General features: G+C 38.0%; 1 protein-coding gene and 1 pseudogene across 2 annotated transcripts; one reads left to right on the forward strand and one right to left on the reverse strand.

Annotated features, from left to right (window-relative positions):
* The first annotated feature begins 39,785 nt into the window (after window positions 1–39,785).
* KIAA1958 (KIAA1958 ortholog) lies at window positions 39,786–120,414 on the forward strand. 2 transcript variants are annotated; one of them, XM_047068021.1, is made up of 4 exons: window positions 39,786–40,956; window positions 81,330–81,413; window positions 107,804–107,976; window positions 119,539–120,414. In XM_047068021.1, the coding sequence occupies exons 1-4, from the start codon at window positions 39,786–39,788 to the stop codon at window positions 120,343–120,345; spliced, it is 2,235 nt and encodes a 744-aa protein (XP_046923977.1). In that variant the 3' UTR covers window positions 120,346–120,414. The 2 variants fall into 2 exon arrangements, with proteins under 2 accessions (XP_046923977.1, XP_046923986.1); XM_047068030.1 differs by lacking the exon at window positions 81,330–81,413.
* Window positions 58,967–59,714, reverse strand: LOC124503170 (40S ribosomal protein S6-like; annotated as a pseudogene).
* Window positions 120,415–140,540: the final 20,126 nt, after the last annotated feature.

Raw genomic sequence — 140,540 nt, forward strand, 5'->3', positions numbered from 1 at the left:
CTTAACTTCCCTAAATGAGTATGCCTTTATTTTTGTCCACCCACTTGAATGATCATTGCTGGGCATGATTTTGTTTGGTTTTATCTGGTTTTATTTTATTTATTTTTTTTAACGTTTATTATTTTTGAGAGAGTGTGTGTGCACGAGCAAGCAGGGGAGGGGCAGAGAGAGAGGGAGACAGAGGATTTGAAGTGGACTCTGTGCTGACAGCAGAGAGCCCAATGTGGGGCTCGAACTCACTCAGATCATGACCTGTGCTGAAGTCGGTGCTTAACTAAGTCACCCAGGAGGCCCAGAATCCTGATTTTGAATAGTTTTTCCCCAAGAAACTATAGACCATCTTTATTGTTCTCTAGTATTTCATGTTGTAGATAAGGTATCTCATATTTTGATTTAGTACTTTATCCCCAGTACTACTTTCCAACCACAGCTACTCAAGTCTTAACCCTGTTCTGTTTAGTATTTCTACCATCTCTAAGTAGCTCTGGTCCTACTTTCATTTTATCTGAGTCACATTTGATATCTATCCAGTCTCTGTTTTCATACACCTATCTCAGCTCCTAAGACCTTTCAAAAGGCCGGGATTCCCTACTCTTTGGTTCCATACCACAGAAATGATAAGCTTGCCATATGCAGGCCTTCTCATTGCGTACTTTGACCTAGAACCCTGGCCCTTGTTGATCCATTTGTGATCAGCTTCCTTATCTCCCCTTGGCATATCTACTTTTCTGTGGCTTTCTTCCTTGGGTATAGCCATAGAGCTTATCCCCCTCAACCAGCCCCTAGTCTGAAGCTGGGTAAAATGAATGTACTGCTTCAGAAGGACTTGGCTCAGCCTCTGGTGGGTCCTTGGAATAGCTGCCCGAAGTACCAGTACAGGAACTTATTGTGTAGATCTAACATTAGTCATCTGTCTTTTGATCACATTAGATGGACTGGAAATTTGAATTCATGTGGCTCAGACTGCTTTTAGAGTTGAGTGGATGGTAGGGGTATCCACAAATTAACAGTTTTGGGTGGCCTGACTTAGCAAGATACAGGGCTGTGTGAGGACAGCTGGGTAATATGTTTTCTACCCATAGCATAGTCACCTACCATCAAAACCAGCTATCATCACAGCCACCCATCAGAAACGGATTTCTTTTTTGTACTTATGACTTCTAATTTGAGAAGTGACATAAGAATGAGACTCTAAGGGTGGAGGGTAGTCCTGTAAGATGTTGAGACTTTTCCAATACATGCATAATTAGATGTGTTGATTTTAAAGAATCAACCAGTAGATGTGTCATTTTAGAAGCTTGTCTTGGATTACATGAAATTTAAGCCATTTATCAGATCTGGTCTCTGGCCTGCAATTTCCTCACCTTGTTTTGTGCTTTTGAAAGTCCTGGGGAAGATAGTTTGGAATTTCTTTGTGAAATATTTTTTCTAAAGGTAATTAAAAGTGAGCCCTTGCACAGATCTTTCTGGAAGGTGTATATATGAGTACATGCTCTAGTATCTTTTTAGTATAGGTTGTTCTATAACCTATACACTTGTGTGGAACTGTCCCTAGTATTAACAGGCACTGATGTGGAGGGCTGGAGTGCCAATTGGAGAGGGGCAAGGGCACTGGCTGGCTGTAGAGTGTGCTCTGAGATGCCATAATTAATGAGTAGACGGGGTCAGTAAATCTGCAAATGAGCAGAGGTGAGGTGAGGGGATAGAGCTGAACTGATCTGGATGACGAGTGTAGTACTATAAAAAATAATAGCTACCATTTATTAAGGACAGACTATGTGAGCTAGGGCGAGTGCTGAATGTACAGCAAAACCTGAGGGGCAGTTGGCTGGACTGGACGGTGGCAGTCATGCAGAGAGAAGTTTCTTAAATAACCCTTTTGCTGGATGTGATGTCAGTCTTTTACATATGTTATCTTGCTACAGCTATACAACTAAGGTATTGTGACTGTTATTTCCATCTTATAAATGTGAAAATTGAGTCTCAGAGGTTACATAAATTGTTCAAAGTTATACAGCTAGTAATTGCTGGAGCCAAGATTTGAGTCATGTCTGTCTGGTGCCAGACCTTGTGCATAGTGTATCGAACCACTGTGTACAGCAGATAAGCCCCACGAGGTGATACTTATCTGTAAATTTTCTTGAATTCTATTAAAAAAAAAAAGTTTAGAAGTTTGCCCAACTATGTCTTAACAGACAGATTTAACAGGAACTTTGACCTGACTGGAAATTTGCAAGTAGCTCTTTGGTTTAAGATTTGACGATTGAATGAGAGGTAGTGTAGTAGGTTCATTCAGCATACATCCAACGGTAAATCTGTGTGTTGCCAGATGGTTGCACTGGAGCCCACGTCACACATATGATGCTGTTTCAAGAGAGTTGGCTTCTTTCAAAGGCCAGTTGTTCCATGTTTACAGACTGCTAACAAATGGGATTAGGAAAGTAGTGTGGGTGGTTTAGCAGAACCATAGAAAACTCAGTGTATATGACCTAAGCATGGTTAATGAAGTTGTTAATATTTCTCTCTATATTAAAAGAAATGCTAAAGCAAAACTCAAGATGGAGATACAGTGATAAAGTTGGCTCTGATTTATTTGTTTTTAAATTTTTTAACATTTATTCATTTTTGAGAGACAGAGACAGAGCGAGAGGGGGCGGGGCAGAGAGAGAGGGAGACACAGAATCCAAAGCAGGCTCCAGGCTCCGAGCTATCACCATAGAGCCCAACTCGGGGCTTGAACCCACAAACCGTGAGATCATGACCTGAGCCGAAGTCAGACGCTCAACCGACTGAGCCACCCAGGTGCCCCTATTTGTTTTTTTAAATATAATTTATTGTCAAATTGGCTTACATACAACATCCAGTGCTCATCCCAGCAAGTGCCCTCCTCAATGCCTATCACCCAGTTTCCCCTCTCCCCCACCCCCATCAACCCTCAGTTTGTCCTCTGTATTTAAGAGTCTCTTAAGGGTTTGCCTCCCTCCCTCTCTGTTTGTAACTCTTTTTCCCCCTCCCTTCCCCCATGGTCTTCTGTTAAGTTTCTCAAGATCCACATATGAGTGAAAACATATGATATCTGTCTTTCTCTGATTTATTTCACTTAGCATAATACCCTCTAGTTCCATCCAACTTGCTGCAAATGGCATGATTTTATTCTTTTTTATTGCCAAGTAGTATTCCATTGTGTATATAAACCACATCTTCTTGGGGCACCTGGGTGGCTCAGTCGGTTAAGCGTCCGACTTTGGCTCAGGTCATCTCACGGTTCGTGAGTTGGAGCCCCGCGTCGGGCTCTGTGCTTTTGCCTCAGAGCCTGGAGCCTGCTTCGGATTCTGTGTCTCCCTCTCTCTCTGCCCCTCCCCTGCTCATGCTCTGTCTCTCTGTGTCTCTAAAAAATAAATAAATGTTAAAAAAAATTTAAACCACATCTTCTTTATCCATTCATCAGTTGATGGACATTTAGGCTCTTTCCACAATTTGGCTATTGTTGAAAGCACTGCTATAAACTTGGGGTACATATGCCCCTTTGCATCAGCACTCCTGTATCCCTCTAGTAAATTCCTAGCAGTGCTATTGCTGGGTCATAGAGTAGTTCTATTTTTAATTTTTAGAGGAACCTCCAGACCGTTTTCCAGAGCGGCGGCACCAGTTTGCATTACCACCAACAGTGCAAGACGGTTCCCCTTTCTCCATATCCTCACCAGCATCTATAGTTTCCTGATTTGTTCATTTTAAGTTGGCTCTGATTTAGATGGCTTTGCTTTTATTCTGGGACCTCATGGGTGAATAGGCATTGTTTATGTAGGGAGTCGTGTTCCTAGAAGTCACTATATACATCAAATATGCCTCAAGTGGTGAGTGTGCATAATATGCAAACCCCATATAGATTTAAGGCAGGAAACTTGAGTAAGATTTCATGATTGAGGAGCACCCCATCTTATTTCTCCTTTTGATTTCAGCTCTTTTTTTCAGTGTTAATCGATCATTTCCCAACCACATTACCACATACCCAAAGCCAACAAGATGCCACTGGTGGCACTGATGTTCATGCTGAGGGATTAACATGGTCTGAAGGACAGAATTGTTCATGGTGGAAATTTGAGGAGGGGTCTATAAAATGTGGATGGATCCAAGACACAACTAACGACATGTGTAAACTCAGAAAACCAAAGCATGGGCAGTAGAACTGGACTCCAGGAATTGCCCCTTTTTTGTATGCTCACAACCACTTACAAATTCTTGGCTTTTGTGTGTCTCATACTTGAAGGGGGTCCAGTTTAGTGACCAGTTGCAATTTGTGCCACACCTTGGAATATAAGGAAAGAATGTAACTGAGAGAATTTTTCCCCTCCGTCAGTGGTATTTAGTACATTCATGTTGTTGTGCTATCATCACCACTGTCCATTCCTCAGAGACCTATTTTATGATGTTGTTAGAAAAGTGAGAATCTTTAATTCGTAAAGATGTGAAGGTAGCGAGTGCTGTCCAAAAGAACTTTAGGCAATGATGGAAATGTTTTCTTTCTGCGCTTCCCACTGTGGTAGCATTAGCCACATGTGGCTGTTGAGCACTTGGAATGTGGCTAGTAAGGAACTGAAATTTTAATTATATTTAATTTTAATTATTTTAAGTTTAAATAGCCACTGTAGAATAGAATTAGTAAGTCTTTAATGACTCTCTGCTGCCCTGGCATCTTGGGGTTGTTGCTGGATAGCGTTTTGCTGCCTACAAAGGAGTCAGAGTTTGCTGTCTATGGTAAACTAGAATTGCATTTTCTCACAGGAATAATAATAAAAATTCTAGTTGGCTGTGGTATGCAACAATATTAGTTCTGTTTCTGGTTAGCAGAGAGGGTTAAATAAGATTTTGGTGGGTGGCCTGAGAACTTAATTATAATTTGTATAGCACTGCTTTTGTGATAAAATCCTCATTTGCTTTCTAAACTAATTGATTTACCATTTTTGGTCTCCTTGTGGAGACTTGTCACGTGTTTTATTTCCCAGAATCCCCTTCACAGCAGATTATAGCACATACTATGTAAGGCTCACTACATGTTGATTCTGTAACTGGTATGCCGGAGATCATTTCATCAGTGAAGGTATTTGGGTGTGTGTTCTATATACTGAATAATCAGAGAACATTTTACTGGGCTGGCTATGAGTTGACATTGACACATTTCCTTTTCTACTTTGCTGTCTGATTTCCCATCAGTCATCCTTTGCCCATCCTCTCAGGTCCATAAACACTAGAAATACATTCTTTCCTGAAATCCACAGCACTTGACCTCCCCATAAGCATACAAATCTTGAGAAAATTAGCATATCCTATGGTTTTCATTTATTCATAATAGCATGTTCCCAGTAATGGTGAAGTAGACTGATTCTGGGGACCACCAGTGAGTGGTCTGTTCATTGCCTGAATTATTTGGCTGTTCCTAATGATGCCATTACTCCTGCCTTATTGGTGTTTATTGTTGCAATTATTCATATATAAAAGTAATTTTGCCTAGTACCTATTATATGAAGGAGAATTTATTACATATTTCTTTTTTATGTAATTTTCTAGTCCTCACAGAATTGCACAATTTTATTTCCTGTGAATGAGAGAAGCCACATTGTGTCCTTGATTATTGTTGCTGTTTTGTAAACTTACTACATTACATAACCAAAATAGGAACAAATAGACCCTAAACTTAGTGAGTCTAGATGAGCATAGAAGAGAAGGAATAGGACAAAGGGATTCAGGAGCTATCATTACGGACCTTGGGAGTGGGAGAAATTGGGAGGCTTCTTTTAAGTTTTTTATTTTGGTGTGTCCCCATCAGTGAATTCTCCCAGTGCTATCCTAATCGTTGGCTGTCAGTGGTCTTGGTGTCCATATTTATCTGAATTGTTCTACAGGGTTTAAAGAAAGGAATCTTGTACATCTCTGAGAGGTGCTAAATAGATTGAAGTTACTGCTGCTTTACATAAGGAAGCCTATATAGTGTTTGTGATGAACTCATTCAGGCACTAGTATGTTTATGTACTTGTTTTTTTCATCTCAGCTTTTAAATAGTATTGACTCGGCCTTGAGACACTTTTCTACTTCAGCATCTTTATACTTAGTGTTGTCTTTGCCTAACATTTTTTCCCCACTCCACTTTACATGACTTGCTCCTTCCTGTTTCTCCATCCTCAACTTAAAAATCACTTTTTCAGGGGTATCTACATGGCTCAGTCTGTTGAACATCTGACTTTGGTTCAGGTCATGATCTCGTGGTTCTCAAGTTCAAGCCTGACATCAAGCTCTCTGCTTTCAGCACAGAGCCCACTTCAGATCCACTGTACCCCCCCTTCTCTGCCCCTCCCCGGCTTGTTCGTTCTCTCTCTCTCTCTCTCTCTCTCAAAAATGAACATTTAAAAAAATCACCTTTTCAGAAAGGCCTTCTCTGACCATTCTCATTAGATCTTCTATAATTGTCATAGCAGTTTGTTTAAATTCTTTTCAGCATTTATCACATCTGTGATTATTTAGCATGTCTTTTTTTATCTTAAGTTCTCCTCTGATTGACCTTCTGGTTTATATATTCACCTACCTATTGGGTACTCATTTATTCGCAATCATTTATTGAATGTCTATTGTGTGCTGGATGCTGAGAGGACAGACAGTCCTGGCCTCTGCCCTATCCTTGTGGTTTTACAGACTATAAAGCAAATAATGGTAATCAAATATAATTGATCTTCATTATTCGTGGATTCTCTATTTGTGAAACTACCTGTTCACTAAAATTAATTTGTAACTGCGAAATCAGTACTTGCAGTACTTTTGTAGTCATTTGCAGACATGTACAGAGCAGCAAAAAAATTGAATTGATGCACATGTTCCCAGCTGAGGTTGAACAAGGCAATGCTCTGCTTCTATTTTGGTTCTCATACTATAAACAAGTGTCCTTTTCATGCTCAGTGTGATGCCACACTTTTTGTATTTTTGTGCTTTTTGATGGTGATTTCAATGTTTAAAATGACCCTCTAGTGTAGTGTTAATGTGCTTTCTAATGTTCCTGAACACAAGAAGGCTGTAATTTGTCTTATGGAGAAAGTACTTATTACATAAGTTTTGTTCAGACATGAGTTATAGGGCTGTTGGCCATGAGCTCACTGTTAATGAATCAACATATACAGTAATGAATAATTACTTGAATAATTAATGAATAGGTATCTTTAAACAGAAACACAAATAAAACAGGATTATATGTTGACCAGTTGGCAAAAATTTTATGACCAATGGCTCAGAGGAACCCTATATTTCCTCTAGGAATTTCAGCATTTAGTATTTGCAGTGACTTTACAGAACGTAGTTACTACAGATAACAAGAATCAGCTGTACTTGCAAAGTATCTTAAATGCAAAGAAAGAACAAATAGGATGTTATGATGGAGAATAACTAGCAATGGTAAGACAGAGACTTCCCTTATTTGGAGCCTCTTGGGAAGTAACATTTAAGTTGACATCTATGGAACAAATAGGAAGAAGAATATTTCAGGCATAAATGGTGCTAGAACAGGAAGGAGCTTGATATTTTTAAGGAATTGAAAGAAAGGCATTGTAGCTGGAGGAAGGTAACACAGAATGAAGTTGGAGAAGAAAGCAAGAATTTGATTATGATGCCTTTTGGAGAGTACACTAAGGACTTTAGTTTTGGAATATGCAGTGGGAAGACCTATGGAAGGTTTTAAGGGGTGTGTGTGTGTGAGATGACCTGCTTTATCTTTTACAAAGATAATTCTGCCTGTTGTAGGGGAATGGGTTGAACAGGGCAAAGGCTGAAGTAGAGAAATGAATTAAGAGCATGGTGATCCATATTTAATAATTGCCCAATCTGCCTATATTAGCTCCTAAATTGTTCTCAGTTCTGTTCTCTCACTGTCACAGGCCACCATCCTTGCCTGTTGTACTCTCACAACTTCACAGCAATCACTCAGCCTACACCCTGCTCCACTGCCTCCAGAGAGATGCGATCTATTGAAGTCACTCCCCCACTCCATCAACTCCCTAGACCTCTAGATAGTTTGACACCTCCTTGCCTTTCAAGCACTGTCCATCACTATGCTTTGCCTGGCATCCAGTGCCCCATAGACAGAAATGTTCTCTATCTCTCCTTGTGTCAGTTGTTTTGGGCTTGCTTGACTTTCTTTGCCTGGGAATCCTTCACCACTTACCATCTCATGCAAGATGAGGTGCTTCTGGTGTGTACTTTCATGATAATCCAAAGCAATTGTGAATTTCATGTTTTGTTTTTAAATCTCCAACATACTCTTTTGTGAATGGAACCATAGAAATAAAACTGGTGTCTTAAAACCAATATATCCATTTACTCATTTCAAAAACATTTATTGATTACCTAAATGTGTTCTAATAGTGGAGTACAGAGTAGTGAACAAAACAAAGTCTCTGTCTGCTGCTGTCTTGGAACTTAGATGTGTGTATGATCTATCAGTACCTATATATCCATTTGAAACATTTTGTAGATACTTTTAATTCTAGAATAGTTTTAGATTTACGGAAATCCTGTATTACTAACTTAACATTAGTATGGTAAATGTGTTATAACTAATCAATATTGATACATTACTATTAACTAAAGTCCATACTTTTTTCAGATTTCCTTTGTTTTTACCTAATGTCCTTTTTCTGTCCAGGATCTCATTCATGATACCACATAACATTTAATCACCATGCCTTCTTAGGCTCCTCTGAGCTGTGACAGTTTTCAGGGTTTACTTGTTTTGGTGACCATGACAGTTTTAAGGAGTATTGATATATTCTGTAGAATGGAAATGTCCCTCAATATGGGTTTGTCTGATATTTTTCTCATGATTAAGTGAGGATTGTGGGTTCTTGCGAAGAAGATCACAGAGGTAAAGTGCCATTCTCATCATATCAATGGTACATGTTATCAACATGAATTATTGCTATTGATGCCTTGATCACTTGACTGAGGTAATGTTTGTCAGGTTCTTGCACTGTAAAGTCCTCCCCCTCACTGCCACATATGTTACTTTTTGGAAGGAAGTTACTATGTGCAGCCCACTTAAGTGATGGGGAGTTATGCTCCATCTTCTTGGGAAGGAATTCTTCTGTACAATAGATTTGTCTCTTCTCTCCCAGTTATCTAGTCAATCATTTATTTATTTTATAGTTTGGCTTATAATCCAGTACTACTTTATTGATTGCCCAAACTGTATTTGGGCATTGAGAACTCATTGAGTTGGCTCCTGTGTCCCTTCGGCATGCTCCCATTGGTTTGTGTTTTGAATGCTTCCTTATTTTCTAGTACTATAAGGATATTCAAGTATGTATTTTTGAAAATTTAAATAATTTCCCCTCAGCGATTTTATATAGAATTTGAAAATAATTTTATGTACTTATATGAACTCAAGACTATTAAACAGATAAATCTTCAATTGTTAGTGTTTTTGTTTTTTTGTGATGGTCTGTATAGTTACTTTTAATCGGTAAAATATGAGTATGAATTTTCTCAGAATGTATTGTATTTCTCAGAATAAATACCGTGTAAATACTTCTTAGAATAATATTGTGACCAGTTTATACTTTTAAATTATCAGGTATAACTTCCATTTTGCTAATCATATTAGAAAAATTTTATATTTCTCTAGCTTTCAGAGATATTTACAGTTGCCAGTAGCTGAGCACATATTATGCAGGAAGTGTTTCAGTGATTATATATGCTGAGTGGTAAGATTGCTTAGTCTAAAAAAAGGACTTCATAATATTTGGCTTTTGGTTGTAATTACCAGTCATGCTCGCCAGAAATTAAGTTTAGCTCTTAGGAGCCCAAAATTCTTTGTATGTTTATCTGTAACTAAATATTTCAGAGACTGTTATGAAACTGTCAGTAATTCCATTAGATATTGTATATTCAGCTTATTCTTGCATTATAGCTGATGGAATAACATATAGCAAGTGATTGTATAACAACATGGGAAATGCTTAATATAAATAGTAATAGTTTGATTATAACTTTGTTTTAAAGGAAACTGACCATACATACAAACAACCATTTGGAAAATACCAAAATATTAATAGTGAATGTCTTACTAGGTGGTGTGACCCGGCTTTCCTATTATTTTTCAATTTTAGAAAATGGCATGTGTTACTTATTTAATGAGGCAATGAGGGCATTTTTTAAATTTAGGAAAAAGCGTATTTTGCAAGGATTTTTATCAGGTGCTAATTTGTTTGTTCCATTTTAGATATTGAAAGTTAAAAAGACTTTAAAAAAAATACTCTGTAACTCAGGCTGGTTTTCTCCACTGGTGAGCCAGTTCTTTTTGTATAATAACACTTTACAGTTTACAGGTTTTTAAGTACATCTTATTTCATTTAAAAAATCTATATCAGATGGATTTTACTTCAATTATACACAGAAATGGGCCACAGTATAAAGGTTAATGCTCAATGTTGATATATTGAAACCATGACTTGGTTAATGTCACTCAACTGGACAGATTTGGGAGACCCAGGGCCCTAAATGCTGCCCATTGAAGCCTCAGCTTTGCTGTTGCCGCTGCTGCTACTGCTGCCAGACAGACCACATTTTGAGGGACAGCCTCACATTCCTCTCATTGGAGACTAGTGGCCTCAATAGATACCTTGGGGAACCTCTTTGGATTAAAAATACCTAGCATTATTGAGCTGCTTTTAATTTTTTAAACTTCTGATGGTGAGGAGGAGGTGAATTGAGGCTTGGAAGTTGCAGTCTTTCGCAGGCTGCTATCTCTGGGTGGCCTCAGGATGGGTCATAGATAGAAGATTATAGTTTATAAAAGATACGTTCCAGTCTTAAAAATTATGCCAGATTTGCCACAATTAAAGGCAGATGCATTTTAAATCTTTTCTTTTCATAAAGCCTTTTCTTTTTAACTTAGTATTTATAGATATATTCAAAGAGAATGTAATTTTTGTCCTTAAGCCAGGAAAATTCCTTTTCTTTTTTTTTCTCCTAATATGACCCTGGTCTCTAATAGCCAGTGCTCGATCTCTTGTTCTTTCTGTTGCTGGGAAATAACACAATATATAAGAGAGTAGGGACTGGAGTGGTCATTTCCTTGGTTGCCTCCTGGGGGTCGGGGGTGGTAGTCTGTTTTAAGTTTCTGATGTAACAGTGGTGAGATTACCACAGCATTTGGTAGCTCAGCCCTGGAATTAGGACTGCAGTATCAAAAACTGGGCTTGTGTTCTAGTAGCCTGGTTTCATGATGTTAGTGGGATTAGTTATTCCAGTCTGTCCGTGTGCTACTGTGCATGGCATAAGGTTGCCCTGTGCTTTGATAAGCAAGTGTGCCTTTCACTAGAATGCCCATGAATTTTTCATAATGAGATTCATGTGTACACTAAAATGATAATCAAGAACTGTGCAGAATAGTAGCACCTCTTTTCTTAATAATGGCCCTCAAAGTTGCCCTTTAGAAATCATTGCAACAAAATTTGGCTATTCACAAAACTGTTTCAATATTGAAAAATCACTATCATAAAAAAAACCCTACTGTTAACATTTGGTCATATTTGCTTTACCCATTTTTTAAAATATTTTATTTATTTTTAAAATGTTTATTTATTTATTTATTTTGAGAGAGAGAGAGAGAATGAGCAGAGGAGGGGCAGAGAGAGAAGGAGAGAGAATCCCAAGCAGACTCCACACTCAGCCCAGAGCCAGACGCAGGGCTTGATCTCATGACTACAAGATCACAACCATGAGATCACAACCTGGGCTGATATCAAGAGTCAGTCGCTCAGCTGACTGAACCACCAATCTCTACACCCAATGTGGGGCTCGAATTTATAGCTCAGAGATCAAAACTCGGTTCTTACTGATTGAGCCAGCCAGGTGCCCCTGCTTTATGCATATTTTTGGGTGTATATGTATGTTTACATGTGAAATCATGTATGTATACACATACACACTTTTTTACTGAATCATTTGAAAGTAAGTTGCAGATGTGATGCATCATGGATTTCTAAGTGCAATTTGTCTAAATAGAACCTGTATTGCGTTGCTACTACTTCCTTCCACTCTAGTCACCCTTTCCCCACATTAGCATCCCCTATCTGGGTAACCCATATTGATACCATAGTATGTGTCCTTCCATATTTATTCCATGTTCCTATAATTACATACATGCATATATTCATATATACGGTTTTGTCACTGTCTTACAAAAATGAAATCATGTACACACTTTTCTGCATGTTTCTTTCCTTACTCAGATATGGCATAGGGAACTCTTAAAGTCAATTGATGTAGCTGTAATTAATTTCTTATTTTTAATAACAGTTTTAGGATGTATTTCACATACCTTAAATATACATGTTTAAACTGTACAATTCAGTGGTTTTTAGTGTATTTACAGAATTGTGCAACCTGATCACCCACAGTCAGTTCAAGAAAATTTCAAAATCCTAAAAAGAAACCTAGCATCTATTAGCATTTACTCCCAAATCCTCCCCCTCCACCGACCTTCTCCCAGTCCTAAGCAACCAGTGATCTGCCTTCTGTCTCTAGAGATTTGCCTGTTGTACCCATTTCATGTAAATGTAATGTGTGGGCCTTTATCACTTAACTATTTCAATTAGGATACTGGGTTTTTTTTTTTAATGTTTATTTATTTTTGAGAGAGAGCGAGAGACATAGCGTGAGCAGGGGAAGGGGCAGAGAGAGAGGGAGACAAAATCTGAAGCAGGCTCCAGGCTCTGAGCTGTTAGCACAGAGCCCGACATGGGGCTCAAACCCACGAAGTGTGAGATCATGACCTGACCCAAAGTTGGACTCTTTTTTTTTTTTTTTCATGTTTATTTATTTTTGAGAAAGAGAGAGAGACAGTGTGAGCGGGGGGAGGAGCAGAGAGAGAGGGAGACACAGAATTCAAAGCGGGCTCCGGGCTTCAAGCTGTCAGCACAGTCTGACGTGGGGTTCGAACTCATGAACCTTGAGATCGTGACTGAGCCACCCAGATGCCTCACGATACTGTTTTTAAGGCCCATTCATGTTATAACTTTTGCTGTGTTACATGAATGTTTTACGATAACCAGGTATAAAGAAAAAACAATATTTAAAGGTTGTACTCTAATGTTTTATGATATTAATAATTGATTGTGTGAGGGTTCTATGGGTGATCACTTTATTAGTCTGTCAACTTTTATCTATGTTTGACAATAATAAGAAATTTAGAAAAAAAGCTCCACTAGAATGTTTTCTTTCTATGATGACATTTTTGTAATATTTACATATTAATATGTTAAAATAATGCTTAAAGAGAAATTCCTTAAACATCCCAAAATTATGAAATTATTTTTCTAGTTCTTTTGTTTTTTGTTTAAATTTCTAAGCTAATTAGAATTTTGTATTCTCTGTTTATTAATTCCATTAAAAAATTTATTATTCTTGGGGTGGGTGGGTGGCTCAGTCGGTTAAGCGTCTGACTTTGGCTCAGGTCATGATCTCACAGCTTGTGAGTTCGAGCCCCATATCGGGCATTATGCTGACAACTCAGAGCCTGGAACCTGCTTCGGATTCTGTGTCTCCCTCTCTCTCTCTGCCCCTTCCCCGCTTGCACTCTGTCTCTCTCTGCCTCTCAAAAACAAACATTAAAAAAAAATATGTTGAAAAATAATTCTAAAAAGGTGGAATGGAAATTATACCTGAAGGTAGATTGTAATAATTGGCTGATAGGGCTGCCAGAAGTTTTAACATTGATTTAGTCTTGTATATGTTCCAAATCAATGAGTTTGAGTAAAATAAGAAAAACATAGATGTTACAGAGCCTGTGAGAGCTGAGAAATACTGGGACACCACTGGCACATGTCCAAATGAGTTTCATAGGGTAAATCCTGGGGCCAATATGTACTTGGTTGGAGATAAAAACCCTTCTAGAAGGCAGGATGCCAGTTCATCGATAAAAACAAATATATTCTTAGCACTGTTTTAAGGAACGTTCGTTTTGTCAAAGGTCAGAATTATCGGATGGGTTTGTTGTGTTGTGAATATACTCTTCTTGAATATATGCAATGAATGTGATTGTAGTCTTATGAATATATTCTTAATGAATCTGTTGATATTCATTAAGTTTTAAACTGAACTCAAAATTTTCCAGTATAGGTTAAAAGTACAGGCCATGAATATGAATATATGCTGATGAAAATATGAATATAGTCTTAGTGAATATATTGATATTCATTAAATTTTAAACCATCTTCAAAAATACCCCAATATGGTCAAGAACATAGCTCATGAATGTGAATATAAACTTATGAAATGTTCATGAATATATTGATATTCATTAATTTTAAACTACATTAAAACGTTTTCCCAATAGGGCAAAGAAGAATATATTCATGAATATATTTATAAGGAGGATATATTCATGAATATAATCATAAAGAATATATTCACATCTATTGAATATATTCATGAAGAATATGTTTATAAGAAAACTAAACCACTCTACAACTCTTTGCTTTTTGCAAATTAAATAGTTCTTAAAATGCTATGAAGCAAATTCTAAAATTTCACTGAAATATTGAAAAAGTGAGAGTATAAATTTGATATATTCAGTGAATTGATCTATTTATGAATTGACTGCTAGTGAATGGTTTTGGCAAATTAATTTAGAGCCCTCTGTCTCAACATGAGATGGACCATTATTTATTACAGCATCTATTCTGGGAAAACCAAGACAAGAAAGAGAGGGTATTGAAAACAGCTGGGCTATCTGTGTACTCAGAGATTGATTGATGACACTAAAGAAATGATGGTACCTCTTACAAGGGAGGCCTTCAAACCCTACATAACTTCTAAGGAGCAAAGTAGTCAGGCAGATGAATTTAATATGCCAGGCAGGGAGTGTAGCCAGACACTGTTATTTTAACTTTCTGTTTATTTCTCTTGGGTTCACATTCATGAAACTGTACAGTTTAGTAATAAAGAATAGGTTTCTAGGGTTGGACTACTTACAAGACTTTGAGTCTTTTTTTTTTTAATTGAAGTATAATTTACATACAGTAAAATGCACACATCTTAAGTGTATAGAGTGATAAATTCTTACATATGTATACAATTACTTAAATGCAATCAACATAAAATGTGGGACACTTCCCTCACCCTAGAAAGTTTCCTTGTGCCCCTTTCTAGTCGATTTTTACCGTGTACAGATAACCACTATGCTGGCTCTTGTCATTATAGATTGTTTTGCCTGTCCTTAAAATTCATATACATGGGGGAGAAAATTCATATACGTGGAATATACAGTAAGTATTCTGATGTGCCTTGCTTCTTTCACTGAGCATATTTCTGAAGTTTATTCGTTATAGTGGTGTGTATCAGTAGTATATTATTTTTTATTGCTGTCCATTTTTATAAATATACAACAAATTTTCAACCCAATTTTTATTTGGGGCTGTTTCCAGTTTCAGACTATTAGGAATAAGACTACTAGTTGTATGCTTGTGCTTTTATACTCATTTCTCAACATTTTTTTTAATGAAAGAATTATCAAATATAGTGTATTAAATACCTAGTATGTATTAAATAGCATATCTACTTTGCTTTGAGACACATATACTGGTTAAAATGAAAGTTTCAGGGGTGCCTGGGTGGCTCAGTCGGTCTGACTCTTGATTTCAGTTCAGGTTTTGATCTCAGGGTTGTGAATTCAAGCCCCACGTTGGGCTCCGTGCTAGGTGTGGAGCCCATTTAAAAAAAATAATAAAATGAAAGTTTTAGCAACAAAATACAAAATAATTATGAATATAACTGAAAGGACTATCATCCTAGTATTTATTAACAGATCTTAGTTTAGATATGGACTGGAGAAGTTGGAATGGGTTGTTTCAGAATGGGCTTTACAGGCCACTTAGGGGTCGGGATCTTTTTTTCTTAGTGAAGTGTCATATACTTACGTTAGGTGCTTTACCATACCTTCTCATTTAACATTCACAGTAACATTAACAAGTGGGTGCCACTTACATTAGGTTGCAAACACATCTAGGTTGTACCTGTCAGGCACAACTCTTTCTTTTGCTATAGGATAATTTAATATGTTTTATGTTTTCAAACCTGGAGCTAATGATACTCTGCAGTTTAGTATTTTCTTTTGTTGAATTGGTAGTGTTTGGGGGCTGAGGAGTTTGGCCTCATTACCATCTGCAAATTGAGAGAGTTAAACTCAAAATGGAGGGACACTGGGAAACACATGGCTTGCATTTTGAGTTTCTTACTTCATTTTCATGATTTGGTAGTTCATAAAGGAATGCTGAGACTTCGGACAGTTTGCTACTCTGAGATCTCATAAATCAAGCATTCTCCATGGCCTGTATTCACTCTGAGTCTATTGAAGCTCTGGAAAGCTTGAATACTGTTCACCCAGAGGCTTCCTGCCAGCAACAACCCAAACTTCTCAACCCATTTAATTAAAAAACCCCCACATTATAGGTGCATCTTTTAGAAAAACAATATAATTAAAATCTCTTAACATTGCATGTATATTCAGAAATAACCATCTATTTCACATACATATTTGAGTAAACAGTCAACCATTAAATGTAAATAAATAGATGCTAAGTGGGCTAGATCTTGTGAATACCTTGGTTATATAATGTTTTGCATGTGATATTGTCTGATGTTTGTACAAAGAATTCTGTAAAATGTGTAACTCCTTTGGGGCACATGAGTGGCTCAGTTGGTTAAGTGTCTGATTCTTGGTTTCAGCTCAGGTCATGATGTTGCAGTTCATAGGTTCCAGCCCCACATTGGGCTCTGTGCTGATAGTGCAGAGCCTGCTTGGGTTTCTCTCTCTGGCTCTCCCCTCCCCCCCCACCCCGCTCTCTCTGTCTCTCAAAATTAATAAGTAAACATTAAAAAAAAAAGAACCTTAAAATGGTTAACTCCTTTAGTAACCACTAAACTGTGAGCTTCTTAAGATTAGTACCCATGTCTGATGTAGATTGGCTAAGCTATAGCATTTAGTACAATTTATTGTATATAGAAGATACTTAATCTTTATATTTAAAAATTTTTTTAACGTTTTTTGTTTTTGAGAGAGAGCATGAGCAGGGAGGGGCAGGGAGAGGGAGACACAGAATCTGAAGCAGGCTCCAGGCTCTGAGCTGTCAGCACAGAGCCCAGTGTGGGCTCACACACCGTGAGATCATGACCTGAACTGAAGTTGGACGTTTAACCAACTGCTCCTATATTTTAAATGAATAAATACATGAAACATCAATCATAGAAATACCTTCTTATGGATGATTATGATAATATATGTAAGAGATGTCTGCTGAAATGCCAAGTCATTGGAACATAGATTTTCCTACAATAGTTACATTTTCTCTGTGATATTTATGTTGCTGTTTTGTCCATTAACTAGTTCAAGGAGGTAGGTGTGAACCTTTGTCTGTGTCCCTGTTTTCCTAATACAGAGGTCCTCTTTTCATATATGTACACAATCTTTTTGCACTAAGATCCTCCTTCCCTCAGTTCCATAGTATATTAGATTCATTTCTGAGCCCTTTTCATATCTGTGTCCTTGTTTTTTACTGTAAAATGGAGGAAAGTATGTAGCAACTTGACAAGTTTTTAAAATTTTATATACTGTTGGACTGGAAGTGAATGTCAGATCTGGGAGGGTCCTGAGAGATCACTATTCAACCCCTTTATTTTACTGATGAAAGAACCTTAAGTTCTAATTACTTCCTCACTATAACTCACCTTCCACTGTTTTATAATTGCCTAATTGTAAGCATTTCTAGCGAGACTTTAAACTCAGTGGGAATAGGCTTACATCTCCCTTATTTAATACTGCATCTCTGGCCTGGGCACAGTACTTGGAAGAGAATAGATGTTCAGTTACTGGTGTTGAATAAATAAATAAATGAACCAAGCTTGGTGAAGGGACTTGAAGCTCACAGCTGTTGAATCCTATTTCAGCACACTAAAAGTTGGACATTTGTAATCTACTCCACCATCCTAGAGAGTAAGGACCTGGAAATGATTAATTTCCTTAAGTGCATGCCAAACTCTACAACTTACACATTTCCACACATTGGCTTTCAGCATGCAGAGGACTTCTGTACAGAACAGCAGTTGACCAAAGAAACACCAGAGGATGTGCTGCCTCATTTTTGCCATAATATATAAGCTCATGCTTGATAACATAAACTCAGGAATGGCATTTGTAGAAGAGACTGTAACAAATACCATCTGTTTCAGTCCCCTGATTTCTCATTCCCAGTATAGTTCAGGCTCTTTAGCATGGCCTTTATAACTCTGTGCTATTCCACCCTATTTTTCTTAACTCATATCCTGTTACTTTCTTTAACCCATTCTGTTCTCAAGCAAATGAAAATGTTTCCTATTTTCTATACAACCTGAGCTTCCCAATTTCTTTCCTTCCTTCAACATTGTTTTCTTCCTTTAATTCCCATATTACTCCATATATCCTGATCCTGTCCATTTGATCCACAAGTATTTATTGAGACCTCATTGTATGCCACACGCTGGGTTAGGAGTTGAGACTATAATGATTAGTAAAATTATAAGCCTTATGCTCAAGGAGTTAACACTGTAGTGGAGGTGGGCATTTACATAGGGTAACAGGATCCCAGGGGAGCAAATGGAGTGGCACCTAAAGCGACTTTTGGGGGAAGTGTTGAAGAAATGACTAAATCAGTGGTTCTCAAATAGAGGTGGGGTAGAGAGATGGAAGCATTTGACAAGGTCTGGAGACAGTTTTGGTTGTCACAGCTTGAGGGAGAAGAGTGTGCTGCTGGCATCTGGTGAGTAGAGGCCAGGAATACTGCAAAATATTCTATGCACAGGACCATCCCCCAAAGAAAGATTTATCCAGCCCCAAATGCTGATGGGTGAGAAACCCCTAAATCAAGTTGAAAAGATTGAATAGGAGGGATTTAGTCAAGCCAAAAAAAAAAAAAAAAAGCAGTATTTGTAAAGATCTGGAGTTGAGATACCATAGTTTGGAGAACTAGAATAAGTTTATTAACATAGTTGGAGCTGAGATGTTGAATGGGAAGAAACTAAGCTTGAGAAGTAAGCTTCACTGGCAAGGTCTAGATCAAGAGGCCTCAAAAGCCATGTTGAGAAGTTGGGACATCTTCTCTGGCTATTTGAAGACTTTGATGGAGAGTGATGTTACTATAGGCAAAACCTTAAATCCACATTAATGTAAATGTAAAAGAGGTGAACAGTTTACATACTCTGGTGCTTTGTAACTAGTAACAAATCTGAGTTCATCAGTAGACACCCATGGTAGGACACTTGGGCTGAAAAAAACCATTCTAGCAAGTCTGAATTCTTGGTTACCTATCTACTAAGGATCACTAATGAAGCTATGTAAAGCAGTTCCTTGTTAGCTGAGTATAACTGGCACTGAAAGGGTATGTATGTATGTATGTGTATGTATTTAAATTCAAATTAGTTAATATACAGTGTAGTATTAGTTTCAGGAGTAGAACCCAGTGATTCATCACTTCAATATGTCACCCAGTGCTCATCCCATCAAGTGCTCTCGTTAATGCCCATCACCCATTTAGCCCATTCCCACCCCCCCCACCTCCCGTCCAGCAACCCTCCGTTTGTTCTTTGTATTTAAGAGTTTCTCAAAACTGATTTAAGCAATATAATGGAACAAGAATTTAGAATAATAGTCATAAAATTAATCGCTGGGCTTGAAAAAAGCATAGAGGACAGCAGAGAATCTATTGCTACAGAGATCAAGAGGCTAAGAAATAATCATGAGGAACTAAAAAGTGTTATAAATGGGGTGCAAAAAAAATGGAGGTGGCCATAGCACGGATTGAAGAGGCAGAGGAGAGAATAGGTGAATTAGAAGATAAAATTATGGAAAAAGAGGAAGTTGAGAAAAAGAAGAAAAAAATCCAGGAGTAGAAGGGGAGAGTTAGAGAACTAAGTGATGCAATCAAACGGAACAGTATCCATATCATAGGAATTCCAGAAGAAGAAGAGAGAAAGGGGCTGAAGGTGTACTTGAACAAATCATAGCTGAGACCTTACCTGATCTGGGGAAGAAAAAAGGCATTGAAATCCAAGAGGCACAGAGAACTCCTTTCAGACGTAACTTGAATCGATCTTCTACATATCATAGTGAAACTAGCAAAATACAAGGATAAAGAGAAAATATGAAAGCAGCTAGGGATAAACAGGCTCTAACTTACAAAGGTAGACACAGAAGAATAGTAGCAGACCTATCTACTGAAACTTGGCAGGCCAGAAAGGAATGGCAGGAAATCTTCAATGTGATGAACAGAAAAAATACGCAGCCGAGAATCCTGTGTCCAGCAAGTCTGTCATTCAGAATAGAAGGAAAGATAAAGGTCTTCCCAAACAAACAAAAACTGAAGGAATTCATCACCACTAAACCAGCCCTACAAGAGATCCTAAGGGGGATTCTGTGAGTGAAATGTTGCAAGGACCACAAAGTACCAGAGACATCACTACAAGCATGAAACCTACAGACATCACAATGACTCTAAACCCATATCTTTCAATAATAACGTTGAATGTAAATGGACTAAATGCTGCAACCAAAAGACATAGGGTATCAGAATGGATAAAAAAACAAGACCCACCTATTTGCTGTCTGCAAGAGACTCATTTTAGACATGAGGACACCTTCAGATTGAAAGTGAGGGGACGGAGAACTATCTATCATGCTACTGGAAGTCAAAAGAAAGCTGGAGTAGCCATACTTATATCAGACAAACTAGACTTTAAATTAAAGGCTGTAACAAGAGATGAAGAAGGGCATTATATAATAATTACAGGGTCTATCCATCAGGAAGAGCTAACAATTATAAATGTTTATGTGCTGAATACAGGAGCCCCCAAATATATAAAACAATCACAAACATAAGCAACCTTATTGATAAGAATGTGGTAATTGCAGGGGACTTTAATACCCCACATACAGCAATGGATAGATCATCTAGACACAGGATCACTAAAGAAACAAGGGCCCTGAATGATACATTGGATCAGATGGACTTGACAGATATATTTAGAACTCTGCATCCCAAAGCAACAGAATATACTTTCTTCTCGAGTGCACATGGAACATTCTCCAAGATAGACACATACTGTGTCACAGAACAACCCTTAATAAGTATAAAAGAATTGAGATCATACCATGCACACTTTCAGACCACAATGCTATGAAACTTGAAATCAACCACAGGAAAAACTCTGGAAAACCTCCAAAAGCATAGAGGTTAAAGAACACCCTAGTAAAGAATGAATGGGTCAGCCAGGCATAAATTAAAAATTAAAAAAAAATAAATAATTAAAAAATTAAAATTAATTCCATAAATTAAAAAATATATGGAAACAAATGAAAATGAAAATACAACAATCCAAATGCTTTGGGATGCAGGGAAGGCATCCTGAGAGGAAAATACATTGCCATCCAGACCTATCTCAAGAAACAAGAAAAATCCCAAATACGAAATCTAACAGCACACCTAAAGGAAATAGAAGCAGAACAGCAAAGACACCCCAAACCCAGCAGAAGAAGAGAAATAATAAAGATCAGAGCAGAAATAAACAATATAGAATCTAAAAAAAACTGTAGAGCAGATCAGTGAAACCAAGAGTTGGTTTTTTGAAAAAATAAACAAAATTGACAAACCTCTAGCCAGGCTTCTCAAAAAAAGGGGGGGGGGAGAAGATGACCCAAATATATAAAATCATGAATGAAAATGGAATTATTACAACCAATCCCTCAGAAATACGAGCAATTATCAGGGAATACTATGAAAAACTATATGCCAACAAACTGGACAACCTGGAAGAAATGGACAAATTCCTAAGCACCCACACGCTCCCAAAACTCAAACAGGAAGAAATAGAAAACTTGAACAGACCCATAACCAGTGAAGAAATTGAATCAGTTATCAAAAATCTCCCAACAAATAAGAGTCCAGGACCAGATGGTTTCCCTGGGGAATACTACCAGACATTTAAGGCAGAGATAATACCTATCCTTCTCGAGCTGTCCCAAAAAATAGAAAGGGAAGGAAAACTTCCAGACTCATTCTATGAAGCCAGCATTACTTTGATTCCCAAAACAGACAGAGACCCAGCAAAAAAAGAGAACTACAGGCCAATATCCTTGATGATTATGGATGCAAAAATTCTCAACAAGATACTAGCAAATCGAATTCAACAGCATATAAAAAGAATTATTCACCATGATCAAGTGGGATTCATTCCTGGGCTGCAGGGCAGGTTCAACATTTGCAGATCAATCAGTGTGATACATCACATTAATAAAAGAAAAGATAAGAACCATATGATCCTGTCAATCGATGCAGAAAAGGCATTTGACAAAATACAGCATTCTTTCTTAATAAAAACCTTCGGGAAAGTCAGGATAGAAGGAACATACTTAAACATCATAAAAGCCATTTATGAAAAGCCCATTTATGAAAAGCCCTCAATGGGGAAAAACTGAGAGCTTTCCTCCTGAGATCAGGAACAACAGGGATGTCCACTCTCACTGCTGTTGTTTAACATAGTGTTGGAAGTTCTAGGATCAGCAGTCAGACAACAAAAGGCAATCAAAGGCAACAAAATTGGCAAAGATGAAGTCAAGCTTTCACTTTTTGCAGATGACATGATCTTATACATGGAAAACCTGATAGACTCCACCAAAAGTCTGCTAGAACTGATACATGAATTCAGCAAAGTCGCAGGATACAAAATTAATGTACAGAAATCAGTTGCATTCTTATACACTAATAATGAAGCAGCAGAAAGACAAATAAAGAAACTGATCCCTTTCACAATTGCACCAAGAATCATAAAATAACTAGGAATAAACCTAACCAAAGATGTAAAAGATCTGTATGCTGAAAACTATAGAAAGCTTATGAAGGAAATTGAAGACACAAAGAAATGGAAAAACATTCCATGCTCATGGATTGGAAGAATAAATATTGTTAAAATGTCAATACTACTCAAAGCAATCTACAAACACATTCTATGCAATCCCAATCAAAATTGCACCAGCATTCTTCTCGAAGCTAGAACAAGCAATCCTAAAATTTGTATGGAACCACAAAAGACCCCGAATAGCCAAAGTGGTAGTGAAGAAGACCAAAGCGGGAGGCATCACAATCCCAGACTTTAGCCTCTACTACAAAGCTGTAATCATCAAGACAGCATGGTATTGGCACAAAAACAGACACATAGACCAATGGAATAGAATAGAGACTCCAGAATTGGACCCACAAAAGTATGACCAACTAATCTTTGACAAAGCAGGAAAGAATATCCAATGGAAAAAAGACAGTCTCTTTAACAAATGGTGCTGAGAGAACTGGATAACTATATTAATTTTTTAATTCCTTTGCACTTTTAGGGAAATAGTCTCATTCCCTCCTTCTTGTATGTTTTCTAAAACAAATGTTCTGGCCCCAAATTAGAGAGTTTAGTCCTATTACCAGTACTCTGAAATTTAAGCCATTTTGATATCTATTAAGGATTTCTAAAATATTTTATTTTATGAGCAAAACTAGATTATTAACATTCCTAACCCATGTCACTGACTCATCATCTCATCTGGAACAGTTATACCACTTGCAGTACTCACCATGCTTATTCCTAAAAATGAGAGTCAGAGTGGAGGACTAGTAGTATGATATATACTTGGTAGCTTCAAAATTTTATTCCCAGGAGCAGATGTTTCACAATAATAAGAAAGACCTGTCTTCCCTTTTACTGAGAATCAGTAAAGATAAAAAAATTAATTTATATATTCTATAATTATGTCCATATATAAGAATTATATAATTGTCATCCATGTTTATAAAGTTACTAATACGTTTAAAATGTTAACTTAAGGTTTATCCACTATGCGTAAAGTACATCTCTGTCTGAATGTTTCATTTTTTTCTGCAAGCTTTAGAAGTGTAGCAATAGTATAAACAAGATGCTTTGTAAAACCTAGTTATTTTGGAAACCAGTGGCCAGAGATGAATTTTTAGAATTGAACCTGCCCTGTAGATTCCTGTGCATAGAAATGTGAGGACGTATTGGAGTCAAGGTGACTTGCAGGATTTGGACTTCAGCAGCTGAGGAGGTGGTCATGCCATTTGTTAGGATATTAATTTGGATATTAATTGTCAGGATATGTACCTGATAACCAAATTCATAGGGATGGCTGAAAACATCATCTAGCGAGACAGTCATATGAGCAGACTGCCAGGACCACTGATAAACTCTAGTTTTAAAGGTCAAAAAGATGAGCCCCAGCAAAGGACACTGAAAAATGGCAGAGTATGTTAGAAGCTAAGCAAAGAGACAATTTCAAGTGAGACAGAGAACAGCTGTTTAAACTGCTGAGAAGCCAACAGAAGAACTTGAGTATCAGTTGGAAGTTCTTGATGTGGTTATTGGTGATGTTGGTTAGAGCAGTTCCAGTGGAGAATGGAGTGGCATGCTTATTTCCTGCACGGTTTTCTGAAATCTGGGATCACCCTGTCTTAAGTTTATTTACTGAGGTGGGGCTGTATTTCCAGCAGCATCTAGGATACAGTCTTCATTATAAGACACTGCTACTCAAGTCTTGGAAAATTCTATCAGGAAAACGAAGGTATGTAATTGTAAGGTAGCTAAGAATGTTAACATCACTCACTTTGAGATAGAATTTTCAGTTTTTCCATTGACTATACTTCTTTGAGTGGACTGTAAATTATGAACCAACCTGTCAAATCATGTTCATTGATGGGAAAACCACTTTAAAATGTGATTGAGGGGCACCTGAATGGCTCAGTCACTTAAACGTCCCACTTTGGCTCAGGTTGTGATCTCGCGAGGTCATGAGTTCAAGCCCCGTGTCGGGCTCTTTGCTGATGGCTCAGAGCCTGGAGCCTGCTTCAGATTCTGTCTCCCCTCTCTCTCTGCCCCTCACCCACTCACACTCTGCCTCTGTCTCTCTCAAAAATAAAGATTGAAAAAAAAAATTAAAAAAAAAAAAGAAAAGAATGTGATTGATTAATACTACTAGGCAACACATATGGAACAGTTTGTATGAATGGAATGCCACTAATTTTAATCCTTTTCTAATAGTATATACTACCAACTTCTGCACAGTATAAACTATAGAAATTTAAAACATGAATAATTGGGAATTATTAAGAATTCTTAGGTATTTATGGGTATTTTGTTGCATCAATATTTTGAAAGCATTTTTGATATAATATCAGTATCGAATTATTCACTAAGATTAAGGTGTTTGTTTTCCATGACAGTAGAAATTTTGTTAAAAATTATTTTTTTAATGAAATTTTTTCTGGCAAATGCATAATTAGCTTGCATGACATAAACGTGATTTCTACTGGATCAGTCTCTCAAAGAGATGGTGAGCAGCATTTGTTAGGAGAGTGTAGGTGAACTATGGTGGGATGGATAAGGCAAGTAGTACTTTGGAAAGTTTCGTCTTTTATCCTGACCTCTGTCTGGAGTGCTAGAATGTTTCATAATAGTTGCTCAGGGTGAGTATATAATGGAATTTCAGAACCTTTCTGAGGCCCTTTGCTTGTACTTTTTCTTCTACTTGGAAGTTTCTTCTCTCCTTCTGCCCTTTTCTCCTTCCATCTGTGAATTCTTACTAATTTTTCAGCTCTTAGCTTAGTATATGTGCTGCCGAAGCGAGCACTTCATCTCTTAGCTTAAATACTACTTTCTCAGAGGCTTTCTCTGATCCCCCAGAATAGAACAAGTCTCTCTAGTTTTATGCTCTCTTAGCATTCAGTGGATTGTTTTTTGCAGAATTTTTGTCAAAATTTCAACAGAATGATTTCTTGTGTAATTAGCTGTTTCTCCCATCCCACCTGCCTCCTTCAGTTCCACATAGGCACAGATCATGGCTATCTTGTTCATGACAGTATTCTAGTGCTTAGTGGCCTTAATGTCATTCAGTATTTGTTGAAAGAAAGGATGCCACTGAAAATACCATATGATTTCTCTTAAAAGAAATTCTGGGACCAAAGTTTTAAGGTGGCTGCACAATAGGTCCTATGGCTGCTCTAAGGCCTATTTGCATGATTCCTAGGGATGTCTGGGTAGCTAGGCCTTGTTCTGTTATGCTGCTCTAAATTTAGTGGGTACTTTGATGAATCTTTGTTATTCTTTTTTTTTTTTTTAAATTTTTTTTTTTTAACGTTTTTATTTATTTTTGAGACAGAGAGAGACAGAGCATGAACGGGGGAGGGGCAGAGAGAGAGGGAGACACAGAATCGGAAACAGGCTCCAGGCTCTGAGCCATCAGCCCAGAGCCCGACGCGGGGCTCGAACTCACGGACCGTGAGATCGTGACCTGGCTGAAGTCGGACGCTTAACCGACTGCGCCACCCAGGTGCCCCGAATCTTTGTTATTCTAAGGTGTCTGAGAAAGTTAAATGAAGACCTTATTCTTGACTGAGTATACCACTGTGTGCTCTCTGGGTCTCATGCCTTCACAAGGGTACCATGCCAAATTGTGTGTTATATTGTAGACCATCGAAATGGAGAAAAGAGTCTGATTTTAGGTGAACAATTATCAGGTGATTATTCTAGGCATTTTACGGTATGAATTAATTTAATCCTTACAGTAACACTATGATGTTGGGATTATTCTTAGCATAATTTTACAGATTAGCAAACTAAGGTACAGAGAGGTAAAGTAACTTGCCCAAGGTCACAGCAAACGGCAGAGTTAGGATTTAAGTTTGGTCTATCTGGCAGCAGAGTCCCATGTACTGTCCCATCTTACATGGAAGTGGTCCCTCATACACATCCAGGATAGTCCGTATACAGAACTTCTTCAGTTTTACGCATATTAAGATAGGGCTTGGGGGAAAGCAGTTGAGTTTGTAGAAAGTTTCATGTGACCCTCATCTTATCAGACTTATCTGTAACTCTACCAGTGAGGCCCTTTTGGGAGACTCAAAAGCTTTTAACTCTATCAGTCATGGAGAATGTTGCTGATACTCTGTTTTCTGCCTGATTGACCTGATTTCCTTCTGTAGCCATCCTCCTATAAATCTTGTTTTGATTTACCAAGTCTCATCTCTCAGGTAACCTGAACATTGACACTTGCCAAATGGTGTCTGTGCAATCACAGTTTAAGTTCATAACCTTTCATTCCCTTTCATCTTAATTTCTTATATAAATGTTCAAAGAAATAAAAACATAGGGAGAAAATTGTCACTGCTGAGAAACAGGAAGGTTAGCCATGAATTGGCTAGGTAATATGCCTCTTTCTTCCTCCCAGTAACCCCCATCCAGCTTTGAGTAAATCCCTAAATAATCTCAAACTCTTTGAGCTCAGAGTTCATGGAGCTATTGTTAGTGTTATTTTGTATATTCAGTTTTTATTTTCTATGATTGTGCAGAAATGTTCATAGCTGTTTTGTATTTGCAGTTTTCTTTCTTTCTTTCTTTCTTTCTTTCTTTCTTTCTTTCTTTCTTTCTTTCTTTCTATTTTTAAAATTTATATCCAAGTTAGTTAGCATATAGTGCAATAATGATTTCAGGAATAGAATCCAGTGATTCATCCCCTACATATAAAACCCAGTGCTTATCCCAACAAGTGTCCTCCTTAATGCCCTTTGCCCATTTAGCTCATCCCTCCACCCACAACCCCTCCAGCAACCCTCAGTTTGTTCTCTGTATTTCAGAGTCTCTTATGTTTTGTCCTCCTCCCTTTTTTTAATATTATTTTTGCTTCCCTTCCCTTCTGTTCACTTGTTCTGTATCTTAAATTCCACATATGAATGAAATCATATGATATTTCTCTTCCTCTGACTAATTTTGCTTAGTGTAATACACTCTAGTTCCATCCACGTTGTTGCAGATGGCAAGATTTCATTCTTTTTGATTGCTTGGTGATACTCTATCATATATATATATCACATCTTATTTATCCATTCATCTGTTGATGGACATTTGGGCTCTTTCCATACTTTGACTATTGTCGATAGCACTGCTAGAACCATTGCGGTGCATGTGCCCCTTTGAAACAGCACATCTGCATCCTTTGGATAAATAACCTAGCAGTGCAATTGTTGGATTTTAGGGTGGCTCTATTTTTTGAGGAACCTCAGTACTGTTTTCCAGAGTGGCTGCACCAGTTTGCATTCCCACCAGCAGTGCAGAAGGGTTCCTCTTTTTCCACATCCTCGCTAGCATCTGTCATTGCCTGAGTTGTTAATTTTCGCCATTCTGACTGGTTTGAGGTTGTATCTCATTGTGGTTTTGATTTGTATTTCTCTGATGATGAGTGATGTTGAGCATTTTTTCATGTGCCTGTTAGCCATCTGGATGTCTTCTTTGGAAAAGTGTCTATTCATGTCTTTTGCCCATTTCTTCACTGGATTATTTGTTTTTCAGGTGTTGAGTTTGAGAAGTTCTTTATAGTTTTTGGATACTAGCCCTTTATCTGACATGTCATTTGCAAATATCTTCTCCCATTCCATTGGCTGCCTTTTAGTTTTGCTGATTGTTTCCTTAAATCATTTTTTTTTAAATTTTTTTTTTCAACGTTTATTTATTTTTGGAACAGAGAGAGACAGAGCATGAACGGGGGAGGGGCAGAGAGAGAGGGAGACACAGAATCGGAAACAGGCTCCAGGCTCTGAGCCATCAGCCCAGAGCCCGACGCGGGGCTCGAACTCACGGACCGCGAGATCGTGATCTGGCTGAAGTCGGACGCTTAACTGACTGCGCCACCCAGGCGCCCCCTTAAATCATTTCTTTTATCAGTCTCTTTATGCTCATCTATATATCCAACTATTTGATACCTCCTTTTGGGTGTTTTAAAAGCACCTCAAAGTAACATAACAAAAATCAAACCTTTTCTCAGTGGCCAAGTCAGAATCTATAACTTCTTTCTTCCTCTCACTACCCTTATCCAATCTTTCATCTTCTACCTCTTACTCGATTTTCAAGTATGTCCCCTTCTTTCCATCCTTCTGCTACTATCCAAGGCAGTTTACCACTATATCTTACCTGAATTGCTGCATTATCTTTCCTGACGGGATTCCTGCCTTGCAGTCTTGATCTCTTCAACTATAATCAGACTTATGATTCTAAAGTCACTTCATTACTTACAACCATGTAATACTTTTTAAATTATCTCTATAATAAAGTCAAGTCTTGTACATGATCTAGAAGACCATCATGATATAGCCCTTCCCTACTTTTTCAGACATACTCCCCACCCCAGAGTAGAATTAGCCATTATCCCCATATATGGAACTTCTGTTGTACCACATTCAATTACTTGACTTATGTACTAGTCAACTCTCAGTTTCTTGGAGTCAAGAACTCTGGTCTTATTTCTCTTTATTTTTGGAATGCCTTACACAGTGTGTATTAGGTTTCCTAGGACTGCCCAACAAGTACCACAAGTGAATGGCTTAAAACAACAAAAATGAGGGGTGTCTGGGTGACTCATTCGGTTAAGCATCTGACTCAATATTGGCTCAGGTCGTGATCTTGCCATGGTGAGATCGAGCCCATGTCAGGCTGAGCTTGCACTCTCTCACTTTCTCAAAATAAATAAACTTTAAAACAACAACAACAAAAATGTATTGTTTCATAGTTCAGTCTAGAAGTCCTAAATCAAGGTGTTGGCAAAATCATGTTCCTTTTGAAACCTATAGGGTAATCTTTCCTTCCTCTTCCTAGCTTCTAGTAGTTTGCTGTCAACCTTTGGTGTTCCTTGGCTTGCAGCTGCATAACTCTAATCTGTGCTGTCACATGGCTTTCTCCCTGTGCCTGTCTTCATGTGGCTGTCTCCTTATAAGGACACCAGTCATAATGGATTAGGGACCCCGTTTACATCTGTATGACTTCATGAAAACTTAACCAATTAGATCTGCAATTATAGGTTATTTTGTTTAATATTTATTTTATTTTGGGAGAGAGAGAGAGATGGGGAGGGGCACAGAGAGAGGGAGAGAGAATCCCAAGCAGGCTCCATGCTGTCAGTGCAGAGCACGATGCGGGGCTTGAACTCATGAACAGTGAAATTATGACTTGAACCAAAATCAAGAGTCATATACTTAACCAACTGGGCAACCTAGGCGCCCCTGTAAGTTATCTTATGGTCACATTCTGAGATACTGGGATTTAGGACTAAAACATATCTTTACGGCGGGTGGGGTGGCACAAATCAGTCTATAACACAGTGTTTAGCATGTAATATGTACTTAATAGATGTTTACTGAATTGAAATATAAATGAAATACATGTTATATATTCATGGTATAGAATTAAAACTTTTTTATATTATGATTTTTTAATTTACTAGGTGCGAAGTATCTTTTAGATTTGTCTGTTTCCAAAAATTACATCATGGATTGCATGGTACTTATAACATTTGAAAATTAATAACTGTATTAAAGTAAAAGCAAATACCATATAATCTGAATTATTTATTTGGTTTCTTGTTTATTTTTATTTTTATTTTTTAATGTTTATTTTTGAGATAGGAACAGACAATGCGATTGGAGCAGGGGTAGAGAGAGAGGGAGACACAGAATCCAAAGCAGGCTCCAGGCTCTGAGCCATCAGCACGGAGCTCGAACGCGGGGCTCGAACCCACAAACCACAAGATCATGACCTGAGCCGAAGTCGGACACTTAGCCCACTGAGCCACCCAGGTGCCCCTGAAATCTTTATTTGTAAGCTCACTTTTTTAAAAATGCTTCTTTATTTTTGAGAGAGAGAGCATAAGCAGGGGAGGGGCAGAGAGAGAGAGAAAGACAGAGAATCTGAAGCATGCTTTGCGCTGTCAGTGAAAAGCCTGACGTGGGGCTCGAACCCACAAACTGTGAGATCATGACCAGAGCCAAAGTTGGATGCCCAACACACTGAGCCCCTGAGCCCCAGGTGCCCCTGTAAGCTCACTTTTAATGTTTGTGCTAATTTATGTAACTTACGTATACATTTTTTAAAATAATAGATAGGTCTTACATTTTGGAAAGCACATTTCAGGCCTCAGTAGGAATAAATATCCTTTCCCTGTCCTTTCACTGTGGTTTTAAAAGTAGTATCTTCTGGGGTGCCTGGGTGGCTCAGTCGGTTAAGCATCCGACTTCAGGTCAGGTCACGATCTCGTGGTCCGCGAGTTCGAGCCCCGCCTCGGTCTCTGGGCTGATGGCTCGGAGCCTGGAGTCTGCTTCCGATTCTGTGTCTCCCTCTCTCTCTGCCCCTCCCCCGTTCATGCTGTGTCTCTCTCTGTCTCAAAAATAAATAAACGTTAAGAAAATTTTTTTTTTAAAAGTAGTATCTTCTTTCTGTACATTATTATGCATTAATGTTGAAACTTTTTTCTTCAGACTTTTTTTGGTAAAATTCCAGTTGTTTGAATATTTTCTATATGTAGCATATGTAATAAATTGCATCCTTTAATGAAAATATGGGGAAATTAGGATTGTATGATCTACTTTTTAGATTCTAAGAGTTGTAGTTAATGGAATAATAAAATAGGAAGTATATGTCATTCTCAGTAAGTAAGAAAAACATAGAAACCTTGTCTCTGGCTTTTTAAAGGAGCTATACTTCCCATGTTTTGTTTTTTCTTTTGTTTCTAGCTTTGTTCATCACTGGTCTGTTAGTTGAGACATCATCAGTGCTTTTTAGACCATACCCACATTTCCTTAGATAGCAATGAAAATTACATAGGGGATCTCCTGAAAGAAGGTAGCAATGTTGAGTGTGTTTAATTTTGATGGATACCTTCTTCATCCCTGGATTATTTATATTCCATTAGCAATTGATGGAGTCCAGTTTATCAAATTTTTTATGGCTCTTGCTTTTTGCAACCTAACAAACCTGTGCCTACCCCAAGGTCACAGATACTAAAAAAATTCTTCTGGAATTTTTTTAGTTGTAGGTTTCAGATTAGGTTTAAGGTCCATTTTGAGTTAACTTTTTAGATTTATTTTTGAGAGAGAGAGAGAGCCAGAGTGTGAATGGGGGAGGGGCAGAGAGAGAGGGAGACACAGAATCTGAAGCAGGCTTCAGGCTCTGAGCCGTCAGCACAGAGCCAGACGTGGGGCATGAACCCACAAACCGCAAGATCATGACCTGAGCTGAAGTCTGATGCTTAATCAACTTAGCCACGTGGGGGCTCCCATTTTGAGTTAACTTTTATGTGTGGTTTAACTGAAGGTTTTGTTTTGTTTTTGTTTTTAATGGCTGTCTAATTGATTTAGCATTGTATTTTGAAAATTTTTTCCTCTCCTATTGAATTGCCTTTGCCTTTGTTGAAAATCAATTAACCAAATATGTGTGGGTCTGTTTCTGAGCACCCATTCTGTTCCATTGATGTATGTGTCTATTCTTTTGTCAGGATCCCATGATCTTGATTACTATAGCTTGAAATTATTCTAAGCCTCAAAACCAGGTATAGTGAGTCCTCCAACTTTATTCTTATTTAAAGATTTTGCTTTGGTTATTCGAGATCCTTTGCATTTTTATATAAATTTTAGAATCACCTTGTCTGTTTCTTCTAAAAAAGCCAACTGGAATGTTGATTGGAATTGCATTGAATAGATATACCAGTTGATAATAATACCAACCTAACAATATTGAATCTTTCAATCCACAAATATAGTATTTATCTGTATTTATGTCACATTTAATTTCTCTAATCAGTGTTTTGTTGTTTTTAGTTATAGAAGTCTTGGACATCTTTTGTTAGATTTATTCCTAGGTATTTAATACTTTTGGCACTACCATAAATAGAATTTTTAAAAATTTAATTTTCTAATATTTTGTTGTTAGTATGTAGAAAATAATTGATTTTTGAAACTATTAATCTTCTATCTTACTACTTTGCTAATAAATTCATTTATGAGTTCTAGCAGTTTCATGAATTCTCTGGAATTTTCTACGTAAACAGTATCATCTACATGTAAAACAGTTTTATTTCTGTTCTAATTTTTCTACCTTTTATTTCTTTTTATTGCATTATTTCAGTGGCACTGACCTCTAGTATGATGTTGAATAAGTGATGAAAGTGAGCATTCAGAATACTGATCTTGGGAGAAGATGATTCAGCCTTTTACATTAAGTTTAATATTAGCTGTAGATTTTTTACAGCTATCCTTTATGAGTTTGAGGAAATTCCTACTAATATTAGCTTACTAAGAGATGTTTCAGGGTTTTTTTGTTTTGATTTTGGTGGGTTTTTTTTTGTTTTTTTTGGGAGAGAGAGAGTGTGAGTGGGGGAGAGGGGCAGAGGAAGAGAGAGAGAATCTTAAGCAGGCTCTATGCTCAGCACAGAGCTTAACATGGGGCTTGAATCCAGAACCCTGGGATCATGACCTGAGCTGAAATCAAGACACTCAACTGGCTGAGCCACCCAGGTGTCCCTAAGCATTTTTAATTGTAAATGAATATTTAATTTTGTCATGTGATTTGCATCTTTTGAGATGATCATGTGGATTTTTTTCTTCTGTGGACTGTTAATATGTTGAATTATATTGGTGGAGTTTTGAATGTTCAGCCAACCTTGCATTCCTAGGATAAGTCTTACTTGGTCATGATGTATTATTACCCATTTTATATATTGTTAGATTCATTTCGGTAATGTTTTGTAAGCTTTTTTTTTTGTATAAAATAAGGATGTTTGTCTGTAATTTTCTTTATTGTAGTACCTTTCTCAGGTTTTTGTTATTAGGGTTATGTTGTTTTCCTCAGACAAGTTGGGTAGTGCTCCCTTCTCCTATTTTTTGAAAATATTTGCGTCATTTTGGTATTATTTCTTCCTTGAATGTGTGATAGAATTTATCAGTGAAATATTTTTTTTGGAGAGGATTTTTTTTTTAGCATTCAACTTCTTTTATAGATATATGACTACCAAGATTTTCTGTTTTTTCTTGTGTCAATTTTATCATCTATCAGCAATTGACATTTAGTGGCATTCCAACAACACCACACTAAATCCTTTGAAAGGTTCAGAATCTTATAAAAAAAATTTTTTTTAATGTTTATTTTTGAGACAGAGAGAGACGGAGCATGAACAGGGGAGAGTCAGAGAGAGAGGGAGACACAGAATCCAAGGCAGGCTCCAGGCTCTGAGCTGTCAGCACAGAGCCTGATGCGGGGCTTGAACTCACGGATGGTGAGATCATGACCTGAGCCGAAGTCGGACGCTTAACTGACTGAGCCACCCAGGCGCCCCAGGTTCACAATCTTATAAAGAGAGAGACTATAATGGCTGTGGGCAGATTGTTGGAACTGAAGTGAGGTGAAAGCCAACTAGACATTCACTGGTATTTGGCTGGTATTCATTGGTACTTTGTCAGGTTTTCTAAGAATGACATAATCTTTTCATACCCCCCCCCTTTTTTTTCCTGTAAGAAGTTTTTCTCAAACTTTTGAAAGAAGAACATTTTCATGGACTGTCCTTAGCCCAGTGCTGCCTTAAGTCATTTTTGTCATAATGTTATTTAAATATGTATAAACATAAAATTTATGCTTATAGTTCTGAGACAGCTGTAAACCAAAATAATCACACAAATTCAACCAAAGGTAAACTATAAAACCAACATAAACTCAAATTAACATTAATGTGATAGGAAACCAGATTGTAGACAATATCTTTCTACTTTTATATCAGAAGCAGTGTAGTATGTTAATTTTAAGAGCATAGGCTCTGGAGAAAGACTAAGGTTCAAACTTTGGCTCTACCACTACTTTGTTCAAGTGACTTAGTTTACTTATTCATAAAATGAGGGTAATAATTTAGTTAATTTATTAGGAGTATTACTATAGTTAGGATATTGGTATGTCAAGTCTTAGAATAGTGCCTGGAAATTAATAATGTCCAATAAGTATTAGCTGTAATAATAATTAGTTTCATATTACTGAAACCTTAATGATTGGTGTTGGATTTAATAGTAGAATGTCTGACTCTATATTTAATGGGTTTCTGATTTGGCTTTAATAGTATGAATCCTAATACATAGAATGTTTGCTTCCCTAAGTTAACATATAAAGTGTTGATAATAACTTTATAGCTTTGTTTGCAAATTTAGGGTAACCAGATCTCATACTTAACCTAAACTCGGCTAGTCAGGGCTCTTTGAGTTTGTTTTTAATCAAGTGTCACGTGATAACTCCTAATCCGTGTGTCTAATCCAATCATAGCCCATATGAATATGGGAAAATACTGTCTGAAGTTATTTTTAATTCTTGAAAATGTAGAAAAAGCATCGTTTTTCAGCATAGAGCTTATCATCAGACTGTTGAAGGAAATCAGTAGGTTCTTGAAAGGATTTATTTTTAGCACCTTGGAAATACCCTAATTGTCTTATTGATTCTATTTTTATTAAATTTAGAATATATTGCAGCATATTGATAGTTATTCCTTGGCAGCTTGGACTCAATCCATTTAATTACCCTAAATATCAGCTAATTATGCTCTCTTATAACTGTATTGGTTAACATTGGTTGTCTGGCTGAAATATATTAATAGTGATACTGGAAAAATATTTTCACTTTATCATACTCAAGAAAAGTTTAAGAGCCTCTTCATAAGATTGCTAGTGAATTTCAGAATGTAATAAAAGTGACTTCTGATTACTGTCTATTGATTCTTAAAGGTTGGTTATTATTATAGAAATAGGTGGATAAGCTTTTAACAAAATTTGAAATTTTATCTACTTTGTCTTTTATTATAATTTTTTTTCCGGCTTGTGGGACCTTCAGTAAAGGTACTTATTTTACTACTGTAGCTTTTACTTATACAATAAGTTCTTTGGAGTTCTACATGCTTATACAATTTTATGTTTGGATTCTGTCACATTTTTATCTGTTTGAACTGTTACAACGTCCTTAGTCAAATATTGTGCCATAATGTATGTTATTTTCTTTCTATGAACATATATATTTATTTCAACTCCTTTTTATTTTCTCATTACCCTGTGACACTTAAAGTGGTATATTGCTTCACCATCACATATGCCATTTTCATGACGTCAAATCATGATTGCCTTTCATCTGAAAATTAATGCAAAAGAGAAGTTTTGTATTTATATCTGCTAAAAAGGAAACAGCATGAATGGGTTTCCCAACAAATTGGAAGTTGAGTCATGTCACTTTAGGTGATTATGGACAATAATGTGAGTATAGATGCAAAGGCAATACTCGGATGTAATGTGATTATTTAGATGACTCATGATATGCTTAAAATAATCATATTTTTATAGAATCAAAATAAAACATTTTGGAATAGAATTATAGACTTCCCAAGAATTTATTTGTGGAGTCCAGTCTGAGAAACAATTGTAGTGGGGCATGGTGCAGAGAAATTGAAGGATTCTGCTCTGAGGTTCCAAAAACCAGAGATGAATGTTATTTTTTGTGTGTCAGGTAGTAGTTGAGTTCAGCTGTATGTAATTAAATACTCCAACAACAGTGGCTTAAGCAAGGTAAGGTGCTCATCCTTCCTTATGTAATAAAGAGTCCTAGATAGTCCAGAGTTGATGTCATGGCTTTATGATGTCAACAGGGACCCAACCTCCTTCTGGCTATTCTCTCCCATCTTTAAGTTCTTATTTCATGCTCCCATTATGGCCTCTATTGCCATATGGAGCTCCAACCATCATGTCCTTGTTCTAGTTGGGAAGAAAGAGAAGGACAAAGGGCAAAAGAAAAAAAGGCAAAAACTGGACAAGTCTGTTTTTCAGAAGGCTTTCCCAAACCCCACTCAGTGGCTTTTTTTTTTTTTAACATATTATTGCCCAGAACTGTGTTATATGACAATTCCTATTTCAAGGGAAGCTGGGAAATATGTTTTAGGTAAGCATATTGCTGCCCCTACAAATTGGGACTTTCTGTAAGGAAAATGAGAGAATGGATACTGGGTAGGCAAATAGGCTCTGTCATACCAATTAAATATAGACATTAAGAAACTTAAAAAACAAAAATAAAAAACCTCAGGCCTTCTTGCTTTATATGTGTGTGTGTGTGTGTGTGTGTGTGTGTGTGTGTGTGTGTGTTTATTTTTGAGAGAGAGAGCGTGTGAGCAGGGGAGGGGCAGAGAGAGAGGGGGACAGAGGATCCAAAGTGGGCTCCATGCTGATAGCAGCAAGCCCAGTGCGGGACTTGAACTCAAGAACCATGAGATCATGACCTGAGCCAAAATCAGATGCTCAGCCAACTGAGCCACCCAGGCGCCCCTTTCTTTTTTTTTAATTTTGTAATTTTAAGTTCAATATAGTTAATGCAGTTTTATATTAGTGTTAGATGTACAATATAGTGATTCAGCAATTTTGTACATTATTCAGTGCCCATTGTGTTAATTGTAGCAGTCTTTCTCTTTTCTCTGCATTTTTACTTTAAAGTTATATGAAACAAAAATAAGTCCCTAAATTCCTAAAGTATGAAGGGAACATAAAGATCATATAGTCCTGACATTTTAGCTTAGAGGTAATCTATGATTTGTTTGAGGCCACAGACTCAGGTTCCAGGACTAGAATTGAAGTTCCCAACTCCTATGCCAATAACTGTTCTTTCCATTTACTGTGCTGCTTCTTAAAATCTGGTTGCTCATGTATTAGTCTTCTGTACACAAGACAGCCGTGGTTTGGTTATACCACTGGCAAGAAAATCCTCTGTTCCCTTCAGTGATTACAATAAAGTGATAGGAGATTTCTTGTTTCTTATTTGAGGGTCTTTGAAAAAAGATTTTTTTTTAATGTTTATTTATTTAGAGAGAGAAAGAGCTTGAGGAAGGGAGGGGCAGAGAAATAGGTAGTGAGAAGCCTGATACGGGACTTGAACTCACAAACTGTGAGATCATGACCTGAGCCAAAATCAAGAGTCATATGCTTAACTGACTGAGCCACCCAGGCACCCCTTTATTTGAGGGTCTTATGTGTTCACTTTGTTAGTGTTGATGGCACTGCCAGCATTTGTACATTTATTCATTCATTCTTCATTCATTCACTCATCATTAACAGTAGATTATAAATTCTTAAGAGCAGGACCATATCGTATTAATCCCCAAGTAGGCCCTCATTGATGAATGCAAAATTATAGTTCCTGTCCTCAAGTAATTCTCAGTCATGTTTGGGAAACAGACAAGAATGTCAATGATAACAGTACAGAGATAACTCAGGAGATGATAGATGCACAAGTGAAAAGAATTTGAATACATTTTTGAGGCTGAAAGAAGTTCTGGAAAGACTTCAACAGGAGGAGGTCTCAAGTTCAGTTTTGAAAGGATTTTCCAGATGAATAAAGAAGAGGGCTGCATATCAAGACAAAGAACAAATTTTTAGAGGCCTAGTGGAGGGTGAGAAACTTTAGCGAAGAGGAGACCATAAAAAATGTGGGGAAATCCCATACTAGTAGGAAATGAGGTTTGAGAGGTTGGCTGTGGTCCTGACCACATCACAGAGGCCTCATAACATGTGAAAGGTTTCACTTTACCTAACTCTACTGATGAGGTGCCATGGAGATTCAAATGTGCCCTTTTCTATGACCACCTGACATTATAGTTAGACCTTGGTACCTCAGTGCAGAGCCCACCTACACTGAGGCACCACTTGTTACTCACAGCTACAGATGAACAGGACCGACTAACCACACATCAAGATCCTTGTTCCTCCTTCTCCACGCCCCTCATCCCAGTTCTCCCCAGGATCTCCCTTTTACTTGACCTTTCTAATCACATGCAGACTCCACGTGCCCCATTTTACTTTTCTTGCCCATCATCTTGTCCTCACTCTTACCCAGCCAAGGACTCATAACAAGTGATTCTTTCTGAAGTCTGTCCAATAAAGAATAGTTTATTCCTATTTGGTAGTTAGTTATCCTAGGGTGCCCAGGAGGCTCAGATGGTGGAACACACCAGACCCATCTTTTACCTCTAAATTGTGACATGAAAGGCAGTATTTCAGGAATTTCAGACAGCAAGGAGGCAGAAAGCCTGTTCCTAAGATTTGGTTAGAGTCCCGGCACCTGGCCCACCCATCCTTGCTTCTGATCTACAGACTGCCTGCAACCCAGATCCCAGCAGGTGCACTCTAGTGGCTCTCCTCCCAGTCCATTCTCCTTTCTCTATTAGACTTTTCTTCTGCACTTCAGCGCTTGATTCTTTCCTTGGACTCTTAGTTGCATCATTGCTTTCTGGTGCCCAGCAGAGGATTGACTTCCCTTCTGTAACTCATCCTAGAATGGATCTCAGCCTTTGTTGGTTCTGCCTTCAGTAATGAAGTTTCTGATGGCAGAGTGTAAAGTTGGAAGTGCATTTTCTTGGTTAATACAAATAATGCATACATTTTACTCTTAAGGGGCTGACTAAGCCTCTTTTTGTGACTTTGGAAGTAAAATGTACCATGACAAACCTCACCTCTTTTTTATTGCTTGTTTTTTTTTCTTTCCCACATTTTTTCTTATGCAGATATTACTTTTTATGTAGATATTATAACATTGAAGGAAACGGACAAAAATCTTCTTGTTTCACAGCCATAAGGCATCAACTGTTTTTTACTTTTCCCTGTATTCTCTTCCAGTCCCTGCCCATGTGCAGCAATATTAACTAGATAAAGTTTTGAAGTGCATTTCTTTTTTATGCCACATGATCATAGTTCAAGGATATTGAAATGATGGAGATACGGGAATATCTTGGGTAATAATGGCTTCTTATTTTGATTATTTCCCTTTAGGAAAGACACTGCTGATCCTGTAACATGGAGGATTGCCTTCATACCTCATCTGAGAATCTGTCCAAATTGGTCAGCTGGGCCCACAGCCATGGGACCATTTGCAGCCTCATTCCAAACCTGAAACACTTGCTTTCAGAAGGTTCCCATGGGAACCTCACAGCAATGTGGGGCTGTAGTGCTGGCCATGCTTATCACTGGCCATTGACAGCTACTTGCAGAGCTGGGTCCCAAGAAAGGGTCTGTTTCCAGGATAACAGAAGTTTTAACTCTGATAGTCCCAGTATAATCGGAGTGCCCTCCGAGACACAAACTAGCCCTGTTGAAAGGTACCCTGGGAGACCAGTGAAAGCGAAGCTAGACTGTAATCGGACCAGAGACTCTTGTGACTTCTCTTATTGCAGTGAGCCCTCTGAACTGGATGAAGCTGTTGAAGAATATGAAGATGAAAACACCCTGTTTGACATGGTTTGTGAGTCTTCTGTTACAGATGAGGATAGTGACTTTGAACCCCAAACCCAAAGGCCTCAAACCATTGCTCGAAAAAGGCCTGGAATAGTTCCATCTTCTCTCCATTCCAGCTCCCAAGCTCAAATGGTTGATGAATGCAGCAATGATGTCATCATTAAGAAAATCAAACAAGAGATTCCCGAGGATTATTACATTGTGGCGAATGCAGAGCTGACTGGAGGGGTAGACGGACCAGCCCTGTCATTGACACAGATGGCAAAACCCAAGCCTCAGAGTCATGCTGGTCCCTCTTGTATAGGGTCTGCTAAGCTGATTCCCCATGTAACATCTGCCATCAGCACAGAGCTGGACCCACATGGTGTGTCTGCATCCCCCTCTGTGATGTCCAGACCGATCGTCCAGAAGACTGCCAGGGTATCTCTGGCTTCACCAAACAGAGGACCTCCCAGTGCCCATGGCACAAACCAGCAGGTGGCCATGCAGATGCCTGTGAGCACTTCCCATCCTAATAAACAGATCAGCATCCCTTTGTCTGCCCTGCAACTGCCTGGACAAGATGACCAAATTGCTTCTGAAGAGTTCCTGCCCCATCTGCCCAGCCAGGTCTCCTCTTGTGAGGTAGCTCTTTCTCCCTCAGTTAACACAGAGCCAGAAGTGAGCTCCAGTCAGCAGCAGCCCCCAGTTGCTCCAACCATAACCACTGAGGCCACAGCACAGTGCATACCAGGTATGGCACATGAGGTGACAGAGAGTCCCTCATCCATGTACGTCAGAGAATTCTGCGCCGTCAACACTTATGAAACCATTGGCTCAGTTTGCTAGAATTCAGGCCTTTATTATTCTCAGAAAGATAGAAATAATGAAATATATGACATCCAGGTGTTACTCTAAAGGAAATTCATCTGAATTAAGGCCATCCATCCAGTCAGTGTACCTCAGGGCTGAGAGGACAGCTGTAGGATTGTGCTGTTGCTATTGCATGGCTAGATTTAAGGTTTGTATCTGATCTTAAGCTGAACTTTATATAGCAGAGTTATCTTTGAAAAAAAATTTGTCTCCTATCAGTATCAAAGTATTTGATTGCTGTTTGAAGCCAAAAATGATGTTGGGTTAGACAAATAATGACAATAGAACTGGCGCTTTTCCTTTATTATTTGTCTGAACCATCTTGGCATTTCTATTCATTTTAGTTGGTGTGGCAGTTTAGAACAAGGTTTTTAAAAAGCAATAAATAATTCTAGAAGAAATATTTTATCTTTTATCTCATAATTTAAAATAACTTGCATTCCTGGAATACATGGGCCTAACTCAGCGGATGAGAGGGGAGGGAAATAATCATATGAGGTCTCTATCTGTTATTCTGATATTCTGTAATTCTCACGTTCAGTTCTTATTTAATCTGGGATATTATTATATAAAGGGGGCTTGGGTGTCACGTGTTTGGATCCATTATTCAAATCTAATAGGCCAGAAGTAGAAACATGGATAAGGATGACAAATATGTAGAACAGAGAGTAGAGAAAGCAGAAATTTGTGGCACATTTGGTTTCATTTTAATTCCTCTCAAGGAAGTCCTGTATTTTGGGAAAAGTCTCCTAGAATCCTGTGGTACCTGTGCCTTTACCCAATTTATGATTTTCCTGCGATAGCCCTGGTGTTATTAATAAAATACACAATGAAAATATTCATATCCTAAGAACTAGGCTTTTCAGTTTATTCATTTTTCCTTCTTTTTAAAGTAACAGCTTTATCAAGATATAATTCACATACCATAAAATATACTCTTTTAAAGTATACAGTCCAGTGGCTTCAGGTATATTTACAGAGTTGTGCAGCCATTACCACTATATAATTCAAAACCCTGTCATCACCCTAGAAAGGAGCCCATACTTATCAGCAGTCTCTCTTTCCCTCCTCCCAACCCATCAACCACTAATCTACTTTATGTCTCTATGGATTTGTCTTTTGTGCTCATTTCATGTAAATGGAATCATATCGTGTGGCCTTTTGTGACTGCCTTCTTGTAAATGGAATCATATCGTGTGGCCTTTTGTGACTGCTTTCTTGCAATTAGCTACTTTTTTAAATGTTAATTTATGTTGTAGCATGTATCAGGATTTCTTTTTATTACCAAATAGTACTTCATTATATGGATATACCTTAATTTTGTTTTCCTATTCATCAGCTGGTGGGCATTTAGGTTGTTTTTATTTTGGGGCTGTCATGAGTAATACTGTTAATAACATTCATATACAAGTTTTTGTGTGGACATATAATTTCATTTCACTTGGGCAACTACCTAGAAGTGTAATTGCTGGGTGTATGATAACTCTATGCTTAATTTTTTGAGGAACTGCCAAAGTGTTTTCCAAAGTACCTCCGCCATTTTACAATCACCAACAATGTTAAAAGGTTGCTGTTCCTTAATGTGCTCACCAGTACTTGTTATTTTTCATTAAAAAAAAATTCATCCTATTAGATGCATGAAATAGTATCTCATTATGGTTTTGATTTCCATTATCTTAATGACTAATGGTGTTAATTGAACTTTTAAAAGTTTTACTTCAATCATTTAATAACAATATGGTCTTTGGCTAATCCTGGCATAATTTAGACACGTTATTTTTATTAGTCTGGTGAAGTATTTGTACTAGGTAGGAAATCTGACTCTTGATACATATAGGATGTAAGTAGTAGTACTTTTTCACTTAAATAAATAGTTGTATCTAGTTTATTTGTGTCCCCTCCCCCCCCCTTTTTTAATATAAATTAGGAGACTTGGCCTGACAGAGTTTTCTGCATTCCCACTTAATTTATATTTGAGGGTAGAATTCAGAAATGTATTTTGCACAGTGGTCCAGTATACCAAAACAGCTTAGTAAGACTGTTGTATTACATATCCTTCCATGAACTTACCCAGCATCCTTCCGCTAATGTACCACAGCTTAGTAATTGTATTATCCCCTCCACTAACTTACCCCAGATTTTCTTGTATCTGCCTAGTGGATAAGGAATGAGACATCAAGGCTCTTTACTAAATAAAATATGAATATCTTATTATATAATTGTTTTTGAAAAGAAATTCAGCCTATTTGAAAAAAATATTTTAATCTATTTATTTTTATATAGATTACATTCTCTTAGGCTTTTTTCTTTTCTTAATGAAATTGTATTTTTTTATAATAGCTATAAAAGCAGGTATGGCCAAGTACAGCACATAATGAATACAATTGTAAACTGTGATTTAGCTTTACTCTAGCAAGGAGAATTGGTTTGGCTTGGAATTGAACCTTTAAGAAAAACAGTATAAAGAACTGGTAATGGGAATTTCCTAAGGAATCATTTTGATGTTTTTTTGATCCGTTGTTCTTTGGAAGGATATTATATTGCTAAGATATCATTAGGTAAAGAAACACTATTTGTACTGGAAACATCACTGGAACAAATAATCTGATTGACATTTTTCTTTTGTGAACGTTACGTAGACTTAAATTTACCATTGTTCTATAGAGCCCAATTAGGCTCTGTGCTCTAACGCTTTTATTTACTTGTTTTGCATATTTATTGCAGTGGGTAGTCTTTATTCTAAACATAGATTTTTTTTAAATTTAGAATTCAGCACATCCAAATGTATGCGAATGATTATGTACAGATGGACCTTACTCAGTTAATATATAAAGTGTACTTGGGACTAAGCAAAGAAGAAAGCTTTTGAAAAGAACTTGCTGTAAGCAAAATCAGGTACTCTTCTTAAGAAAACAGATGTTGTATAAGCTGGAGTTCTTATCAGATCATTGTAGAAATACTGCATATCTTTGAATAATATTTTTAAAATAAATAATCTGACAAATGACTATTGAGTCAACCAAAAACAAAGAGAAATTGTCTCATTTTACTTAGTTTTACTGATGCTATTTAAATTGTATTCTCCTAGTGTAAAGTCATCCTTATTTATGTTCAAAATCAAACAACCAAAGTGATAAAATGTTAATCAAGGTATGGATAAAATTATTTTCATACCAACCCTGTTATACTGTTCAACCCAAATCTTAGCAAACAGTAATGAGGAAAGAGGACATATATTATTAAAAGAATTATTAACTATCTCCCAGTGGCTTAGATTCCATTACATTTTGAGGTTTTTAAATGTAAATTTGGGGCATTTGTTATAAATTTAAATCTCTATTGCATTGTGAGTTGGGTTTTTATGTGCATATTTCTCAAATACACACATATACACACGACTTACTTTATGATTTTGTACAAGGACCCCTTTTATTAATCAGCTTTTTCCCCAGAAGTTTTATAGTAGCAAGCAATCAACTTTTTCTTATCGGATTTATAATATATGTGTGTTTTTCTCTTGAAAATACACATCTTGGAGCACATGGTGGCTCAGTTGGTTAGGCTTCTGGCTCTTGATTTCAGCTCAGGTCATGATATCACATTTCCTGAGTTTGGGCCCTGCGTTGGGCTCTGTGCTGACAGTTTGGAGCCTGCTTGGGATTCTCTGTCCCTCTCTCTGTCCCTCTCTCTGTCTCTGTCTCTGTCTCTGTCTCTCTCTCTCTCTCTGCCTCTCTGCTCCTCCCCTGCTCACTCCTTCTCTCAAAAATAAAGAAATAAACATTAAAAGAAAGAAAATACACATCTTTAGTTTTTTCTAATAAATCGTATGTTCTGTATATATATTGGAAATATTAACTCAGTCTATTTTTTTTTTAAGTTTTTATTTATTTATTTTGAGAGAGAGCACACAAGTGGGGGGTGGGCGCAGAGAGAGAGAAAGAGAGAGAGAATCCCAAGCAGGCTCCACACTATTAGCATAGAGCCTGATGCGGGGCTTGAACTCACGAACTGCGAGATCGTGACCTGAGCCAGAACTAAGAGTTGGAGGCTTAACTGACTGAGTCACCTAGGCACCTCTCTCATAGTCTGTTTTGTACATTGGAAATACATTTCTCTCTTTACTGTTAAAGTAATTTTGGTATAATTAAAGTAAGTTTGTTGATGGCATTTTTTAAGATGGATTTTCTTAATTTTTATGAAGGTTAATCTTTTTAGCCTTTATTTAGCTATCATCTTTTCTGCCTTTGGTTATTTTGCTAAGGATGTCCTTTCCCTCCCTTGAGTCAGATAACTACCTGTATTTTACTCTGGTTCTTTTTTGGTCCCCCGCAACCCCATCCTGTCTCCTTTGTTTTTTTTACCTTTAACTCTGCAGTTAGAATATATTTTGGATTGGAACCTCACTTCATTATTTTTGCAGTTAGATGTTTCAGCATCATTCATTAAATAATTCCTGTTTATATATCACATTTGTGTTTATAATTGGGTCTGTTTGTAGATTTTCAATTCTGTTGTTGATCTCTTTTTCTTCTAATTTTTTATTATTTGAGTATTTTTTTTTTTTTAAGATTTTTTTTAAAAGTAATCTCTGCACCCAACACAGGGCTTGGACTTAAAACCCTGAGATCAGTAGTCACTCACTCCACCAACTGAACTAGCTAGGTTCTCCACTATTTGAGTATATCTTATACAAAACAAAATGCATTCATAGAAAAAGAAGAGTATAATTTAAAGTATTGAATAAAATAGAATAGTATAATTTAAAGTATTTAATAGAATTTAGTAAGTTTTTTGTTTCTTAGATTTTTTTTTTTGGGTGGGGAGAGAGATCATGAGTGGGGGAGAGGGACAGAGGGAGAAAGAGAACCCCAAGCAGACTCCACGCTCAGCGTGGAACCCAGCTCGGGCCCTGATCCCATGACCCTGGGATCATGACCTGAGCCAAAACCAAGAGTCCAACACTTAACTGAGTGAGCCACCTAGTGCCCCAAGTTTAATAAGCTTTTAAAATGATTAAGTCATATATTCTAGTTATTTGGTCTGTGTTTACATGCATAAGCAGTGATTTTTCTTGTCAAAAACAAAAAACCTGAGTTAAAATAAGTTAAAAGAGAATAAATTGCTTTATAGTCCAAGGACATATCTTGAAACAAGCTTTTATGCAATGGTCAAATGATGTCTAGTTTCTTTCTTGCTATTTCTCACCCTTAGCTTCCTTGATATTAGCTCTACCTGTAGATATTTGATTCCTGCATTGTCCCTAAGGTGATTGCCAAGTGCTGCTAAGATTGATGTCTTGCAGTAGACTGTGCCTTTGTCACAGCATTCCCCTTAACCCCTGAATCAGTCTTTGGAGCATCACGCCCCCAACAGGAAATGGTATTGAGGCCAGTTCTACACAAACCACATAGCTAGGTGTAGAGGTTGGATGGGGGTATTCTTCCAAGGACATTCATTCTAGGTTCTAATCTTGAAAGGGGCAGCAAACCAGTAGGTAAGTAAGTAGGTACTTACTACTATTTGTGTGTATTTTTGTTTTTGTTTTGAGCACTTAAAGTTTTTTAATTTTGTTTGTTTATTTATTTATTTTTAATGTTTATTTTTGAGAGAGAGCTGAGCTGTCAGCACGGAGCCTGATGTGGGGCTTGAACTCTCACAAACTGCAAGATCGTGACCTGAGCCAAAGTAGGATGCTTAACTGACTGAGCCACCCAGGTGCCCTTGAGCACTTAAGTTTTTTTTAATGTGGGCAGATAGGAGGAGATGTTTATATATGTCATTCAAGGACAGGATATACTAGAACAGTGTTCTAACATAAGGGGTAGAAACATATATGAATATGTATGTTTGTGTGTGTCTGTATATGCATATGTATACATACATATCCATGATATTATATATATTTTCTTATTCCACAAGAAATATATGCCTCTTCTTGCAAGATAGGACAAGACTAAATATGTTTTCTTAGCCACACCCTTTTCTGTGCCTTCCTGCAGGAAAACCTGAGACATAAATTCTGAAAGATAAGGGAGGGAGAGTAAAAATTCAGGCTCAGTTTTATGCCATCATTTCCCTCCTTATCACAGGATGCTTATCTGAGGATTGATAAGTCAGGCAGTACTGGGCATTGAGATAGTAGAGCCTGGCCATTCAGAGTTTGGAATCAGACATGCCTAGCTCGATTCTCACCCCTGCCTCCTGCTGGCCTTGTGAAATTAGCTGTCATTTCATTTTCCTGAGACTGTTTTCTCATTTGTAAAGTAATAATAGTGCCTGTCTTATAGGATTGTTTGAGGACCAAATGCAAAAATATAGGTTAAAGAGAATACCTGACATATAATAAACACTCAGCAAATAAGTTTCTACTATTACTAATATTTTTATTTTCATTATCACTACCATTGTTGCCATTATTAGGCTGTGCTCAATACTCTTCAAGTAATGAGGTAGATTCCGATGTTATGCAATTACATCCATTCATCTTCTAAAAAATGTTCCATGGACCAGTATTACCAGCATCAGCTGGAAGCTTGGAAGAAGTGCAGAATCTCTGGTCCTACCCCAGACCTAAATAATCAAAATTTGCATTTTAATAAGATCTCCACATAACCTGTATGCACATTGAAGCTTAAGAAGCAGTGATATAGGGAATGCAGGACCCATATTATGGGGCACATTGTTATTCCATCCAGCCGCCCAGTAACTGAACACTCTTGCTGTGTGAGAGAATTCCCTCTGTGCATCTGCATTTCCCCATTGGAGAGGCCAAAAACTTGGTTCCAAGTTTGTATTTCAATGAGGGCACAGTCTTGTGACCTTAGGCTTTGTCAGTCAAATGCACTCACACCAGACTCCAATTAGAAGTACCTAGACAGATACCATATGTTTTCACTCTTAGGTGGATCCTGAGAAACTTAACAGAAACCCATGGGGGAGGGGAAGGAAAAAAAAAAAAAAGAGGTTAGAGTGGGAGAGAGCCAAAGCATAAGAGACTCTTAAAAACTGAGAACAAACTGAGGGTTGATGGGGGGTGGGAGGGGGGGAGGGTAGGTGAGGGGTATTGAGGAGGACACCTTTTGGGATGAGCACTGGGTGTTGTATGGAAACCAATTTGACAATAAACTTCATATATTGAAAAAAAAAGTACCTAGAAGAATCTATTTTGCAAATGCAAATCTTGCCATTTCTAGAGGTAGCAGAAGCAGCATCCCTGCAGTGGTTTCAGCCTTAGAGGCCCGTTGTTGGAGTTTGGTGGCTTCATGACATCTACCAGAGCAAATCTGTGTTGCGTCAGAGAGTTTTTTGTGGATTCCTGCAAACCTGATTTACTGGTATTCTAGGAAACCCTGTGGCCCTTATTAAATTCTTTTCTGCCGAACCTCACTAGATTCGGCTTTCATTGTTCTAAACAAAGAATCTGGAGGCATATAACCTCTAAACCTAGGAAATGTTGCATGAAAAATAAAATAATTTTCTTTTTGTCACTAGGTTTGTATTTTCAGCTAAAATTAATGGCATCCCTTTGGTAAGTAACCACTGATACCAGGATGGCCTGTATCGTATGATATCTTGTTGTACAAATTGTACAAACAATCAATAGGATGGTGAGGGTAGAGATAGCTTCTCCTCACACTAAATCTTCCCTTCCTTCCAGTGGGAGTTTTTGCTGGAATGTGTCCCTTGTTGGGAAGTGGTTGGAAGCACAGGTTAACATATTCCCTGAACCTAGAATGGGGGAAGGAGGTACTTAGTACTTTTGATTTCAGCTACGGACTTTATTTAAAGGGCAGTTCTGGGAAATGAGAGAAATCCCAGTTGGAACTTCTTACCATTATGTTAAATATTGGTTGAAAGTTAATTTTGAGTTATTAGTTTTTTCTTAGGTGTACCTTTTTCCACACTAATTCACATGATACTATTTTCTGAAATGATCTATTTTATTTCTTAAGTTGGTACCTCTGACAAAGGGATTGAATAGCAAAATCACCTGGAGGTAGCCCAAATAAGGAGGATTAAGAAAATCTGGACATTGACTTTTTTAATTGCCTCATATATTTCATTTATTCCTTCTTCCATTTCTTTCTCTCCTTGTATAATTTTGCCCTTGAGTTGCCATTGGTAGTAGTGGTAATGTCAAAAGTTTTGTAAGATCTGGTGAAGAGGAGTAAGCTTTATTTCATTAGGTCTTTGAGAAGAAAGTTAATGAACTAGATACGTATCTAATTTATTGTGTTCTCCACACAGTACCCTTCTCTCCAGTCCCAGTGCCTCACAAGTAGCATGAGTGTGGTCATTATATTAGTAATTTCTTGACCTCAAGTATATAACTTAGGGAAAAATTACGTACCTGGGTACAGGAGTTTCTGGGGCTCACTGCTTGATGCTAGCAACATCATCTAAGAAGCAAGAGCCTTGTTTCATTCCTCTCTTCACCTAATTGGACAGTGGATTGCATGTCCACAGGAAGAGAGGGCAAGTCAAAACATTGATGAAATTATAGGCCTCTAATGTGTTACTGAATACTGTGAACCTTTTCAGATCTGTACCATCAGCCGACATTCCCTTAGCCTGTTAGATGCCACCTTCCACCCCTCTCCTGAGTATCACAGTCTGATTGTTTCTCCACTTGAAGATCACCAGCTCTTGATTTTCCTACTTGAGTGTCATAGGATCACTTCTCCTCTACCTAGGTGTTGGAAAGCCCTTCCTCCCCAACTGATGAAAGGGCAGTTCTCAGTGGAGTGGTGGGGGTTGTCTTAGGTTTTATCACGCATAGTAGAAAGCTTATAATAATGAGTTTTAAGGATCTGGGGTTGGTGGTCTTTAGCTCCTGGCTGGTAAGCACTCCCCTCCTTCCTTCCTGCAGTGTAGTTCTTTGAAAAGCGAAAAGACTTGGTTTTAAATTAGTAATTTCTAGTTTTATTTTCTACACTGGCAATAGGGGAGGTGTGTGTGGGGATCATTCTGTTAAAAAAAATGACAGTATTTTCATGTCTTTTCAAAGTATTTAGGTTTTTACAAAGACAGTTTTACTAAGGCAGAAAACTCATTATAACTTACAGTATATAACTTACATACATCTTATTATAAAGCTATAATAATTAAAATGGAATGATCTGACATAAAGATAGACAAGTAGAGCAGTAGAACAGGATAGAGAGCCTAGAAACCCACCTACACATAAATGAACTGTATGTGAAAGAGATGGCATCTCAGATTAGTGGGAAAAGGGTGGACCAGTCAGTGAATAGTATTGGACATTTGGTCACGTATGTGGAACAAAATAAAATTGGGTCCTCACCTTACATCAGACATGAAAATAAATTTCATTTAAAGATCTAAATGTGGAATTATAAACTTAAAACTATCTAAAGGAAATCCTGCAAAATAGCCTTGATGTTAGGAAGAATTTTTAAAACATGGCACAAAAAAGACACAAACCATAAAGGAAAAGATTGGAAATGCTAACAGCTTTAAGGTAAAAGTCTTAAAGTAAAAGTCTTAGCTGACACAAGGGATATCATAAACAAAGTTAAAAGATAAGCAACCATCTGTGAGATGAGTTTAATGTGCATAACCAAAAATATTCATACAGATAATATATATAAAGAACTGCCACAAATCAGTAGGAAAAAGGTCAAATAATCCAGTAGGGAAATGAAAAAAGGAACTGAAGAAGCACTTCTAATAAGAGGAAACCCATTTAGTTAGTAAACATGAAAAATTTTCAACCTCACTGGTAATCAAAGGGACACAAGACAACAACGAGGTACAGAAAGGCAAAAATTATTAACTATCCAAAGTGTTGTTGAAAGTATGGAAAAATGGGAACATGGTTGTGGGAATATAAATTAGTACAACCATTTTGGAGAACAGTTTGTAAGATTTAATAAAATTAAAGATATGCAGAGCATCCAACATAGGAATTCAATATCTAGGTATTTGCCCTAGAGAAATATCCATAGATAGAGAGACAAAGAGAAAGAGGGAGGGATGGATGTACAGGAGTGTACATTGCAACTTTGTGATAACAAGTTAAAAAAAATGTTTGACAATGTCAGTGTCTATCAAGAGAGAAATTGTATATATAATTTTTAATTTTTTTTGACTATTTATTTTTGAGAGAGACACAGAATGCAAGTGGGTTGGGACAGAGAGAGAGGGAGGCACAGAATCTGAAGCAGGCTGCAGGTTCTGAGCTGTCAGCACAGAGCCCAATGAGGGGCTCAAACTCACGAGCTGTGAGATAATGACCCGAGCCGAAGTTGGATGCTCAACCGATGAGCCACCCAGACGCCCCTAAATTATATTTTTCAATGGAATATGTGCATCAGTCAGATCTACATTTACTAATGTAAATAAATCTTGAAGATACAGTTGCAGAATAATAGAGTACCATACCTTTTTTAAAAAACCCAAATACCAAAATATATTGTTCTTATGCACAGCCCCTCACATACAGTTAATTATGAAACATGAAAGGAGATACCACAAATGATAATGGTTGCCTTTGAGGAGGAAGGGGGATGGGAAATGAACTATATCTGTAACATTTTCTTTTAAAAACATGTAAAAAATATGACAAAATAATAACATGTATTAAATCTGAATGACAGGAACATGAATTGTGTTACATAAGAGGCAACACAAGTGCAGTGCTTAATTATGGATATCCAGACACACAACTGCCTGGATTCATATTCCAGCTCTGCCACTCCTTTTCTGGGTGAGTTTGGCAAGTTAGTTAACTTCTCTGTGGTTTCATTTTTTCATCTGTAAAATGAAGAAAATAACATATTTATTCTATAGGGTTGATACAAGGATTACATTAATCCATACAAAGCCCTCTGATTCAAGGTCAGCATACTTTAGCATTATTCTGTATACTTTTCTGTATATTTCAAACGTGGTTACTTTTTTTAAAACATGGTTACTTTTTTAAAAAAAATGTTTATTTATTTTGAGAGAGAGAGCAAGAGTAGGGAAGGGACAGAAAGTGAGGGAGAGAGAGAATCCCAAGCAGGCTCCACGCCATTAGCGCGGAGCCCAACACGGAGCTCCGTCTCCTGAACTAAGAGATCATGACCTGAGTCAAAATCAAGAGTTGGACACTTAACCAGTTGAGCCAACAGGCGCCTCTAAAACAGGATTACTTTTTGTTGATTTATTTTTATTTTTATTATTATTATTTTTTTAATGTTTATTTTTGAGAGAGACAGAGCATCAGTCGGGGAGGGGCAGCAAAGCAGGCTCCAGGCTGTGAGCTGTCAGCACAGAGCCTGATGCGGGGCTTGAACCACAAGATCACGACCTGAGCTGAAGTTGGCCACTAAACCAACTGAGCCACCCAGGTGCCCCAAACATGATTACTTTTTAATACAGAGAAAGACGGATACCATATGTTTTCACTCCTATGTGGATCCTGAGAAACTTAACAGAAACCCATGGGGGAGGGGAAGAAGAAAAAAAAAAGTTAGAGATGGAGGGAGGCAAACCATAAGAGACTTAAAAACTGAGAATAAACTGAGGGTTGATGGGGGGTGGGAGGGAGGGGGGGGGTGGGTGATGGGTATTGAGGAGGGCACCTGTTGGGATGAGCACTGGATGTTGTATGGAAACCAACTTGACAATAAATTTCATATTAAAAACATTTTCTAATAAATATAGATTATGAAAATAAGTAAAATTGTGGAATATTTATGAGATGAGGGCATTACGACATTGTTATTACTGAATATAGAAGGGTTTTTTTGTGTGTGTAAGAAAGCAAATTTTACTTAACATTATCTTCTGGTGTACTTGTTTATAGACAAAGAATTTGGGGATTATTCTTACAAATTTCAACACTGTGGCTTCCCTCCTATGATTATAATGGGACGCTGTCATGGGGAATTTTTTTAACTTCCTCTGCTATAATATGTAAAAAACAACCAAAAAATACCCACAAATGTTCTCTATTATCTATTAGCACTTTTATTTCCAAAATAATACTGCCTGAGTTCCATGAAGAAAGAGGTTGTTTCCATTATTTTACTGATGAGAAATGAGGCACAAAGAAACTAGGTGATTTGCTTAGTTACAGTGGGAGAAACTTGGTCTCGTGCTTGTTAACTTCTTAGTTAACATTGAGTCACTGCTATGTACCTACCTCTGCTTGTCTTGGTATAGGTATAGCCTAAACCTCCAAATGCTCCTTCTTCTCCTTTTTTCATTTTCAGGTCATGCCTATCACTTACCCAAAGTTTAGACTGCCAGAGTACATCTTAAAGATATGATTTATTTTCTCTGAGAATCATTTCTGAAAGGACCCAGGGTTTAAATAGAAGGATTCAGGGAGACAGGAGACATGTGTTTTAGTCTCTTTTTCTGCTAAGCATCTGGCCAAGTCACTTGCACTTGAATTTATCAAACATTTTTTTAAGATCAACTATATGACAGAAGTGATGAAAATACAAAGATGAATGTCAGATTCCCAAGCCCCACAATAGCATTGTTTAGAGAAGGAGGCCAGTAAAGCAACAACTTCAATTCCAAGTGTATAGAAAGAGGTATATGAAATGTAGTGGAACATACATGAGGAGCAGTTTACTCAGCCTTACGGTACACAGGAAAGAGTATTTCATGTAAACAGAACAAATGAGCAGACATTCGGGCATAAACATTTTGCAGATTACTTAGGGAAGCATGGATTTGAGTGTGGCTGAGAAGTAATTTCCAAGGGGTCAGGAGAGTTGCTGCTGGAGGTTGGAGCCTCCCATGAAGGGCTGTACCTGTGATGTCACGAATGTCCTACATGCAGAGCAGAGGGGCATAATTCATTGTCTTAGAAGATCATACTGATAGCAGTGGGAAAGTAGAGACTGGGACACAAGAGCTGTTTTATAGGGTGTTATGGTGATTCCAATGGGAGATGGCAGTAAAGTGCTCATGAGACAACAATACAGACATTGGAGAGAAGGAGAGAGACAGAGGTTGGTGCTTCAGGAGTTAAAAAGTACAGACCTTGATTACTCTGAGTATTTGGCCTCTTGAGATCTCTGTTGCTACCCTCATATTCTCTCTCTGAAGGCACAGCACTATTTTGGGTAACACCAAAAGGTTTTCAGAACCCAAATACCTATAGTGAAGGCATAATTCTCTGAGAGTAGGGTAAAACAGTGTTTGGAGTTCTGAAGCATGCTGTGACATTCATTTCATTCATTCATTTGACAAATATCCATTGGAAGGCTACAAATTGCCAACTTCAATTTGGGTACCACTAGTACACCAACATTCAGGACAAAAACACGGTTCCCTTTGTCATACTGCCTACAGTCTAATGGGAGAGAGACATATACTTGCCCTCTCAAAACATCCTCAATTAAGAGAAAAAAGTTGAAAATATTTTCTGAACCAAGATGCTATTCAAGTTTAAATGACTTTGTAAGATTAAATCAGTTGCCTTTAGATAATACATTTATGAAGGCTGTTTCTAGGATATGTGGTTAAATGAACAATTAAGCCACTATGGTAAGTGAAAGGTGAGTTTTAGCTGGAAATTAAAAGTGCAGAGGCTACAGACAACCCATTCCACATCACTTATTTGAAATACTTTATACTTAGCTAAACATAACATGAGCCTAGTTATATTAAAATTGTAATATTGCTTATTTTTGCAATCAACTAGTGACCTATCTTTAAGAATTAAAAGTATAATTATTTACTAGTTTTTCAAAAGGCAAAATAAAAAATCAACCTAATTGCTTTCTATTGTGCAAATGCATAATGTTCTGAGAAATACTTTTATCAGCTTTTCTCTAGTGCTTACACATACTTCTAAAATGTCATTTGTCTTAATATTTCACAAGAAAATCTTCCCAATTGGCTTTTTATTTCTCTAAACTAAAGGCACTTTTTATTATACCAATGAAATAAGAGCTCTATTATTTATTTAATGTTCATCCAGATACAACTGAGACTTCCAAATATGCAAAATGTACCCAAATACAGCAGACTAGCAAATAACTATAAACCTCAGCATGTAATTTCCTTTCAGTGAATTTAGATTTGACTAAGGCTGCTAGGAAGTTCAGAATCAAAGAGGCATAGATCTTGTTTTTCTAGTCTTGGTATCCATTCCTTGTAGTCTAAAGAGATGAAATAATGTATGACTTCTCAGCAGAGAGGTCAGTGTCAGAACACTGAAGTCTTTGCTTCAGTGTCCCGGGATTAAAACATCTTCCTTATTTGTTTTCCTCAGGGAAGCAGCAGCCTTCGATCTCTCCTTACAGATTTTGCTGCCTGACCATCTTGGGTCTCAACAGGTATGGGCAGAGTGCAGGTGATCCCCTGCATCGTAGGCCCAGTAATAACTTCTCTTTCAGTCTAGATCTCATTTATGTAACTGATGGCTTGTGTTCCCAAGAGTGTATTAGAACCACAAGAAGTACATATATATAATGTATTAAAAGCAATAAATTATGCTTACATGGCTACAAGGTGATTTTAAGCTTTATTTTAGTTGAGAAGAGTGATCAAATTTATCATCAAGTAAATCTGATTTAATGATTGATATGCCTTAGTTAGCTTGTCTTCAGTTATGATACACATAGCTGAATCTTCAGTACTGCCCTAATAGCTGCAGGATTGCTTTTTCAGGCAAAACAATTTTCTTACCTTTTTCAATTTTCTGCATTCTTATCAAGGTAATACATGTACATGGCAATCAGTAAGATAATATTGTTTAACATTAACAGTCTCTCACCTCAAAGCTCATCACCTCATAAATCCCACTCTTCAAGAAACTTCATTTGAGTCAATTCTATTTTCAGTTCTTTCCAAATTCTAAACAAATTGTTTATACTTCTGTCTCTTGATTATCAGCTTGAGAAAGTCTCTACAGACTCCTTATTACAAATGATGAGAATTTAACTCATTTCCATTAACCTTTCAGTCTTTTATTTTTAGGCAATTAAAATACGCAAATACCCAATAGAAGAATAAAAATAATGAAAAAGGAAATAAATAGGCTTACTCAACCTAAGACTGAAGATACTAGTGTCTCTGTCCTTCCTTCAACTGTTCTCATCTCCCTTCTAACCATCTTCTTAACCTGACAAAGTTGTCAATATTTTTTCATCGTCTTTGGTGGCCATGACGGAGTCTTTTCCTGCTTTATCCTTAAGTTGACTCTTCAACATTAAAAACCAATAGTACCATTTATGTTATTTTGACAGTGTAAAAACTATTCATAGTTATTAGTGTTCTAAACTTGAATCTCTTTTCATCCTGATGAATTTCACCACCTCTGGGACACTGAAAAGAGGATGTTCCTAAGGGTTCTTGTATGGATAAATGACCTAACCAATGAAAAGGGCTTACTTAAGTATGTCCCCATATTATTATTATTACTGTATTTGTTGCATCTGAAATGTCATTGGTTGTAAAAATGTACCATTATTTTATATTCCACAATGAAAGAAAAAGCATGCTACGAATTAAACTATAGTTCCCAGGAATTGTGAGACAAATTTCAGAGATATTAAAATGTAGAAGTGCATCTTACAATCAATGAAATACATTATTCTAGTTTTGGGGGGTTTGTGTGTTTTCCTAAAAGTTTTGGTATCATTTCTTGACAGAAGAACAGTGTGCTGTTATCGTATCTGTATGGTCCTCCCAAGATTTCCATTTTCCATTCCGTCTTCCTGCTGCAGTTTGGACTAACCGATTTAACAAGCCTGAGATAACCCTCCCACCCTGAGGATTCTCTAGGTTTCATACTCTGTTTCCTAGCTTTCACGTGTCCCTTTTTTCCCCTCATTTTACTAGAGTCCATCAAATAATTTCCCAAGAATGGATAGGTGGGAAGTAAACTTTTGAGTTTTTAAATTGCTGAAAATTCCTTTCCTCTAGTAAGAATTTGAAAATTTTTTCTTTAGTAATTGTTCCTTTCACAGGGATTGTAATTATAGTAATCTCTCAAATCTCTCAGAATTTTGATTAAAAGTTTTTAAAAAATTATCTTCTATCCTTAAATTATTTCTGTTCTTTTTTTTTTTTCCATCCTTTATTGCTGCCAGTTTTCTTCTGATGCCTAGTCAAATAGTTCACATTTAAGAACACAGGACAGGAATCTGGTGTTGGTTTCTTCTGTGGTTGTATAAATAGATTTGCTTACTTTGGGCCTTTTCCGGAGTGAAAAGTATGTGAGATGTATTGATTGGCAGGACTCGGTTATAGAGAGTGGATAGAGAGCTGGTGCTTGGTCCGCAGGCCTCCAAAGATGAGTCTCAGGCACCAGCACCCATGCTACAGGCCATGCCTTCCCACATGATTGGGTTCAATTTCCTTAGCAAAGTTTTGTCTGTTTTGTTTTGTTTTGTTTTTGTTTTGGAAAAGGATGAGGGTGGAGCAGTGAGAGGTTAGGGAGCCCAGTTTTCAACTCTACTGCTCACTGTCACATTCCCTTGTCAGTTGTCCCTAAGCCTAGAGCCTCAGAGGGTTTCAACAGAGTGATTGGCCTCCACCTTGAATGCAGCCCTTGTGTGTTCTAGGCCCTCATGACTCCATGTGTGGTCACCTGGGAACTATTAAAAATAGTTTGTCTCGGGGCGCCTGGGTGGCGCAGTCGGTTAAGCGTCCGACTTCAGCCAGGTCACGATCTCGCGGTCCGTGAGTTCGAGCCCCGCGTCAGGCTCTGGGCTGATGGCTCGGAGCCTGGAGCCTGTTTCCGATTCTGTGTCTCCCTCTCTCTCTGCCCCTCCCCCGTTCATGCTCTGTCTCTCTCTGTCCCCCCAAAAAAATAAATAAACGTTGAAAAAAAAATTAAAAAAAAAAAAGTTTGTCTCGTTGCTTTAAAAATTCTTTGACTTTTATCATTTTGATTATAATAGATCTTGGAATAGTCTTTGGGTTGATCTTACTTAGAGTCCTTTGAGCTTTCTGTATCTGGATGACCATATAGCTCCCAAGATGGAAATTTTCAACTAATATTTCTTTAAATATCTTTTTTTTAATGTTTACTTATTTTTGAGGTGGGGGAGGGGAGCAGAGAGAAGGAGAGACACCGAATCTGAAGCAGGCTCCAGGCTCTGAACTGTCAGCACAGAGCCTGACACGGGTCTTAAACCCACAGACTGTGAGATCATAACCTGAGCCAAAGTCGGATGTTCAACTGACTGAGCCACCCAACTGCCCCATCAACTAATATTTCTTTAAGTAAGCTTTCTGCCCCATTCTCTCTCTCTTCCTTCTGGAACTCCCACAATGCAAATGTTCATTCACTTGATGGCATCCCATAATTCACATAGGATTTATTTTTTTTTCATTGTTTTCTTTTTATTCTTCTAATTGACTAATATCAAATAATCTGTCAAGGTCACTGATTCTTCTGCATGATCAAGTATGTTGGATGCTCTGTATTGAACTTTTCACTTTTGTTATTGCATTCTTCAGCTCCTGGATTTCTGATTGGTTCTTTTTCATGGTTTCTGTTTCTTTATTAAACTTTTCCTTTTATTCATGCTTTGTTTCCCCGGTTTTGTTTAGTTGTTTGTGTTCTCTTACATTTTGTTGAGTTTTGTTTTTAAAAATTTTTTAATGTTTATTTTTGAGAGAGAGAGAGAGACAGAGCATGAGTGAGGGAGAAGCAGAGAGAGACGGAGACACTGAAACCTAAGCAGGCTCCAGGCTCTGAGCTGTCAGCACTGTGAGCCCGAACTCACAGACCGTGAGATTGTGACCTGAGCTGAAGTTGGATTCTTAATTGACTGAGCCCCCCAGGCACCCCTTGTTGAGTTTCTTTAAGATGATTATCTTGAATGTTTTGTCCTGCAGATTATAGATTTCCGTTTATGTTTTTGTTTTTGTTTTTATGTCTGATCTTAGTTGTTACTCTTAGAAAAATCTCATTTTTGATTGGACTCAGACATAGAGGTAGAAGTTCTCGGAGAAGACACCCTCCGTCTCTTGGCAATCTGTTCCTGGTGTTTTCTTTGGCCTCCTTCAATCTCTTGGCCAAAAGTTTAACATATTCTGAAGCCTCTTCCTTATTTTTCTTAGTACACTGTTTCTTCAAAGCAGTATGCTGACCTTTGTGTTGGAGGACACATGGAGTAACAAGACACTGAGTCTTGGGTGCTTTGATTCTACGTTTCTTACCTTCTTTGTTTAGGGTCTTTCTCACAACATGCTAGTGGACATCATCTTCTTTAGAGAGATTGAAAAGTTTGTGGATTCTGCTAGCTCTTTTGGGCCCCAGGTAATGAGGCACAGTAGTGTCACTGAGTCCAGGAATATCTTTCTCCCCCCTTTTTTACAGTGATCAAGTGGAGAACACTGAGATTGGCATCCACAATGTAACCCCAAACAGATTCACACTTTTTTCCTCCAGTTCTCCTTGGTCTGTAGCAGGAATACCCTTGACTCAGTAGCAGGCAGACATGGCCATGGATCAGGACACTGCTTCATGGGGAAACCTTGTTTGTCATTGCCACCACTGATTCGGACCACATAACCCTTCCATTCCTCACCCAGAGCATCAATGCCAACTTCTGTAGCCATATACTTCTCATAAAAGGTATGAAGTTTGCATTCATCGTCCACTTCAATGAGTTCCTGGCAGCCAGTAGCTGGGCAAGAGGTGTTCAGCTTCATCCTGAAGCAGCCTACTGCTTCCGAGGCACCACACAAAAAAGAGCTAGATCTCCATTTTTTTTGAGATCAGTTATGGGAGCTTGATTAGTTTCCTTTGGTTCCTTTATTAATTTCTTTGTCATGTTTGCCTGGTTCTTCCTGATCCTGTAGCCTTGCATTGTTGTCTATACATTTGAAGTAACACCTCTTCCAGTTTTTACAGACTGGTTTTAGCGGGTAAAGGTCTTTTCCTGTTCACTGGGCTGATAGGATTACCTCTGGAATCACAGTCATGCTGGGCTGGACAGTTAGGAGGCTGTTCCTGGGTTACAGTTGGGTTGCAGTTGGTATTCTTGTTACCAGTGGCTCAGGTGGGTGTGGATCTTACCCGGTCCCTGGGTGGACAGGACTGTCTCCAGTACCTTGCTTGGTAGGGTAGTGCTGGGACAAAGGTCCATTTTAGGATCCACGGTTAGGTCTTCAGACAGTGACCCTATTAACTGGGTGTACAGACGGTTGTGGCTCCCACCAGGCCCCTGAAAATGATCCTAAGTGGTCACTGGAAGAGTCCTTGGATTGGTAGGACTGGCCCTGGACCATGGCCTAGAAAAGGCTGTAACTGATTGGCAGCACTGTTTCTGGTTCCACAGTCAAGATTGAGGTCTGCAGACCTGGCTCTGGAGGCACACATGGGTGTGTCTCTTGCCAGGTCCCTAGGTAGGCTGCATCATTCCCTGTGTGGCTAAAGGAGCTAGACCTGATTATAGGTTCCTTTCAGGATCTGTGGGGGTGCCGACAGGGGTATTTCCCATAGGTTCCCTTGGCCAGTGGTACTAGTCATGGACTGGTTGAGAAGCTGGAGCTGAGTATTGGGCCCTTTCTGAATCTCTGGGTTTGCAGGTGGGATTATGTCCTGCTGGGGTCCTGGACTCTCAGGACCGCTGGCAGACTGTGGCTGTGAGAGGGTTAAAGCCATATACTGGGCCCTTTCAGGATCTTCAGGGTTGCCAACATTAGTATCTCCTACTAGGTACTAGGTCCTTGGACCTGTAGGACTGCTGGCAAACTCCAAGTATAGGACCCTTTTGGAATTTCTGGCCACACAGATGGGAGTGTCTCCTGCCAGGTCCCTGTGTCAGCAGGACTGTTTTCAGGCTACAGCTAGAAGCAGCATGGCCCTGGTTACAGGGCCCTTTCAGAATCTACAGCCTGAAAGAATTTGGAGGGCTTACCTCCAGGGGCTCCAGACCACAGCCAAGAAGAGAATGGACATGCTTTATAGGCCACTTAGGGTCCACATCCTGAACCGAGGTCTGTATGCCTATTACCCAGTGCATGTGGGCATGACTCCTCCTGGGTCCCTTGGCATATGGTGCTGGTGACAGAACTGAAGCCACATGGGGCTATAGTTCTCAGGGGTATGGAGCTGTTCAAGGATCTGAAGTCTGGACCATGATTGGTGAGTCAGCCACCTGGGTGTGAGCTTGCCTTCTCAAAACAGGGTAGGGTTTCACAATCTCCCACCCAGTTCCAAAACTCCCAGAAAGCCACTTTTGTCCTTGAGTGGATATCAAATTATTGTTGACAGGGGTGATATGAGTAACGGATGTCTTCAGACATCTTACTGAAACCACTCCCACCCCTAGAAACTTTAAAAAAAAAAAAAATCAGTGTTACTTAATTTTCTACCTGTTAACTTCATTTAGCAGAAAAAAAGAATCCTTATAATCCAAGAATGTACTGTTGCTGTGAATTTGACTTTAGTGTTTGGTACATATTCCTTAAAAATAATGCCTGAAATTATATTTTACATAATATTTTTAGTCTCTGGAGTATGTTAAGATTTATGTTACAGATCACTAATGTTTTATACCTTTATACTGTTGCATAACTGCTGCTAAATTATTATTCTGTGTAATGAAAAGCAGCTATCTCATCAGTAAGAAAAAACTTTGCCTGTTTTGCCCATACTTATAAATGGGTAATAGAAAGCTAATCCATGTAGAAAAAATAATTTAGTTTTTATTTTATAATGAAGTTTTCAAAACTATGTTTTGTTTTTACCCACTGACCCAATTAGAGAAATTAGCATTCTCCTATCCATTAAATTATTACTTCTTGGGTGGAATTTAATGAATATTAATAGACTAACTCAGAAAAAAAAGAAAATTTATTAGGGTTTTCTGCATTTCTATTTTTATGTGTTATCTGTTTTCCTATGCATTATGTGCCATACATCTTTTGTTTCAAGTTGGTTAATAATATCTTTGTGTTTTTTACTTTATTATTCATTTTCAGTAAAAGATGCCTTCACATTTTGAGCCTTACTAATTAAGATATGCAGTCCTGTAAATTGAATGTAAATGTAAAGAAAGACCTGGTTTCCAATCAAAATTTTTTATAACTGTTTCTATTGTGTATAGTATTTCATTTCTTAAATTCATCTGATGTTACCTAAGGTAACATGCTTGTTTGTTTTGGGGTCACCGAAGCCATAGAATTTTCACAAACTCATGAAAAGTGCTTTTCAGACACTCACTTCTGACTGAGGTACTGATAAGCTATTAACAAATGGTGATTATTTTTCTTCATAGGCAGGGTCATATGTTGTTAGCTCTTTGATTACTACATGCAGAATAGCAATAAAAATAGCCAATACTTATAGGGTGCTTATTATCTCACTAATTGCTTGTGGTAACTCTGTTCTCACAGCTCTGTGAAGTCAGGACTATAATTAACTCTATTTTACAGATGAAGAAACTAAGGCAAGAAAAGTTGAACTTGCTGGAGGTCACACAGTAAGAGGCTAGGAGAGCCGGGATTCTGACCTAGTTAGTCTGGTTCACGCTGTTAACCACCAGAGTCACTGGCCATGGTGATGCTTCTCTTGCATGTTTCAGCAGCCCTCTGTCTTAGCACTTAGATGTCCTTTTAGGATGTACACCAACTTTCCTTCAGTTTTATTTCTCCAAAAACTTCATTGCCAAAACTTCTACTTTTACTCTTCCTTTTCTAGTCCCAATCTCCCATCTGCTTTTATTGTCTAATTGTCTCCATAAGAAGGGGATAATAAAGTTTAACAGTTGAGGAGACATATACAGACATGCCTAAAACAATGCCTACCGTGTTGAGGTGCTGAATGTATTTTTTGTTGAGTATTAAAAAGTAAATAATGCAAATACTAAAATTTCTAGAAAGAAAAAAGAGGTAACTTTCCGCTTTCTTTTGGGAAAACTCATGCTGCTGTGTGGAGTTTGAATAGAGGCAAGAATAGACACAGGGAATTTGTATATCATCAATGGGTAATAAATCCAATATCAAATTCTTTTTCAAGTCTTAAAACCTCTAATTTCAAATGATCAAAGGGAATATGTCAGAAATAGTAACTTAACCAGGCATTACTGTATTAATAGTAGTTTCCCTCTTGAACATAAGACATAGCAGTATTTCCAGAGAAAAATAAAAATACATCACAAAAGGACACTGAAGTCTATAGTTAAAGTGGAATGCACTAAACTCTTGGTAATTGAAGAGTAATAGTTGTAATTAAAATTTTAAGTCAGAAGGATATACACCAAAATATATACGGTGGCCACCTTTGGATGATGGATTTATGGGCAGTTTTTCTGTCTTCTCTATACATTTATTTATATTAAACATGTACTACTGGGGCATCTGGGTGGCTGAGTCAGTTAAGCATGCAGCTTCGGCTCAGGTCATGATCTCATGGTTCATGGGTTCGAGCCTTGTGTCAGGCTCCGTGCTGACAGCTCAGAGCCTGGAGCCTGCTTCAGATTCTGTGTCTCCCTCTCTCTCTGCCCCTCCCCCCCCCCCCCCCCCGCTCACATTCTGTCTGTCTGTCTGTCTCTCTGTCTCAAAAATAAACATTAAAAATTTTTTTTAAATACTACTTTCATAATAAAACTAATAAAATTATTTTTATTAGGGGAAATATACATAAAATAACCTTTTCCTCATGTGAATACTCTTTAAGTCATCTGTTTTTTAAACTTCGATATTTCTGGATTTAAGCAAAGCATATTTAAGGATATTTGAACTCACCAAGGTTAAATGCAGTCATGGCTGAATTTCTGAACTGCGCAAGGAGTAATTTTTACTTTTGAAAATGATTTAATATCCAATAAAATTTTACTTAAAAATCATGAAAGAACATACATAGGCTGATTAAATAATGCCTGTTAAACAGTATTATGTGTTGTGTACTAATGGAGTCATCACAGACTAACCTGAAAAGGAAAGCCACATGTGTAAAGCTGTGACTTCATGATCGAAACTAGAAAATGGGGGGCACCAGGGTGGCTCAGTTGGTTAGGGCTCCGACTTCAGCTCAGGTCATAATCTCACAGTTTGTGGGTTCAAGCCCCACACTGGAGTCTGCTGACAGGGCGGAGCCTGATTTGGATTCTCTGTCTCCGTCTCTACCCCTCCCCCACTTGCTCTTTCTCTCAAAAGTAAACAAACATTAAAAAAAAAAAAAAAGAAACTAGAAAATGTAAATGTCACATCAGTAATGAATCCCTGTCTCTCCTACAACTGCCTTAAGTCCAGGAAAGTAAGAACTCAAAAATAAGGTTCTTTTGGGAAATTGTATATGATGTTTTGTATATGAAAGTCTGAAGGCAGCAGCTCACTATATATTTTATGTGTTACACCAGTTGCAGGTATTTCAGACCCATCAGAAGGTCCTCTTGATTCAGTGTCTCTGGCAGTGTAATAAAAAAAAAGTGGAGGAGAAATCTCTGCAGTCTCTAATAAACAATATATCAGTGAGTACTGTCAGATTCTGTAGAAAATTCCACAACATGATTTATTACGTTAATTACAGTCATGTGGGTTTCATGCTGCTAAGCCTGAAAATGCAGCCACATTCTACAGTTGATTTAAGAATATATTTTGGCCAAGACAAAAGGGGTCCTTATTGTGATTAATATAGTACAATATTTATTCTCTTGTTTTACTCTTTTTTTGCCTTTGAAATGCTTAATTTCTTTTCTGTGACTTGAAATTAAGTTCGAGATTTGAAAAGTTTCGTCTAGTTTTTTTTCACTTGTGTCATCTGGTCTCCTTTTTGTCGTCTTAGTTGTCACTGAATGTTGCTTGTCCTCTATATGTGAAGCCTGTTTGAATTAACTCCCTTTTGAGCACATGTGGCTAGCCTACAGCTGTCCCTAGCTAGCAGTGCTGACCCTAAGACTTCTTAGGTCACACCTGCAATACTACAGCTCTTTTTGAGGTGAAGGAGCAATTGAGGAGAAATCTTAATTTTCTTAATGCAAGGAAGCAGAATTTTTAGAGAATTCTATGGTTTTACCCTTGTTTAGTGCTGTACTGAAGTCATAGTCACAGAATGTCTCTTCTTCAGTGAGACAGGAAGCTTGTCACATCACAGGATTCTAAGTGATGTGGAATGGAAGGTGTCCTAAGAGCTGTTTTAGATACAGATTTTAATTCTGATTGCTTACATATGTCTGTGACAGAATATGTTCACTTATACACAAATGCCTAACACTGGTGATATAACTTGGGAGAATTAAATATTAGCTACAAATTAAAGCATCAATAGAGGAGAAACTAGTGAAAGAAGATTTACTAGGTTGGAATACATTTCTTCTTCTTTTGTTTTGTTTTGTTTTCTTTTTTTTTTTTTTTTGTTACATTTATTCATTTTTGAGAGACAGAGACAAAGTGCAAGCAGGGCTGGGGCAGAGAGAGAGGGAGACACAGAATCTGAAGCAGGCTCCAGGTTCTGAGCTGTCATCACAGAGCCGAACACGGGGCTTGAACTCAAGAGCTATGAAATCATGACCTGAGCCAAAGTCGGACGCTTAGCTAATTGAGCCGCCCCGGCCCGGGTGGAACACATTTCTAAGCAGTGATGTTTTTAAAGAGTTGAACTAGATGATTTATGTACCCAATGCTGAGCTAAGTGGTTTGTTTTTCTCTTAGTCAAATAATTTTAATACAACTCTTAAGAGATAGGTACAGTTATTACACCCATTTTACAGTTGTCGAAACTGAAACTCAAGTTAAAAGACTTACTAACACGAGTTCACGTAGCTGGTTAGCAGTAGAGCTGGGACTCAAACCCAGCCATTCTTACGGGCAGTGCTGCAGCCATAAATGAGTTGCTACGCTGCCCATATCAAGTGCCTTGAAAGGGACCAAATAAGATTAGATTTGAAACATTATTTTTGGCAATTAGGGAAACAGTGTTGAATTTAATAATTTCACAAAAGTTACAAAAGACGAAGTTTGAATCCAGTGGATTTCAGAGGGAAATAATTCTTTAACTCCTTCATTATTTTGTCAAGTAATAATACTAGTTATCTATAATGATTTTTGGTAGTATTTTTCACAGAAGCAGAAATCATTTAAGCATTTATTATTTATTTAAGAAGCCACTGTTTTGCCAGGGAAATAAAAATTTTCAGATCAGAAAATCTGCTGTCTCAGCAGGGAGGCAAGTGCTGCAATTGAAGCCAGGCTTAGGCTGAGGTTCACTTGAAGGAAGATATTCTAGGCCTTTTAGGGGAAGATGGAGAGGAGGCGCTGTTTATCAAAGCATGGCCTGTTGGACCACACCTATACTAAATCATCTGAGAACTTGTTAAAAATGTAGACTCCTGCATGCTATGAGCCATTCATTTAATTCCTTGTTGGGAGGATTTGCAAGGTCAGTGCCTGGTCTCCTTTACGTGTACAATATCTTACTCCATCATCCAATGCACACATTTCCTTAGCCTGATTTAATTCGTAAAGAGAGAGACAACAGTGAATATGCATGAAAAAAGGTGGGGTTTTTTCCCCCTTCTTTCTTTCTTTTTTTGCCTGTACTTGCTTAATAAGTGCTGGTATTTTTGTAATGTATTTTATTTCTAAGTTTTTTTAAGGAGAAAATTTTCCAGAAGCTCTAGAGTCACATAACATACAACTGAGAGAAATGAACAGATGACCAATGTTTAAGTGATTTCTGCTTCAGTGAAAAATACTATCAAAATCATACCAAGCTGACTCATACTGTTATTCTAAATTATCAAGCTTTTGAATATGTATGTAAGAAATGTGTTTTACTCTCACTATTGGAAAAGATTAACTGAGCTTTAAAATAGTTTGTTGGTCAGATAGCTATAATAACATACAAGTCTGGCTTCAACTAGTGATGTTAACAATCCTACAAAATAGCCTGTGTTTGAAGGTTCTAGGAGCAAGCATAAAAATCAAAGGAGAAAGAAGACAGTAACTTTTAATACATTTTATGGTAGTTATTAGGTTATCTCAATTTATTTTCCACCTTTTTTTTTTTTAAACGCTTATTTATTTTTGAGACAGAGAGAGACAGAGCATGAACGGGGGAGGGGCAGAGAGAGAGGGAGACACAGAATCAGAAGCAGGCTCCAGGCTCTGAGCCATCAGCCCAGAGCCTGACGCGGGGCTCGAACTCACGGACCGTGAGATCGTGACCTGAGCTGAAGTCGGAGGCTTAACTGACTGAGCCACCCAGGCGCCCCAACCTTTTTTTTTTTTTTGAAGATTTTATTTTTAAGTAATCTCTACAACCAGTGTGGGGCTCAAACTCACACCCATGTGTTCCACTGGCTGAGCCAGCCAGGTGCCCCTTTTTTCCACTTTTATTTTATTTTATTTATATATATATATATATATGAAATTTATTGACAAATTGGTTTCCATACAACACCCAGTGCTCATCCCAAAAGGTGCCCTCCTCAATACCCATCACCCACCCTCCCCTCCCTCCCACCCCCCATCAACCCTCAGTTTGTTCTCAGTTTTTAACAGTCTCTTATGCTTTGGCTCTCTCCCACTCTAACCTCTTTTTTTTTTTTTTTTTTTATTTCCTTCCCCTCCCCCATGGGTTCCTGTTGAGTTTCTCAGGATCCACATAAGAGTGAAACCATATGGTATCTGTTGGTGGGAATGCAAATTGGTGCAGCCGCTCTGGAAAGCAGTGTGGAGGTTCCTCAGAAAATTAAAAATAGACCTACCCTATGACCCAGCAATAGCACTGCTAGGAATTTACCCAAGGGATACAGGAGTACTGATGCATAGGGGCACTTGTACCCCAATGTTCATAGCAGCACTCTCAACAATAGCCAAACTATGGAAAGAGCCTAAATGTCCATCAACTGATGAATGGATAAAGAAATTGTGGTTTATATACACAATGGAATACTACGTAGCAATGAGAAAAAATGAAATATGGCCTTTTGTAGCAACGTGGATGGGACTGGAGAGTGTAATGCTAAGTGAAATAAGCCACACAGAGAAAGACAGATACCATATGGTTCCACTTTTAAAGTAAATATAGCTCACTATTCCTTTTTTTATTTTTATGTTTTTAATGTTTATTTATTTTGAGAGAGAGAGAGAGAGAGAGAGAGAGAGAGCATGAGCAGAGGAAGGCAGAGAGAGAGGGAGACAAAGAATCCGAAGTAGGCTCCAGGCCCTGAGCTGTCAGCACAGAGCCCAATGCGAGGCTCAAACTCACGAACCATGAAATCATGACCTGAGCCAAAGTTGGCTGTTTAACCGACTGAGCCATCCAGGTACCCCACAGTATTCTTTTTTTAAATAAATTACAGGAGTTAGGAGCTATTGCTGTTTTCAAAAATGAAATATGAATGTTGGCAAATATGATTTTTGTAACCCTTTGACAAATAAAGTTGGCCTATTTCCTAATTACCAACTAGGGCACTTTTACATTTTAATACCAAGATTATTTTCCTTGAGCATATGAAAGAATTCTAAGAAAATTTAATTTCTTTCAAAGGAATACATATGTAGAAGTAAGTACCTAAAGCAAACATCATCATGTCAGTATAATCTCTTTTAAAGTGAGGGTCAGGACTAGGGGGAGGGAGTTATCTTGATTTTATGGACATGTTAATTCTCATATGGACTTCTGTTAAAGTATTATTTTTTTTCTTATCCTGATGGTAATATAAAGATATTGTCTTGTAGCAATTTGTGTGATAGGTCTTGTTTGTTTGTTTGTTTGTTTGTTTTTTAGTGAGCTCTATGCCCAAAGTGGGCTTGACCCTGAGACCCTGAGATCAAGAGTGAGATGCTTTACCGACTGAGCCAGCCAGTCCCTCCTTATGTGATAGGTCCTTTTATCCAAAGGGACTAGCCCTGGGAAAAGCTTCCAGTGTCCTTGTAATGAGCCATTTCATATTGTAGATGATCATACCACCTGCCTTGACCACAACAGACTCTCTGAAGAGGCTTAATGAAGGATAAGGTGACTATGAGATTCTGATTGTGAGCCCCCAAATTTAATTTTATACCATTGACTTTTGTTCTTAAATGCAGTCAGTAGTGTTGGTCTAAAGTAGATTGTATAATTACACATACTGTTATCTCAGTAACTTTCCTTTTAGCTTTGGTGTTAATTCAGTCAAAAAATGTTTATTGAATGCTACTACTTCTCAAGTGCTTTTCCAGATCCTGTGAGTAAAGTAGCAAAGTCCCAGCTCTTACAGAGCTCACAGCCCACTGGAGACAGACAGATGCTAAGCAAGGTATCAAGTAAATATGTGGTATGTCAGATGGTGACAGGTGTACAGAAGAAAATAAGAGCACAAGGGGAATAAAGAATGTCAGAAGTAGAGAAATGCGTTGTTGATTTATTTTTAAAAGGCAGTTTCTTCAAATGTTTGGCATTTGGAGGTTCTTTGCACTTAGCATATTGTTTCCTCTCCTGGTGTATATATTTATAATTACTATATAAAGCACTTCATGTGGCTCTCCCACTGTTTAAGCTTTATATTCCCCACTCTAACCCTTCTCCCACCTTCAGACCAGGATCAGTGTTTTACTGTCCTTATGATCAGAAGCCAGACTCCCTCTCATATCATTCCCTTTGCATATGCAGTTTCTTCCTGCAGTGCTCTACCCTCCTGTTCTTCCTGCAGTGCTCTACCAAATGGTACCCTTTCCCCCATGGAACAGAGCTACAACATATCTTAAGCTCTATTTGACTTCTCTTTTGTTTCTGAATTCCTATAGGACCGGGAGGCCATGCCATAAACACAGTGCCTAATCGCACTGTGCCCTGTATGGTCATTTTAATTAATTTTACGTGTGTTAGTCATCTCTTCTAGCTATGATATAATCTACATAACCATCAGGGACTTGCCTTTGACTCTACCACCTCAGGACTTCTTGAAATGCTAGGGAGGGGGGAGGGGGGTACTCACAAATGTAGATTTATATTAATCCCAACTGTAGTCTCATAAATATGAATCTACTTGCCAGATTTCTTTTTACTTTTTTATTTTTCAAACTTAAAAATACATTCTTATTTAATAAGCTTGTAGACTTATCATTCACTGGTTTATAAAAAGAATTTGAACATCATTTCTCTATCAAATGAAAAGATAAAATATTCAAATGAAAATAATAAGTTAAATATCAAGAAATGTTTCTTATTGCTTCAGATGTATCGCTTTAATAAAATCACAAAAAGAATGTGATAGCTAAGCTTCTTTTTTGTTAAATTGAATGCTACAGCAATAGAAGGAAATGGATCTGAATTTAAATTGAACATAAATCTCCTCAAATTAAATGAGAACACAAGATACTGCACTAATTATGTGTTTTTCCATGCCATCTCCTAACAAGGGAGGAAATAATTGGATTAATGGGGCATGAAGACTATGTAAATAAGTACAGAAAGGCTGTGTATATAAAAACTTTACTCAGGTTCTTTGTAGGAGTTCCTGTGCCACTGCTGAGGCTCTGTCTCGGGCCCCGTTCCAGGTCACAGATCTCTTGGAAGACAGTAACCTAAAACTTTTCCATCTCTTGGCTACATTTATAGAGGGCCCATTTCACTGTACTAGGTTTTATAGTACGGCTTCTCCTTTTGAAAAGCTTAGAGTGAGTTTAAGTGATAAGTGTTAGATGGCTGTTGTGTATGGTACAGGCAAGAAGTAAGGGAACACATTCATTCAAAGAACGAAGGTCACCCATACCTTCTACCTGAAGAGTTTATTCACTCTCCCTACTTAAAACCAAAGCCTACTTAAAAACAAAAACTACTTGCATACTAGTGACAGCAAAGATCCCTAATACAGTAGCCCAGCAGGGTACAGTATGGGTAGAAGGGAACTTATATAAATTAAAGGTATGGAGGAAAAGCAGACATTTTAAAAATGCATTTCTGAAAGCCACCCATGTCCAGAAGTTCTCCCTTTCCTACCATCCTCCAGTCAAAGCTTGAAACATTCAGTCATTAGAAATATATGTGTAGGGGGCTCCTGGGTGTCTCAGCCGTTAAGCATCTGACTTCCGCTCAGGTCATGATCTCATGGTTCATGAGCTCAAGACCCACATCGGATGAGCTCAAGCCCCACTTCTGAGTGAGCACAAGCCCCGCTTCTCTCTCTCTCCCTGTCCCTCGCTCACTTGTGCCCTGTCTCTCTCTCAAAAAGATAAAAGAAAAGAAAAATATATGTGTAGGATACGTAGGTTTAAAATTCTTTTGGGCACCTGGCTGGCTCAGTCAATGGAGCATGTGACTCTTAATCTTGGGGTTGTGAGTTCGAGCCCCATGATGCGTGTGGAGATTACTTAAAAATAAGATCTTTAAAATAAATTTAAAAATTTTGATAGTTCTTATATTTATTCATTCAGTCTTCATACTTTGGGTAGCTCTGGAGTGCTGGAACATATGCTGGGTATTCAGGATTCAGAGATGATAAATACATGAAAAATAATGTAATTAATGGGGCATAAAGACTATATAAATAAGTATAGAAAAACCATTGCTTAAAAATTTTACTAAGACTCGGGTGCCTTGCTGACTCAGTCAGTGGAGCATGCAACACTTGACCTTGGGTTTGTAGGTTCGAACCCCACGTTGGGTGTAGAGATTACTTAAAATCTTTAAAGAAAAAAAATTTTTTTTCTGTGCTAAGCATTCCTTTCTCCTCAAGGAGGTCACAGCCTAACAGAGAGATGTGAGTAAGATGGAATAAAATAATAGGGCAGGATAATGGAAGCATAATCCATTTGTCACCTGGTGTCTCTTGGTCCTTTAAGATCTCAGTAAGATTAGCTCAAATCTCTGTCCCACAGTTTTTACAAACTCTTAATACCTTTCTTTCTTTTTGAGGGGTAGAGTGAGGGGGAAAGGTGAGGTGATGGTTGACTTGGATATTCCTCTTGTTTTTTCTGGCTCTGACCTTCCACAGAGGTAGTTTAGGCATCATTTCACTGTCTGGGAGTGTTTTGCACCAGGTCATTCAAATGTGAACTCAGCCCTAGTTATACAAGGTAGAGTTCTTTGCATGAGAAGAGATAGGTCTGCAAACCTATAGATAGTTTTGTATCATAAGAGGGCAGTGCAAACCTGACCATGTAGTTTTCTGACCAACTAGTTTTCTTAAGACAGAATACAAAGTCATTAATAAGACCTACAAGGCCTGGTGTGATCTGACCCCCATGGGCTTTCAGACCTCTCCTAGTATCACTCTCCCTTTTTATTGCTCCAGGCACACTGAGAGTCTTTCAGTTTCTCAAACTTAATTTCCATTGCAGGAACTTCTCAAGTGCTGTTCCCTCTGCTCTTCCTCCTTCTATAGTTTATGTAACTGGCTTCTCATTTTTAGGTCTCAACTAAAAAGTCTTCTTAGAGAGTCCTTCCTGGAACATCCATCCTTAAGTTGGTCATTTATTCTTTCTCACAATACTGTTATTTTTCTTCATAGTATTTGTGTTGGTTTGTCTAAGGTTACCTTATTTGTGTTATTATCTGTTTTCACTCACTCTGTGGTAAATTCCACAAAAGTAGGGACTGTTACCATTATACTCATCCCTGTAGAATGAGCCTACTTAATTCCTAACATGTTTCAGTCACTCATTAAGTGTGCTTGAATGAGTGAGGTGGTTCAGCAGGGATTGATGGATTAGCTGTAGAAGAAAGGGAGAGCAGTGTCAAGGCTGGTGCTCAGATTTCAAGCTTGGGCAAATGGTAAGTGAGTGGTGGAGGCACTGATTAGATAGAAGAGCAGGTTTGTGGGAACAGAGCCAAAGCTACGTTTTAGGTCTGGGCACATATAATGATTCGTGGCTTTTAGGTACATTAGGTTCATGGGAGTCGTAGGGAACATGATTCTGATGCCTACTCATTCACTGTCTGCAAAACTGTATCTCTAATTGTTAAATACCTGATCTGCTTAGAAAACAATAATTTGTACTTCTATGTTTTTGGCTGCTACCTTGTCTTCATTCCGTTTTCTAGGCCTTTGGGGTTTTTAAATTTTTAAATAATGATTTTTAAAGTTTGCTATTTAATCACAACTTCCTATATATAATAAGACCATTTTGCTCATCTCAATGCATGCTTTTTTTTTCCATCAGTAACAATGACTCATTCAGCTTGCCTGCTGAATGATATGAACACTTATGAAAATTGGAAGTGATCTTTACAGAATCTTCGTTTGTGTTGAAAACAATTTTGTTTATCATTAGTATTAGATAAAAAATAGAACTATTTAGAATCCAAGTTCTATTTTTTACCACACACATTCAAACAAAATTTAATAAAATTTGGCTACTGAGTTTTTGATGAATGACAAAATCTTCAGGAATGTAACTCTTCTTCACGGAGTAGATTTCATGTGATGAGAATGCATTCAGTGAACATTTATGGGATCCCTGTTAAGTGCTAGGCACCAGGTTAGGGACTAAAAGTTGCAGCAATCTCATTCATATGTAAAGAACTGGATCTGAATTCCAGCTTCTTTTTAAAATAACTTCAAAATAAGAAACAGAAACAAACATTCTCTTAAATTAAACTATAAGTCTTCTGCTAGAACCACAGTATACAAAGAAAGACTGCCAGATGCAGTGATCAGTTGGGGATTTGAACATGACACCACGAGACACGTGACTGTAGATCTCAGATGGAGGTGTGAGAACTGTTTTCCACCTAGGATGATACATGCTGAGCAGTAAAATTAACAGTCACTTTTGAAGAACTGGCATGGGGGTGTTTGGGTTGGTCTTGAGAGCTTCCCTGGGCCCTGTTTGACACCAGAGAATAGCAGAGGAGGCAGGACTGAGTCAAGAAACACAAATACACTTGCCATCTTTGTGGGAGGTGGTCTGCCAGTGTGATAAGGCAGTGGAGATATACTTGAATTTGTGGCTTGAAAGGGCACACTGTGTACCAGAAAAAAGATGGGTGTACAATGATCAGCACTGAGATATAGCCTAGTAACCTTACCGCCCTTCACAGATAAAGAAATCATTTAGATATTATTTGGGCAGACCCCTGCCCAAAAAAGCAATCAAGAGACCTATAAGGGAGAAAGACTATGCTGACCATTGACTTTTCTATGCTAGCAATGAATTCTACACAATACTTGAGCAATGCTGCTATTGTCCAGGGTGTGTGGGAGGGCAGGGAGTATGAGTGGAGAGTCTTGTACCTAGTCAAACTGTTGTTCATGTTGTTCAGTTATAAAGACAATAAAAGCTTAAAGACATACTAAAAAATTCAAGACCTCAGGAAAATATTGTTTTCATAAATACTTTCTGATTAAGCTGTTAGAGGACAAACTTTAACTAACTGAAGGAGACTGGCAAAACACTGGTGGTAAGCATTGATTCTGTATATTTAATTGCAAAATTGAGAACAAAATGTAGAAATTATTATTAAAAACAATTGTATCAATTATTTTATAAATACTTATAGTAAGTATCATAAGCCACAACAATGTAGAAGTGTATAATTTTTCAAAAGTTGGGAGGGCACAGGAGAGAGAATGTGGGAAATAGTATAAACGAAGATTCAAAAGATATTACTTAAAGCTACCAATTCAGGTAGTAGGGTATTCAGATTGAAGGTATAAAGGTAACACTAGAAGAACTAAACTAAACGGTAGAATAAAAGCTAACAATTATAAGGACCAAGAAAAATAATAAAATTGAAAATGATTAGTTGGAGGAAGAAATGTAAGTATATGGCATATTAATTTTGACATTGCTTGTAGTGGGGTATCAATATATGTTGTATAAAAATAGAGGATTTGTGATATGCAGAGTTATCAAAATAATGATAACCACTAGAAAAATTAACAAGAGAACATAAACTGGAAGAGGTTTTCTTTACTCCTAAAAGGAGATGACTGGAATAGACGGTCACTTTTCCACCTCTGGCTGTTGTTATCCTGCTTGTGGATGAAGCCAACACAAGGAAGACGGTTCAGCCAAGAAAAAGAGGAGCTGAGCAAGAGCCCTGATACAATAGTCAAAACAGATCCTGGCATATATTATGATCACAAGAACTAAGATTAAATGAAACAAATAGAAATGAGAAAATTAAGAGAGTAGATCCTAAAAGTTCTCACCATGAGGAGAAATTTCTTTTCTTTTTATTGTATCCATATGAGGTGATGGATTTTAACTAAACCTATTGTGATAATCATTTCACAATATATGTAATTCAAAACATTATGCTGTAATGTATAAACTTACACAGTGATATATGTCAATTATTTCTCAATAAAACTGGGAAAAAGTCTATACATTAATGTGTAGTATGCAAAATAAATACAATTAATATTAAAACAAAGAAATGAGATAAACTCAGTGTTGACTCTAAAAGTGGATCACAAACCAAAACCCAACGATATCTTATGCAGGTGTTATTGTCATCAAAGAATATATGCATTTCTAAAAATCATTTTGCAAATGGCACACTAAAAAATGACAGAGCTTGGGGCACCTGGGTGGCTCAGTGGGTTGAGCATCTGACTTCGGCTCTGGTCATGATCTCACAGTTTGTGGGTTCAACCTCCACTTCGGGCTCTGTGTTGTTGACAGCTCAGCTTCGGATTCTGTGTCTCCCGCTCTCTCTGTTCTTCCCCCACTCATGCTCTGCCTATCTCTCCTTCAAAAATAAATAAACATAAAAAAAATTTTTTTTAAATGACCACTTTTGGGAGAGACTATTCAAAGCCTATGCAACTTTGTAATCAAGTCACTAACCAACCAAACTAATTCTAATAAAAATACTTCAATAGTTTAAAAGACATGATAGACTTCTAATAAATAGTGATGTCCTACAACAAATACAGGAATTTGCTGCAAAAAAAAAAAAAGTTTTAAAGGTCCAGTTATGTGAATAATGAGCCACTGTCACCGCTATTATTAACAGTAGGATGACCATCTAGAAAAATACCAAGTTGGCGCCTACTTTTTACACCAAAATAAATTCAGGCAATTAAATATTTAAAGAGTAAAAATGAAATTTTAATGAAATAAAATGAAAATGGAAAATGAAATAAAAATGTTTTAGAAGAAAACATAAGAGAACTGTTTTATGGCTTCATAGTGGGGAAAACATCTCTAAGTATACCACAAAATATAAAAAACATTTAACAGAGGTAAGTTCAATACCATAAGTGTGTAATAGTCACAAATACAAAGGTGAACTAAAAAAAAGTATATATTTATCCACATACACATCATTATATGTAACACAAAGAGCTAAATATAATAATGATAACGTTAAGTAAATAATATAATAAATATTAAGACTAAATATAAAAAAAGACTGAATATAAATGAAAAGTCCTAAATGTATCTGTAGCTCCTATAAGTCAGTATAAAAAAAGAAAATGGGCAGAGGCCAAAAAAAATCCACAGAAAGAAAATGAAAAAATATAAGGGCTAATAAGTATTTGAAAGAAATATTCAATCTTCTTTATCATAAAAGAAATGCAAAATAAAACCTTAATATATTTTACCAATTAAATAAGCAAAGATTAAGAAGTTTGATAATACATTATATCTAGGAAGGTGTGATTAAACCATCATTCTTATACCTTATGGAAGTATAAATTGATACAACATATATACATATAGGGCAATAGCAATATAGCATTTCCACTTTGGAAATTAATTCTGTGTATATACTCACTCATATATGGGGAATGTCATGTATACAAGGATACCCATTGTAGCATTGTTTGTAATAGCAAAAGGATAGAAATAATTCAAATGTCCATCAATAGAGAATTAGGAGATTAGATAAATGTATTATGGTGTATCCATAGAAGAACTTTACAGCTATTAGATTGGGGCAAATATGTATGCAGTGGTATGGAGCTATCTTTAATACACCATAATGGTAAAAAGCAGAGTGTAGAATAGGATGTAGAGTATATTCCACCCCCCTACTTGAAAGACAAAAAATAAGTGTTTGTGCATAGAAAAAATCTCAAAAATTATACCCAATTGATTGGTAATACTGGTTGCCATGCAGAGGGAAACAAGGAGATGGGATGGAAGGGTGACTTACTTTCACTCTATACCCATATGTAACTTTTAGGTACTGTACCTACTGTATTGCCTGGTCAAAATTTATTAATTTACTAAAATCAAATGAATCATGGTCCATATTGAAAAAAATTAATCTTAATTTTTATCTAGAACGTACAGGTGGCTGTTTAGTGGATGGCAGATCGAAATGTGAAAAATAAAACTAAAGTCCTCGGAAGAAATAGATCTTCCATTACTTTGGAATAAGCACGATTTTTTTAAATAAGATGCAAAAAGCATGTACCATAAAAGAAAAAATTGATAACTGGGCTATATTAGGATTCGAAATCTTACTCATTAAAAACACCATTAGGAAAGTGAAAAGGCAAGCCACAGATTGGGAAGAAGATATTTGCGTTATGTGTATCTGATAAAGACTCAAAATTTGTTAAAACCTCTTGCAAACAGTAAGAAAAGGGCAGACAAAAGGGCAACAGAAAAATGACTTGAACAGGCATTCCACAAAGAGAATATTCAAATGACCAATAAACCTATAAAGAGGTGTTCGACTTTATTAGTCATCAGGGAAATGAAAATTAAGACTACAGTGCAGTACCACCCACACCCAGCAGAATGGCTTAAATAAAGACAGACTACTTAGTTGTTGCTGAAGATACGGAGCAACCTGAACTCTCACATACTCAAGTTTGTGAAAGTAAATTGGTACAACCACTCTGGAAAATTGTCTGTCAGTATCTATTAAAGCTGAACCTATGATTTCCTTTGGCCCAGTAATTCCACTTCTAAGTAAACACCTGACATGATCATTTCATACAATGTTCATAAAAATTTCATTGGAAATAGCCCCAAACTGAAAACTACCCAAATGCCTGATAGAGTGGAAACAAAAATTGTGATATAGTCACACAATGGAATGTGTGTAATGTACCCACAGCAATGAGGGTAAATTATCTACAACTACAAAACAATATGGATGAAACTCACAACGCTGAACAAAAGAAGCCAGATACAAAAGAGTTCATCCTCTTAAGATTCCATTCATATTAGTTACAATAATAGACCAGACAGTTGTATTCTGTTTCATCAGAATAGCTGTTATTTTTGATGAGAGGGAGTAACTGGAAGAAGGGGACATGAGAAAGACCTCTGGGATGCTGGTGGTGTTCTTTTTCTTGATCCGGATACTGGATTCAATTTGTGAAAATTAATTGCATGCACTTAATGACTAGTATACTTTATTGTATGTATGTTATAACTAATAAAAAGTTTTTAAAAAGAATTGGATCAGAAGTTTTTCTAAAACTAGAGATAAAAGCAAGATAAATGTAACAGTTTTATATTTTATTATCAATCTTTTCTGGTCTTTTTTGATTGTATAATTAGCTGAAAAACTATTACTTGACTTTAAGGCCATTTACTTCCCCCTATTAGTGCAAAATGAATAAGGGTTTCTCTACTCTTCCCCCTCCTTTTGTGGTGCATTTCAGGCTATTAAGAAAGGAGTTTTTAGTTTCTTTTTTTTTTTTTTTTTTCCTGTAGATGTGTAATGGCTCTCAACTAAAGATTGAGGCCAAGTAGAAAGAGGAGGAAGGCTTACTTTAACTCTTTTACTCACATACCCCTCAAAAGAACTTTGAAAAAACTATCCATTTAAATGGACACCCAAAGGTTTTCAACAGTTTATTTTTATAAAAAAGAGGGGGAAAATGTTGAATATTTTATGAAATGAAGATGAGGATTGACTGTAACTACAAATAATATTTCATGTGTATGAAATAGTTATTGAGCATCTTATGAACAAAAGCATGCTGAATCTGAAAGAACTGAATAGAGTTTTAAGCTTCTATCTTGAACATCCTGGTAGTCCTGCAGAATAGTCCATTGCCAGTGAAAAGAACCAACCTTACTAACCTATAACCCCTTCAGAAGTCCTAAATTCACCCCAGTTCAGGCCCAAATACCCTCTTTCCGATGGCAAATTTCACCTATATAAGAATATGTATAAGAACAAAGGACAAGACATGCTATGGGTTTAATCATCAATGTATAAGTTTTGTTTGCCTCCTCAAAGTCTTTTGCACCCCAGAATATGTACCATATGAGATTGGGGATGGCAACATTTGCAAACTCAGTCTTCATCTCAGACAAGTAAGTTTTATAAAACATTCTGTGTGAAACTTGAGAAACTAGAAATTTTTTCCCTAAAGTTGTCCATGACTGTTTATTTCTTAGAAAGTCTCTGAGGTTTGAAGACCACTGTGATGGATATTTAAACAATTAGCCAGAATGAACAGCTGTGCTGGCCCCTTTGGCTTTACATGTAAACAGCCAGGGAAGCCAGCCAGCATGGTAAAAGGTTACATGCAAAGTGTGCCTTCCATCTTTTTGAGGGAAAGATACACATCTTTATTGGTGATATATAAACAGTTTTAACTGCAAGAAAATAGCATAATCAAAAGTCAAGTCTAACGAAGTATAAAATACACTTTTGTATATTGAATTTTAGAAATATGATTCTTCAAAAACATGCCTATAAAAATATCTAATTAGGTAGTCTGGTGAATTTTAGTTCATTTTGTTTTATAAAGTTATGAGGATTTTGGTAATTACACATTAGAATGTCATTTTAAAATAACATACTTATTCATAAATGTGTATAGTAATACAAAAAGTGTATTTTCTGAATAAAATTCAGTTTATTAGAATTCTTATTATTGTATGTGGTTATTTACAAAGACTTCCAATGAGCAACCTTACAAACTAAAATTTTCCTAAATAAGATAAACAGGATAAACAAAATATTTTACCTTTATACTGTAAAATCAGAAATTACATTTTTATGTTGTTTTAAACTAAGCTTGATGCTTGCCTCTCAACAATCAATAGGATAGCCAAGTTTTCTATTGTGTGGTTTCATTTTTAGAATTTCTCTTTTTGAGTTACACCCATGTCTGACAGTGATTTTTGACAAAACATTTTTATTGTTACTATTGAGTCCAAATTTAAATTACATACTACTGAAAGGAAACCATTTAGATGATATCACTGAACTTAATAAAAAAAATTGAGTGAAAAATAGAATAGGGTTTCCATCATAACACATAAACACTAGAACTTTGTTTCTCAAGGGAGTTTCTCTCAAACCTCCTCCTGGGCATGGATTCCTGCCAGCTGGGAATCTGCTATTGATCAAGCATCCTGAGCAATCCTGAAGCACACTCAAGTGTGAGAACTGGTACTCTAGAGCAACATCACTTAACCGTGGATGATCCATAATGAGAAGAAGCAATTCTAGTTCTTGGTGGAAGAGTATAAATAATAAATAAAATGATTTGTCCAAGAGATACATCCCTTTCCTTACATCTGGATTGTAGTAACCTAATTCAAAATTCGTTATCCTGTTTGTTACACTTCAGAAGTTTTATCCTCGTTACTTTTGTATTTATTAAAAAAATTTTTTTTAATGTTTGTTTTTGAGAGGAAGAGAACAAACACGAGCAGGGGAAGGGCAGAGAGAGAGAGGGAGACACCGAATCTGAAGCAGGCTCCAGGCTCTGAGTCATTAGCACAGAGCCCCGATGCAGGATTCAAACCCATGAGCCGTGAGATCATGACCTGAGCCAAAGTCAGACACTTAACCAACTGAATCACTCAGGCGCCCCTATCCTCATTACTTTACAAAATACCGAATATGTTACCACTTCTTACAAATAGCCCTGCAATTACACACAGAATATTTATAAATTGTGTTAACCTAAATTGCCATAAAGTGTTGCATTAACTACTGCAAATCATCTGTTTGGTAACTTTTAAATATAGATCTCTAGTGATGTGCTAAATAACAAATTTGAATATTTAGTTAATTCAATAAAATGGAACCAGTACAACCTCTGGTTTCACAAATGAAGTGATTCAAAATGAGTGTGTCAGCTTTAATGGGACCCTTGCACACTGCAGTAGGATGAATAGCACATTTTTTTCCCTTGCATTCTTCCTATAACAAAGGCTGTTTCTAAACTCACTCCTCCCACAAACTTTCATGCACAAAGCTTATGTGCCAGTGACACAAGAAGCTCATTTTGATTGTAATGGGCCATACCCTTGTCTAGTACATCATTTGTGAAACTGAAGTTGGCTATTATAATGCAGCAGGTATGTAAATAACATTTGTAAGTGATCTCTATAAAATGGATTCCTTCTTTCCCTTTTCATTATAAGAGGAAACTTTATTTCAGAGTAGAAAGTGCATTGTCTGAACTCATCAACACCCTCTCTATCCCTCCCCTCCCCAATTTGTTGCAGACCAGGATGAAAGAGCAGCTGAGCTCAGCAGGGAGCAGAATGAGAAAACCATCCGGAGCACGCAGACTGCGCTCCGCAATTTCCGCGAGTTCCTCATCTCCAAGTATCCTTCTGAAACAAGAGAGATTTATGTCATCCCTTGCAAGGAGTTGGATGCCTACCTGGCCTCTTTCTTTGTGGATGCCAGGCAGAAGGATGGGTCCGAGTATGAACCCAACAGCTTGGCCAATTACCAGTGTGGACTTGAACGGTACCTAAAAGAACACAGGTATGGCTACAGTATTACAAGGGATAAGGAATTCAAGCGTTCCCAAGAGGCCCTGAAACAGAAGCAGATTGAACTCCGCTGCAAAGGAAAAGGAAATAAGCCACACAAGTCCATGAAGCTCACCTTTGCTGATGAGCTCATTCTGCGGAAAAGAGGACTGCTGAGCCGCTATAATCCTGAGGGGCTTCTCAACCTTGTGTGGCTCAACAACACAAAAGCTTTTGGGCACTGCACAGGATTCCATGGATCTACCTTGAAGTGGGGTGATATCCGGCTCCGGGTAACAGAAACGGGGCTGGAGTACTTAGAGTGGATGGGTCAAGACACTGGTGACCTGAATGCCAAAACCAAGAGAGGGGGGACGGACTCTCGTGTGTATGCCACCCAGCATGCCCCACAGACCTGCCCCGTACAGGACTATAAAGAGTATGCCCAGCGGCGACCTCCTGCCATGCGCTACGAGGATGCTCCTTTCTACCTGTCCATCAAGCCAGTGGTGAACTTGGCAGCTCTGCATTGGTATAACTGCCAAGCCCTCGGCAAGAACAAGCTGGCCAAGATGGTGAAGACCATGTGTGAGAAGGGCAACATCCCCGGCAGGAAGACCAATTTCAGCGTGTATCAGAGCTGCAGCACCTTGTCTGAGGCCCAGAGCAACCAGCTGGTGCTTATCTGTAACAATCTGAGCCAGCAGGCCGCACAGTCAGTGGCCGGGCACTCCAACAGTGGCAATTTCATCGTCTCTGCCTCTTATGACTCTTCCTCAGACACTGCTTGACCAGGTGTCCTGAGCAAGACCCCAGCTTGGTTACTGTGTCCAGAGAAACTGTGGTTATACACTGCTTCTCGTTTCCTTTCCTCGGCCCTCAGTGTTAACTTTATAAAAATATAAATATATAATATATTTTTCTTTTTACAAATAAGCCAATGGAGATAGTTTAGTATTGCTAACATAGTATTTATAGGCTTAACACAAATGTACTTGTGGGTGATTAAATGTAATTACTGTTATAGCCGTTACAAAACCATAGTGGTTCTCAGGCAATACAAAGTAGAGAAGGAATTCCGTTTTTTAAAAAACTGTCAGAAAAGTAACTGAAAGTCGTCCTAGACACGTGTGTCCTCAACGCCTGCTTTTCCTTCCCACCCCACCTCTCATTTTGAGTCTAGTTAATAAATGGCTTTATTTTTTTAAGTTTTAAAATTTTATATTAATCAGGAGGAAACAATACTAGCTCTGCTGCTTACACAGAATTATATTCAGTCAGATCCAGAATATGAGAGTGTTGACATAAGCTCTACAAATTATTTACATATTTTTTTTAGCTGAATTAGAATTTTAGCTCCTGTGCCTCTTTTTTGTAATGTCTGAAAATCTAGATGTTTAGGTAACATCTTTTCTTTTGAGGGCAATAAAGGTGCCATTCTTTTTGAAAGATATATAATTTTTAAATAATATGCAAAGTCCAATATTGTGGCAAAAAAGACTGTTAACAGCTCTTTACTGTTGTGCTTGAACCTGGATAGATTTTTTTTGTTCCCTAAGAAATCAGTTTAAATGAAGTGTGATTTTCAGATTTACAAAACTACCAAAGCTTTCAAAATGTTCCCAAGCATTAGACTGTATATCAAACATAAAGAGAAGGTAGAGAATGGGAGAGTCTTATTAAAAATCTGGAAGCGCTAGTCAGGACAACAAAAGAGGACTACTCTTCAAAGCCCAAACCCCCTGAATTATTTATTTATAAGCATTAAACTTCAGTCTCTTTTCCCTAGGAGATTACTTAACTCTGTAGTTGAGATCAAAAGAATATTGACACTCATTTTGGGTAACAACATTTTGTTATTGGATTTAGCTGAATTCAAAGCATTCTTGAAAATGTGCAGTTTCTAGTAAATATAAATTTATCTGTGATACCCTGCAATTATAATAATAATAATTTTGGTTAAACAACTCTTTGTGGTGGTTTTCCCAAGGTCTTTATTTTCAAGTCTTAAAGCCTGTGGTGTATTTTTAGTTAAGATCCTTCAATAACAACATAAATTTAGACATTAGGGCGACAATGAAGTTGAGCTTGGTTCCTGTCCTGTATAATCATTAACACATAGAAAATCTGAATCTTAATTGCTTTGTTGGATTCTGTTGGGAAGTATTTGTTCTTTAAGGCAACCTCTTAATTCACATTAGCTAGAAGGGTAGGTGGTATTTTATGTGTTAACTTATTGTACAACGAGTTCAGGTTTCATTTTTATATGCCTTCCTAAATCATCACAAAAGCTGAGGTTTCCCTTGGCTTGGTAGCTTTTTTCAACACCAAGTCATAAACACATAAAGACTCATTCCTCTATATGGTGACCTTTCCTTTGGTTCACGAGTAGAAAGTCTTCTGTGGACTTTTTGTGGTGGAATCAACTTCATTTCGTGACTTTTCCTCCATAGAGAGGCATCCAGAAATAAGAAAGGGTGGAAGATATCTTGCTTTATTATTTTTTTGTTGTATTAATGATGGCAGCCACCATTTTTTAACTAGTGTGTATGCCAGCTCTGTGTCAAGTGACTTACATGCATCATTTATATAATAGTTACTAACTGTGTGAAAATTAGAAAATTTAGGTAAGCATAAAGAGCACAAACACTCATAAATCTGCTGGCCCAAATAACCACTGTTAATATTTTAGTAAATATTTCTTTAGATATTTCAATACATACATATTTATTTCTGTACACATCTTTCATCCTTTCAATCCTTGAAAAGCTTAGTTATCTTCATTTTATGTTGAGATCAAGACAAATCAGTTATTGTTAAGGAAATAGTACTGTCTTCTGACTTGAGTTTTTTCTGTTTATCTTCCTTAGTTCCAACTCAGAGTCAGTTTCCAGTGATTTGAGCCAGAAATGGGGACACAGTGTTTTCCCATCTCTCAAGGCTATCTGATTAGAAGGAATGCTGAGTGACCTTTCATGATGGCACACTGTGTCCCCTGGTGCCCCCTCTTCTGTTCATTTTGAGTCACAGGGCCTCTTTCTCCCAGTTCCCTTTACAAAACTTTCCTTATTCTATAACCTTGTTTGTAAGTGCACAGGACAGCCTACTATAAAAGAACTCTTAAAAAAAATTTTTTTTAATGTTTGTTTATTTTTGAGAGAGAAAGAGTATGAGCGGGGGAGGGGCAGAGTGAGAGGGAGACAAAGAATCTGAAACAGGCTCCGGGCTCTAAGCTGTCAGCACAGAGCCTGACCTGGGGCTTGAACTCAAGAACTGCAAGATCATGACCTGAGCCAAAGTCAGAAGCTTAACCAACTAAGCCACCTAGGTGCCAATAAGGCTGTTCTTAATGGGTTACCTCTCGTTTAAAAAAAAAAAAAAAAAGGTTTTTGTGAAACACTTAAAATGTGTGCATTTTATTTTTGCATTGACATACTTTTAAAAATTCTTAATATGTTTTTGACAGCAAAGTAAGTTTGTCATGAGGAAGAAGGGCAGCGAGGATGTACTGAGAAAGCAGAATTAGGGAATTTTGCATTCCTATTTGTGTTGATTAAGGCACTACAATGAAAATCTCTCCTATTTCATTCTATTGCATTTTCATTCAGAAGAACACAAATTGAGAATGTAAATTACTTTTTTATTTATTTTTATTTTGCTTTGATAACTCAAACCAAATAGGAACATTGTGACATTTAGATTTAGAAAGCTTTTCTGAAGAATGGCTTGGTAGAAGTTTAGCTGAATTACAGTATCTCTTTGCATTAATGAAATTATGAAAAATTATCTGCAACTACCTCTAAATTTTGTGTTTTTATATAAACAATACTGAAGACATGCTATTGCCAGATGCCATTTTCATTGTTACTTTAACTTAAAAGAAGCTATGTTCATACTGTGGCACTGGTACATGCCAAAATATCATTCATGTGCTTTCGTGAAAATTCAGCAGTCCAGCACGTGTTCACTACAACTGAATGTGCTGCCTTTCCAGTCAATCCTGTGATTCATACAAAAACCATAAAACCATATTTGCAAGGTTTACATTTTTAAGTCAGTGTAATGTCACGTAAGGAATTCTCCAGTGCTCCTCACATGACTCTGAAAGTTTTGCACTGTCTACAACAAAAGTGTCAAGCCCATCTGTCAGCATTTGAGGGGAGATAGCTGCAAAATTCAGTCTTTCTTCTATATTCATGTGAGTGACTGTTGAAAACCTTGGATGGTAGCAATTGTTTTTAAAACCATAATACCTGAAAAGGTTAGAGAAATTCAGGATGTTAATCCAACAGAGCTTATTCTTAAAATTCCATTTATTCTCCTAGTTAGTAGGGGTGGTCTGAATATGGTTTGTAATATGCCAGCTACTTAAAATATTTTTCTAGATCTTTTCCCTGTGTTAAATTTTCCCTATGTCAATTCACTTTCCCCTGTGTTAAATCACTTCCCAGAGCAGTAAACAATAGTCTGAAAATTTTCTAGAGTAGATCAGGTCTCTTTGGTTTTTCATTTAGATCATTGTTAGCTGAAACTTTCATCACATTAATTGGTCTCAGTCATATGGCTTAGCTTTTAAGATGTCATGACATCAAATAACTTTCACTGAGAGAGAATTTACAGCCATATCAACAGATATTTGAACACCTATTGTCCAGACACTGGGAGGGGTACAAAGATGTGTAAAACAGTCCCTACCCTCAAAGAATTTATAAAAGATACTGTAATAAAAGTTTCATTTCATTTTTGAGAGCTCACCAAAAAAGTCTCTGCCGATACTCTTTTTGCATCATTTCCCGAATTTGTACTCATACAGTTTGTCTATTATTCAGCCACTGAATATGTTGGTTTGCTGTGGAATACATAACACTGCTTTGAGTATTTTGACGAGAATCTTCCTTAGAGCCTGTTTTAAAACCAATATGAAGGCAGCCACTCCTGCACCATCTATTGGGTTCACATAGGTGCACACATGTACAAGAATGTGCAGATTACCATCACTATCGTTTACTGAGTACTTAACAGTATGCCAGAGTAGTAAGTGCTTCTGTAAGCTGTTTCACTTAACTCTCACAATAGTCCTGAGGGTAAGTGTGATTATTTCTCCTTCATAAATGAGGAAATCACGGAAGTCAAATGGGTTGCCCATATCACAGCTACTACATAAGAGCATCGGGATCTGAAACCAGATCCAGATCCTATTAAGTTCTGTCCTTTTCGGCTGAGGCAGCTTGTTCACAAGGTGATTTGCTGTGCATCTGTGGACTCTGAAGTGATAAATTATACATGAAATCCCTAGTGTAATAAAATCATCAATATTCATTCAATTCCAAATTGAGAGCAGTGCCATCACCTGGCATGTTTGTTGGTACAACATTGTTTAGGCCTCATTATTTTAATTATTTTGATATAGGACATTTGGCAGTTTGTTTCTCCCCTGGCCATGAGTAGAGAGCATAAGTCTGTGTCACTTTTTAAAGGACACTTAACTTTTTCATGGAGGTGAGTGTGTGTACAAGTAATTATATTTTTAAAAGTGATTTCCATTTGTTTTTACCCCCAAATAAACCAAAAACTCAATTTTAAGAGAGTTCCTCATAAATCAGACAGGGAAAGGGAAGGTTGGGCTCTTAGGCCCAAAGGGCAGTATTGCCAGCCACCAGTTACTGAGCATTGATTGCCGGTCTGCCAGGGAGTTTGATCTTGCCTGCAAATTTGGTGCCAGCAAATTAACAATGTTTATTTTTTTTAATGTTTATTTATTTTAGACAGAGACAGAGACAGAGCACAAGAGGGGAAGAGAGGGAGACACAGAATCTGAAGCACACTCCAGGCTCTGAGTTGTCAGCACAGAGCCCGACCTGGGGCTTGAGCCCATGAGTTGTGAGATCATGATCTGAGTTGAAGCTGGATGCTCAACCAACTGAGCCACCCAACCCCCACCCCCGACAATATTTGATAGAAGAATTTGTTGTTAATATTTTGGTTTTTTATCTATCGAGATTGTTTTTGGGGTGCCTGGCTGGTTCAAGTCAGTTAAGCCTGTGACTCTCGATCTCAGGCTTGTGAGTTCAAGCCCCACGTTGGTTGTGGAGCCTACTTAACAAACAAACAAACAAATAAATAAATAAAGATTGTTTTTAACAAAATTTTTGAAGAAAAATACTATCCTTACGAGTCTCAGAATTAGAGATAGACCAAAACCATTCAGATTTTCTCTAGTTGGCTATCTCCATAGTTCAACATATTAGAGGCAAACACTTCTGATTTTAATCAGGCTTCTTGTGACTGGTTTTCTCTATCTATAGGAAAGGAATATTTTGATCTGTATTTCTCTAACCAAAATAGAGCTATAATACTTAGCATCTATAAATAAAGACTTTACTATGTGATAAAGGAAATAAATTTCCAAGCCTAGCGGAGAAGTCAAGAGGAGTGTATGATAATTTATTGCAATAAGCTAATTTTTAAAATGTTCATTTATGAAAAAAATGTTATAAACACTAAGGAATTAACAAGTTCTCTACCAATTAGTTTTAGTAGATTTTTTTCAAATAGAATTCCTTTATATCAGATCTTGGCATATTACCATATGATAAGGTACAGATAGAGAGTTGCTTATTAAGAAACATACCATTGGCAACGGGATCCTCAGTTGTTTTTTGTTTTTCCCTTAATGCATGGAATTCAACATTGCTTCTCTTCCCTGCTCAGATCTGGCTGAGATGAAATGAATGCATTTTCACAAGGCAAAGTGATGAAGACAGGATGATTTTAAGAGATCCTTGCCATAGAATATAACTGGGACATAAATATACTCCATATATCATCTTTGGTTAATGTATTTCTAATGATATAAAACAGAAAAGGGGATGATATTGGCAAACTGCCAACAACTCTGATTTCACTTCTAATCAGAGAAAAGGAAGTTAATAAAAATTTATCATGCTTCATCCTATTTGTAAATTAATCAGATGGAGGGAAACACCTAGGTTGGTATGAAAGATTGCATTATTTTTAAAAGATAACATTTTGGGCGCCTGGGTGGCGCAGTCGGTTAAGCGTCCGACTTCAGCCAGGTCACGATCTCGCGGTCTGTGAGTTCGAGCCCCGCGTCGGGCTCTGGGCTGATGGCTCAGAGCCTGGAGCCTGTTTCCGATTCTGTGTCTCCCTCTCTCTCTGCCCCTCCCCCGTTCATGCTCTGTCTCTCTCTGTCCCAAAAAAAATAAATAAACGTTGAAAAAAAAAATTTTTTTAAAAATAAATAAATAAAAGATAACATTTTAATACAATTGAGTTGGTTTCTAAACCATGACTTTGTTGAATTACACTCAGTATTAATGAAGTCAGTATTAATTTGATCAGAATATTAATGTGAACCATCATCTTTGCTGAATTATAATCCTAGAGGCTGACCAAGAGAACCTCAAGTCCAGTGCTTTTCAGTGCTATGAAGAATAGGAGTCACCATGTCCTCTTGGGAGTAGAGGACAAGGAGGTCAAGGAGTAGAGATTGCAAAGGGAGTCCTCACGCTGATTCCCCAGGAATTCTCATGTTCCCTATGCCCCTACCTTCCTATTTTGAGACTCACTAGACTGAATGAGCTACTACCTCTATGACACATCCTTCACATGGGGAGTCTGGAAAATAAGATTGGAAACATCTAACCTAATCTACCCCTCTTTTTTATAGAAGAGAGGAACAGTCCTAGAGACATTAGATGAATGCCCAGGTGTACACACCTTGTCAGAACCAGAACTAGAACCTAGGCGCCCTGACTTCTAATCCATAGATCAGAGTTTAGGGAGGGAAAACAACCCTGCGTTTCCACTGAGAAAGAGTATCCTTTTCTTGTTTTCAAAATTGTAATTGGTTTTTAAGCCCTCAAGTCAAGTTTCTATTAGAAGTAGATTCAAGCTGCTAGTTTCCAAATAGGCTATTTTTACATGTGAATTGTCACTTTTCATTGTATAGTGTTATATCTTGATTTTAGCAACTTCGTTTTGAAATTTGATGGAATAATCTCTAAATGTAATCATTTTTTAACAAGCATCTCTCCCCATTCATACTTAGTTTTCATTTACAGAGGGAAAACAAACTATAGTTTTCAAGTATATGAATTCCAATTATAGATCATGAACTAAAAAGTAACTTTTTGTTTATTGTGACACTCATTTGCATATCCAGCTTCATAGTATCTATATTATTAGTTTCGAATGCAGTCTATAATATCCTTTTTTATTCTATGGAAAGGTTAAAATATCATCTTGAAGGTTTGAGACGTATCTTCAATCCAAAGGATCAAAGTTCTATCAACATAATTAGGATGTTTCTGAAGTGAATTTAGTTAAAGATAGGGAAGAAAGAGAAAATGGGAACTAATGGAAGACCTATAGCAGGAAGATGTAGAAATACAAAGTATTTGTAAATTCTCTGATTATCCTGCTTGTTCTTCTAAAAAAGAATTCAAGCATAAATGAAAAATTTTCACAAATTTTTATTTTACAAATTATATTTACCAGATTATAGTTGAAGAAAAAAGGTGAAATTCTAGGATTTTTTTTTTTAAGTACAGTGGAATTGTCTTTTGAATGCAGTGTTGAATTTTGCTAGACTTCTAATGTTCTCCTTTGTATTACACTGGAATTAGAGAGTATTTTTACCATGGTACATCCATTTCAAAGAGCTTTGAAAATGCTTTGGTATAATTTATTTATTTGTGGTAAGTAGAATTAGGAAGACATCAGCAATATAGAACCTTAACAGTAATTGCGCATACTGTATTTAAGTGATTTTTATGTCTGTTTACTTTCTGTAATTCTTACATTTTATAAATCAAATAACTTAGTATACTTCCACTAGAAATTAATTTATAATGGATTATTTATACTGGATGAAGTAGCAGGTCCATTTTAGTATTAATCCACCCAGATTAACTTTATCTAACAGAATTTTTATATCTACAGTTCATTATATTACAACTTTTTAAATAGCATTTATAACAAAAGAACTTTTGTTTTATAAAGTATTTGTTACAAAAAAAAACCCATCTTGCCAAAAACCATTACAATTTCTATGCATTGTGTAATATTCAGTGATGTCACTGTTGAGATTTGCATGTTGTTATAGGTGCCCTTTCCTATCTGTGTTTGTGATGTTTATGTGGAATTGTTAACCATTGCTGCTATCACTTATTGTAGCTAAACTGAAGAACTGTGCTAAGAGGCTGTGCCAGTCAACAGTTGTATGTGTGACTTGTGAAAATGTGTACTTAGTTGTTTAATATTTTGAGCCAGCACTTAGTGGCCTCTACGGAAGGAAATATTGTAGTTGTCAAGTGGTGCCAACTTCAGCATCTTGTTTCACATGTGTAAATTCCACGTCAAATTTTCTTCCATACTTTCCCCCAACTCTTTGAAAGGAAATGTTTGCAAAAAGAAAGCAAGAATTTTTAGCTTTTTCGGTACTCCTCCCACCTCAAATCTATTTTGTTCTTCTGATACTTGAACACCTTACAGAAAAATCCTATGGAATGACAGTGTAGCAGCTTAATTTACTTTTATCTGGTTATTTCTATCCAGGTAAATGATGTAATAACAGAACTATGAGGTGCCTACATCATTTTTGTTGGTTATCCTGGCTTATTGTTTGAATTGGTTTTAATAAGAATTTTTAGCTTTTCAAATTTATTTATTAGGGACTGTGGAAGTCTCAGAGTTCCCAAATAATTAACTTTTATATTCAGCATTCACATGGGCTTTATAACCTATTTGGCTGCCTTGTGACCATCAGAATTTTTTCATACCCACCTGTCATTAGTTTTTCCTAGTATTTACATCTTGTGTCAGTATTTCCAAACAAACCCTGCAATTCGAGAGAAAAGTGGATGAATTCTATGTTTTGTTAAAATTCAACATGGGGGAAATATTATACATTTATACTCAAACTGGAAGGGAAACAGTCATAAAATGTTAAAGAAAAGTAGGCTATGTTCTTAAGAGCATTTTAATACCAACATGTCAAAATTCCTTGCTTAGTGCAGGGTTTCATTCTGTCTGCTCAATGGGTTTATAATTATGAGATTTCTTTAATCTCCTGAGTTATGTAGAGGCTTTTTGTGTGACTGTCAGATACATGGTGACAGCCAATGCTGTATTTGGAAACATTGCTGCTGAAATTGCTGATTTAATTTTAAGAATATTAAAACTAATTCATCAAGGCCCCTGCCACTCCTTTGCTTAAAGGAAAAGAAAGGCAGATTTTAATTGTGAGCCTTTTCTCCAGAATATGCTTTAAACATTTACCCCTCAATGGAGGTGATAAAGCAATAAAAGGAAACTCAATTATGTATGTTCTAAAGAAGTTCTGCCCTTGTCCAGTGGCCTCCAGAACAACACTAAACTATTTCTTGATTCCTGCATTGGGGGTTTTCAGGTGAGGTGTTTATACATAGAATTTCTTTTATATTTTGGACACCAAAGATTATGGCATGATAGATCATGATGATTAATGGTTTCTATTAGATAGCTGTGGGCACGTTTATTTGAATCCTGCTCTTGGATTTTTTTTTTTTTCCCATTTTGGATCTTCTTTACATTTTGTATGTCTGTCCTAAGGCCCTTATGCCCAGGGCAACTTTTAAGTAATACATATGTATTTATTAGGTTTCTAATTTATATAGTATATTTCCATCATGACTTTAAAACTTTTTTTCACTGCTAAAATTAGACCTAGATTTGCCAGATAGCCCCCTTTTTCGTTGTTATCTGAAAATGTAAATGTAACCCCATAGGCCTGAAACCTGGTAAGAGAATGACTGGAAGCATTTTGGATTCAACAGAATCACTTAAATCACTCATTTATCTGTTCAAATGAAGAACTTTGGTTGCTTATTAGAATGAATGCTGTATTCAACTTAAATAAGATCTTCCTTATGAAGATTTCTTTCATTCTACCACTTAGAAGTTAATTGGGAATAAAAAGGTAGATTTATCAATTTATTCAGTATAATTTAACTCCAGACACTTGTTTAAAACAGAAATATAGCCACCACAGTGAATACTTAGAAAAATGTTATGAAAATGGTACTGTTCTTTGAAGATACATTTATTACTCCCCCCACCCATTTGGTAGAGTGTCATTTTTGATATATTTTCCGGCCACTTGGCTCTTAACTGACTTACGTGAAAAAAAGCACATGTGTGCCTGATGTTCATTCTAATCATATTTTAAAATTCTCTTTTAAACTGCTGCAGTTATAATTTGTGAAAGAGGAGAAAGGTGAATTGAAATGGAGGGAAATTTCTGTTAATATGTTAAAATGTGTGACTTTGATGCTCTTGGTTAATCCTCTGCCAGTTGATATTTGTATTAATATGATAGACCTTTTTTTGTTAATAAGAATATACTGTTGGCTTCATCTTTATTTTGCTGCTCACTGCGTTTCACACTACAATGTTTTCATCTTTTTCAGCTCACTGTTTTTGCTTCATATTTGTCCGTGTACTTGTGCTCTAAATAAAATTCTAGTTTTATGTCCCAGTGGCTTATTCCATTGTGTGTATATTGGCCTCTAACGTCGTGTAATTTTCTTTTGCTTTCAGTATTTGTTGATAACAGCCTAAAACCTATGGAAGTAAGAAAAAAAATCCAATAAAATCAGCTAATGAGCATCCGTGATGTCTCCATAATGAGAGCATGCTTTAGTCACAGTATTTTGTCTGTATTTGGATATGACCAGTCTTCCTTCACTTAATAAATGGTTTTCTGCAAAGCTGGCTGGCTGCTCTTTGTAGCTAAAACAAACGTTTTTAAAAACATAGCCTCATTTTGAAAAAAAAAAAAAAAATTGTCCTGGTCACTGTGCCTTAGGCCCCAGGATATAGTCAATGAATATCAGGTGTTGTTTCTAACCGCTGAGGAGGGGAAATCTTGGAAGAGAGTCATTTCTACATGTGTGAGTTCATATGCAGCCCATAGGGTAGGGAAGACACTTTAGAACAGCTGAATTAATCCTATGCTTCCTGGAGCCCCAGGTCCAAAAGTCCTATTAATGAAACAGAAGGCTCCACTGCAAACTCCTTGTCTGCGAGCTCTGTCGGCCAGTTGTACGAAAGTTACACCCAGCAAAGTAGATGTCAGGTTCCGGACTTCCTCGTTTTTAAGAAAGTCTTTTTGGTCATAATTCTCCATGTGCCATTTTTTGCATTTAGCTTATTTGATGACATTCTTTGAGCAGAATAGGAATGGTTATTCAAAATGATTATCACTTCAGACATCTTTGTTATGTCACTAAAATTAATAAGAGAAAAATGTTAAAATAAAAAACCAGAAAAACCAGAAAATATAATGTTCCTTATCCCAGTCATTGGTTTTGCCAACATGCAAATGTATTTCTTTCATGTCTATGAATAATCCACCAGTCTTTACTCATAGAAAGCTGAATATTGCAGGGACACCTGGGTGGCTTAGTCGGTTGAGCGTCCAACTTCGGCTCCGGTCACAATCTCACAGTTTGTGGGTTTGAGCCCTGTGTTGGGCTCCCGGCTGACAGCTCAAAGCCTGGAGCCTGCTTCAGATTCTGTGTCTCCTTCTCTCTCTGCCCCTCCCCAACTTACGCTCTGTCTCTCTCTCTCTGTTTCTCTCTCTCTCTCAAAAATATGGAAACATTAAAATTTTTTTATTTTTTTTTTATTTTTTTTTCAACGTTTATTTATTTTTGGGACAGAGAGAGACAGAGCATGAACGGGGGAGGGACAGAGAGAGAGGGAGACACAGAATCGGAAACAGGCTCCAGGCTCTGAGCCATCAGCCCAGAGCCTGACGCGGGGCTCGAACTCACGGACCGCGAGATCGTGACCTGGCTGAAGTCGGACGCTTAACCGACTGCGCCACCCAGGCGCCCCTAAAATTTTTTTAAATAAAAAAAAAAAAAGCTGAATATTGCAAATAGAAGCAACAGCTTTATTTTTGTGTGATAGTATTTTAAATTGTATTAAAGTTACTTTATCAGTAGTTGTAACTTAGTTTATGTGTTCTTGGTACTTCAAGAAACAAGAAACTCACCTTTAAATTTGTTTACAAGTTACACATTTAAAATGGGACAAATTAGGGGCGCCTAGGGGCACCAGTCGATTAAGGGTCCAACTTTGACTCAGGTCATGATCTCACAGTCTGTGGATTTGAGCCCCGTGTCAGGCTCTGTGCTAACAGCTTGGAGCCTGGAGCCTGCTTCAGATTCTGTGTCTCCCATCTTTTTCTGCCCTTCCCCTGCTTGCACTCTTGTCTCTCTCTCTCTCTCAAAAATAAACATTAAAAAAAATTTTTTTAATGAAATAAAATCAGACAAATTTTATTTCCCCAATAGAGGAAGAATATTAGAATTCAAACTGAGTAATATTTAGCCTACAAGTCAGAAAATATTTTTTAAATTTTATTTAATTTATTCATAATTATCTTTTCTGAAAAGATATCAAGTAACTAAAATGGCTCATATGTACAAAATACTTAATGTTGGTGATATATCATCTGAAAAGATTATGTTGAAAGCAAACATTTAGTTTGGTGGCAAGCATCCTCAGACCAAACTATTGTTTTTTAAAAGAGCATATTTTCTTTATTACAGTTAATAATGCTTTTAAAATGTGAAGGCAATAAATAAATACTAATTGTGAACAATTTGACAAATACTGGTAAGTAGAATAGGAAATAAAAATCACAGGAATTTTACTACCCATAAAAACAACTTTTAACATTTTGGTGTTTTATTTTATAATTCTTATGCTTAGATGCCCTTCAAAAGTTGTAGTAAAAAAACATTGTAGTCAAACTGTATTTACTGTTTTGTACATTTGGAAAAGATCTTTAGCCTTTGATTTTTTTGTCTTATTTTTTTTTATTTTGAGAGAGACAGAGACAGAGCACAAGCAGGGGATAGGCTGAGAGAGAGGGAGACACACAATATGAAGCAGGTTCCGAGCTGTCAGCCTGGACCCACAGACCATGGATGGGATCATGACCTGAGCCAAAGTCAGACGCTCAACTCATTGAGCCGCCCAGGCGCCCTGGATCGTTAGCCTTTGAAAGTGTGATTATCATATAGTTACATAGCTTTCCATTGCATAGTAGTACCAAAATCTAGCTTACAATGCTTTTGTTGGCTTGGATTTGTATCCAGTTTTCTCCTGTTACACATTTGCCTTCAAGAACATCCTTGAGCATACATTTTTGTGCATATCTATGATTAAGTGCCCAGCATAAATTTCTACAAGAGGAATTCCTGGGTCAAATAAAAAACATTTATTTTTCCTGCACATACATTTCCAAAATCCTAGTCATTTTTATGACTGGCAAAAATAATTATTCATATTATAAAGCTTAAAAGTCGCACAGAGCTAAATACTTACCAGGGTGATATGTATCCTTACCCTTCCAAATTTTTTTCTAAACTCTAGTGCAATTTCGCCCTATCTGAGCCAATACTTAGATATAGACCTTTTTATATTTTTGCCAGTCTGATAAATGAAATACATCCTCTTTTGATTATAAGGTCTTATTATTATTAATGCTTTTGTTTGTATTTCTTCTATGAATAATTGCCTGTCACATCCTGGGCCCATTTTCTAGTGAGTTATCTTTTTCCAATTGATTTAAGGAAGATTTTCATATGTACTTTGTCACTTTATGTGTTATAAGTATTTCTCCAGGTCTGTTTATTGTCTTTTAAAATTTATTCAATGCAGAACTTTTGAATTTTTATGTCATCTGATTTGTTAATCTATTTTTTATAGCTCTGGGCTGTATCATGCTGAGAAAGGCTTTTCTTACTCCCAAAATCATGGAAATTGTCTTCTTTATGGAAAGAGCCTTTTGAAAAAAGATCCATTTGGAAATGCGTTGTGTGTGGTATGAAATAGGAATCTAAATTTGCTTTTGTTTTTGTTTTTCCAACTCAATAGCTTATTATCTCAATGCATTTATTGAAGAGTCCATCCTTTCCCCAGCAATTCGAATTGGAGCCTTTTTTATCGACTCAATTTGCATATTTACACAGACATCTTTTGGACTTTCTTCTATAGCACTGATCTATTTGTCTTTTTCTTTACCAGAACTTAAACTATAAATTATTGCAGTGTTATAGTACATGTTTATTTCTTTCAGGGCAAAGCCTCCCAGTTATTTTCAAAATTGCCTTCCTTTTCTTATGCATTTACTCTCCTAGAGAAACTTTAGAATCAACCTGACCAGTAATAACAAAAGAGAGGGATTTTAATTGGAATTACACCACATCAAAGATTACTTGAAGAAATTAAACATCTTTATAATGTTGAACCTTCCCATCCAGGTACATGTTATGGCTCTTCATTTATTAGGTTTATATATTTTTAATTTTAAGGATTTTTGAAAGTTTTCTTACTGAATTTTATAAACATAAAATACACAAATAGTTAATGTACACGTTTGATTAATTTTTTATGAAGCAAGCTTATTGCTGTAACATAGAACATTACTGAACCCCATAAAATTCCCTCACGTGCCCTGCCTTAGTTACCTCCCTAAGATAACCGCTATGTTAAGAGTCACTTTATCTGTTTTCAGATTATATAAGGGGACCATTTCAATATACTGTGTTGTGTCTGGACTCTTTTGTTTAACCTCGTATTTGTTGGCTCATCCATATTTTTCATGTTAGTTGATTCCAGTACTCATTCCTTGTCATTATTATAAATAATGACATTATTATACAATAAATTATTGTATAAATATTTTACAATTTAAAATGCATTTTATTATGGACTTAGGGATATTTCCAGTTCAGGGCTTTCTCTTATTGTGCTTTTATGAACACTCATATGCCTTTCAGTAAACATGTACATATTTCTGTTGGGTGTATACTCAGGTGTAGGATTGCTGGATCATAGAATATTTGTGTGTTCTGGGGCACCTGAGTGCTTAATTGGTTAAGCATCTGACTCTTGCTTTCAGCTCAAGTCATGATCTAATGGTTTATGAGATTGAGCCCTGTGACAGGCTCTGTGCTGACAGCATGGAGCCTGCTTGGATTCTCTCTCCCTCTCTCTCTGCTCCTCACCCGCTCACACATGCACGCTTTCTCAAAAATAAACATTAAAAAAAAAAGAATATTTGTGTGTTCAACTTTAGTAGATACTACCAATTAGTTTCCAAAGTGCTTGTGCAAGTGACACTCCTACCAGCTGAGTGGGAGTATTCTTGTCACTCCACCTCCTCACCAATGGTTGATATTTGCAGATTTTTTTTTCATTTTAGACATTTTGGTGAATACATTTTAACTTACATTTACTGAAATATTAATGATATTTCTTATTTTATGCAGTGTCCATTCAATTTGTCCATTTTTAATGGGACTAGCTCTCTTCTAATTGGTTTGTTATAGATACACCCTTCAGATATATCTTCTCCCACCATGTGGCTTGCCTTTGCACCCTCCAAATGGTGCATTTTAATAAATGTCTTTTTAATTTTAATGATTCAATTTGTCAATCGTTTAGTTTTGGGGTAATATTACTGATATTCTATTAAAAATATGTCGCGGGGCACCTGGGTGGCTCAGTTGGTTAAGTGTCCAACTTCAAGGTTTATGGGTTTTGTCAGGCTCTGTGCTGACAGCTCAGAGCCTGGAGCCTGCTTCAGATTCTGTGTCTCCCTTTCTCTGCCCCTTCCCCACTTGCACTCTGTCTCTTTATCCCTCTCAAAAAAAAAAAAAAAAAACATGGGGCACCTGGGTGGCTCAGTCATTTGTGCATCTGACTTCGGCTCAGGTCATGATATCGCTGTTTGTGAGTTTGAGCCCTGCATTGGGCTCTGTGCTGATAGCTGGGAGCCTGGAGCCTGCTTCAGATTCTGTGTCTCCCTCTCTCTCTGCCCCTCCCCTGCTTGTGCTCTGTCTCTCTCTGTCTCTCAAAGTGAATAAATGTAAAAAAAAAAAAATTTTTTTAATAAATAAAAAAAAACATTAAAAACAATTTTTTAAAATATGTAGCTACCCCAAAGTCATAACAATGGTTTCCTATGTTTTTTTTCTAGAAGCTTTATTGTTTAACCATTCATATTTAGGTCATAATCCATTTGGAATTGTTGTTTGTTTGTGGTGTGAAGTAGGCATCCAGTTGGCTCATATTATGTAAGGATTTTTGTGTGTTTATGGACTGTGTTGCCTTGTAATTTTATTGTATTGTTCTTGTCATACTTTTAATAGAAAAGTTATGCTGCCATATAAAAGAAAATGAGTAGTATTCTCTCATTTTCTGTCACTAGCAGAGTTTTTAGGTTTAGCATTATGTATTCCTTAAACATTAAAAGAATTTGCTAGTGAAATCCGTCTGAACCTGAAGGGCTTTTTGTGTTATTTTAATTTTTAAAAATGTTTTATTTATTTTTGAGAGTGAGAGAGACACAGTACTAGCAGGGGAGGGGCAGAGACAGAGGGAGACAGAATCTGAAGCAGGCTCCAGGCTCTGAGCTGTCAGCACAGAGCCCAACACAGGACTTGAACCTGTGAACAGTGACATCATGACCTGAAGTCAGATGCCTAACTGACTGAGCCACCCAGGCACCCCTTTTTTGTGATATTTTAAATTATAGAGTCAATTTCTTTAATGGGTGTAGTACTATTTAAATTTTACATTTCTTGTTCAGTTTTAGTAAGTTGTGGCTTTTCTAGATATTTGTGCATTTTGTCCAAATTTTCAAATTTATTGGCATCAAATTGTTCATAATATCTTTTCACTGTCTTTTTAATATCTGTAGGATCTGTAGTGATAACACCTGTTTCATTCTTGCTATAGCAATTTGTGCCTTCTCTCATTTTTCATACCAGTTTATTAATTTTGTTAGTCTTTTCCAATCTTTTTGGCATTACTTTTTTTTAATTGTAAATTTCCTATTTCATTGATTTCTAATATATGTATTATTACCTTCCTTCTACTTCTTTGAGTGTATATGTTATTCTTTTTATAATTTCCTAGTACAGTTGATATTCAACCTTTCTTCCTTCCTAATCTCTGCATTCAATGCTATCATTTTCTCTATAGGTACTGCAAAAAGTGCATCTCACAACTTTGACATGTATATTATTGTTATCATTCAGTTTGAAATATTTTCTAATTCCCGTTGAGTTTTTTTCCATTCATCAGGGGTTTATTTAAAAGCATAATATTGCTTAATTGTCAAAAGTTATCTTCTTGTAATTGATTTATATTTTAGTTTTGCTGATATTCTGCATTATTTAATCCTTTGGAATGTTGAAATTGGCTTTAGGTCCTAGCATTTCTATTTTGGTAAAAGTGCCATGTATCTTTGAAAAGAATGTGTTTTCTGAAGTTGTTAGATATGTTGCTCTTTGTGTATCAATTAAGTAAGGTTTGATACTTGCATTGTTTAAGTCTTCTATATCTTTACTGTTTTCTGTGTGTGCTTGTTTTGTTGATTATGGAAAAGGATATATTAAAATGTTAGTTGTAGATTTGCCTATATCTTTTTAAAATTCTTACAACTTTAGCTTTTTATATTTTTCAGCTATGTGATTAGATCTATAGAAATTTAGGATTGTTACATCTTTCTGTTGAATTTTATAACATTTCTCTTTAGGGGCGCCTGGGTGGCTCAGTCAGTTAAGTGTCTGATTCTTGATTTAGGCTCAGGTCATGATCTCACAGTTTGTGAGTATGAGTCCTGCATCAGGCTTGCACTGACAGTGTGGAGCTGGCTTGGATTCTCTCTCTCCTTCTCTCTCTGCCTCTCCCCTGCAGGTGTGCATTTTCCCACTCTCAAATAAATAAACCTAAAAAAAGGTCTCTTTATTTTTAGTAATACTTCTTGCCTTAAAGTCTGTTTTGTCTGATAGATAGCTATACCAGCCTTCTTTTCTTTATTGTTTATATGGTATATCTTTTTTTCATCCTTTTGCTTTCAACCTTTCTACCCCGTTTATTCCTATGTGTAAGGGACACGTAGCTGAGTTTTGTTTATCCAGACTGACATCACTTATCTTTTAATTGAAATATTGATCCTGTAATAATTGATACTTTTAGGTGTAAATATATCCTAGGAGCACCTGGGTCGCTCGGTTGGTTAAGCATCCAACTCTTGATATGAGCTCAAGTCATGATCTCACAGTTTGTGAGTTTGAGCCCTGCATCAGGTTCTGCACTGACAGTGCAGAGCCTGCTTGGGATTCTCTCTCCCCCTCTCTGCCTCTCCTGTGCACGCGCTCTCTCAATCTCTCTCTCTGTCTCTCAAAATAAATAAATAAATAGATAAATAGATAAAAATAAAAAATAAATATATCCTACATTTTTTTGCTTTGTCTTATCTATTCTTTGTGCCTTGTTTTTGATTAAGCAAGTTTTTTTTTTTATTCCCATCTTCCTCCCCTATCAACTTATACATTCTTTCAATATTCTTGTAGTGGTTACCATGGAGATTAAAATATGCATCCTTGCACTGTTAAGGTCTACTTTAAATTAGTGTTTTCATCATTTTCTGGATAATACAAAGACCTTTCAACACTAGCTCCAGTTACTGTCTTCTGTGCTGTTGTAATGAATATTAATTCTACATGCATTTAAAGCCCAAGACACCATTAGTATTGTTTTAAACAGCTGCATTCATTTAGATTCACCTACATATTCAATCTTTCCAGTATTCTTTATTTTTTGCTATATCAATGTGCTTACATCCTGGATCACTTCCTTTGCCTGAAAAACTCCCTTTATTGTCACTTAATGCTTGACTGATGATAACGAAGACATTCATTATTTTGTATGACTTCCTCTGTATTTCACCTTTATTTTTGAAGGATGCTTTGCTTAGTATGAATTCTACACTTGTAGCAGTTTTCTTTCAGCATGTTAAAGATGATCATCTGTCTCCTGGCTTCCATCATACCAGTTGAAAAACCAATCAATCTGTTTTTGCTCCATTGAAGGTAATTTGTACTTTTCCTTCAGTTTCTTTTAAGATTTTCTCCTTGTCTTTTATCTCCTCAACTTACAACACCCTGCACTGGGCCATCCTCCCAACCACAGATCCCTTTCTCACTGCACTCAAATCCTGACATCCTGTGCTGGTAAGCCCTCCTGCATGGAAAGCTCTCATCACACTTCTTGGGCTGTGATAACTGGCACCAGGCCACTCCCATGCAGGGAAGCCCTACTCACTCCAGCAAGACTCTAACTTTTCACATAGGGCTTTTTCCCATATCTCCTGCTGCTGTGCGGGTGTCCTTAGTCTGCTCAGACAGTCACACCACATACCTGGATACCCCTGCATGAGATGTTTTTTCCTCTGAGTTCAGGATCTATTGTCTCCCCACTAAAACATATTTCTTGCCCCAGCTTCCTACACCCCTCACTGGGCAGTTCTATGCAGGTGTCCTCTTTACCCTTTCAGGCTTCATGCCTCACTGTAAGCCACCACAGTCCCTTCAACATACACATACTCCAGTACAGGTGTCTACTTTGCTCTGCCCCACCAACAGTTTTGAAACTGAGTAGTTCAGGAAGAAAAGGGAAACAGATGAAGGAAAGAGGACGAAGAGAAAGAAGGCAGAGGATTTTGTAAGTTCCATTTTGCTAATAGATTTAAATGCTCTAGTAAAATTCTCTACCTTTTCCTTATTTTCTTGAACATATTAAACTTACTTGAAAGTCCATGTCTGACAACTCCAGTAATCTGGATAATCATGTCTGATTTTTCTCTTGTTTTTCATTCATTTGGCCTTATTTTATACTATGTCTGTTAACTTGTTATGAATGATGGCCATTTTGTATGAAAGCTTGCTGAAGATGTTATCCTTCCTCCAGAGAGGATTTAAATTTCTGCTAGCTAGCAAATAAGGTAGGCAGATCACCTTAACCCAGGTGAGACTGTTCTACAGGTCTTCCTTGACTTACAGTGAGGTTATATCTTGATAAACCCATCATAAGTTAAAAATGTTTTCGGTAGAAAATGCATTTAATACGCCTAACCTAGTGAACATCTCTGCCTAGCATAACCCTCCGTGTGCTCAGAACACTGACATTAGCCTACAGTTGGGCAAAATCATCTAACACAAGGCCTGTTTTATAGTAAAGTGTTGAATATCTCATGTAATTTACTGAATACTGTACTGAAAGTGAAAGACAGAATGGTCGTATGGGTACAGAATGGTTATGAGAGTATCGGTTGTTTACCCTTATCATGTGGCTGATTGGGAGCTGCAGCTGGCCACCCTTGCCCTGCATTGTGAGAGAGCATCTTACCACATATTGCTTAGCCCAGGAAAAGATCAAAATTCAAATTCTGAAGTACAGTTTCTACTGAATGCCTATTACTTTTGCATCATTATAAAGTCGAACCATAGTAAGTCAGGGACCATCTGTATTTCGTTTCTCTTATTCTTACAGTTAAGCCCTTCCTGGGTCTCAAATGAAAGTCTGTATTGTTACCAAGTTTTTTATGCCTTGGAAGGCCCTGGATTACTATTCTTGACCCTCAGTGCCATGAGGTTTCCTCTTAGTGATTTCTCCTTTCTACTTGTTTTTTTTGCATCTTACCCCTGTGTGTTTAGCTTAGGAATCAGCAATTCCTAGAAGGAAAATTGCATGCAGAATGTTGGCTTACTTTTCCATGGTTCCCTTCCTCCAGGTTCTCCGACTCTCAAGTACTGGCTGCTTGTTAGCCCTGTACTTGAATATTTGTGTACTTGTTTCCCTAGGATTGCTGTAGACTGCAGGCTGCTTGTTTGTTTGGGTTCTATGACCTGCACTGCAACCCTTCAGATGACTGAAGAGGAAAACATGGCAATCAATGCAGGACTCCCCTCTGTGCATTTCCCTTCTCACCAGGATGTTTGCTCCTTGAGTTCCAGTTACTGTGGTTGTTTTCCAGGGCATTGTATCTAGCTTTATTTTCAGCAGGAAAGATAGTGTAATACCAGCTGCTTCATGATAGCCCTAAGCGGAAGTCCTCCTGCCATCATTTTTGAGTTTTCTTTTCTTCTGTTAACTTGTTCTTGATGCTTTGTCTTTCACGATTGAAAATGTCTTTATTTTGCCCTAGCACTTGAATGATACCTTAGGTAGGTAATAGAATTATTCATTTCTTAGCCTTTTCCTCTTACAACTCTGAGAAGACAGAGTCATTATATTGTAGCATGGGGTGTCACAGATGAGAGATCTGATTCATGTTACTGTTAATGGCTCCCCGCTACCCCTCTTACTAGAAGGATCACAGAATTTTCTTTTTTGTTCATAGACCTTGGAAATTTCACTAAGATATGTTTATATATGTGTCTTCTTCAGTATGTCTGTTTGATAGTTCATGAGCTTTAACATCCTAAAGATTAAAATCTCTTTGATTAATGGAACTTTTCATATATTATTTCTTTGACTATTTATTGCATTCTATCTTCTCAGTTTTTTCTTTTGAACTCTTATCAGATGGATTTTGAATCTCCTATATCAGTCTCCCACCCCTCTTAACCCACCCTCATAATTTAAAAACTGTTATGATTTTGCTTGCCCTCAGGGGAAATTCCTTCCATATCACTAATTTGTCTTTTAGCAGTGTTCATTCAAATACACAGTTCTTCTATCAAATATTTTTAAAATATTATTTTGTCAATCATTTTCAATTTCTACGGTCTTCCTTGTTCTCCTATTTTTTCTTTTCCAATGAAAGCTGTCATTGTTTTAAGGATGCATTATGCTCTCAGGTTTATGTAATGATACATTTGTGATCTTTTAAACTTTTTCTTTGGTTTTCTGAATTAACACTGCGGGAGAGTGGGAATGTGGATCCCGTTGATCTGCTTGTGAAACTTGGTAAGTTTCATGCTACTGGTTTTCCCCAGTTGCCAAGTAACGCTTGTGTGCTCACATTTTAAAATGAAAGTCTAGATGTATCATTGCTGCCAGCTCACAGGGATTTCCTTAGACGTTGTTAAGTGTTCCTGTTTGATATATCTGGATAGAGCTCACTTTTGCGGCTAATAGTTGAACACAGGGTTTTGCAAGTGGACTTCACCCAGCTATAATGAATGGACAAAGAAGTCCCATGAATAGGCATCCCTTCAGGGTGTATAAGCTGAAAGCAAGCTGGGAAGCCAGGAACTTGCAAATGTAGACACAGGGATGGTGCTACCTAAGACAGGGCATGCATGCATTCAGGGATTTTTTGCTTTTTTGCAGTTGCTTTTTGTTTTTCCTTCCCTGTGTCCAGTGGGGCTACCTCAGGTTTCCTGAGGCAAGGCCCCTTCTCTCTCTGACTCTGAGGATAGTCTTTCACAGTGATTTCCCTCACATTACACACTGTGCTTGCCAACACCTATGCTGTACATGATGTATGTGGTAGCCACGCGTAGAGAGCCAGGGCGGTTGTTCAGATCTGGCCGTCCTTAGAGTGAGTACCTGACCCCATGGCCCACTCCCCCTCCAATGGCCAGCTCTTCCTAGCTTTGAGCTCAGAGTTTGCCTATTCTCCAATGGAAGGAGAATTCAAATCCTTCTTTAGTGGTCCCCTCTTTGTTCCATATTCAGTTATAAGTTCTTACTTTTGTTTGTTTCTCCATCATACAGTCTCCTAAAAATGCCCTCGACGCCATAGCTCTGCCACTTCTACTCAGAATTTTCAAAGAGCAGCTTATTATGTAAGTTTAATTTAATCCTTAAATACACTTATGAAAGAAACATATATGTCACTTAATCATTTTCACACAATTTATTTCCCTTTATGTAAGCATACAAGCATTCTTTACTATTTCTGTACGTACTAGGATTTTGTTTTCCATTTTCAGTATACAGTCTCTATCCTATGATAAAAATGAAATTATTTAAAGCCATGTAATTTTTTCATGTAATAATTAAACCTCCAATCTTGCAGTGTGACTTTTTTCTGCTCCTGTACTGTACTGAAATGATGGGGACTGGGCTGTGTTGCAAATACATCCTGTGTTCTGGTTACTAACAATAAATAAATAAATAGGGGCACCAGGGTGGCTCAGTCAGTTAAGCATCCAACTTTGGCTCAGGTCATGATCTTGCGGTTCATGGGTTCGAGCCCTGCATCAGGCTCTCGGCTGTCAGCTCAGAGCCTGGAGCCTGCTTCTGATTCTGTGTCTTCCTCTCCCTCTCTGCCCCTCCCCTGCTCACGCTCTGTATCTCTCTGTCTCTCAAAAATAAATAAACACTAAAAAAATAATAATAAACATAGTGAAACTGTAGTGGTTGTGCAAATAAATCGGACTTAGTTCTCCTCACTGAAGGCTAATACGAGTATATGTTGGGGGCCAGGATATACTTTTCATAAGTGGCTAATATCTAAATTGTATTCTGTACTGAGAACTTTATCTGTGTAGTACATGCTGCCTTTGCTGTGGCAGCCAGAGCACAGAGTCAGTGGGATCCAGGTCCATACCCTAGCTCTGGCACTTGCTAACTCCATGAATTGGGACAGCCCAGGGTCTGGCACAGAGAGGGCACCTTGGTAAATATTGGATGAGTGATGTATGAAGTTACTAAATGTATGAGGTGACTTAGTTTCCTTATCTGTAAAATAAGTATAACAACACAATTGCTTAGTGATTACATATCATTTATATAACTCTTGGCATATAGTAGGCATTCAATTAATACTAGATGTAATAATAATAAATTTTGTGCTAGAATCCTTTCATTAATAAATACCAAGCAAGGCCCAGAAATAATATGAATGATCTCAGTTTATGAGGGTGGTGAAAAGAATATGCTTACATGATTCAGTCACTTTGGATAACATTTCTAGCACTGTTTCTTCCTCTCTTGCTAAAAGCATCTATTAAAGTAGATTATGTGTTCAGCAGTTCAACAGCAAACTCAAAGGGTGAAGAACACAGTCTTAAGGAGCAATACAAACCAACTGGAGATCTTCTGGACACAATTACATCACAGTTCTAAGGAATAATAAAGCAAATGTGAGACACATACTGGAGAGAATAAGGAGTTGGGTTCATGTGAAGAAGGTTATGTAGAAGTGAGCTTGGAATTAGAAATGGGAGAAAAGACACTATTTGGCACGAAGACCATGGGGAGATTTCTCGGCTTCGGGTAGGGAAGGTTGGTATGGTGTCCTGGGCCCAAGTGGATACTGGGGATAGCAGGAGCTGGTGGTTGGGAGTTCCTCAGTGGGAGCAGTGAAAGGTGAGGTGAGTTAGGCAAAATGGAGCCAATCTGCAGATCACCTTGGTAATTGCACTAACTTTCCATTTTGCTGTTTCTCAGCCTCTTAGCACCTTGTTTGAACATAGAAACATTCCAAAGAGGATCAGAACCATTAGATAAACTACAGGTTGGCATTGCTTTCATTTTAAGGTGGTCTACCTTGATTTTTTTTTCTATTCAAAGACAACAGTTTAAACAATTTAAGCTTGGTTTTAGTAGATCACAGAGTATAAAGAAAGGTCTAATGGTTATGGACTTGATTATCTCTTTGGTAGCCAACAATTAAAGTGGACACCTTGAGGAAGACCAGTTTTCATCTGACATAGTTTGACAATTGCAATTTAAAATCTGTTCCTTCTCCTCTGAGATGCTGTGAGGCCCTCTGGTAGTTCTCTCTTCTTTCCCCTAAAGTTATTCTCACTTTACCTTCTTTTCTGATTCTAAGGTAGCTGATGGATTGTGGAGTCAGGATTTAAATATCTCTTTGTTCATTTGTGAAAAAAATTAAAGAACTATGCCAACACCATTTAATTCAAGGTTGTCCAGGATGGCACATAAGACACTATATTACAGAGAAATAACGGCTCTACATGCACTGAGGGTCAAGAGAAAGGATGTGTAACTTGCCTTCCGTTACTTCCTTCTATTTTTTTGTTGTTGTTCATATGAATGCCTTTTTTTCTTTCCAGTGAAAGTTTTAGCTAGAACATTCTTTGTTTTTCTGCATTCATTTTTTTCTTTCTGTTACTGGAATGCCTGCATTGGTGTATCAGTTGATATATATGGCAAAAATACTAGGGCCAAAGGCAAGTTTACTGCCTTAATTCTATGCTAGAAATATTGTTCCCTACTTTATTTATTCTAATACATGTCTACTTCATAGAAATTTCATTTTTAAAGTGTTACCTCTTAGATTTCTGTTATTGAACGTGATCCCAAGATGTAATTCTCTAAAGAAAGGAATGGCAAATTATTTTAATGCCTTTTGTTGTTTTTGTTTCTAGCCTATTCTACTAAGCTCAACAAATTTCCTGTATTTAATATTAATGATGACTTGAATGATCTGTGTACCAGTGCCGTGAGCCCAAATACTACCAAAGCCACGCGGTATGCCCTGAATGTGTGGCGATATTGGTGCATGACCAACGGGCTCAAAGATCACACAGACATCACCAAGGTAAGAAACTCTTGAGTGTACTTCTTCTTTCAGCCAGCTTCACAGCTTCCGAGTGCCAGGCATTGTGTTAAGCATTGTGGGGAACACCAAACACTTGCTTTTTGCTTAAGGAAACTTGGGAAGGACATGAAATCGAAAGAAAAAAAGGCACAGTACAAAGCAGAATTTAGTAAGTGTTCTGTGAATTTACAGGTCAGAAATGCCAAAAAAAAAAAAATTCAGGCGGATAAATTAATTTCAGTCTGATGAGACTAGTGAAGGAATTGATAGTTAAAGCTGTGTTTTGAAGGAGAGTTGGAATTTCACTAGAATTAGATGAAGAAGAGTCTTCTAGGCTGAGTGACATGAGAAAGAAAGAAAAAGATTTGGAAGATAGACTTCACGTATGGGGATAGTGGACTCTAAAACAAGATTTTGATAAACCTTTAAATGCCAAACTAAAACCTTATGAATATTGGGATGCCCTTGAAGTTTTGTTTTGTTTTTGTTTGTAAGGAGTGAGTTTATCTGAAGGATTATTGCAGTGGCAACTGGGAAGAGACTGTCACAAGAGGGAAATGCTGTGACGGTAAGATCTAAAGGGTTAGGCTAAAGGGAAATCACTGAAGTTTCCTTAACAGGGAATAACATAATGAAAGAGATATTTGGGAAAAATTAATTGGAAGTGATAAGCAAAAATTTATTTAGTATCCTTGGTCCTCAATTTCCCTAGTTGCAAAATGAGCTCTTAAAATTTACTCTTCCAACTTGAAATGTTTGAGATTTGTGAATGTGAAGGAAACATTTTTGGACATATAGAGACAGAACAGAAAGGCGTGTTTTGATTTGGATATACTGAGTCTAAATCAGACAGCTATCCAGATGGACATGTCAAATAAACAGTTGGGAATGTGGGAATTAAAACATGGGAGAAAAGGGGGCACCTGGCTGGCTCAGTCAGTAGAGTATATGACTCTTGATCTCAGGGTCATGAGTTCAATCTCCACATTGGGCCTAGAGCTTACTTAAAAAATTAAATTAAAAAAAATACACACACACATACACACACACACACACATGCACGCACACAAACAAACATGGAAGAGATGTTAAAGCTGGAAGTATAGATTTAAAGGTCTTGCACACAGAGGTCATAACTGAAGCCCAAGGCCGGTGACATCTCCAAGTTCAGGTATTGTGTTTAGGGCACCAACAATAGATGAAATAAGAAATCCAGGTTTCTACTTCTTTATTTTTTAATGTTTATTTATTTATTTTGAGAGAAAGAGAGCAAGATTGTGTGTGCACAGGGGAGGGGCAGAGAGAATCCCAAGCGGGCTCTATGTTGTCAGTGCAGAGCCCAGCGTGAGGCTCCATCTCACAAACCATGAGATCATGACCTGAGCTGAGATGAATAGTCGGTCGATTAACTGCCTGAGCCACCCAGGCACCCCTCCAGGTTTCTACTCCTGACAGCATGGTGCTATAGATACTGTGAGGGGCCTTTCTTCTCTACTTGCAAAAAGGAGAGGAAACATCCACAGTGTGCATGTGCACGTGCACACACTCGGACACACACACACACACACACACACACACACACACACACAAGACAGCTGGAACTGGAGCAGTGAGCAGTAGCACATATGAAAGGCAGGGTTCTCCTGAGGGTTTAGATGTATAACATCATTAAGGAAGGGAAGAGACAGATACATCACTGAAGAATCCTGGATTTAGGAGAGGACACTGAAAGGAGCCTTAAGAGGTTCTAGGCCCTACATTTGTCTCCTCACAGAGTCATATGCTAATAATCTTTGAAGTGAAACACCCAAAAGGTAGGGGTTTAGTTTTTTTGCAGATTAAAGTCAGCTAAATATGTGCTCATTAATAAAGGTTAGGGGGAGGAGGGGTGCCTGGGTGGCTCAGTCAGTTAAGCAACCAACTTCTTCTCAGGGCATGATCTCACGGTTCATGGGTTCAAGCTCCACAGTGGGCTCTATGCTGACAGCAGAGAGCCTGCTTTAGATTCTCTGTCTCCCTCTCTTTTTGCCACTCCCTGTCTCACACTCCCTCTGTCAAAAATAAGCAGTTAAAAAAAAAAAAAAAACCAGCCACTCAAGGAAATAGATCACTATGAATGAGGTTGCATAGACACAGCAAGCAATAGATTTAGACACCAAGGACTTTAGGCAGTAGATTATAGACTAATATATATGAAATATTTACAGAAATGATAAGAATTATAAAAATGAGCAAGCAACAACATACTAATCAAAATAATCCAGCAGATTTGAAAATAACGAAAAATTTCCGCTTGTGGCCATAAGAGGAAAAGGGCCCAAAATTACCCTTCTGCTATAACAACCAGAACACTGAGCACAATATGTGCAACAAAGTGTTTTCAACAGAACAGATAGCAGCAAATCCTTTAGAGAAAGGTAACAAATGAGAGTACTGAGAAAGGTCTTGTATCAGATGTAGAGAATAGTTAGCTCTAGACCAAGCTCTGTTCTAATCCCACCCAACAAATCTTAAAAGCTAGACCCAGGTGCATGAAAAGGTGCTAGCATCACTAATCATCAGGGAAATGCAAATCAAAACCACAATGAGATACCACCTCATACCTGTCAGAATGGCTAATATCAAAAAGACAGGAAATAACAGGTGTTAGTGAGAATGTGGAAAGGGAACCCTTGTGCTTTATTGTTGGAATGTAAATTAGTGTAGCCACTATGGGAAACAGAACAGAGGTTCCTCAAAACATTAAAAATGGAATTACCATATGATCCATCAATTCCACTTCCAGGTATCTGAAGGAACCAAAAACAAAAAGATTTAGGCACCCTCATGTTCATTGCACCATTATTTACAATAGCCGAGACATGGAAGCAACCTAAGTGTCCATCAATGGATGAATGGATAAAAAAAAAAATTTGGTGCATATATACACAAAGGGATATTACTCATCTATAAAAAAGAAGGAAATCCTGTCATTTGCAACAACATGAATGGACCTAGAGGGCATTATGCTAGGTGAAGTAAGTCAGAGAAAGACAAATGCCTTAAGATCTCACTTATATGTGGAATCTAAAAGCAAAACAAAATAACAACAACAACAACAACAACAACAAAACACCCAAACTCATAGACAAATAGAAAAGATTGTGTTTGCTGGAGGTGGTGGGGAGGGGCATTGGGAAGGAGAGTAAAATGGGGAAGGTGGTCAAAAGGTTTAAACTTCCAGTTATAAAATAAATAAGTCGTGGGAATATGATGTACAGTTTGGTGACAATAGTTGACAATACTGTATTGTATATTTGAAAGTTGCTAAGAGAGTAGATCTTAAAAGTTCCCATTAACAATACAAAAAATTTAACTGTATGTGATGATGGATGTTAGCTAGACTATGGTAATCATTTTTCAGTATATACAAATACTGAATCATTGTGTTGTACATCTGAAACTAATATAGTGTTATGTGTCATTTATATCACAATTTTTTAAGTAAAAAAAAAAAAAGGCAAGACATAGAAGGATTGAATGATTTTCAAGTAACTTAACTGTGTCCCAGAACAAAGCTTAAAAATATTTATAGGAACATAAATATATACAGAACCAAAGAAATAAAATTCACAATGTCTGTCAAAAATTATTGGACATGCAAAGAAGCAAGAACATATCCCTTAAAAGAATGAATCAATCAAAACCAACCCAGATCTAACAGATTTTAGAATTAGACAAGACATTAAACAGTTATCATAAAGAAGATAAGCAAAAAAAAAAAAAAAAAGAAGATAAACAAATGGCCAATGAGCACATGAAAAAACACTCAACTTCATTAGACATCAAGAAAATGCAAATCAAAACCACATGAGATTCCATTTCACATCCAATAGAAAGACTATAATAATAACATTTTGTAAAAAGATAATAACAAGTGTTGGTGCAGATGTAGAGAAATTGGAAGCCTCTTACACTTCTGGTGGGAATATAAAATGGTATAGCTGCTTTGGAAACAATCTGGCATTTCCCCACAAGTTTTTGAACATAGAGTTACTCTTTCACCCAGCAATTCCACTCCTATGCATATACCCAGAAAATTCTGGGTTCAAGTGTATTTTTTGTAGCCTCATTCACAATAGCCAAAACGTAGGAGTAACCCAAATGGCATGAGCAGATGAATAGATAAAATGTGGCATATCCATACGATGGAATATTATTTGGCAATAAAGAGAAGTGAAGTACTGACAGATGCTTATAGCGTGAATGAACCTAGAAAATGTTATACTAACTGAAAAAAGTCAGAAACAAAAGGACAAGTATGTATTATTCCATTTATGTAAGATATCTAGAAGAAGCAAGGTCATAAAGATAGAAGGTATGATAGAGGTTACCCGGGGCTGGGGGAGGAGGAAGTGTGGAGTTATTGTCGAATGAGTACAGTTTGGAATGATGAAGAAGTTCTGGAAATGAATAGTGGTAGTGGTTGTGCAATGTTACAAATGTACTTAATGCCACTGCATTGTATAATTATATATGGTTAAGATGGTAAATGTTGTATGTATTTTACCATAATAAAAAATCAGTAAAATATAACCACTTCACCTTTATTAATAATTTTAAAATTCACTGTTCTCACATACCCCATCACAATTTCTTCATCCCTACTAAACTTTTCTAGGCTCGAGGGTCTTGTCTTCTAAACTTTGTGAAGTCACTATGAGACAGTTGTCTCTTACTGGGAACCTTTACATTCCCATGCAGGAATCCCTGAAAAGAACCTAATTTCTCCACACTCTCTAAGGATTAGATAAGTTTTGCAACCCAGGTGAAGAAAATGTCCCATCTGTCTGGTAGAGTGTGCCTTATCACCTCTGCACTGGTATTTCTTAGTTTCCCCTGTGTTAGCTAGAGGAATAACGGGTGAGAAAGAAGATGTATTTCAGTCCTCTGTAATCTATTCACATGGGCCACTCAAAATAAACATTTTTAATAAGAAAGAGGCCAGTATCTTAAAGGATTAGCCAATATTTAATAAAAAGAAGGAATTGTGGCATCCAAAATCCATATTCTTTAGTCTCACCTTCTTGGTCTCAATGTGTGTGTATATATATGTATATATATGCTTATTTTAAGCAAATTTGCTTATTTTAAGAGAGGGAGAGTGCACGCACATGCATGGGAGAGGGGACAGAGAGACAGGCAGAAAGAATCCCAAGCAGCACAGAGCCCGACACGGTGATCAAACCCACAAATCGCAAGATCATGACCTGAGTTGGAATCAAGAGTCAGACACTCAGTCGATTGAGCCACCAAGGTACCCCAAGATATTTTTAATCTAGATGTGTCTTTAAAGATAGTTATAGCTGACAGCAGACAAGGTAGGTAACAGCTCTTGATCATGATTTGGTAGGTGGTGAGCCTCAAATTTAGTTGTTTGTTCAAGGGAGAAAGCAAGGAGTCAAATCAGACTTCAAAATATCATCTAAATAAGTGGGGTGTACCCTCCAGTCTCACTCTGTTGCCTACTGTGTGAGTTTCACATAGTATTTTTCATACAAGTTATTTTCACAGGTGTGATCTGATCCTCCCTGACCCATCTCCCTCAAGGTTGCTATTTCAGTGACCTAGACTCACTCATTGGAAAATAGAGCATCTTGAGGTTCCACACTTATCTTTCTGAATAAATTAAAATTTGGTAACTGCAAGAATGAAGTAAATTTTTGTTGTCAGCAATGGTTACTTCAGGATTCATTTTATTTTCCTAGAAGAGTACTTGTAGTTCATAAACATTTCTCCACTTTTTTCATCCTCCTAGGTAAGATTATCCACAGAGGGATTTGAGACATTCCCCAAAAGTAACTCTTCATTGGCTTGTCTTATAACTCTTTCAAGTGTCAAAGATTACTGTGTAGTTTTGGAACTTGCCATGCAAGTCAGCCTTTTCTTACTCTGTTCTTTCTGGAGTCATCGACCCCATGACCATGCTCTTTCTTACTTCTCTTTGGTCATTTTGACATCCAAGAAACCAAGTTTATAATCCATGGTGAATTTTGACATGGTGATTCTATACAGAGTCATTAATGAAGAAAAATAGTTTCATGTGATGTCTTTATAACAAATTTAAAGGCCTTGGTAACCTGAACAAATAACCACCAACCAAAATTGAGAAAACTAAGGAGGCAGCCAACGTGGGCCAGAATGAATGGTTTCTTATGGACATACAATATAAGTTGTATGACTCGACATTTCTCCAGGAATTGCTTTTGCTGTGGTTTTACTTTGTAATCTGTGGTATTCTATGTAAATCAAGAAAAACATTCTGCATCTTAAGTCAGTTTGGCTGTCCTGACTGTGAGGTAAATTCATTGACTTAACTGTGTTTATCAGTTCATTGTGGATCACTGATGTATTGCAGACGTTCTGCTGTGTGTTGAAGACCTGGTCATGTATAAGATGTCATTCTTGCCTTCACGGAGCTCTCAGTCCATTTTGAGAAGCAGACATAAAAATAGATAAGAAGCTCTGCAATATGGAGAAGGCCATAATAAAAAATTAAATTAAGTGTTGTGGGATCCTAGGTGAGAGAGTAACTTTGCTTAGGGAAGCTGGAAAAGCCTTTATGTAGACAGCAGAATTTGAGCTAGATCTGAAATAAGAGAGATTTTCCAAATAGAGAAGGTTAGAAGAAAAAGGCATTCTGGACATAGGAAGTAGAGTGCAAAGACTTCGAGGCGTAAGAGTACCTGATGGTTCCTGTGAATGGCACAGAGTTCAGTGAGGCTGGAAAATAATATACAGAGAAAACAGCAGATTAGGCTAGAGAAATAGTGTGTGTACCAGTTAATGATAGCTGCATAACAAACCACTCAAAAGGTTAGTGGCTTAAAGCAACATACATTTTATTTGCTCATGATTCTATGGGTTGTTCTTAGCTGGGTACTTCTTCTACTGGTCACTAGGAGTATCTAACATGTGGGTGCAGGGTATTAGATGGGAGACAGCTTGTCTCTGCTTCACATGTTACATGGTCTAGTTGGGCTTCCTCACTTGGTAACATTATGTACTAAGCTGATGAAAGCACAACCTGTTGGAACCTATAAGACCAAAGCAGATGAAAGCAGCATCTCTTGAGGCCTAAGTTTGGAATTCACACACAGTTAACTTTTGCCATGTTCTTTAGTCAAGAGAAGTCATGGCCAGCCCAGATTCCAAGGATGGGAAAAATAGGTTCCACCCCTTGATGGGAGGAGCAGCATTGCAGAGAGGGGTGGGAATAGGGAGGGGAGCAGTTGTGGCTGTCTTTGCAACCAATGTACCAGAGGGTGAAAGCAAATTATGTAAAGACTTGCTTACAAGGTGAACAGTTTGAAATTTAGTCTAAGGGCAACAGGAAGCTATCAGAGGTTGGTTGGTTTCTTGTCGTGTCTTGTGTTGTTTTTAAGTACTACAGGCAAAAGGCTTTTTTCTCAACATCCCTTATTAAGGAGCCATTCCTCTAGTCCCAATTGTTACTGAAGAAGCCATCATGTTAGTACAACAGCCTACCTTTTGGTTCGATGTTTGGATCAGGAGTGGGACAACCAGAATCCTTTCTTTAGATTTTTTTCTGTTGAAAATAAGAGTTGGAACATTGCCAGTACCTGAAGCTGTAAGATGCAAACCTTGGGGAGTGCTGGGGGGTTATGTTGTAAGCTATATAAAGAAAGCCACTCTACACAGAGAAGCGGAGATGGGAGAAGAGTCCTGATGGTCTTGGAGACCACTAATGCTGACATCCCTGCCAAGGCTTGTTCAAATTTGGCTTATCTCTTGCAACCAAAGGAATCCCAACTAATACAAAGAGAGGTTAACACCTGCAAGTAGGGAGTTGCAAGTGACAACATAAAAATCTGAAACCAGTTAAGTTTGGGAGTCATAGTTGTTTTAACTGGTTTTTACTGGTATGTAAGAAAGTTGTTGCATGTTTATATTTTGCATATAACTATCCCACTGATGGCTTTTCAGCTGAATCTCTTGGAAATTTCCTAGACCAACAATCAGATTATCAGCAAACAATTATATTTTTATCGTCTTCCTTTAGTATACACATATACATACATACGTGTGTGTGTGTGTGTGTGTGTGTGTGTGTGTGTGTGTGTGTCATTTTTTTTCTTGTCTTGCCTGGTTGGCTAGGACCTCCAGAACAGTGTGTTATATAACAGTAATTATATTCAGCAAGCTCATCCTATTCCTGACATTATAAAAAAAAATTTCTAACATTTCCATGGTAGGTATAATATTTATAGTTCTGGTCTGTAAAATACTCTTCATCATAGTAAGAGGATTGGATTTTTTTTCTTCCAATCTAAATTTAATTTGAATTCTTAAAAATTTCAAATGGAGGGACGCCTGGGTGGCTCAGTCGGTTGGGCGTCCGACTTCGGCTCAGGTCATGTTCTCATGGTTCGTGGTTCGAGCCCTGCGTGGGGCTCTGTGCTGACGGCTCAGAGCCTGGAGCCTGCTTCGGATTCTGTGTCTCCCTCTCTCTGGCCCTCCCCCGCTCACGCTCTGTCTCTCTCTCTCAAAAATAAATAAAAAAAAAAAAAAAGAAAGAAAATTTCAAATGGATATCATACTTTCAAGTCATTTTTCAGTACTCAGCAAGTCCATGTTACTTTCTCTATGAGTAAGTCAATGATATTAACATGTTTATTAAGACCGAATCATGTTTACACTCTGCAACAATCCCTACTTGTCTCGATGTAGTATTGCTTTCCTGCAGTTCTGAATCTGATTTGATAATAGAGGCAGCCCTTGTTTTCCATGGTACCATGTTAATTGCTGCTCGTGCATATCAGAGCCGTGTGTTGGAGCCTTGTTCTCGCTTTGCACGGTTCTAACATGCACACTTTAAACATGCCTTACTTTAACCTGGCACTGTGCAAAACAAACATTGTTTGTTTACCTTTGTATTCATACACTTTTTATTATATATCTGCCAGATTTGGAGTAGAAAAAAATGAAGAAACTTTTCTTTTTCCTATGCTCCAAAACTGTTTAAATGCAAAAGCTGAATAGACTCCATAAAGCCAACTCCTTAGGAGTGATGTACATCCCTGACCATCATTCACCATATTTTGGGGGCTCTTCAGATCTTTTACCTCTTATTGAACTAACTTTGGTAATTTGCATTTTGCTAGAAAATTATTCAGGTTACCTAGATTTTCAAGTTAATATGTACAAAGTATATAATGTTCTTTCATATTATTGATTCATTTTCTATAGTTTACTGTCTTTCTCATTCCTAATGTTATTTAAATATGTATTTCCTTTCTTCTTCTTTCTCTTTCTTGCTGTCACAACCACTAGAAGTTTGTCAAAGTAGGTCTCTCCAAAGATTACATATTTTCAATTTTTAAAATATGTTTATTTTTGAGAGGGAGAGAGAGAGTGAGCATGCAAGTGGGGGAGGGGCAGAGAAAGAGGGGAACAGAGGATCCAAAGTCTGCTTGATGCTGACAGCAGATAGCCCTTTGTGGGCTTGAACCCATGAACCATGAGATCATGACCTGAGCTCAGTGGCTTGACCGACTGAGCCACCCAGTTACCCCACATTTTCATTTTTTAAGCTTTTTAAAAAATTTATTTAAGTAGTCTCTACACCCAACATGGAGCTCAAACTCACAACCTGGAGATCAAGAGTTGAATGCTCTTCCAACTGAGCCAGCTAGGCACCCCTACATATTTTCACTTTTTAATCTATCCCAATTTATATCTTTTCTAGTTCATTAATTTATGTTTTATTTTTTATTGATTCACGCTATTGTTTTTTTAAGTTTATTTTTGAGAGAGAGAGAGAGAGAGAGAGCAAGCAGGGAAGGGGCAGAGAGAGAGGGAAAGAGAGGGAATCCCAAGCAGGTTCCACACCATCAGCTCAGAGCCCAACATGGGGTTCAGTCCCATGAACCATGAGATCATGACTGGAGCCAAAATCAAGAGTCAGAGGCTTAACTGACTGAGCCACCCAGGCACCCCTCTATTTTTTTTAAAGTAGGCTTCATGTCCAGTGTGAGCCCAGTGCAGGGCTTGAACTCATAACCCTGAGATTAAGACTGGATCTGAGATCAAGAGTCGGATACTTAACCGACTAAGCCACCCAGGTACCCCATGATTCGCTCTATTATTTTTTCATTTGGTTTACTTTCTCTAGCTTTTTCAGCTAAATAATCAGTTTGCTTATTTTCAGGACAATTTTCTAACAAAGTCATTCAAGAGTATGATGTTATGAGAGTGTATTTAGCAAATCTCATGCATTTTGATATGGAATGTTTTCAGTTTGGTTCATTTTTAATCTCTAACTCACTTTTTATTTTCTCTTTGACCCAAGGGCTATTAGAAGAATGAGTGTTACCTGTACAGTTTCTACTTTTAAAAAGTTTTCTGTTGAGACTTTCTTTTGTCCTAGAATGTGTAGTCGGCCTGAAATGACTATGAGCAAAGTCTGGTTTTCTCTGTCTAGCTCCTTCTTGAAAATAAAGCTGTCTTACTGGCCAGGCTTCCTTCTTTCCCTACCACATCCAACTGAGAAGCTCTCTCTAATCGTCAGTGCAGTCATTAAGCTTTTCATATTTTTTGAAAAAGTATTGATATTGCAACCCTATGGGTCATTAAGCCAGTGATATTTCTGGACCTATTCAGATATGTTCAAGTGAAGAATCAAGGTCATTAACTTGCTGTGCAACCCAGACATGCCCATCGCCTTTCCCTAAAGGCCCAGTGTTTAGTGCCATCAGGACCCAATCGTATGTGCAGATTTTGAGGAAATTAATGCTGGATGATTCAGTCTATAAATTTAGTTCACAAATTCTTCAGAAAGAATGGTTGAATTTTCCCAAAGGAGAGAGAAGGACATGATTTGCTAGAAAAGAGAAAAAGGGGCTTCTGGAGAAAAAGGGGCTTCCAGAGAGGAACAGAATAGTGAAAGTTACAAAGGCCAATAACAGTAACTAGTATACATATGAATATTTATATAGATATACGTGTATATGTGTTCTTCACCGTTTACAAACCACTTCACATCCCCTACTTTATTTTTTTTTAATTTTTTAATGTTTACTTATTTTTGACAGAGAGAGAGAGAGAGAAAGAGAGAGAGAGCGAGCATGAGTGGGGGAGGGGCAGAGAGAGGGAGACACAGAATCCGAAGCAGGCTCCAGGCTCTGAGCTGTCATCACAGAGCCCGACATGGGGCTTGAACTCATGGACCGCGAGATCATGACCTGAGCCGAAGTCAGACGCTCAACCGACTGAGCCACCCAGGCACCCCCATCCCCTACTTTATTTAAGCATTACAGTAATTCTTTGAGTAGGTCTTGAGTATTATGTCCCATTTTGCTGCTTGAAACACTTAGCTTACAAGTGTGGAACCAAGATCTTCTGCTTGAAGTTCTTTCACTGTCTCATGCTGAGGAGTCAACCCTCTAGAGACCACAAAATGTCTTGTCCACAATACAGCCCCTAGTGAGGATCAGGAGAAGGAAGGGGTCTGGCCCTTTGGGTGTCCTCAAATATGTAACCTCAGTGTTTGTCTCATTTGAGATCCCCGCAACGAAGTTGAACGAGCTGCTCGAGAATTTTTACGTCACCGTTAAGAAGAGTGACGGCTCCGACTTCCTGGCCACCTCGCTGCACGCCATCCGCCGGGGCCTGGACCGCATCCTGAAGAATGCAGGTGTGGGCTTTTCCATCACCAGCAGCACCTTCAGCTCTTCCACCAAGAAACTCAAGGAGAAGCTGTGGGTGCTGAGCAAGGCAGGGATGTCAGGTGCTCGTTCTCGCAATATTGTCTACTTTTCTCTTTCTGATGAGGAGGAGATGTGGCAGGCAGGGTGTCTAGGGGATGACAGCCCCATTACTCTCTTGTCCACTGTGGTCAAGTACAACAGCCAGTACCTGAACATGCGGACACTGCAGGAGCATGCAGATCTGATGTATGGTGACATTGAGCTGCTCAAAGACCCACAGAACCAGCCCTATTTTGCCCGGACAGACAGTGTCAAGCGGGAGAGCCGGAGCGGTTCCACTAGAGTGTGTCATGGGAAAATCTACCATGAGCATTCCCGGGGACACAAACAGTGCCCTTACTGCCTCCTCTACAAGTATATGTACATCCACCGGCCGCCCACCCAAATGGAGGCCAAGTCCCCTTTCTACCTTACAGCCAGGAAGGAGGCCACAGACATGGGCAGCGTATGGTATGAGGAACAGAGGATGGGACTGCGCTCTCTTCGGGGAATTGTCCCAAACTTAGCCAAGAAGGTCAAGCTGGAAAACTGTGAGAACTTCACCTTTGTCTCATTTACTCAGGTCTCTAGGAGACTTGGCTCCCACAGTTGCTGTCAGTGAGTCTTCCCTGGGTCCAGGCCACTGCCCTGCTTACCCTGGTGGGAGGGAGCTCCCTCAGGCAGCCAGGGCCAGAGCTCCGAGGTGGCAGGGGACGACTGTGACATCAAGGTCAGGCTGGTCTCTGTCAGTGTGACCTGCTGTTTCTTTGACTTCGGGTTTGTTCTTTTTTTTAACTGAAAGTAGATGGGTCTGAGTAATTAGGGTATTTTATCCAAATGTGTGTCACCTTTGTTAAATAATAGAATCTAACACAATGTATAATTGTTCCATACACAAAAGTGGAGGAAGTTCATCTTATCTAGTGCCTTTTTAGCACAGATTTTTCTCAAAAAAAAAAAAAAAAAGAGGAAGAAAAAGGAGACTGTTTAAGTAGTCATTAAAAAACTCCCAGTAGCCTAGTAGCTTTAGAATGTTATGAAGACTATATATACTTTGTTGAATTACACTCACAGTAAGGAACTGGAAGGAGAGAGGCAGACATGTTAACTGTTTCCAGGAGAAAAATTGCACTCGACACTCCTCTCTGTGTCTTGTTGATGGATGACTTGGTTCTGCAGAGCAAGCAGCTTTGGTTGCTAGAAGCTGGTGGGGCTGCACTCAGTAGTGCTGATAAGAGAGGCGGGGGGCTGCCCCCCACTGCTGTCAGCACAGGAGCAACTTGATTCCTGCATCAACAGAGGCAGTTTTAATTTTATGGAAAGAGATTAATGCACCAGAAGATGTTTATGAGAGCAAGGTTTCCAGTGAACTAGATGGTTTGTATCGTGAGGGAATTTCCAGTAGTGGAAAAAAAAAAAAAAGTGGCTTGGGAAAGCGATCTGTGATCAAAATAAGAAAACCTCCTGAAGCAGAAGTGCCTACGTTTTATTTCTCAGCACCACGTGAAAGCTGTTTTCATTCGGACGTTTTTTTGGAACTGTCTTTAATCTGTTCTTTGTGTCACACGGTTGTTCTGTCAGCATCTGGCACTGGATCTGTAAAACAACTAATGGTAATTTTTCAGCTTAACCAGGAAAATCCAACAAGGCAAGCTGCAAAGAAAACCCCAAAATGTGTTCATTAAAGAGCTTTGAAATATGTTTGTCAAAGTATGACTCTTGCAGCCACAGTAGATGTCATCATTTGAGGTTGGCACCACTGCTTGGGACATGATGACGTAGGCAGCCTACCAGGTAAGCAGGCTCAGCATTTTGGACGTAGTTGTGAGAATCAGAGCATGATGACAAGCTGTTAATGCAGTTTGAAGTCATTTCACTCAGGTAAACTTCAACCTGAACACATGCTGCTGAAACATCAGCAGAATTTTCTAATAACTACTCTGAATGATAACTGAGAAAGGAGCCCAAAGAGTGGTAATTAATAATAATTTCCAGAAATCTGTATTTTGTATTTGAGGAAAGACTGCTACAGCTTTATACCAGTATGCTCCTGCGTGTGCTTTCTAATCCAAAATTAAAATTCCAATATAAATTCATTTTATAACAGTCCTAATATCAGTCCTGTTTCTTTTTCAAAACATTATTTTAGTATTTATTTTAATTGATCGTTCTTAAATATCATTCACCAGTCATTGAAATATGTAATACTTCCCTTACCAGAAAAGACTCAGCCAATGCTGCCTTAAGGTTTAATGTTTTTCCCTTTTTAGTTAAACTGCACATTTATAATTTTGTTTACTAGTTGATCTTTCCTGAATATGGGTTAATTTTGGTATGTCTCCATGTGTATATAAATAACAGGCAATACTGAATAATCAGTGTTATGACTTGATATTGCGTACTGTTCTGTTGCGATTTCCTATAGTGATTTTAGGATTTTGCTTAAAAAGAGACACAAAACATTAGGTACAGTTTTCTTTAGTTTGCTAAACACCCAAAGGCTATTTTGTTCGTGGAAGGCAGACGGTCATATTTTCTGTCAGTTCTGCACTTAAACAGAAATAAAACCCATGTGAACTATTGGGCAGACAGAGCCTACAGCCTAATTGAATAAAACCTCCATCTTTATTTTAAATAGAATTGAGAAGAAGTCGCCATTAGGGATCTCCGGGATCTTTTCAGATTATAACATTTCTGTAAGTAGCAATAACTGACCCAGAGGTTGTCATCTTTCTGTTGAGAGTGGCTTTTCATCAGCTGAATAACCACCTCTGCCTCACATTTGTTGCTTATCACTATCTGATGTGTTATAAATCCCCAGCGTTCTGAAGTGAATGGTTATAATAAAAAATCAGGAGGTGGAATCTTCAGTGCTATCTGATGGAATGAAAGAATTGTATCTCAGCATCATAAATGCCATGCATTACATGCCTCCCTTGAGGAGCGCAAAAGTGAGAAAGAAAACACATATCGAGTGCTCCTCTGTGCCACACATTGTACTAGGTGCTTTGTTATGTATTTGTGTTAGATGTGTGCGTATGCAACACATACTTTAAATTTATATGTGGTAACACTTGGTAGACCTGCTAAAATGGCAAAGCACCTGTTCCTTTATACGGCCATGTCCATCCTCAGAGGATCTGAAGTGGGGCCAGAGTAGCTAGTTCTAGTTGGCATTCAGCCTTTCCAGCCAGCTCTAAATCATGCCCGCTGGGGATGCCATGATTTTCTACTCTTGCCTAAGCCAGGAGAAAGGAGAATCCCAAGAAAAAGAAGCGGGGAGATTAAGGGCATTTTCTCCACTTCCCTTTATTTACTTATTTTACTCAAAAGTGGGAATGAATATCAGGAATTCACAAGCTCATCTAAGCACAAGTTGCCTCTGGCTTTGCATCAGGAACTGTAGGGCTACAGATATTAGGAGAGTACCTGTGGAGTGAGTGCTTTGGGTGAACTCTTGCCCCCAGCACCTGCTGCATCTGCTCTTAAGTGAGCCCTGCTTGCTAGGTACCTCCTCTCCAGAATCTAGCAGGTCTCCCCTTGGAAGTTTATTCCAGCAGAGATGATAGGGAATCAGCTTGAAGGGTATGATCCCCCTAAACATAAAGGCTTTATTTAATACCGTACTAGGTGCATACTAGGTGCATAGGAAGCATGCAGTATGTTAGCTATTTTAGCTACAATTTTTGGTAAGAATAATAATAATATTCAACTAATCTGCATTACATTAATTATTTCTTCCATTGTGGAGATTCTCTCTCCTTTAAACCGTTAAACTTGAAGAGGAAACCAAACCTGATAATCTGGTCACATTTATGCCCATAAATTCTACCTCCAACACAGCCCAGCCCTGATACCTCAGCTGTAAGCAAAAACTAGTGAAGAATGGAGATGCCTTAAGAGGCTTTATGAGAAAGCTTTTGCATTGTTCAGTGTGTTTGCAAAGGGGAGTAATATGGAAGAACCTAACCAAAGTTGTGAACGAAATGGTCTCCTTGGTTGTGTGGCGTTTCCCAGCTCTCCTTGGATTATATGCTGTATTAATCTGCCATAACTGTTAAATGGTGTTTGAAGAAATGTGAAATTCTATTCCTTTGATTTTTATTTAAATTCGACCTTATTAAAAGCATCAAGCACTATACCACTCTCTCAGCGTGTTCATAGACCGTCATTGGGAGAATCTGGACAAAATAACCTTCATTTAGAAGCTGAAGCCCTTTTCTGTAGTAGGAAGAGGACTTGATTGGGAGCTCCTTCACCACTCACTTGGCAAGTCTGGTCTCACTTCCATCAACTATAATAAAGCGGGATTGTTGCAATGGATCATCTCCAGCGTGAACAGTATCACAATTCCTCAAGCCCATATGTTAGGAAGTGGCAAAACTTGGAAGCAAGATTCCTAATTCCTCAAGGTCATGTAGTGAAGCTCCTAAATTTTAAGAAGTTTCTTGCTGTACCGGAACACTTTCTTCTAGAATAACAGTTTTCTTCAATTTTCAGTTTTCACAACTTCTAAAATTATTTTTTGCTATTTCTAGGCAACAGAATATTTGATTGCTTTTCTCAGTCTAGGCTAATGCTGGCCACACTTTAATTACTTAAATAAAGGAAACAGGATGTTTAAATATTGTGCTTATCAACATGCATCACTTTTTTGCTTTTACTGACATCTGGATTGCTAAACCTTGTTGAGCTAGTAACCCATTACCTTTAGGCACCAATAAATGCAGACAACAAAGACCTCAAAGTTACCTCATCTTCTCTACATGAGCTCCAGTTTCATCTAAGTAAAGGCCCATGCACATTTAGAAACTGTTAACAATTCACAGATATTCAAATTCACATATATCTTTAAATGTTTTTGCTTTGGGATTGGATGTTTAACGCTCTGTATTAAGAGAAAAACATTCCATTGTATTTAGTCAGTGTTCTGAAAAATCTTTGTTGTTTTCTTTCCCCCATATAGATTAATCACCTTAGCAAAACCATGAGTGGAGGGAGAGATTGGTGGTGACCTATGGCTGAGCTCCTTTTGTGAGAGAGGAGGACGCCATGTGGGCATGTGGGTGATTAACTTATCTCTGGGAATTCCTATGTATTCCATATCCCTGACTCCTGACGTCACTGGATTTCCCAAAATTCCTTTATGGGAGGCTGCCCCTCCTTCTGGCAAAGTTTGTTATGATTTTGAGTGTTTCCAGTTCTTTATGATCCAAGGAAACCAGAGTTGCTTCTCATGTTTAGTTGTTGATCAGAATCAGACTTCTATGCTCAATTAAAGTGCTTTATTATTTATCTAATGCAGTTCATATGGAAGTTAATAATTTCAGGAAATATTTACTAAAACCAAAACAAAAAGATCACTGGGTTATATTGGATGCATATTGCTTACATTACTATTAAAAGCATTTAAATAGACCCCCATTGAGATGAGATTGGGCTTCTAAATATTTTATAGTCAATATAACTGATATGATTAATTTGCATTTAACTGTAGTTATTGTTACAGTTCAAATAAGTTTCTAGAAGGTTCACATTTGACTAACATTATGGTAAGTGCTTCCTGACAGCTGCCTCATACTCTCATCTAACCTCACAACAGCTCTGCAAGGTAGGTCTAATTACTCCCATGTTACTTATTGAGAAACCAAGGCTCAGAGAAGTTAAGTAAATTTCCCAAAGTGTCACAGAGCTAATAAGGAGAAATTAAGTTTGGACCCAGGGTCTTCTGGCTTCAAATATAGTGCTCAGTCCATTAGAGAAAACTGTCTTCCTCAGGGCCACAGAGGTCCATTTATCACAGAACCTTTAAAAAATTAAACACAGTTTCTGTTTGTTTGGGAATACTTCATTTCTCAAGACATACTGTGGCACACCTTGTATGTACTCTCTTACTAATCTGTTGGTCATTAGTATGATTCAGTAGTTCCTGGGAGGCCTGATGGTTTTCTGTGAACTTTCTGCATAGTGATAAGTTTCTGTCTTTATTCAATAAATAACTCGTATTACCTATTCTCTAATCCAAAGGGCAGATGATCATGCCAGTTTATTCTAATAAGAGTCAAGTAGTTTACTTACTGCACCTGTTTTGACACTGTTATCACTGAATAAAATGTAAAGAACTACCTAACCTATGTCACAATTATATGCTCGTGTTTTTTACTTTTGCTTTTTAATTTTGGTGTCAAAGGATTTTTATAATCCTTAGGGTAAAGCACCCTCATAGCAAAATATACTTACCTTAGTCTTTTGTTTTGTATTCTTCTTTCCTTTATCAGGGCATTTTTATTTTCTGTTTTGAGACTTAAAAACAATAGGCTATAAGTACCTCTGAGATCATGTAGTCAAATTCCCTCATTTTACCTATAAGGAAATTGAAGCCCAGAGATATTTCAGGGGCCATCGAAGATCAGCAAGACAGTAAGTAGATTCAGTACTAGAAAATTAATCCAGAATTCTTTCTTCCATACCATAGCTGGGAAGATTTGGGTTTTTAAAAATTAATTATTGAACTGCATCTGGAAGAATGACATCTGGCTGTCAGAAGCCCCCACTGAGCTCCTAACTTCCCAAAGAAATACTCATGGAGACCCCAAAGAAGGCCAAATCTCAGTTCTAGAATCTAGAAGGAATTGGTACAATTTATGAGGCATATGGTGGTGGATTGAGGGAAAACCTTCCAGGCTGTAGCTCACTTTTTTCTCTGGCTTCATGTCATGAAATGGACATACTGTGAATTTAAAAATTTGAAAGATATCTAGTAACTCATTTTCTTCACTAACCATGTCCTGCCTCCTTGCTCAGGATCAGGTCTCCCGAGCCAGAAAAATAACTGACTGATCCTTCCTCTTAACCAGGAAGCAGACCATGAAGGTTCTCCATCCCACCACCCTTCTCCCTGCCCCACCTCCTTCTCATTCAGTCCACGACTCCAAACCCTAGGCCCAAAATGTGAGCAGAAAGCAGAGAGATCTCTTAGAGGCCTGGTGCATTCTGTGAAAAATGTCCTTTAGGTGAGGACAGATACAACTAAGTAGCAGAACATGCAAATACTGTGATTTTTCACGTACAATATCGGTTCAGAGAACCAGGAAACCAGGCAATAGGATGGAAAAGAATGCCACTTCAATAGAAAAGCATTAAACTTGAAATTGGACTTGGAAGTAGGCACATCTCCTTACCCACCACCACATGTATCCACAAAAGAGTGTTGACAGAACACTCAGTGTGGACAGATAGCACAACCAAAGGCAAGTCCTGGATCTGGGAAGAGACGACCATATTTAAGGATGAGTATAGAGAAAAAAAAGCAACACGGGGTATATAAAAAAAAATGACTGAACCAGGTGAAATAAACAGCTTCCAAGAGCATTTGAAAATGAAAGTGGTCTCCTGCAAGAAACAAAAGTGTAGGGCTCTTCTTGATGTAACTGAAAGAACAGAAGAATTGCTTCTGTGAAGCAAGCTATGTCAGAATGGGACTGGTTCAGAGAAAAAGGAGGTAGAATAAAATGAAAAAGAAGAATGCTTAGAAGAATTTCAAGGAAGCTAAAACACATCAGATTACAATCCGCGCTGGAAGCAGAAAAGAACACAACTGAGCTTAGAAACACAAATCAATAATGTGAAGGACAGACTTGAGATTTTCTTCCTAATGTTCTTTCAAAAGAAAGAAGAGATGAAAACAATGGGGAGAGATTAATGGATTTGGAAGACAGAACATTAGCTAACATTCCTGAGTTTTGCTTTCCTGATGGAAAAACTAGAAAGGACTCACTGCATTCCTGGTCAAAAAATAAAATAAAATAAAACCAAAGAGACCTGTACCTAAGCACGTCCTGGCAAAAAATGTCAAACTACCAAGGACAGAGAATGAAGAATCCTGCAGGCATATCCAGCCAGAAAGTCACCAGTTGCCTCTCAGAAAACAAAAGAGCTTTCTGGCTTCAACCTTCTATTCTATAGCACCAAATGCCAGGAAACTATAGGGAATTTTGAGGGGAAACGTTGTGGAATTTTGGAATTAGATACACGTTAAGATACAGAAAGAATTTTTAGTTATGACAAGCATTCAGGAAATAAACCATCTATGTACTACTATTCTAGCCTACAAAGTTTGGTTTATAAAGCAATTTTTGCTTAATATAATTTCAAGGGACTCTGGGGTATTAAATATCAGATCATTTACCCACCAGAAGAAGGAAATATATGCTTTTAAATAGGTAACATGGTTAGAAGCCACATATCTGAAAGTGCCCTAGGTCCTCGCATGAATGGGCTTCCCTAATGTAAGAAAATGTACCTGAAAATAATTGCTGTTTGACAGCATTGTGTTTTTTCATTTTTATTACTGAAGTAATGCAGTGTTCATTATAGTATAAATAGAAAATTCAGATACATTCCTTACAAATAAAATTTAAATGGCCCTCAATTTCCTCTGCTACCACCTAAAACACTATTCTGAGAGAGTCCTTTGCTTCTAAGTGAGAAAAGGCAAAGGGGTCCCCACTTCTGTTTTGGGGTCTGAAAGCCTGAACTAGACCTTTGTTGAGGCCATCCCATGTGCTTGTCCCTGCTCCTCTAATTCAGAACTAACAGGTGTCAAGGTAGAAAATTACAGAATCTATATCTGTGTTTTAAAATGAGACCAGGGAAAACAAATCTTGTTTTCGAATACAAGAGTGGTCCAGTTGGAACAGCAGGAAGCTGGCCTGGGGCAGTGAGAGTGATTTCTTTAGCTGTGCTCGAAGTTTTAAATTCAGGTATTAAGGGAATAGAAGCATTAAAAAAAAAAAAAAGCTAATTAATTACTTCTGGAGTCTAATGTCAACGTTAGAACTGAAGCTGGGTTGTGTGGTTTGGTTTTTCATTCGCTTGCACTGGAAGGACTTGAAAAGACCCAGGAATGTTGAGTATCATTGGCCTTAATGCTCAGTTCCTTCCTGACAGTATAAAGGTTTATCTGTGCCCCAAGTTTCCTTGCAATTTAAACTCTAAATTAAATTTTCAACACGACAAGCATGTTTGCTTTAAATTTAGCAATAGAATAGTTAATAGGTTGTTTTGCGTTTGCTTAGTTTTCCATTCTGAAGCACAGCAAACCTCTTCCAGATGGAGAGAGGCTCTTTTGGATAGGTTCCAAGTGTAACCTTTTCCAAGGTCCCCTGTTGCTTGGCTGTGACTGACAAAAGTCTGTTCACTGTAACTGCTTAAATGAGAAACGCAGTGCTTTTATTTAACATTTTAAATATTTTCTATGTGGCTGTATGTTCCAAGTGATAACAACAAAGCTGTGTCCTAATGTTTTCGCTATTCTGGATGTGTTTTTCTTTTCTTAGTGTAGAGGAGGATATCCATCATTTCTTAACACTGGAAACATCATCCTGAATCACATAAGAAATGGTCAGTAACTTGAATGATTTTAATGTACCACTTTTCAACTTTTTATTACCCCCCCATGCCTGCACATGTACACACACACACACACACACACACACACACACATGTGCACGTGGGGGAAAGCACATGTGGCATCTGTCTTCTGTCATAGAACGTCAGAGGTGAGACAGACTTTCCTGTTCATCTAGTCCAGCCCTCTAGCTGATAGTCTATTAGTCTGTTAACAGTTTGCAAGGTTCTGGGTTTGGTTTTGTTTTGTTTTAAGTTGTTGTTGTTTGGTTTATGTATGTGCAGCTTGACTGTTTACCCCAGATTTTTGAAAATAAAAAATTTAATCTATATTTTATGTCTGTTTTATTAAAATAACTTAGTTATTTAAACTTAGCAGTATGTATGGCTTCTGAATGCTTTTTATTTTCATATCACGTTCCTAGAAGTAATGTTCTTCGTGGTTTGCAAAGTAAGGACATTTTGAGCAGTTCTTTGCCCATATGCTATGCTCCTGAGCTAATGCCCTGAGTGAAATTGTTCTGACTGACCTTCTCTCTGGTTCTCCAACTTGAATTTCTTCACTGGGCAGCTGGGAGCCCATTTGGAAAGGCCTTGTAGATGACAATATATCCACCATTGTGTATATGCCTCGGATTACTGTTTTTCTGCTTTCTAAATTATTATCTTTGGTTTTGGGAGAGTATAGGGGCGCCTGGGTGGCGCAGTCGGTTAAGCGTCCGACTTCAGCCAGGTCACGATCTCACGGTCCGGGAGTTCGAGCCCCGCGTCAGGCTCTGGGCTGATGGCTCAGAGCCTGGAGCCTGTTTCCGATTCTGTGTCTCTCTCTCTCTCTGCCCCTCCCCCGTTCATGCTCTGTCTCTCTCTGTCCCAAAAATAAATAAAACGTTGAAAAAAAAAATCCTGAATACCTTTAAAATAGACAATTTGTAGCTCTAAATCATTCCTGAGAAATGAGCGTCTGAGAAATCTTTCCATATGGGTGTCATGGTGATAAGGGTGAAAAGATAAGCTGTTTCACTGAAAATTATTGACCCTTAGGCACAATGGCTCTCTTGTGATTATCCTACTTAGAGCAATGATTTTTTTTTAAGTTTTTATTTTGTTTATATTGAGATAGAGCAGGAAAGGGGCAGAGAGAGAGGGAGAGAGAGAATCCCAACCAGGATCCACACTGTCAGCATATAGAGCCAACGTGGGGCTCAATCTCCCAAACCATGAGATCATGACCTGAGCCTAGATCAAGAGTCAGATGCTTAACTGACTGAGCCACCCAGGCACCCCTAGAGCAATGATTTTTAAAATTTTACATTTTACATTTTACATTTTACAAAATGTAATGGAAACTGGGGTGCCTGGGTGGCTCAGTTGGTTGGGCAACTGACTTCCACTCAGGTCATGATCTCAGTTTGTGAGTTCTAGCCCCGTGTTGGCTCTGTGCTGACAGCTCAGAGCCTGAAGCCTACTTCAGATTCTGTGTCTCCCCCTCTCTCTCCCCCTCTCTCTACCCTTCCCCTGCTCACACTCTCTCTGTCTCTCAATAATAAATAAACATTAAAAAAAATTTTTAAATAAAAAATAAAAATGTAATGGAAGCTATAGACCATTTTCTCAGGAAAATGCATATATGCATGTAGCATTTTACACACATAAACCGAGGTTTAAATACTCCTGCATTCAATTTTTTTTTTTAAGAGCTGTCTTTTTGAGATATAGTCTAAAAGATTTAAGGATTTGTTTCAACATAATCCAGAGGGGAAGAGTCGGTGGAAATGTAGACAATACACAAATTGGCTTAGAGTAGATCATGGTTAAAGCAAATCAAGGGGTGTGTGAGAGTTTGTTATACCAACGTTCTTTTGTATATGCTTGAAATTTTCTATAAGGAAGAGTTTAAAACAGCAACAAGCTCCTGTACTGGAGATTCTACTACCCTCCTCACAGATCTCATGGAATCGCAGAAACTTCCAGCTGAGAGGAAGCCCCCGAGGAGAGAGGAGAGTAAGGATGCCAACACAGCCAGGTAAGACACCCCCCTGCCAGACCAACCTGAGGTTGATTTTCAGGTGAGAATGCTGGGCTGGAGCAGGAAGGACAAGAACCAGTGACATTTGAATCGTTAACTGTTAACATGACCTCATTTGCACCTACCAGATGGGAACACATTTTGTTCTCTCCCTTTAATGCAGAGAGTAGATCTGTGGAACCCTCGGGGGCTGATTCTGGCAGCCTTCAGAGAGCTGTAGTTGTGAGGTACAGATAGAGACGTGTTCCACTCCAGCCAAAGGGGCGTGAAGGTTCGCACGCTGAGCTGGGAAGTCCAAGGGCTGGGATAGCACATGACTTTCTGGCCTCGAGAACAGACCCTCCTCAGGGGTCACCATGGAAGCCAGGTTCTACGGAGACCTTGAAAGGACCAGAGAAGGTTCAGGTGAGCACCGGCAAGGAGTGCAATGTGTGGGTCAATGCAGCAGTGGCCTGGTACGCCCTTCCTCTCACTCAGGTGTCAAGACGTGATTTTCCCATTCCTGGAGGAGTCTCGTGACCCCACACATTTGACTCATTCAGTCTGTTCCATCTCCTTTTTCTTGGCTTCTCCCAGATTAGGACCCGGAGTCCCAGAAGGTGTGGGTTCTGTCTTTCTTCTCCAATATACTTCCTTTTCCTTTTCTTCCTTTCTGTTTCCCTGGTTTTCTCCCTCTGCTTAGGAGCACTTTCACTATCGTTTTTGCTGGTAAGACACCAGGGACAGACATGAAAGATATTAAACAAGATATATTTCAGCAATAAACAAGATTCTTGTATTTCTCATGGGATCCCAAAGAAATAATGATGAGAAATAAAAACTCCTGCTGGAGTATTTACAATGTACTCAGCTGCTGAAATGTTCAAAATGCAATCAAGGAAGTAATTTAGCACATTTCTAATACACTTAACTATGGTCATAATGTTTAAGAGTTTGGCCAAATTTTAAAAATCCAGTGAATCTTTTAAGACACTGCTAAGGAGTCTAACCCCCACAATCACAAATGCATTTTTTTTTTCACAAATGCATTTTTGACAGGTAATAGTTAATACTGTATTTGTGGCTTGTTGTTGTTGTCTGTCCGTAGGATCATGGCCCAGAATTGAAAGGATGCAGTTTGACCTCCCCGTAGGCAGGGAACCAGTGTGATCCAGATGTTTCCTTTTGTGCTGTATTCTCAGGACATGTATGGCCTGTGTTAGGTCCACTGCCATGTATTTCTTTTGCTCTCTCATGATTTCTCAGTGTAATTCCCCAGCCAGGATACTGTTTCTCAAATGTCAGTCATTCCTCTACCTCTTTCACAATTTTTGTGATAGCTGAGTCCACTCGGTCTTTTATTTATTTGATACTTGCTTTAAATGGATTCATTTTTTGCTTGAATTTCTTTTAAAGCAAATAATAGTAATAACTTTCTCTTAAGCAGGGTTTCTCAAGTCAGACCACTCAGGTTCAAATTGTAGCCCTGCTTCTTACTAGTTCTGTGACCTTAGGCAAGGTGTGTGACCTCTCTGGGCTTCAATTTCTTCATTTCTAAAAGGGGGACAACAATATGTATCTTATAAGGATGTGGTGAGGATTGAGTAATAATATTAATACATATGATGAAACAGAGCAATGCTTGATACACAGTAACTGTCAAAACATAAGTAACCGTCAGCTATGCTTATTATTTATAACATAAATGCTGTATTCCTTGAAATAAACACATAACTATCGCAATTTAAAATGCTTGTCAGTATAAACTCCAAGAATCGTCTCTATCATCAGCAGTGACACAATAATCACATTTTAGGAAATAGCTTGACCCCCCCCTCCTCCCGCCCCATCCTTTCTGAGATTATCTTCTTATTGATTTCCTTGAGAATTTACGGTGTCATGATCTCCTGGTTTTTCTGGTGTATCTTTAGAGTCTTTCTTTCTCAGCTCCTCATCCCTTCACCCTCTCATTTATTCTGATTCAATCTTATATACGTTCTCAGGGCAATTTCACTCACTCCTGTAGCCTTAGCATAAGGCGACCTACATTATCTAAACCTTTCTCAACTGGGGTCCTTCCTCTGAACCACAGAAGGCAGAAGATAACTTGAGTGCCTATCTTCTCAGTTGGAGAACTGAGGTACATAAAGTACTTTGCTCTATACATACAACAACTAAAATCATTCCTAAGAAACACGTTATAGATGCAGGGGAGAGACGAGAATTCATTCCAGACAATGGAGGCCTTAGGGCATTAGGGCTTATTACTTCCCTAGTGGAACTCTGGTTGAGAAGGGCACCTCAACCCCATGTTCCCACCCTATATTTCTTCCTAAGGAAATGCACCTGTATCCACCTTGTTGTCCAAGCCAGGAGCCTGACAGTTATTCTAGGACCTCACTCCTCCCTCTCCCCATTCCTCTGTCATCCTCCATAATCATTGTCTACTAGTGGATAATTCTATCTACCTTAATATCCTTCGAATCTCTTCCTTTCCCATTCTCCTCACTGCCATCAGCTTGGTCAGTGCATACCATTTTTTCCTGTGATTATTGAAAAGCAACCTGAGTGGTTTCCTTGCTCCACCCAGTCTACCTTCCACTGGTTCCTGGGAAAATCTCACTAAATACAAATCGTATTCCATCTTTCCCCCTTTAACGGCGCTCCAAGGCCTTTCTGATAAGCTCCAACTCCTCCACATGGATTTCTGGCCGGCGCTGTGACACCATTCCATCCCCTCCCTCTGCCATTTTGCCTGCTGACTGCTCACCTTCCGCCTGAGTGCCCTCTCTCTTCTACCCGCTCCTCTGCTATCACTCTCTATTTTGTAAAATTCTTACGTATTCTTCAGTTCTCGTCTGGCTGCGCATGTGAGCTCCTCTGAGAAGCAGTGAGTCCCCTTGGCTTCTGCTGCCTCACAAGTTGGCAATGTTGAACGGAACCTACAAGCCTATCAGTGTCACTCTGCCCCATCTCCTGCTCCCAAGGAGCCAACTATACTCCAAGGGAGCAACTTTGCATCTGTGAGCATTTGACTCACAAAGTGGCTACACTGGAAGATGGGTTTTTGAATGAAGGTTTGTGCCTCTGGGGATGGAGGGCAGTGCCTCAGTTTGTGGCTGCACAGAGCCTATACTTTTACTGTTGGGTGTTTTCCTAAGATAACATGAATTAATAGCTCAGTTATGAAAAATGACGGGCTGGCACACACTCCTGTTTTCTTAGCAGAACTATGGCTGCCAGCTTTGCTATATTTGCTACAATATTGCAAGGCTCCGAGTCTCCTGGGAGACTCCCAGTAGTAATCACATCTGTGGCACTGAGGTTTCCCAAAGGCTGCACTGGAGAGGCATTCAAAGAGGTATAGCAGCTAAATTACTTTGGATCAAAGGTTTTTAACTAGCACTTATGGCTGGGCTTCAGGGAGTCTAGGCATCCCCTAAAATTATAGGTGTAGCTTTTTGTACATTTCACTTGCAGAGGGTCCACTGCTGAAGACCAAGATGCCAGTGTTCCCTTTGGATGATCAGACTTCTTTTCTTTATTCATTAAAATATTTCATTGCTTGCCATGATGTATCAGGCACTGTCCTAAGCACTAGGAACAGTGGACAAAAAAACACATGTAAAAACATGTGCTCTCACAACACTTACATTCTAGTGGGAAAGGCAGACAATAAACAAGAAAGTAAATTACATTCTATGTTAGAAGGTGCTAAGAGCCACAGAGAAAAATTAAGCAAGGTTGTACTGGGAAGGGAGATGACATTTTAAATAGAGTGGTCAAAGAAGGCTTCACTGAAAAGATGACATTTAAGTAAAGACTGGAGGCTGTTGAGGGACCAAGCTCCATGGGGATAAGGAAGAAGAGCACACCAGGTAGAGGGCACAGCAAGTGCAAAGGCCCCAACGTCCCAGAGGTATCCAGAGGACTCTCTTCAAAGTTGCTTTCGCTTGACATTAAGATAGACAGCAGGGGCCAAGCATCAACATCACTTTCCAGAAGAGTGGAAGGGCTAAGCATCTCAGGTCAAACCATTTTTTGTTGGATGGACCAGGCTGGTTTGCCTAACCAGAGACACACAGAACGGGGATATTGCTCTGGATCAGGAACTGACATTCATTATCATCCAGACCCGCTGGTTCTCCAGTGGGGTAGAACTACATATAATTTGACTCAAATTCCAATTGTCATTTTGATCACTGGCCCTTTTCAGTAGATAGCCTCTCAGTAGAAGTACTTAATAACTCCAGGCGGGAAAGAGAGTACATTAAGATTCAAGGAGGAAGAAAACTTCACTTTGTTTTCAGCCAAATTCTTTTTGTTCCGACAACGAAACTCACTTGACAATATTTTGTGTATTTGTAATCCATTGTAAAGATTTTGACTTTTACTGTCAGTGAAATGGAAACTCATCAGAGAAGAAAAAGGACACAATCCTACTTATATTTTTAAAAATTTATTGTGGTAAAATATACGTAACAAAATTAACTATTTTAACCATTTTTAAGTGTTAAAGTTTGGTGACATTAAGTGCAGGCACACTGTTTGCAACTGTTACAACTGTCCACTTCCAGAACTCTTTCATTCTCTGTTCTGCAACCCTGTACCTACCAAACAATAACTCATCATTTCCCCCTCCCTCCCAGCCACTGGTAACCACTGTTTGGTTTTCTGTGTCTATGCATTTGACTACTCTAGGTACCTCATCTATGTGGAATCATACAATGTTTGTCCTTTTGTGTCTGGCTTATTTCACCTAGCATACTGGCTTCAAGGTTCATCTATGTTGTAGCATGTGCCAGAATTTCACTCTTTCCCCCCCCCCCCCATATATGAAGTTTATTGTCAACTTGGTTTCCATACAACACCCGGTGCTCATCCCAAAAGGTGCCCTCCTCAATACCCATCACCCACCCTCCCCTCCCTCCCACCCCCCATCAACCCTCAGTTTATTCTCAGTTTTTAAGAGTCCTTATGCTTTGGCTCTCTCCCACCCTAACCTTTTTTTTTTTTTTCCTTCCCCTCCCCCATGGGTTCCTGTTGTTTCTCAGGATCCACATAAGAGTGAAAACATGGTATCTGTCTTTCTCTGTATGGCTTATTTCACTTAGCATAACACTCTCCAGTTCCATCCAATTTGCTACAAAGGGCCATATTTCATTCTTTCTCATTGCCATGTAGTACTCCATTGTGTATATAAACCACAATTTCTTTATCCATTCATCAGTTGATGGACATTTAGGCTCTTTCTACAATTTGGCTGTTGTTGAGAGTGCTGCTATAAACTTTGGGGTACAAGTGCCCCTATGCATCAGTACTCCTGTATCCCTTGGGTAAATTCCTAGCAGTGCTATTGCTGGGTCATAGGGTAGGTCTATTTTTAATGTTTTGAGGAACCTCCACACTGTTTTCCAGAGCAGCTCTACCCGTTTGCATTCCCACCAATAGTACAAGAGGGTTCCCATTTCTCCACATCCTCTCCAGCACCTACAGTCTCCTGATTTGTTCATTTTAACCACTCTGACTGGCATGAGGTGATATCTGAGTGTGGTTTTGATTTGTATTTCCCTAATGAGGAGCAACGTTGAGCATCTTTTCATGTGCCTGTTGGCCATCCGGATGTCTTCTTTAGAGAAGTGTCTATTCACGTTTTCTGCCCATTTCTTCACTGGATTATTTGTTTTTCAGGTGTGGAGTTTGGTAAGCTCTTTATAGATTTTGGATACTAGCCCTTTGTCTGATATGTCATTTGCAAATATCTTTTCCCATTCCGTTGGTTGCCTTTTAGTTTTGTTGGTTGTTTCCTTTTGCTGTGCAGAAGCTTTTTATCTTCATAAGGTCCCAGTAATTCATTTTAGCTTTTAATTCCCTTGCCTTTGGCGATGTGTCGAGTAAGAGATTGCTACGGCTGAGGTCAGAGAGGTCTTTTCCTGCTTTCTCCTCTAGGGTTTTGATGGTTTCCTGTCTCACATTCAGGTCCTTAATCCATTTTGAAATTTCACTCTTTTTAAAGGCTAAATAATATTCCATTGTATGGAAATACCACATTTTGTTTATCCATTTACCCATCGATGGACATTTGAGTAGTTTCCACCTTTTGGCTATTGTGAATAATGCTGCTGTTTACAAATATGTTTGTGTCCCTGCTTCCAGTTCTTTTGGGTATATGCCCAGAGGAGGAACTGCTAGATCAAATGGTAATTCTGTATTTTATTTTTTGAAGAACCACCATACTGTTATCCACAACAGCTACGCCATCGTATATTCCCGCCATGAGTGTCCATGCGTTCCAATTTCTCCGCATCCTGACCAACACTTGCTTTTGTTTTTAATGGTAGCCACCCTAATGGGTGTGGTGTGGTCTCATTGTGGGTTTTGATTTGCATTTTCCTAATGATTAGTGATGCCACTTTTCGTGTGCCACATTTACATTTTACAACTATCCCCTTGGCTGCTGTATTGAACGTTCTGAGCTACATGGTGAGAGGGAGGGCAGGGAGGGAACGCATAGACAACTGACTCTGGTGACGATGAAGACTAGCAAGCAGCAGCGGCAGCACTGTGTGGGCCTGAGGACAGATGTGGGTTTGAGTTCTGCTTCCCCACTGCCTCGCTTTGTGGCTAAGAGGTTAGCCAGCAAGTCAGTGCACCTCGGCCTAGTGTGTGTAGGTGGCAAGTGACAGAAGACCTACTTTAAATTGGCTTAAACGAAAATAAGGATTACCTCCCACAACTGGAAATTCTAGAGGAAGGGTAGCATTTTTAGGGATTGTTTGACTTAGCAACCCGATGATGTTGTCAAGGACCCAGTTTCATTATATTTCTCTGCTGCCCCTTTTATGAGAGTGGCTTCATTCTAAGGCTGGTTCCATCTCACAGTCACTATATTAATTATATATATTAATTATATATATATTATATATAATATATAATATATATAATTAAACACACACACACATATATTTCCTTTTACACATATAGAATGACTGCCTTTTGGTAGCATTCTCAAAGGTGAGAGAACATGTCTTTCCCATAAGCCCAGCAAATCTCTTCTGGAGTCTCGTTTGGGTAACATGTCCAATGCTGAACCAATTCCTGTGGTCTGTGAAATGCAGTGTGCTATACACTGGATGTGGCAAAAAGGAATTGCCCGGATTGGCTTGAGTGTGTGGGGAAGGCCCACTCCTGCTGCTTGGGGCAGTCAGCTTTCCCTGAGGCATACTGGCTGTTGTAGAGAAGGGGCATACCCAATAAAAACTTGGGTATTGTTGGCAAGGGGGAAAGGAAGGATTAATGCTGCGATTACTAAGAATATCCACTTCATTACCTCGCTGAGCTGCTGTGAAGATTAAGTGAATATGGTGTGAGGCTGCCTTGCTTTTTCTTTCTTTTTTTAAAGTTTATTTATTTTGAGGTGGGTGGCAGAGAGGGAGAGAATGCCAAGCAGGCTCCATGCTGTAGGCACAGAGCCCGACACAGCGCTTGATCTCAGGAACCATGAGGTCATGACCCAAGCTGAAATCAAGAGTCAGACACTTAACGAACTGAGCCATCCAGGTGCCCTCGCTTTTTCTTTCTTAAGAGGTTCTTAGAGGGGCACCTGGGTGGCTCAGTTGGTTAAGTGTCCAACTTCGGCTCAGGTCATGATCTCATGGCTCATGGGTTCAAGCCCCGCATCGGGCTCTGCGCCGACAGCATGGAGCCTGGAACCTGCTTCGAATTGTCTCTCTCTCTCTCTGCCCCTCCCACTCTGTCTCTCAAAAATAAATAAATGTTAAAAAAACACTAACAAAAGGACATTCTTAGAAGTGGAGATCTAGGAATTGGTGAGAGAATGGTAGATAATGGAAGGTGAGCAAAGAGAAATTTGGGAGGAGGGTCCAAGAACTAAATGGAAGAGAGAGCTGGCGTTAAGATGTGGTTGTCAACAGAAGACACCAGTCTGAAATCTCAGTAGAAATTAAGAGTAATATTCTTCTGGTGTTTATCACAAGGGCCCCTTTGCCATGAGCTGGCTGAGAAGGACCTAACCGGTTCATCTCCACACCTGCCTATGCTCAAAAATGTTCCACAGACTAGAGGTATTTGCCTCACCCTGGAATTCAAGACTCTCCAGAGGATGTGTCTGTCCAGCCTGTCTTTGGCCTTTTCTTTTTTTCTTTTCTTTTTTTTTTGAGTTCAGGTTTTTGGGGCACCTGGCTGGCTCAGTTGGAGGAGCATGTGACTCTTGATCTCAGGATTGTGAGTACAAGGCCCACCTTGGGTATAGAGATAACTTAAATGAATAAATAATTTAAAAATATTTAGACTCCCCTAATCCTTCTCTGCTCCATTTCCTTCTCCTCAGCTGGGGCAGCAGTGGTGAAGGGAGCAGGACCTCCTGCTGGTGCGGCACCCGCTACTGGGGCAGGTCCACCAGCCCCTACATTGTAGATGAGGCTGCCGATGTAGACGTCGGCCAGGGCCTTTGCAAGTAAGCCCAGCCAGAAAGCTTCAGCATTTACGCCTGCTGCTTTAATGAGGGCATTGATCTCATCCTCAGTGACTGTCACCTCTCCGTTGTGCAGGATGAGGGCCCAGTAGATGATGCAGGTGCGCTGAGATGGAGGCCCCAGTGCTGGCGAGTGCTGCTGTCACAGTGCTAGTCGCTGGATGAAGCGAGGGCCTCACCCCAACACGGCCTTAGCTTCCTCGAAGGATGGAGCACCTTAGCGCCTTTGGCCTCATTTCTAATTACTGCAGGATACAAATGTATCCACATCTATCCATACAAGTCCAGCCAAATTGGACTTTTGGTGCTTCACAATGGCCCCTCCGCCTGTTCTGCCTCTGTGCAGGCTTTTCCTTTGCTTTCACTGTTGCTCTATCTTCCCTGGCTGAGACGCTCTTCTTTCAAAAGTCAAGTTCAAATGCTTATTCTTTTTTTTTGTTTGTTTGGTTGTTTTAAAGATATATTTATTTAAGTAATCTCTACACCCAACATGGGACTTCAACTCACAATTTCAAGATCCAGAGTCACATGTTCCACCGATGGAGCCAAACAGAAGCCCGCCCCTCAGATGCTTATCCTGACATAGGCTTCACTGGCCCATCCAGGCTTATCCTCTCCTCACTAATAAGGTGCAACCAGAAAGTTATCTATTACCGTGTTTGTCTCACCCACTCTAGACTGTCAGGTTCTTGAGGGTAGTGAAGTTCTCCACTTCCTCCTATGTTCATTCTCATTGCTCATTAAAAAAAAACAAAAAACAAAAAACCCCGTGTCCCCTGTGCGTAGAGGTAAAGAAGAACAGCATTCAGTAAACACTGGCTGAGCTGATGCTGAAACGGGACTCGTGCTGGCTGCTGGATGCTGGTGGTGGGGCTGACCGGCACCGATGACCTGATGAGCCCTAGGTTGA

The sequence above is a fragment of the Lynx rufus genome, unplaced genomic scaffold, assembly GCF_022079265.1.
Source record: "Lynx rufus isolate CCGP_SWC_20201006 ecotype Redwood Valley unplaced genomic scaffold, mLynRuf1.p SCAF_10, whole genome shotgun sequence".
In the NCBI taxonomy this organism is placed as follows: domain Eukaryota; kingdom Metazoa; phylum Chordata; class Mammalia; order Carnivora; family Felidae; genus Lynx; species Lynx rufus.

Excerpts from the sequence above, each read along its gene's own strand:
- KIAA1958 (XM_047068021.1), top strand. The coding sequence starts at position 39,786 with ATGGAGGATTGCCTTCATACCTCATCTGAGAATCTGTCCAAATTGGTC. Across the intron at positions 40,957-81,329 it reads CACAGCACAGTGCATACCAG|ACCAGGATGAAAGAGCAGCT; the intron begins GTATGGCACATG and ends AATTTGTTGCAG. Across the intron at positions 81,414-107,803 it reads GACTGCGCTCCGCAATTTCC|CCTATTCTACTAAGCTCAAC; the intron begins GCGAGTTCCTCA and ends TTTTGTTTCTAG.